The sequence below is a fragment of the Acinonyx jubatus genome, chromosome E1, assembly GCF_027475565.1.
Source record: "Acinonyx jubatus isolate Ajub_Pintada_27869175 chromosome E1, VMU_Ajub_asm_v1.0, whole genome shotgun sequence".
Taxonomy (NCBI): domain Eukaryota; kingdom Metazoa; phylum Chordata; class Mammalia; order Carnivora; family Felidae; genus Acinonyx; species Acinonyx jubatus.
In genome coordinates, this window is record NC_069397.1 from 10,501,878 (window position 1) to 10,642,397 (window position 140,520).

General features: G+C 53.6%; 3 protein-coding genes across 12 annotated transcripts; 2 read left to right on the plus strand and 1 right to left on the minus strand.

Moving 5' to 3' along the window:
• Nucleotides 1–7,675: 7,675 nt before the first annotated feature.
• LOC106981452 (serine protease 33-like) lies at nucleotides 7,676–10,880 on the plus strand. Of its 4 annotated transcripts, XR_003416570.2 has the most exons (5): nucleotides 7,676–7,814; nucleotides 8,075–8,760; nucleotides 8,842–9,101; nucleotides 9,628–9,794; nucleotides 10,412–10,880. XR_003416570.2 is itself a non-coding variant. In XM_053212530.1 (3 exons), exons 1-3 carry the CDS (start codon nucleotides 7,781–7,783, stop codon nucleotides 9,071–9,073), a joined length of 417 nt encoding a protein of 138 aa, XP_053068505.1. In that variant the 5' UTR covers nucleotides 7,681–7,780; the 3' UTR covers nucleotides 9,074–9,616. The 4 variants fall into 4 exon arrangements, 1 of the variants encoding a protein (XP_053068505.1); XR_003416572.2 differs by lacking the exon at nucleotides 8,075–8,760 and having other exon boundaries at nucleotides 7,680–7,814; XR_008294346.1 differs by lacking the exon at nucleotides 7,676–7,814 and having other exon boundaries at nucleotides 7,821–8,760.
• Nucleotides 10,881–10,926: 46 nt separating this feature from the next.
• B9D1 (B9 domain containing 1) lies at nucleotides 10,927–26,502 on the plus strand. The gene is made up of 7 exons (XM_015079610.3): nucleotides 10,927–11,874; nucleotides 13,506–13,574; nucleotides 15,949–16,060; nucleotides 20,736–20,832; nucleotides 21,972–22,034; nucleotides 25,838–25,905; nucleotides 26,172–26,502. Exons 1-7 carry the CDS (start codon nucleotides 11,812–11,814, stop codon nucleotides 26,312–26,314), a joined length of 615 nt encoding a protein of 204 aa, XP_014935096.2. The 5' UTR covers nucleotides 10,927–11,811; the 3' UTR covers nucleotides 26,315–26,502.
• Nucleotides 26,503–32,759: 6,257 nt separating this feature from the next.
• On the minus strand, nucleotides 32,760–118,442 carry EPN2 (epsin 2). 7 transcript variants are annotated; one of them, XM_053212534.1, is made up of 10 exons: nucleotides 118,423–118,442; nucleotides 77,100–77,864; nucleotides 74,769–74,939; nucleotides 55,366–55,478; nucleotides 53,178–53,270; nucleotides 52,040–52,214; nucleotides 39,223–39,396; nucleotides 38,564–38,650; nucleotides 36,310–36,525; nucleotides 32,760–34,395 (listed from the first exon to the last, which is right to left on the minus strand). In XM_053212534.1, exons 2-10 carry the CDS (start codon nucleotides 77,692–77,694, stop codon nucleotides 34,097–34,099), a joined length of 1,923 nt encoding a protein of 640 aa, XP_053068509.1. In that variant the 5' UTR covers nucleotides 77,695–77,864; nucleotides 118,423–118,442; the 3' UTR covers nucleotides 32,760–34,096. The 7 variants fall into 7 exon arrangements, with proteins under 7 accessions (XP_053068509.1, XP_053068507.1, XP_026903329.1 ...); XM_053212532.1 differs by having other exon boundaries at nucleotides 118,406–118,429; XM_027047528.2 differs by lacking the exon at nucleotides 118,423–118,442 and adding an exon at nucleotides 117,935–118,089.
• Between the last annotated feature and the right edge of the window lie 22,078 nt (nucleotides 118,443–140,520).

Below are 140,520 nucleotides of genomic sequence, written 5' to 3' on the forward strand. Positions count from 1 at the left end.
GGGACTGCCCCCAGGCCAGCCTGCGAGTTGATTGCGGTTTGGGTGGGAGGGAGAGCCAGGAGCCTGCCAGGAAGTTGCTGTCCTTGACTTCCAAAAGCCTGGATGGCTGGGTGGGCTGACCTCATGGCTAGACGGCTCCAGCTTGAGGTCATTTGTGGTTTCTCGGCTCCCCTCTTCACCCCTGCTTCCCTCACTCGGCCCACCCCGGCTGACCGGGGGACCTGGGCGGGGATGCGGGGGGTGGGGGGAGATGGCATCACATCTGTCACAGAGTCTGGAGCTCCGCCCTTGGTGCTGCAATCCATCGTGGTCCCCGGAGAACCCAGTAGCTGGGCGAACACACTGCACCGATCTTACCCATCCCAGAACATTCCTGAGGCCTGCCCGCGATTACCCTGGCTGTGGGCTGGAAAACTGCATCTGTTCCGTCCTCGCAAAGATCCAAGGTCTGCGAGGGAGACTGGCCCGGGATGAATGTCCTGGGGGACATCAACCTCATGGCACCCCGCCTCTCTGATCCCCCCCCCCCCCAGGTCTTCTGCCCTTCTCTGGAATGTTTGTATCTTGGGGCTTGGCCCGGCCCCTGTCCCCTCCTCGCTCTGTTCCTCCCTGAGCTTTGCACGGACCGCTTTCAGCCCTGCTCCAGCCCGGCCCTCTCCCCGAGCTCCAGGTCCCGACAGCCAGTGCTCCCCAGACATCTCCCCGCGGACCCCCCACAAGCCCTCCAATTCCTGTGACTAATACCACGCTCACCAGCTCCCCACCCTGAGGCCCCTCATCTCAGCAAACGGCACCTCCATCCAGGGCAGGCACCTGGGAGTCGCCCCCCGCCCCCGATCTACGCCTCCAATCTACAACCTCCAACAGGCCCAAATGCGAACATCCAGTCACTGATTAAATGGTGTGGAGCACCTACCGTGTGCCAGACGCCGTTCCTGGTTCTGGGGATTCGGCCGTGAGACAGACAGAAGTCTCTGCAGTTGAGGAATTCAGATTTTGGCTGAAAGAGAGCAGCAGAACAAATCAACTCAATTACACTGGTCTTAGAAAGTGATAAGCACCATGCGGAAAAATAAAGCAGTGGGCAGCAGGGGGCAGCAGTAGGAAGTAATGTGGGGGCGGGGGGGGGGGGCAGGGAGGGGGGTGTTATTGTAAACAGGATGGTCAGGGAAGGCCAGACAGAGATAGTGACATTGCAGCAAGGATTTGAAGGAGGAGAGGAAGGAATCCCCTGTGGAGATTTGATGGGAGAGCAGTCCAGGCAGAGGGAACAGCAGGTGCAAAGGCCCTGAGGCAGGAGTGTCCCTGGAGCTGGAGCAGAGTGACTAGGGGAGCCCGAGTTGGAGAAGCACCATCCTCCCGGCTCACGGCCTAGTCCCGGCCACCATCATATCCTGTTGCATTGTCCCCTGGGCTCCCTCTCCTGCTCCTGGACCCTAGTCTCTGCACAGCAGCCAGAGGGAGGTTTTGGGAAACACAGATCAGATCGTGTCCCTGCAGTAGCTTCCTGCTCCCATAGGTCAAGTCCCTCACCTGGCCCCGCACGCCCCACTCGTGAAGAACGGAAGGGAGGTGTAGGGATCAGCTTCCCTGAGGCCGGCGGTTGTGTATTTTCATTTGCTAAATCTGGCAATCCTTTCTGGGTTCACATCTGCCCCCTCACTGGCCTCCCAGACCCCCTGACCCCCGACCCCCAAGGCCCATGGTCTCTTCCCCACATGGTGGCCGGAAACTCTGTTAAAACCCAAGTCATTTCACATCCTTCCTTGGCTCAAAACCCTCCACTGCCGTGAGGCCCTGGTGAGCTCTCCAAACCCATCTCCTGCCCCCAGTGCCGGGCTGCTGAGGGTGGCTCTCCGAAAAACAATCAAATATAAAAACTCAAAAGCCCCGAGTTGAGCATTTACCAATTTCTGTGGTGTAAATGCTCCCTCTGTGGCTGAGTTCAAGCTACCGATGTGACATCACCGAAGGCAAAGTTGGGCACAGCTGTCTTTGTGAGTCAGTGCAAGTCAGTGCGAGCGGGCTCCAGTCTGCCTCTCTGTTCCTCCAGCAAACTCCACCTCCGGACCTTTGCACTGACTGGGCTTCTTCTGGAAGTGCTCAACCCCAGGTCCTCGCGTGACTCACCCCTTCACTTCTCTTGGGATTTTGCTCAAACTCTCCTCCTCTAAGAGGTCTTCCCTGGGCACCCACCTACAATAACCCCCATCACTCTCCAGTCCTTTGCACTGTTTTATTTCTTCCTCCTAGCACTTATCCCTGCCTCACACTGTTGTGAACATCCGTTTACTCATCTCGGTGTTCATTCCTTCTACCCCCACCCCCCACCGAGGCCACGCCCCTGCAGGAGCCAGCCAGAAGCCGACCTGGATTCTAGCCCCGCCCACTACCACCTTGCCGTGCAATTTGGAGAGGTCCCGTCCAGCTCTGAGCCTCTTGGCTTCGTCCCCCGTGGGGGAGCTGTTACCTTCCACCTCTGCAGCTATTGTGGGGGGCCATGCAGCTGAACGGATGGGAAAGCACTCTGCAATATCTACCACCCCAAAAATGTGGCACCAGGAACCCCATCCACCCCACCATTTCTCAGAGGGGAAACATTTCATAGCTATGAGGAAGAAACACTCTAGAACCGTCAGATGAGCAGGGGAGGGGCAGAAAGAGAAGAAGACACAGAATCCGAAGCAGGTTCCAGGCTCTGAGCTGACAGCACAGAGCCCGACGTGGGGCTCGAACCCACAGACAGTGAGATCCCATGACCTGAGCCGAAGTCGGAGGCCCAACCAACTGAGCCGCCCAAGCATCCCTAAAGATTTTATTTTTAAGTAATCTCTACACCCAATGGCTTGAACTCAAAACCCCAAGATCAAAAGTTGCACGTTCCACCAACAGAGCTAGCCAGATGCCCCCGCAGCAGCATTTTTTTAGACAATGTTGTTTTATTTTATTTTTTTAAAGTTTACTTCTTTAGAGAGAGAGCAAGTGAGCAGGGGAGGGGCAGAGAGAGAGAGAGAGAGAGAGAGAGAGAGAGAGAGAGAGAGAGAAATCCCAAGCAGGCTCCATACTGTCGGTGCAGAGCCTCATGCAGGGCTCAAACCCATAAATGGTGAGATCATAACCTGAGCCAAAGTCAAGAGTCAGACAGTCAACCGACTGAACCACCCAGGCACCCCTATGACAGCATGTTTTGAAATCACGAATTTTCATCAAGTAGAGGAAGTCACTTAAACAATGTAATCTCCACTTGGATTCTTCTCAAGCACCACATGGAGACACTTACATGGATTTGTCATCTGGGACACTTAAAAAAAAAATCATCCTTCTGTTGTCCCTTTTCCCAGCCTGGGTGACTTCGGTCCATTTAAAAGTGACATCTGGGGGCGCCTGGGTGGCTCAGTCGGTTAAGCAGCCGACTTTGGCTCAGGTCATGATCTCATGGTCCGTGAGTTCGAGCCCCACATCGGGCTCTGTGCTAACAGCTCAGAGCCTGGAGCCTGTTTCAGATTCTGTGTCTCCCTCTCTCTGACCCTCCCCCGTTCATGCTCTGTCTCTGTCTCAAAAATAAATAAACGTTAAAAATAAATAAATAAATAAAAGTGACATCTGGTGGGGAGGGCGCCTGGAGGGCTCAGTCGGTTAAACGTCCGATTTCAGCTCGGGTCATGATCTCGCATTTCATGAGTTCAAGCCCTGCATAGGGCTCTGTGCTCACAGCTCGGAGCCTGGAGCCTGCTTCGGGTTCCATGTCTCCCTCTCTCTCTGCCCCTTCCCCTCTCGAACTCTGTCTCTCTCTCAAAAATAAATAAACAATAAGAAAGTTTTTTTTTTTTTTTTAAGTGACATCTGGGAATGCAAACCGGTGTAGCCACTCTGGAAAACAGTATGGAGGTTCCTCAAAACATTAAAAATAGAACTACCCTACGACCCAGCAATTGCCCTACTAGGTATTTATCCAAAGGATACAAAAATGCTAATTTGAAGGGTCACATGCACCCCAAAGTTTATAGCAGCACTATCTACAATAGCCGAAGCATGGAAAGAGCCCAAATGTCCATTGACTGATGAATGGATAAGGAAGATGTGGTATATACATACGATGGAGCATTACTCGGTGATGAAAAAGAATGAAATCTTGCCATTTGCAACTACGTGGATGGAACCAGAGGGTATCACGCGAAGCGAAATCAGTCAGAGAAAGACAGATATCATGACTTCACTCATATGTGGAATTGAAGACACCAAACAAATGAACACGAGGGAAGGGAAGCAAAAATAAGATAAAAACAGAGAGGGAGGCAAACCATAGGAGACTCTTAAATACAGAGAACAAACTGAGGGTTGCTGGCGGGGTGTTGGGTGGGGGGAAGGGCTAAAGGGGTGAGGGGGATTAGGGAGGGCACTTGCTGGGATGAGCACTGAGTATTATATGTAAGCGACAAGTCACTAAATTCTATCCCTGAAAACAAAAACCACTAAATTCTATTCCTATATGAATTAAATAAATAACACCATACTAGGGGTGCCTGGGGGGCTCAGTCAGTTGAGCATCTAACTCTTGATTTCAGCTCAGGTCATAATCTCACGGGTCGTGGGATAGAGCCCCGCGTCGGGCTCTGCACCGACAGCACTGAGCCTCCTTGACATTCTCTCTCTCTGACTCTGCCCCTCCCCTGCCGGTGCGTGCATGTGCACTCTCTCTCTCTCTCTCTCTCGCTCTCTCCCTCTCTCTCAAAATAAACTTTAAAAAATAAAAAATCATCCTAGATTCTCTAAGTCCGCAGCAGCCTCTCTCGCCAGAGAGCGTCCCCACCATCTCCTGGGGAGATCACCTCTCTCCCTTCCCTTCACCACCCATCTCCCTCCTGGGCTGGAACTCCGAGGAGGCAGGGAAGGATCATGAGGAGCAACCGGCACCTGCACCCCCTCCCACAAGCCAGTCAGGCCACGGGCATGCCACCCCTGACCCACCCCTGACCCCCGACCCACCCATGACCCCTGACCCACCCATGACCCTGACCCACCCATGCCCCACAGGCCAGGGATTACACGTCAAGAGCCACAAGGCTTTCTTTGACCGACGTAGTGTCATCTGAAAATTCACCCAACAGGACAGGATTTTCCAGCTGTGGAAGTTGAGGCACCCGTGGATCGAAACACCTACCGCGGGGGCCGGCATTCTGCCGGCGTGAGGCAATCCGGCCCATCAACAGGTGTCCACGCAGATTGGTCGAGCATGTTCTGAGCTACTGGGCATCTGATTGCATCAGTGGGTGCCCACGCCACAAGAGTTAGTCCATGTTCCAAATACCACCCCATCCACAACAACTGCCTGAGGCAAAGCTTGATCCGTTACTCCCTTATTTCCATGCCCACACGATCATGTTCTCCTGAAGCAAAGAAATACTTCTGGCGGTCGTGTCTCTCAACGGAGGAAAACAAAAGCTAGATGTGGAGATACGCTTAAGATCAACAGAAGCAACCCTGGGATTGAAGAATTGGCTAATGCGACGCTCATTCTAACTGCCCTGTCCCTTGCTGTCCTATCCTGGGCAGCCTGGACAGAAAAACGCTCAAGCTCCCAGACTCCCTTGCAGCTAGACACGCCCTGTCAAGTAGTTCTGGCTAACGGGTTGTGTCCGAAAGCCCTCCTCCAATCAGTGGTTTGTATGGGATGTCACATCCTACACAAAGTCTCGCCGGAACGAAGCGGAATCAGCCACCTTGTGGTTATGAGGACAAAAGCCACATGTTAAGAACGTGGAGCAGGAAGATAGAAGGAGCCTGGGTCCCTGATGGCATAGCCGAGCCGCCCTGTCAGTTCTGGACTGTATGTTTGAGACCAATGACCTCCATGTATGTAAGCCCCAAATGAGTTTTCTGTTACATGTGGCCTACGTGTCATGTGCCCGACATGTGAACATGCTTCATGTAACTTGCCTCGCTTCGGCCAACGTGTTTATTTCCTCCGGATTAAAGATGAATGGTTTTCTGTTTAAGTAGGCTTCATGCCCATTTGTGGAGCCCAACGCAGGGCTTGAACTCACGACCCCGAGATCAAGACCTGAGCTGAGATCAGGAGTGGGACGCTCAACCGACTGAGCCATCCGGGTGCCCCTAAAGACGAATGTGTTTTTTAAACATTTTTTTAATGTTTATTTATCTTTGAGACAGAGAGGCGCCACCGAGGCACCCCACAGATGAATGGTTTTTAAAGACTTACAGTGTTTTGGGGTACGGGGGTGGCTTAGTCGGTTAAGCATCTGACTTCAGCTCGGGTCACCATCTCACGGTTCGTGAGTTCGAGCCCTGCGTCGGGCTCTGTGCTGACAGCTCAGAGCCTGGACACTGCTTCACATTCTGTGTCTCCCTCTCTCCCTGCCCCATCCCTGCTCATGCTCTGTCTCTCTGTCTCTCTCTCTCTCTTTCTCTCTTAAAAATAAATAAACATAAGAGGAAAAAAAAAGACGTACAGTGTTTTCCAGAATTTGGCCAGCAATTCCATTTGTCTACCAGCGACCTGGACTCCAATCACATCCCCATCCTCACAGTGGAGACCCTTGCTACCATTTACTGAGCCCCACTAGACAGGTGTGCCTGGAAAGCTGAGGCTCAGAAAACTTAAGCACCCAGCCCAGGTTCACACAGCTACTAAGGGGCAGGGTCTGGATTAGAACCCAAGACTGTGTGACACATTTCTCCACAGCTCCTTCTGCTGGTTAACTCTGGAAGCAGCCACTCCACGCACTTCCTCCTTTGAACATCAGGGGTTAAGAGGGCATGCCCCAGTCGCGGAGGTTGATTTGGAGGGGCCAGGAAGCCACCCCCCCCCCCAGCCCTTCCCATGACTCAACAGGAGAACGAGATAGTCCAGGCATTGCCCCTCTCTTACTAATGCAAACACTGAGATCCTGAGTAAGGCAATGACTTGCCCGGGGTCACACTGAAAAGCGGAGACAGGCTGGAGACGGAAACTGAGGGCCCTTTGTTCTATGTCGGGCTCTGCCCCAGACCCGATTATTCTGTCATGCTGCTGGAGGTTGGGGTCCCCGAGTCTTCTTCTCCCCCTTCCTGAATCTACACCTCCCTGCTGCGGCTGGAACCTTAAGGCTCCAGCCCTACCCCCTCCAGTATCCCCCAAAGACTCCCACCCATTCACTCACTCATGCAGTCATTCCACAAGCAATTCGTAAGTGGCTCCAATGTGCCCTCTCTCCACGGGCACTCACAGAGTTCTCAGTGTGGTCTGGGAGTCCGGGTCAGACCACAGCTTTTTCGGGGTGGGGCTGTGACTGGGGGGGGGGGGGGCTGAGAGGTCCAGAGAAAGCCCCTGGACCAACATGGGGCAGGGGGACAAAAGAAAGGCAGGCTGAAGGAGGGGACATTGATCTGGATCTTGAGGTTCAGTAAGGAGCTTTCAGGCAGCAAAGACCCTCGGTGTGGGAGCCCCAGAGCTCGCTGGGGCATCAACAGAGGGGGGGTTGGGATTATCAGTGCTGCTGTGGGTTCGGGCCAGCTGCCCTCTCCACCTGTCACCTGAGACCGGAGGCAGGGCGGGATGTGAGTCCCTGCTGCGGTCACCAGGATGGGCCTAGGTCTGTCGCCAGGACGCCCGCCCCCTGCCAGTCCTGCCATGGCCGCTTCCTCTTTCCCAGGCCAGTTCCCCCTTGCCTGGTGACGTGGGCCTTGTGTGGGTGGTGGGGAGGGGACGCCGGAGACGTTAAATGTCCTGGGCTGGCGGGGAGGAGGCCAGACCTGGTGGGGACAAGACCCGGGGCCCGCTATGCAAATGTTCCCGGTGCTGCTGCTCCTGTCTGGTAAGAGGCTGCGGGAAGGGGGCTGGGGATAGAGGGTGAAGGAGGTGGCCTCCGCGGGGGGTGGGGGGCACCCATCCCTGGAGGGCTGAGAGTCCAGGTTCTCTTAAAACTGCCGACCCAGACTTGGGTTCGAGTAACAGGAACTCGGGTGCAGGACAGACATGGGGACAGGCAGTGGGGGGTGTGTAGCCTCCAGGGAGGAGCTCCACGTGGATGGGGCCTGACCTTTGAAGATCCTGAGGGTCAAACCACATGGACAGGGTGAAGGCACCTAAATGAGGCCCAGCTGCCTTAGCAATGAGTGAGCTCCCCATCTTGAGAGAAAAGCAAGCAGAGCTGAATACCCACCTACACTGAGCTTCTGGGCAGGAAGGTGAGGCAAGCTTCCCCACAGGGAAGATAGGGAGGGGCTGGGGACAGGCATGCAAAGAAGACTTCACAAAAGTGGGCTTTGAAGGCTGAATAGGAGTTCTCTCGGTGGGCAGGGCGGAGATGATGTGCCCAGTCTCTGACCTACATTACTCCCTCTAATCCTCACAAGACCCCTCGGGGTGGAACTAGGAAACCGAGACCCTGAGAGGTTAGGTAGCTTTCTCCAGCTCACACAGGATCGCATCGCAGGCAGCCTGGCCTCGGGCGGGAGGGGGCGAGAGGTCGGATCTGGGGCTGCAGAGGTTAGCAGGGGCCTGGATGGAAAGGCGGCGGGTCAGACAGGAAAGAAATGAACGCCAGACCCCCCCCCCCCCCCGGGGTGTGGGGGTCCCGGAGCGGAGCTGTGAGGCCTCATTTCCTGAGGTGCGGGAATCAGGCCGGCGGAGGCCAACAGCAGGAAGGGCCCGGCCGCGTGGCCTTGGCAGGCAAGCATCTTCCTGGATGCCCGCTACTGCTGCGAGGGGGCCCTCATCTCCCAAGAGTGGGTGCTCGCAGGAGCCAGCTGCTTTGGCAGGTGGGTGCAGGGCCCGGGAGGGTGGTGGAGAGGGGCTCCAGAGGGGAGGCCCCCAGGCTCACTACCTCCTGATCTCTACAGCGGGCCTCGGTCCCAGTTCAGAGTGACCCTGGGCCCAGACCGCCTGGTGCTGGACAGTTGCAAGAGCATTTCCCGTGTAGAGGAGCTGCTCCTGTCCCCAGGAGGGAGTGAGGGCTCTGCGTCCGGTGGCCTGGCCCTGGCTCGACTGGCAAGGCCACCACCTCTCAGCAGCGCCGTGCAGCCGGTCCCTCTGGCCACCCGGCCCCAACCTTTCCTCCCACGGCTGCTCTGATGGGCCCAAGGGTTTGAGGCTGATATCGGTAGGATGGGAGAGGTGCCTGGGACGGTTGAGGGCAGCAGGGGGCGCTGGACCGGGCGAGGCAGACAGCCAAGGTGGAGATTGGGGCACCTGCGGGGGCACTAATCCCCACAGTCCCCGAGCCCGGAGAACAGCCTGGCTCTGGCCAGCCAATGGTCAGCACCAAAGATGCCAGCATGCAGGGGAGAGGGTGAGCAGGGACGCTCCACTATGCCTGAGTCAGCTCCCAGCCCCAAAGGCTGGCCCTGGGCACGCTCCTAGCCTCCTCCCCAGGCTTAAAGCTTCCCTGGGAGCACCGTGAGAATGCAGGGGAGGATGGAGCCATAGCAGAGGGAGGTGGAGGTGAGGAGCGTCAGGGAGGACTGGAAGCTCAGGACTGGGTTCAGGGCAGGGAGACTTGGGGCAGGGAGGGAAACTCTGCGGTGTGCCAACCGGCAGGGCAGGGCTGGTGCAAACCTGCTGGATATCAGTCCTGGCTGAGGGTCCGCCCATCGCAGCCCTCCCCCACCCTCCCCCGCCCCCAGCAGATCCCTACATCCCACCCCGAGAGCTGCACAGTGTCCCGCTGAGACCACTGCATATCCACACCTGCAAAGATGCCTTTCGCCTCCACCCTGACTGTCCTGACCCGGAGGCCAGCCTGCCTGAGGGCTCCCAGTGCACCAAGCCCCCCACCGGCCCCTCTGAACTGGTGGTAAGGATTCGAGCTGGGCCCAAGCAGGCCCCGAGACGTGCCCTCCCCTACAGCCCCTCCTAATGCCTCCAGACTCGGTAGAGCCAGGCTGGCCATCCTCCCAGGGTCTCCTATTCCATAACACCCAGGCAAGCAGCTAATGTGCACCCCTGATTAGGGGCTTCCCACCCCCTGGGGAGACTTCCCCTTTAGGTCCTGCTTGAATGTGGGACAGCCTTTGACATAGCCAGGTTTTGAACCGCTGGAAAGCCCCTGGTTATCTGACAAAACACAAGCGTTTTGTTAAAAACTGACTTTTGTGTAATACTGAGCCTCAAGAGCCACAAGGAGGAAAGGGTCAGGCAAGAGTGGTAGAATTTGGGGGAGAAAGCATTTTAACTGGCAAGACGGTGTGAGCGATGGGGGGAGGGGGGATGACCAAGTCCACCCGAGCTCTGAGCTCTGTGTGTTGCACTGGGGCCCCCAACCATCTGGCCTCCCCAGCATCTCCTGTCAGAGGTGGGAACCCTGGCTGCCTCCCCCCGCCCCCTCCCCTAATCAGGTATCTCTGCTCGCCTCTCAGGGAGTGGTCAGTGGGTCCCTGCTGGCTTTGACCCCTCCTTCCCTCTCCCGCACAGGTGTCTGATGGGAGCCCCCTGGTCTGCTTCCAAGCTAACAGCTGGCTGCTACAGGGGGCGATCACCTGGGGTCCCTGCTGGGGGCCTGGCCTCCCAGAAGTCTACAGGCCTGTGCATCCCTTCATTTCCTGGATCAGAGATAAGGTCTCTAATGCCACTTTTCCCACCCTGGCCAAGAAGCGCCGTTGGGCCCCGCCTGGGACCAGACAGAGGAGGCAGTGAGGATCTTTAGCCTGTGAAGTCCTGGGTTTGAACCCTGATCCGGCTACTTACCTGCCTCTGTGACTGTTCCCAGCAAACTCCCCTCTCTGGATCTGCTTCCTCTTTGAGTAATTGAGATGTATTCACAATTATTCCTTCATCCAACAATGTTACCAGTGCTTCCTATGTGCCAGGCAACCAGAACACAGGATCAGTGGGGCCCCTGGTCTCAGGCAACAGGCGGGCTTGTCTAGAGGAGGGGAGGCAAGTAATAAATGTGCAAATACAAACCACAGTGGGTGCTAAGAAGGATCGGATTGCTGTGTTAACAGAAACCATGACCTACGCAGGACGGCCAGGGAGTCACTGTTATTTGAACAGTAATCAGGCAGCGCCATGGGTTCTGGCTCACTCTTCCCCCTACGGCCAGATGACTGGGATGCCAGGTGCTGCCCCTCCGTGGCCCTCAGTTTCCCCCCTTCACATTGAGGAGCCTTGGCTTGGACTAAAGTTTTCTGGAGGTCCCTCCCAAGTTTGTTTACACAACTTCTTGGGGGGCGAGGACCTCAAAAGCCCCAAAGGGGCATCCCCTTGACCTGACGCTGGGCGCTGCTGGGCCCCAGCTGGAGACTCTCCAGAACCCGGGCGGCCCCGAGCCTCGTCTGACTCGCGGCCTTCGAGCGTTGCCTGCGACACGCGACACGCGGTGGTCGCGCATCAGGATCCCTCCTCCGCACGCCCTGGCCGCCATCCTCCAGGTAGCGCCACAGCGACATCTCGTGGCGGAGAGCATCTGCACCACTTGGCTCCTGGCCCGCCTGAGTCAGGGCGGGCCTCTGCGCTTTGGGGCGGGCAGCGCCGAGGCCGAGTGGATACACACTCCCTGCGGGTGTAACCGGATCGGACGGCGGGGCTGAATTCTACACAACGGGCCCACGCTCCCGCCCAGCCTGCGTGGACGGTCCCGGCTCCCCCCGGAGAGGGGTGGGACTGCCGAGCCCCTCCCCCCAAAGCCCCGCCCCTCGCACCAGCAGCCGCTGACTGCGCCTGCGCACTGTCTCACACATGCTCGCCTCCGCGAAGGTGCCGCTCCCAAGAAATGTGTCCCATGCGCCACGCCGTCTGTTTCCAGGGCAACCCGGCGCCTCTTAGCAACCCGGCGAGCAGCCTGGGTCGTTTCCAGGCGCCCCCAGCCTGCCATGGCGGCCGCGGGTCCCAGCGTCTTCCTACTCATGGTCAACGGGCAGGTGGAGAGCGCCCAGGTGAGCGGCCGTGGACCTTGCCCGGCCTTCCCCTTGTCTCCCCCCGGGGCCTATGCCGCGATCTCCCGGGCTGCTGTGTGGCTCCGGAGAGGCGCGTCGTTCCTGTGAGCCTCTCTCTTCCTGGGTTAGACGGGGGAGGGGAACCAGCCCTTGAGAGGCTTGGCGGAGTCTTCGCGCCCGACGTGCGCGTGTGGAAACAGACCTCGAGAGGTTGAGCTGGTACCGAGGGCACGCTCGGCCGAGCCTGTGACCCCTGGTTCGGATCGTGTCCACTCTGTTGAGTCACGGGCAGGAGCCTAACGCGGGTGTAACGGGACGAGCCGAGACCCGACCGGCACGCAGGGCCTCGGTCCTCAAGTGCTCCGCACTCTGAGCCCTCGAATCCTTAAACTTGGATTAGAATGGAGGTGGTTTAGGCGATCCGATACAACGATGGTGATGGTGGAAAGATCCAGGGAGAGTCTGTCCAGTCTGACAGAAGGAGACGCTACCCTCCATCCCCCTACACTTGAGAACCATTTGTCATATTTATATACGCACAGAGATATACGCACCATGTATTCCTTATGTGTCACACTTGGCGCCCAGCACTGCTCATTCAGTCCTCACAACAGTCCTGGGAGGTGGGTATTACTAACACCACCATTTTACAGATGGGGGAACACTTGCCCAAAGGCAGTGGCAAGGCTGAGATTTGAGCCCGGTCTGTCTTGTGCCAGAGCTTTGCTGCATTACCCTTCCAGGCTGTTGGAAGATGGCGTTGATTATATCCTTGTGAGGATTAAGTGAGATGGTTTGGGCAAAGCCCTGCCACGATCTCTTAGTAGGTGTCTCTTGCCTTCCTGTTTCATTGGGATTATGCCCCCATGCACCCACCCGGCGGCCTTGGTCCTAGTGCCCAAGACTGTCTGCTCCTCTTCTGTCCCTGTAGGAGCCTTTGGCTGGGCAGCATCACAACTACCTCTACTGTCAGCCCGCTTGCCACCCCCACTGTGCCTCCCACTCAGTTGTGGGCCCCACCCGCTCTTCAGGCCTTGAGCTCCAGCCCTGTGTTTGCTCTCTGTCCCGCTAGCATCCGGGTTCTTAGACCTTTCACTTCACCATTCCCTTAGACCTCCTCTCTATGCCTACCCTCGTGCCAAGCATCGGGGACACCACAACGTCATCACTCTTGTTCTCAGCTCACAGTCAGATGGGGTTGGCAGAAATAAACACGGGCAATCAGAGCTTTGACGGAAGGAAGGAACAGGGGCTGGCAGCGCGAGGCGGTGGCCCTTGAAACAGCCTGGAGGTTAGGGCAGGCTCTCTGGAAGGTAAGTTTTGAAGGACGAACAGGAGTCTGCCAGATGAAGGAATGGGAAGGGCATGTCAGACGGAAGGCAGAGGCTGGGCAAAGGCTCGAGGGCAGTAGCAGCCTGGGACTCTCCCTTGGACTCCCACATCTCGGGCCCCGGCCCCTCTGCCGAACTCCTCGTCCGGCTGTCTCTTAGACGCCACCCCAGGTGCCCCGTGTTCAGAACTCCCGTCAGCTGCCCTTACCTGGCCAACATGGCCTTACCTGCCCTTACCTGGCCAACGTAGCTTCACCACGAGTCCCTGTAAACAGAACCTGTGTGTGCTTGTTTCCACAGTTTCCTGAGTATGATGATCTCTACTGCAAATACTGCTTTGTGTATGGCCAGGACTGGGCCCCCACGGCGGTAAGCTGGGCTCTTGGGCCTCCCTCACTCACAGCCCCCATGACTGTTGGGGTTTCTCAAAGTGTCCATCGTACATCCCTCCCTCTCCCAGTTCAGAACGCACTGAGAGGTAGACACGGAGTTCAGGGGGTTCTAAAACACGACTTTGTTCCTGGTAAAGCTGGAGTGGAGGACGCAGCCACGGGCGGGCTCCCGGATCCAGGCTGCGCTTGCCCGCGAGCCTCACCCCGGGAACTTGCACATGGCAGCAAGGAGGCCTGTATGGGTGGCGCAAGCACGCAGGCCCCAGAGGGCCAGCCTGGAAGTAGCCACCCTGTGGAGCCTCTGGGCAAGTCCCTTCATCACTTGGCCTCTCCTAGCTCATGGGGAGGACTCTGGGGAGTCAGGAGGCAGAACAGAAGCTGTCCTTGCAAGACTTCCCTGGGAACAGTCTGTCTCCACCAGGAGATGGGCTGGGACGACCATGTCGGCTCGCTCCACACTTTACTGTGTGCAGCACTTGTCAAAGCCTCGCTGAGCCTGTCTCCTCCTCTGCACGGCGAGGTGACAATACTTGCTTTCTGTTAACCCCCTAACTGAATAACTGTTGGCAGCCTTCTGGGTGACGGGGAGACAGGGGTGAATGAAGCCAGACAAGAGTCCCAGACTTTGTTGAGTGCCCATTCTTGTGGGGCAAGACAGACACTAAGTACTAGTGTTCTAGTATGTTCTAGTGAAAAGTGCCAAGGAGAAAGTAGTCGGGCAGGGAGGTGTGCAGGATAGAGAGAAGCTGGAATCTAGATCAGATGGCCAGGGAAGGCCTCCCTGAGAAGGTAACTTTGGGTAAAGACCCAAAGGAAGTGTGGGAATAAGCCATGCGGAAGTCTGTGGAAAGAACTTTCCAGACCGAAGGAGCAGCGGTGCACAGGCCCTGAGGCAGGGGTGCGCCTGGCGTGCTTGAGGAGCAGGAGGGAGGCCAGTGAGGAGCATGAGCAGGAAGGGGAGTGACTGGGGATGAAGCAGGGGGTGTCGAAGACGGGGCAGGCCTTGGAGGACACGGTAAGTCAGAGTGAGGACCACAGCCTCACTCGGGGTGACCTGGGACCCCCTCAGAGAGTCTAGAACAGAGGGAAAGTGACCCGTCTTGTGTTTTTCAAAGCTCCCTCCAGCTTCTGTGTTCCCAGTAGACAGGGGAGCAAGGGCCAAAGCAGGGACGCCATGGACGGTTACCAGAAACAGAGGAGCAGACACGGCACGTGGACAAGGCGCGGCACGGGGGGGGGTGATGACAGGTGGTCGAACAAGACGGGAGACAACGGGGTTTCCTCTCAGACAGATGTGGGGCATGACAGAAAGTAGTTAAAAGTAGCACCAAGCTTTCTAGCCTGGGCACTTAGCACAGCTGCCATTCGATTGAGAAGACTAGAGAGAGCAGATCTGGAAGAACTTTCCAGAACTCGGCCCGGCAAGTGTTGAGGTTCCCACTAGATATCCAGGCGGAGGTGCCGGGTGGGCATTGGGGGTGGGGCCGTGCTGATCTGCAGGTCGGAGGCAAGGACCGGGCTGGAGACACGGGTCTGGGGATCAGCCACACCCAGACCACGTTGGCGGCCCCGAGATGGCTGAGGTCACGAGGGCCGGTTAGAGGAGTGTCCCAACACGGAGACCTGGGACGCTCCCACACGAAAGGAGCAAGTGCTGAGAGCAACAGTGGGGACCACCCCTCCTGTGAGGAGGAAAGACCCAAAGACATACGTACGTACCGTGTCCCAGAAACCATGCAGGGGGAGTGTGTCAGGAAGCGATTGGCCGGGTCCAGCGCTGCCACTGGGTCAGGTGAACTGAGGACAGAGAAGTGTCCATAGATACAGCAATGCTGGGGTCACTGGTGCTACGCCACAAAAACACGTTGGTAGAGTGGGAGCCTGTAGCCAGATTGAAGTCGGTTCTCAAAAGAAAAGCAGAGAAGGAACTGGAGCCAGGGAGTAACGGACAGACCTTTCAAGGAGTTTTGCTTGGCAGAGAGCATCGAACGGGTTGACGGGTGGAGGAAGAAGGAGGGCAAGATTGTCTGGTGATGGGGAAAATTGCATGCACTTGTGCCCCGACAGGAAGCGTCGGGGTGAAATCGGTGACATCCGAGGGGACGGCCAGCCGGAGCCGGTTCCTCGGGCTGGCGGGGGGAGAACTTGCGCCCAGTTGGCTCCAGGCCGTCAAGCTCGAACGAAATAAAACCCGGAGAGACCTAGGAGCTGCTCCGTGACCTCGCAGACCCTGTTGTTGGGAAGTTAGCATGTGGGCAGAAGGGAAGGACACAGCCCTCCCGCCCACCCACCCAGGTAGGGGGCGTGCATGGCAGCTGGAGCTCGGGCTGTCACTGTCTCTGTGCTCACAGGGTCTGGAGGAGGGCATCTCACAGATCACATCCAAGAGCCAAGACGTGCGGCAGGCGCTGGTGTGGAACTTCCCCATCGACGTCACCTTTAAAAGCACTAACCCCTACGGCTGTGAGTCCCTGGGGGCCCTGCGGGGACCGGGACGGGGAGGCGCCCCCAGGACAGTCCGGGCCTCATCCTGCCACCACTGTCTGCTCTCGGCTCTTCACTGCCCACCTCCGGGACCCTTATGTCAGCCTTGCCGTGGGCTCTCTTGACACCTGGCCGCTTCCCCCCACTTCCCCACCCCAGTTCGTCTACATGCTGTGCAGTTGACATTTGGGGAGCTCAGAGCCGATCGGGTGAGGCCCCAGCCTGCGCCTTGGACAGCTCTGGGGCTGGGAAGGGCACAGCCTGGTGTCCATGGCTGTGGCGGTCTGGCCTGCGAGGCTCTCAGCTTGCGATCGTGTCTTGTGCTGCTCCTGACCGGAGCCGTCCACACCTCCTGTGCACATCCCTCGAGTCCCCTCTCCGAGGCTTGGTTCGTACTGTCCCCTCTGCCTGGGACACCCCTTCCCGCTGCCATCTCTGGCCTCCTTCCCAGCGCCCTCGTTGCTTGCAGTGTTTACGATCTGCCTTGTCCAGTAGTTGGAATTCGCTCTCACTTAATAACCGCCTACTGTGTGCAAAGTCTGGGGTCGCTCCAAAGGGGCTGTGAATACTCCCCCCATGTGTGCTTTTCCTAGCTTCCTAATCCTATGTGGTGGACAGATTGCATTCCATTTCTTTTCCCACATTAGGAAACTGACACAGAAAGTGACGTCATTTGCCTTCAACTTTATAGCTAGGAGCTGAGTGTGGACTGGCTTTCAGGTCCATCTGATTTCATAGTCTGGGCCTTTCTGCCTCGTGTGGCCTGGGGCCTAGGCTTACTGGGTACAGAGGGTCCGGAGCAGGGCTGCCTGGACTGCATCTTGTCTTTGTCCATGAGTAAGATGCTTCAATAGATGCTTTTTTTTTTTTTTTTTTAATGTTAATTTATTTTTGAGAGAGAGAGAGCCCAAGTGGGGGAGGGCCAGAAAGAGGGAGAGACACAGAATTTGAAGCAGCTCCAGGCTCTGAGCTGTCAGCACAGAGCCCGATGTAGGGCCTGAACCCACGAACCATGAGATCACGACCTGAGCCAAAGTCGGACACTTAACCAACTGAGCCACCCAGGCGCCCCATGCCATAGGCTTCCTGGAATGGGGCTCTGGATTATGGAGCAGTCTCCTGCTGCTGAGGAAAGCTAGGAGAGGTGGATAAACTACTAAGAAGCAAAAACAAACACAACTCTTTGAAGGCCTCAGGGAGCTGGCCAAGTATTGGAGATTTACCAGGCCAAGAGCCGGGAGAAAACAAAATCTAGAGACATGGTCCCACTCACATCACCCCTGCAAGTATTTGCTGACTCCACCAGAGGTGACTGAGAGGCTGACTGAGACTTTTGACAGCTGCACTGGGTTCGGGGCACAAGAATAAAAAAATCCCTACAACTCGGATGGAGACCTCGAGGTGCTGCACCCTGGGAGGAAGGGAGAAGCAGCTCAGCTCCAGATCATTCCAGACCCTGAACATGGTGGCAAAAAGTCCCAAACGAAATATTCGTAAGCCAAATCTAGCAGGATGGAAGGGGGATAATACATCCTGAACAAGTACGGTTTATTCCAGAAATACAAAGCTTGTACGTGGAACATCTGAAATCAACCAGTGTGATTCACTGCTTTAAAAAGAAGGAAAGTCACGATCATCCCTATAAATGAAGAAACCAAGATAAAATTCGACATCCATTCGTGGTAAACACTTAGCAAACTAGGAACAGAAGGAAACTTTCTTAATCTGATGAAGGTTCTCTATAAAACACTTAGAGCAAATATCACCTCTCCTAAGTGAAATTTCCTTCCTGCTGGCACCATCACAAACAAAAGGCATAAGAATTAGGGAGAACAAAATTGTTTTTCACAGGTAACCTTGTGTATGTAGAGTGTGCAAAATGGGGGCGCCCGGGTGGCTCAGTCGGTTGAGCATCTGACTCTTGGTTTAGGCTCAGGTCATGATCTCACGGTTCATAAGCTTGAACCCTGCATCAGGGTCTACACTGACAGTGCAGAGCCTACTTGGGATTCTCAATCTCCCTCTCTCTCTCTCTCTCTCTCTCTGTGTCCATCCCCTGCCCACTCTCTTTCTCTCTCAAATAAATAAACGTAAACAAATTTTTTTAAAGAATGTGCAAAATGACCTACAGAGAAGTTATAGAATTAATAAGTTTCCATGGATGCTGGATATGAGATGGGCACACAAAAACCAGTGGCTTTCTGTATAAAAATAACTAAAATACGTGCATAAAAAGTGAATCGAAAATGGCATTTTAAAAAGAAATTCCTTACAAGATCAAAATATAACTTGCTCCACCACACATCAAGCTTCAATTTAATTTTAAAGCAGAATAACTAAGTGTAGTTCTGGCACATGGAGAGACAGACAGATCCAAAGAGAGCCCCAAGACAGACCTAAGCCTACGTAGACAGTTGATTTGTGACAAAGGGCACTGTGGAGCAGGAGGGGAAAGCAGGTGTCTTTGATAAAAGGTACCGGGACAGTCAGATATGCACAGGGAAAGAAACCGGATCCCCGCATCCTACCACACATACACAAAAGTCAGCTCCAGGTGGATGTGTAAATGGAAATGTGAAAGCAAAGTAGTAAGGCTTCAGGAAGATAGCCTAGGACGCTAGAGCCATGATCAGGTAAGGGAAGACTTTTTCAAAGAGAGGGGGAGAGAGAACGAGCAGAGGAGGGGCAGAGAGAGAGGGGGACAGGATCCGAAGTGGGCTCCAAGCTGATAGCAGAGCCCCACACGAGGCTCGAGCTCATGAACTGTGAGATTATGACCTGAGCTGAAGTCAGACGCTTAACTGACTGAGCCACCCAGGCGCCCCTTCAAAGGACTTTTTAAAGGAAAGATCCAGGGACTTGGCCATATTCAAATTAAAGGATTCTATTCATCAGAAGACAGCAATTGGCCCGAAAAGACAGGCCGCAGAATTCACACACGTACACATTACACGTCAATGAGAAAAAGATCCATCCGGTAGAAAAACGGGCATGAGGCTGAGCGGGTACTTCACAAAAGGGGACATCTAATGACCAGACACGGAGCAGGGCCTCAGCTTTATTTTAGTAAGAAAGATTACAACTAAGGAAAATGCAAATGAAAGCCACCGTGAGGGGCGCCTGGGTGGCTCCGTCTCAGCCTTTGACTTGGGCTCAGGTCATGATGTCACAGCTTGTGAGTTTGAGCCCCGCGTGGGGCTCTGTGCTGACACCTCGGAGCCTGGAGCCTATTTAGGTTTCTGTGTCTCCCTCTCTCTCTGCCCCTCCCCTGCTCATGTTCTTTCTCTCTAAAAAACATAAATAAATACTAAAAATTAAAAGCCACCGTGAGGTGCCGCAGCCCACGCACCAGAATAGCTCAGGGGAGAATGCTGGAGGAAAGATCCTAAGCTTCATGAGCATGTGGTGTGAAGGGAACTCCAGTCACGGGTGGGAGTGTGTGGGTGACAGGACCCCTTTGGGAGACGGCCCCGCGTTCTCTTTTCAGCCCGAGTGTGTGCGTACCCCGTGGGACGCCCCGGACACGTACCCAGCAGAAACGTGCGTGCACAGGGGGCCGGAGCTTGGACGAGAGTAGCAGAGAGCGCATAGTCTCCCCATTGGGGGGTCCCCCAAGGAGAAGCCACCCACGTGTCCATCGGCACTAGAGTGAACCACGTCCTCATTCTCTGTCCGGAGCTAGAATGTTACCCAGCGTTGAAAACGAGCAAAACCCCATACATGACAGTTTGATAGAATCTCACAAACGTGATGTTGAATTATAAAGAAGCTGGGTCCCGGGGCGCCTGGGCGGCTCAGTCAGTTGAGCGTCTGACTTTTGATTTTGGCTCATGTCATGATCCCAGGGTTGTGGGATCGCGTCCCGCATGGGGCTTGGTGCTGAGTGTGGGGCCTGCTTAAGAGTCTCTCTCTCTCCCTCTGGCCCTCTCCCCTGCTCATGCTGTCTCTCTCTAAAATTAAAAAAAAAAAAAAAAAAAAGAGGGGCGTCTGGGTGGTTCAGTCGGTTGAGCGTCCGACTTCCACTCAGGTCGTGATCTCATGGTTCATGGGCTCAAACCCCGCATTGGGTTCTGTGCTGACAACTCGGAGCCTGGAGCCTGCTTTGGATTCTATGTCTCCCTCTCTGTCCCTCCCCTGCTCGCACTCTATCTGTCTCTCTCTCTCTCTCTCTCAAAAATAAATAAAACATAAAATAAATGAATAAATAAAAATAATTAAAAAAAGGAAAAAGCTAAGTAACAATACGCATACTATAGGATTCCGTTTGTATAAAGTTTTTAAAAAATGGGTAAAACCAAAGTACCATGTTCGGCACGCGTTGTTTGGTACGAACCTCTCCCTAACACGGAGCTCTTCTGTGTCAGGCACTACTCTCCTTGTCTTAGGAGGAAGCCGAGAGGCCGGGAAGGCAGGTCATTGCCTGGGGGCCGCACCCACTCACCTCACCTGTCGCCTGGGGCGGTGATTTCATCCCTACATTCAGAGGGTGAATATACGGACCCAGGGGACAGGACCTGTGTCCACTCCTGCCCTCTGCGCAGCCACAGCCCCTGGGGCTTTGAGCACCATCCGGGTTCTCTGCCTGGCACCCCCCCCCCCCCCCCCCCCGCCCCAGTTTCGCCACCTGCTGACCTTTCGTCTTGTCCTTCCCAAGGGCCACAGATCGTGCTCAGTGTGTATGGACCAGACGTGTTTGGGAACGATGTGGTTCGAGGCTATGGGGCAGCGCACTTGCCTTTGTCGCCCGGCAGGTAGGTCCTGGCTCTGACTGGTCCCTGGGCCGCAGTCCCTCCCTTGCTGGGCCGTGCTGGCTGAGAACCAGGGCACCCCCAGCAGGCCTTTTCCTGGGACGGATGTCACCTCTAGGCTGGGGATGCCCTGGGGTCCCCAGGCGCCTGGGCAACGCGGCTTGGGGGCTGTGGGTTAGGGCCCATATCTGGAAGGAGACCCACATGGGTGAAGCTAGGGCTGCCCCCCCCACCCCCACCCCGAGACAGCGGGTGGGTGGGGGGAGTGTCAGAGGCCCCGGCAGGAAGCACCGGGGGATATCCTGCGAGGGGCTGGGCCCAGCGACAGAGTTCGCAGGCAGTTTGGGGCTGCGGCTCTGACTCCATCCACGCCTCTCTTTCCGCGCCACTCAGCGTCCCGCGAGCTCTCGCTAATACCCCTTCTGTGCCCGGCCCTGCTGGCGTTAGTGTGACCACCTGGGCCCTTGCTCGGAAGCCCCCAGACTAGTAGACACAGACGGAGAGGAGCAACCGTGTTCTTAAGCATGGTGACAGGGTATGGACACAGCGTGTTCTGGGGCCCAGAGGACGGGAGTTTGTCTGGAGATGGTGGAGGAAGATGGAGGGACGGCGGGCACCAAATGCCCTGAGGAGTCTCGTTGCCGAGACAGAAAGTGCAAGACGTGAGGGGAGGTGTGTGGAGAGGAGTGGGGGACGGGGTGTGAGGGGCAGGCCTGGGGCAGGTGGCCACGGCGGGGAAGGTTGGGGGGATTCTCAGGGGCTTCCCGGAGGAAGGGCGTCCAAACTGGGCCGTGGAGGTGGCGGCACCTTTGGACGTGTGGAGGCCGGAGCCTCTGAGGGGCGCGTGAGCCGGGACCCCGGGCCGGACGGCTGTACCCCTCTGTATCCTCCTGACCCTTTGAAAGAAACAAGACTCGCGGGGCCTCTGGCCTCCCAGAGGCCGGGCCCGCTCTCCCCGCCTCAGCCTCCCGGCGCTCAGCACCCAGCCCGGGCCCGGTGGGTGTGGCCCCTGCCAGCCGGACGGGTTGGCCTTGCCGCTGACCTGGCACCGCCCGTCTGACAGCTCCTGCTCTCGGGAGGCTCAGGAAGTTCGTCACTCTTCTGTGACTCGGCACACGTGTCCGTGAAAACATTTGTTTCAGGCACAAAAGGACCATCCCCATGTTTGTCCCAGAATCCACGTCTAAACTGCAAAAGTTTACGAGGTGAGTTTCGTACGCGTCGCCTCCAGCCCCTCCTTCTGACCTAAGTAGGGGGGGCGCAGGGAGGGCTGTCACGGTCCCCCCCTCACTTGTGCCGGGCAACCTCGTCGCATCTTCCTGCTGCTCTGTCTTTGGGGACAAATGGAAGCGGGGGCTGTGTGGTTTCCGGGGGTCGCTGGGCTCCCTTCAGCCACCGTTCCAGCCGCGTAAGGCCGTGCGCCATTACCCTGGGCCGCGTTAACAGCCTTTGGTCAGAGCAGAGCAGATGGGGAAATGCTCGTGGCATAATATGACGTTAAAAAGGTAGGACGCGGGAGGGTACAGCAGTAAGAGCCGAACAGAACGGCACCGATACTCCTGGTGGGCAGTTTCCGTCAGGAAATGCCTCACAGCGGGGCCTCTTCAAGGGGGTGACATCTGTGCAGAGACTAGAGCAGAGGTAAGGGCCAGGGTGGGCGATGTGGGGAAGGAATGTTCCAGACATAGGAAAACCGCATGTGCAAGGCCCACGGGCTTCATGTGTGAGGAGCGGCAAGGACGGGGTGTCGCTGGTAAGTGGTGGTGCGGGGTGGGGTGGGGGACACCCGGGAGGCAGGGGGGCTGGCGCACGGATGTGGGGGAGACCGGGCCCAGGCCTCTTGCCCCTCACCGCCTCCGCGTCGAAGCTCGGAGGGCCGGCCGACTCGAGGTCAGGGCCAGAAGCTCCTGTCAGCTTAGCGCGGCGGCCAGCCGCCCCTGCTCCCCGCCAGCTCAGCCAGGAGCGGGCCCTGGGCCCTCTGCTCACAGGCAGGACGACGTGGGGGGATGGAGGACCGTCTGGCTCCCCGGGTGGCAGCCGACGAGCAGCCCCCGGCAGGCCTGGCCGGTATCGGGGTGAGCCTTGGCCGGAGCCCTGCTGCGCAGAGGGACGGCGCTGGACCTGAGCCAGGGAGGCCTCCCTGAGTTCTGGGTCCCGGGGGAGGGGTGAACTGGGGTGCCCCCTGCCCTCTGGGAGGCCACCGTGACGGGAAGGGGCTTATTAGCCGGTGCCCTGGGCCAGCGGAAGCTAGAGAGGACGCCACCCGCCCCGTGGGACCGTCGGGAAGGTGGGGGCGGTGCCCATCGGCGGGTCCCGGGAGGTTAAGGGCTTTGAGCCCACACAGCTGCCCGGGGCCGGGGCGTTCATGCCGCGCCGAGGGCAGCCTGGGTCTCAGGGCCAGGGCCCTCTGAGGAAAGGGTTTCGTTGCTGAGGAAGTTAGGCCTTACGGCTCACACGGCAGGCGAAGTTTCTGCCGGTGCCCCAGGGACAGCAGCTCGGGGCAGGGGACCGTCTCCTCTGGGCAAGGCCGCGTGTGCTTGGACTGCAGACACCGGAGGAAGGTCTGATTAGCGAAGGCGGTTTGATCAAAATCTTCCCAGACATGGCCCGGCGCGCGTGGAGGCCGGCGTGTAACTGGCTCCCAGTGGCCTTTGCTCCCGCAGGAGACTTCTCGTTCCTGCCTCCGCGGCCGCCTGGCCTGGCCTGGCCTGGCCCACTCAGCCCCGTATTAGTTTCCTGGGCTGCTGTAACCAATCACCACCAACTCGAGGCTTAAATGACAGACATTTTTTTCTCATGGTCCAAAGTCAGTATCACTGGGCTGCGATCAAGGTACCCGGCAGGGCGCGCTCCCCCCCCACCCCCCGCCAAGACTCTAGAGGACAATCTGTTCCCAGCCCCTTCCCGCTCCTGGTGGCTGCGGCTGCATCGCTCCAGTGTCCTCTGCAGTCACGTGTATGACCTCACACGTCACCTCCTCCCCTGTGTCACATCTCCCTCCGCATCTCTTAGGACACTGGTGATGGCATTTAGGGTCCATCCAGATAATCCAGGACAGTCTCCCCACGTTAAAGATCCTCACCTTAATCTCACGTGCAAAGGTCCTTTTCCCAAATAAGGTCACATTTGCAAGTTCCAGGGATTAGGACCTGATATCTTGGGGGCCATTATCCAGCCTATGACAGCGCCTCCCATCTAGTCTTCACGTAGCGACAAAAATGGTTTTCTAAAACAGCTTTAGAAACCACTCGAGCACATCTCTGCATTTACCGTTAACTTCAGCTAGGATGTTGCGAGGCCCTGCGTTCTCCTGCCCTGCTGCCTTTGGGCCCTCTCCCCTGCCCGCACGTGCCCTCTGACTTGGTTCCTCCAGCCCCCTGCAGCCCTCCCTGCCTCAGGCCCTTGCCTGGACGGGCGCTCAAACCTACCCTGAACCATCTGCCCTCCTGCGCCTCAGGAGAGGAAGCAACGCACTGGCTCTGGTAGCTCTGGGTATGGGTGCTTGGGGTGTGCCACGCTCGTGGTGGCTGCTTCCCGTGCCTGCGAGGTGCACAGCCCCACTCCTCAGATGGAGACACTGAGGCACAGAGAAGTGGCGATACGCCCATCCAGGCCTGGCTGGAACCCTGGCTTCCCAGTCCGCCTCCCATCTCTCTCTCTCTCTCTCTCTCTCTCTCTCTCTCTCTCTCTCTCTCTCTCTCTTTTTCAGCTGGGAGCCAGTGAGCGCCTTACTGGGTGTCACTGGAGCAGCAGACAGCAGGGGGCAGGCATTGCTTCCTCCCCTGGGCAGCAGCCGGTGGGCTGGGGGCCAGGGCTGGCTCAGTCGGGGTGATCTGGGCCAAGGGGTGACTCCAGCTGGAGCTGGAGGGGTGTTGCTCGGGAAGGGTGGCTTCGCTGGGGCGGAGTGCAGGCCACTGTAGCGGGAGGCAGGGCAGAGCCTGCTCTGGGAATGCCGGAACCTGGGCCTCGACCGATAGAGGGGCCTCCTTCCCTGTGGGGAGCCCACCGCCCACAGCTACATCACTGGTCCCCCCTGCCAGCAGCCGGGCCCCAGAACGCAGGCTGGAAGCGCTCCTGCATGGGACACCTGGCCCACCCGGCCGGGAATGGGCCCCGGGAGGGTTTCCCAGCCTGAATGCATGTGTTGGAGGTGAGGCTCTGGCCGGCTGAACTGGGACGGAGGGGAGGCCCTGCCTCACCTCCCTGCCTGTAGCCTTGGGCATGTCACCACACCGCCCTTAGCCTCTGACAGTCGGGGGTTTACAGACCAGGGCCCCTGTGAGGGGCAGGTGGACAGTGGGCATGGCAGGGTCCCTGGCACTGAGTGTGCACCCCTCACATCAGTGACTGCGGAGTCAGGTGATCGTGTCGGTCACCCCAAAGCAAGCCCACCCTTGGGGCAGGTGCATTTATGCAAGAGGCATAAATAGGAGGGCTAATGTTTCTCATGGTAGTTGACAGAGTGCATTCACCTAGAGCCTGGGGAGCTAGGTACCATTAGGTACAGGTGAGAGGCACTGGGGTTCAAGGGTTCAGACATGGCAAGTGACTTGCGCGGGATCCCACACCATTGAGAGGAAAGTGGAGAGCCCAGGTCTGGCCCCTCTGCCCGCCCCAAGGATGCTGAACTCCCAGATATGGGGGGGGGGCGGGGGGCGTCACATCATGCTGCCGTCCTCTTTCTGGGATTTCCACTTGGGTTCCCACCGTACCCCCAGCCCCACATGTCCCTCAAAGCCATGGGTGACTGTGATAGGAAAGCCCGGCATCCAGCTGAGGAGGGGTGGGGCACAGAGCCCCACACGCCTGCTGGAAGCCACACATGGCACCCAGACTCACCTTCCCAGGCAGAGGGAGGTGGCGTGGGAAGGTTGTGCCCAGGGTCCAGCCCTAAGGACAGGGCTTGGAGGAGGGCTGCTGGTTTCTGCAGCAGGGGGAGAGCCCATGTCTCAGGGCTGAGGGATGGCCAGGCAAAGGATCTGCTCACCCAGGGTCTCCTGTCTTCCAGCTGGTTCATGGGACGGCGGCCCGAGTACACAGACCCCAAGGTGGTGGCTCAGGGTGAAGGCCGGGAAGGTAAAGCTTGATCCCCTCAACCCCACCCCCACCCCACAGGCAAGCTGGAGCCTGGGAGAGACTGGGGAGACCCCCCACGCAACAGGGTGGAAGCCAGAGACCCGCCAGGCACGCAGAGGGGGTGCAGGGGCAGGGCCCAGGCATTTCCCCAGAGCACCTCCCAGGGAAGGGCACGGGCCCGGCAGTCATTCCCATTTTACAGGAGAAAACGCTGAGGCCGAGAGACTCCCAAAGCAGCCCAGCTGATGCTGCCCTTCTCTTCCCAGTGACCCGCGTCCGCTCTCAGGGCTTTGTCACTCTCCTCTTCAACGTGGTGACCAAGGACATGAGGAAGCTGGGCTACGACACTGGGCCTTCTGACACGCAGGGCGTCTCCGGGCCCAGCCCACCGCCAGGACGCCCCCTGTGAAGGCGCCCAGCCCCTGCCCCCGCCCACCGGACCAGGCCCCGCCCGCCAGACCGGCCGTCCTCAGACAAGGCAGGTTGTCCTTCCAGAGAGTTGGCCTCGGATACGTCTGCTTGACGCGTGGCCTCGTGGGACTGGGAAAGGGGGTGGGTGGAGGTTTTTATATAATAAAGCATCACCTTTTCACAGAACCTGGGCCTGGAGCTGCCTCCTCTCCCCTTTGGCCCCTCCCCCGACCCTGTACGGCGAAGGGACTGAAGCTGCCCCGAGAGGCACGGCCGGCGGGACAGCCACCTAGGCTGTGAGCCTCGCTCCAAGCCCGGTTCTGCCACTCGTGGCTGTGCGGCCTTTTCTTCGCCTCAACACGCTCATCCCTAGCACAGGGTGTCCCCAAGGCCGAGGGCCTCCTCGGCGTCGAGCAGCAGGCTTGCTGGGTGCCCGGCCACAGTGCCCACTGTGGGGCGTGACCGCCTGCTTCCCTTGGCAAGAAGACAGAGCCCCGTCGGTAGGAGCTGCAAGGAGAAGCCTCCCGGCCTGCCCTCTGCTGGCCCCCAACCCCGCAGCCCAGACGATGGGGCTGCAGTCCTCCCAGAGGCGGGGAGGCGCCGGAATCCCAGCTTCCTGGTCTCCCACGGGACAGGAGGGTGCGCCGTGCAGCCCAGCAGCCCGCACTTTGGGAGCTGAGCCCTCTCAACGCACAGGTCCCCGTGGCTTGGTGGTCACCCAGCCTGCCCTCAGCCTGGGGACGGGAGCCAGAGCTCGCCCGGGGTTCCTCGCCGCCTGGCGCTGCGTGGGCCTGATTTAAGGGAAGCCGCAAAGTGCCTGCACCCAGCTCTTGGTGACCCCCTGGCTCCCGGCCTGAAGGCCACCAGCCTCGCCCCTGCACACTGCCCTGCAATTGGAAACTGGCCTCCGACACTACTGAGCGGACCCCGTTCTGTCCTTTACCTCACTCAGTTCTCTCTGCACCAGAACTTTGTGCCGCCCCGGCACCCCCGGCCCCAGCCCCCAGCTCCCTGTGTGCTCTGGAACGTGTGGTCTGTCGTCAGCAAAATTCCTAGGATACTGAGCCGCTTCTCTGAATGCAAAGTTCCCTCCACCTCTGTCCTGTGCTGAAACCCGCACTGTCCCTGGCCACACCCTTTCCCCCCGCACCCTAACAAGTCCTGGCCGCTGATGCTCACAGCCCTCTTAAACGGTGTCTTTTTGCTGCCACACGCCATGTCCCACGGGCCCAGAGATGAGCTTCGTCCTGGCCCCCAGCAGCATTTCCGCCTTCGTGTCCCAGCCCCCAGGACTGACGTCCACCAGAGACCTGACTACCTTGCCCTCGGCCTTTTTCTCCGGCTATTCTTTTTTCTTGTTTATTTTGAGAGAGAGAGAGAGAGAGAGGGCAATCACAAGTGGGGAAGGGGCAGAGAGAGAGGGAAAGAGAGAAATTCCCATCAGGCTCCATCCTACCAGAGCAAAGCCCGACGTAGGGCCCCATCCCTTGACGGTGTGGTTACAACCTGAGCCGAAATCAAGAGTTGGGATGCTCAACCGACTGAGCCACCCAGGCGCCCCTCCAGCTAATCGTGACAACTTCACCACCTACGCAGATGACCCTTCCCACGACTTGGCCTCTTCCTCAGCCTCCTCCCTTGCCACGACCTTGGCCTTGCCCCTCAGCAGCCGCCCATCCCACCACCTGTTTCTTGTTACCAGTGCCTCCAAGAGAGCCACCCAGGCTTCCCCCTCCCAGCCCACTCCCTCCCCACCTTGTGGTTCCTTTCCTGCAGTCCCCCCTCAACAGAACATGGCATCCGGGTCCTCCAAGCTGCCCACCACCCCCTTCGTGCTGGCCATCAGCCCCTCCTCTCCTTTCCTCCCTGCCCAGTTCAGAACTCACAGTTGTCTGGGAATGCGAACTGGTGCAGCCGCTCTGGAAAACAGTATGGAGGTTCCTCAAGAAACTAAAAACAGAACTACCCTAGGACCCAGCAACTGCACTTCTAGGCATTTCTCCACGGGATACAGATGTGCTGTTTCAAAGGGACACATGCACCCCCATGTTTCTAGCAGCACTATCGACAACAGGCAAAGTATGGAAAGAGCCCAAATGTCGATGGATGAATGGATAAAGAAGATGTGGTATATATACACAATGGAGTATCACTCGGCAATCAAAAAGAATGAAATCTTGCCATTTGCAACGACGTGGGTGGAACTGGAGGGTATTATGCTAAGTGAAATGAGTCAGAAAGACAAATATCGTATGACTTCACTCATACGAGGACTTTAAGAGACAAAACAGATGAACATAAGGGAAGGGAAGCAAAAATAATACAAAAACAGGAAGGGGGACAAAACAGAAGAGACTCATAAATATGGAGAACAAACAGAGGGTTACGGGAGGGGTGGTGGGAGGGGGGATGGGCTCAATGGGTCAGGGGCGCTAAGGAATCTCCTCCTGAAATCATTGTTGCGCTAGATGCGAACTGATTTGGATGTAAGTTAAAGAAAAAAATCAAATTAAAAAAAAAAGTCACAGTTGTCATCACAGGCACATTCATCCGATGCCCTCAACTGCTGTGCCCGTGTCCCCTCCCATGTCCTCATCCGGCCAGCCTGGGCCCTACGAAAGCTAGCCCTGGGCCCGCGCGGTGCTGCGGGGCCAGGGCATGGTCACAGAGGCCAGGCCAGGACTGCCAGGCTCAGTCCGCGGCCAGGGCTGCCTCCCAGCTGCAGGCGGACCCCGCTGTCCCCAGCCAGCTCTGCTGGCATCTCAGAGAAAACTCCTCCACGTCTTTGTCCCTCTTCCAACCTCCAGGAGCCCTCACCCTCCGCTGCAGGGCTCACGAGGAGAAGGAAATGATCCAAGACGGTGCCTGGGTGGCTCAGTCAGAAGAGCATGGGACTCTTCATCTTGGGGTTTGTGAGTTCGAGCTCCACGCGGCTCTTGGCTTGCGAACAGCTGCACCCAGCGAAACCCGGGCCCTCCACATGCCTCTCCTCTCTCCTCCTCACCCTCCTGCAGCTCTGAGGGGCCGAACCCCTCCCATCAGGCCCAGCGTGCCAGCACCGATGACGTAGCGTGCTTCACCCTCCTCTCGTCCTCTTCCGTTTTGCAGTTAAAAAAATTTTTTTAATGTTTATTTTTGAGAGAGAGAGAGCATGAGCAGGGGAGGGACAGAGAGAGAGGGAGACACAGAATCCGAAGCAGGCTCCAGACTCCGAGCTGTCAGCACAGAGCCCGACGCGGGGCTCGAACTCACGAGCCGTGAGATCGTGACCTGAGCTGAAGTCGGACGCTCAACCGACTGAGCCACCCAGGTGCCTCCATTTTGCAGTTTTTTTTATTTATCAACATTTTCTTATTAACATGTTTAAGCATGGAAAAAGCTGGAATGTCCCAGTGAATGGCCGGCTGCATATTAGCCGCCTAGACTCCTGTCGCCATCTCCCCACCCTTGCGTTCGCCTCCCCCCTTCCATCCGTCCAAGTGTTAGTGCAAAATAGACCTCAGACATCACTGCACCTCCTTCTGCAACATGTCAGCCCGCCTCTCCTTAACTAGGGTTCGGTACTTGTTTTTCAGGTGCCATTTCTTTTGAGGGGACATTTACGTGAAATGAAATGCAGAAATCTTAATTCTCACGCACGCGCTGAGTTTCGACCAATGCGTACCCTTCAACCTCCTTGTCAAGGTGTAGAATGTGACCATCTCCTCAGAAAGCTGCCTCGTGCCTCTTCCCAGTCAGGGCAGGAGAATGCTAGAAACTTCAGAGGCTGAGGGTATTCTGTGCCTGGGAACTGGGGAAGCAGGGTGGAGATCTGTGACCATCCACACAAAGAACAGTCAAAGGGGATGGCCCCGAGGTCACCCCTCGCTGTTCCCTCTGTCCTCCACCGTGAGAAAGCTGTGTGCTCACCAGAACATCTCCTTTTTCTCCTGGGCTCACAAGAAGACTGCGTTTTCCCAGGGCCCCGTGGTACACAGGTGGGTCCCTGTGAGTTGTTCTGGCCAAAGAAACGTGGGTTTGAAAGATGTTCACCACTTATAGGCCCGACCCATTTAAAACCTCCCTTGAGCGACCCTTGCACTTGGAAAGCTAGCACAGTGAAGCGGTGAGCTCAGGAAAGGTGAATGACAGAAACGGAGAATCCAGAACTTTGGGGGCATGGAGAGGTTGGAAAAGGAATTGGTTTCTAGAAGCCGATGGGACTTGGGGGAACAGAAAAGAAACAGACGGGAAGAGGGAAGAAACAAAACTGGTTGGGACACTAAAGTCCTAGTAAAACTTCTCATCGGGACAAGTAACAGCCTCCCGGGAAGTATCAGGTTTAAGGGGTGACGCTCCTCCCGTTATCCCAAATGGCCTCAACAGGGGCTGCAGGAAGTCGGAACAATATGAGGGTAAGACAGCAAGGAAATAGGGCAGAATTCTGTGTGTGCTTGTTCTCTACTGCTGTGTAACAAATTACCCCCACATACGCTCTCTGGTGGTTCTGTGTGCGACCCTAGGATGCCGCCCTCGGGGGTAGGGGCACACTCTATGTGTAGAAGAATGAAAGCTGCATTTGGTGGCCACAAGCCCTGCTGTGACAGAGACCAGCCGTGTTAACCCAACTCACATCCCATCCCCCAGGGCACAAAGGAAGCCTGCATTTCCCCCTTTCCCTGCTCCTAGCTGGAGCCCTGGGGCCGGTGCTGGCGAGGGTTCGGGGAGAAGCCACCGCCAGACTTGGCCCTCATGAAACCTCACACTCCTCGCTCTGCTCGCTCACTGCCTTCCCCGCAGACCTGAGGGCCACGTGTGTCGAGGGTGGCGGTGTCACGAGAAGGAGCAGCTGGGGTCCCCGATCACTGCTTGGAGAGCCGCCCGACCAACCAGGCACCGGACTCTAAGAAGTAAGCGGGTTGTCATGCCACGGACAGGTGGCTTTCGACGCAGCGTAACCCAGGGCACCCTGGCAGAGGGGCGCTCCCAGCTGCTCCGGACTCAGGCAAACCCTCCCCAGGGTCCCTGCTGAGTCCTGCTCCCGGAGCGGACGTCAGGCCAGGTCTTCGGCGGAGAGGTGCGTGTGCAGGGCCGCCCCGGGGCAGAGCTTGGGGCGAGGGGCCCTCACGGGAGGGAAGCTGCATGCCCGCCACCCCTCTCCTGCGTGGCGGGACTGACGTGCAGATGGGGGTGAGGGAAGGACACAGCCAGAAACCGCATCATGATACAAATGATAAATTATATTTGTACAGTAAATAAGTATCAATAGTCAACACAAGTTCAAAACCAGCCACCGGCCCCTGGGACTGAGAAAAGGGCTGGGTGACACCCCTACCACGGTGCCCATCAGGAGGGGGCGTGATGGCATGTGTGTTACACGTGTGGCAGCGGCCGGTGGCTTCATGATCAGTGCAGCAGGCAACAGGGACGAGGCGCCTGGGACGGGCCTGGGCCGAGAGGCGGGGAGGGACGGGGGTCTCCTGGGGCCTCGGTGGCCCAGTGGCTACCATGTTGGGGCCTCAAAGTCACGTCAGGAAGGGGTCTTGACTGTGACCAAGAATCACTGGCCAAGTAGTCAGGTTTGGTCTGCTGGCCTGTGACGGGGTCCGGGCTCGCACCATACGAGTGAAAGCACCTCCCTGGGGAAGCGGCCTGCAGAGGCCCCTTCCCCAGGTCGGAAGAGGCCAGACGTCGCCGGGGCCCGTGGTCCAGCCCCAGGCCTCCGGCTCTGGCCGAGGTGTGGCCGGTTAGGAGCTCTGGCGGTGGCTCCTGGGGCCGGAGGACGGCCTCTCGGAGCAGCACGGTGAGCTTGTAAAAATAGCAAACAGCAGTGGCCTGAGAAGGCAACTCTGACTCCGCCCGCTCGCCACCGGGCATCTTACGGCTCTCAGGGCGGTGCTCAGGGTCACATCTCCTCCTGGAACCAGCGAGGGGGGCGGAGGATGGCCGGGGGCGGGGTCCGCTGCCCTTGGGGTCGGGGTCGAAAAGTCCAGGGCGGAAAGGGAGACTGGAACGCCCGCCAGGCAGGCTGACCAGACGCGGGATTGGGGGGGGGGGGGGGGGGGGTGCGGGGGGGGGGGTGGGTGGGGTCCCTTCCCTGGGGAAAAGCGCATCCTTTCTGGTCTTTATTTCATGACTTCATACTTTTCTTACAGTGGTGGGGGGCGGGGGGAAGCAGGAGGTGGGGGGGGGGTGAGATTAGTGCACGTTTGTTAAAAATCTACTGTGTGAGAAGGACTTTTTTTTTCCCCCTCCTCTCCAAAATAAGAGATGATTATTTTTAAGTCTGCAGTGTGTGTGTCTGGAGTTCGCAGCTGGGTGGGTCAGGGCCAGCCCTGGTCCCTCACCCCTCTGGGCCCGGAGGCTGTCCCCAGGGAGCCACGGGCACCCCCAGACACCCGCCATCTCCACGCCGTCCCCATCTTCACCCTGAGTGCGGATTAAGACAGAGGAGATCACAGACACAAGGTTCAAGACGCCTCTTCCGTTTCAGATTTCCACTGCAAACGGAAGTCCTTGTCGATCTGCGCGTGCCTTCAGTTACAAAAGGGAATTAGCCGATACAAACTGGTGAGTCACATTCATACATTGGATTTTTTTTTTTTTCTTTAACTTTCTCGACGGTGGTGTATTGGTAAGAAAAATAGCCTCTCTCAGGATCTAGCCCAAAAGGCTACACATCAATCAGTTTGGGAAGTCACCAAAAAAAGGGAGTGAAAGAAAGGAAAAGGCAACTGGAGGCTGGGATGTTGTCGTTGTTGCTGTTGTAGGTTTTGTTTTTTTTTAAATAAACATCATCTTTTATGTGTAATCAAATTCCCATATTTTTCCCTATAAAGAATCTGCTTTAGTTTTTCCATAAGGCATTTTTTTTTTGTCTCTTCCTATTTAAATTTTCTTAGAGTTAAAACCATAAATAAGAGGATGTAAACCACTAACATGACACGTGCCAATATCTTAATTGAGCCAGACCTGGTAAATTCTATCAAAACTAGACAGTTAAATAAGAACCACGTTATAAAAATATTAGCCAAAAAAAGACTATTAGATAATTCTGCAAACTCAAATATGAAACTGTACTAAACAAAATATGTGCAAACGTATACAAGCATAGAGCCACGTGGCGGGGTTATGCTCAGATTAGTTTAAAGCTTGCTCTAGTGGATTTAATTCGAGTTGTTCCACGGTGGTGGTGGTTACTTTGAACTCACACACGAGTCAAAGAAAAATAAAATATGCACAACCACGTCCCCAAAAGGTGAGCGTCTCATGGAGCTGGTGCTTCATTCCGTCCACACCTGGGACTGCCTGGGTCCTGCTAGGGCTGGAGGTCAGGGGCAAAGACACGGTGGCTGTCCCAAGGCCCGGGCCAGGCAGCGTCCCAGAGGCCCTCGGGCTGAGGTTCAGGGCAAGGGCGACATGGACAACTCCCGCCCCCTCGTCCAAGGCCCCAGAGAGCTGGCCAATCTCCACAGGAGCCGGGACCTCACGCTCGGGGTGGCGGGTCGGGGGGACGCGGGGAGGCGACCGGGCAGGGTCGGGCTACAGGCCAGGGATGGGCGAGCGGCGGCCTCAGAAGGCGCGGAGACCCGCGTGCCGGGTCTGACGTCTAGCAGGCCGGCCGCCGCTCGAGTCTGAGGATCGGGGCCGTAGAGGCAACCCTTTTATCAGGAAGCCGGAAGTGGAAAGCCCTAACACCCACCCCACCCCACCCCCCCCTTCTGCAATCGAGTCCCTGCTGGGCGTCCTCAGGCACAGGTGCTCTGGGCATTCGCTCTGTGGTGGGTCCCAGGCCCGGGCACTAGAGGAGGAAAGGGTTGGTTGTGCCGGCGGCCTGAGCTGCCGACGGGGGGATGCCCACACTGCCCCCCATGTTCATCGTGGCGGGGCCCAGTGGCGTCAGGGAGGAACCGCTGCCCCCCAGAGCTGGGTGCGGGGCTGTGGAGGTCATGGAGGCCACAGCCATGGGCTCCACCCCCGGGCTCGGCCCAAAGGACGTGCTGGTCCCCAGGACTGGGCTCCCCCGCAGCTGGTTCAGCGTCAGCGGCTGGGGCTGGTTCACCTGGAAGGGGTTGACAGGGGCCGAGGCTGCGGCTGCACCTGAGGAGAGAGCAGGAGGGACAGCGGCCCTCGTCAGGACAACATCCACCCCCAGGTCCAAGGGCCGGAAGCTGGCGGCCACCGGGAGCACGTGCACTCCGCAGTCCACCCCTCTGGGAACAGCCCTTCCCGGCGCCCGCTGTTTTGCACACGCTATTCTGCACGCGCACACGCATCTGCCGGCTGGGTCTCCGGTGTCCGCGTGAGGAGACCGAGGCTGTGAGAGGCCAAGGAACTCATCCAGAGTCCCAAAGCCTGACTAGGGCAGTGCCAGCAACGTGCCCAGCTCGTGGGGCTCCCTCACCACGAACAGCTGGCACTGCTCCCGTATTCCGCGTGCCACACTCCGTGACCACCGGGGTCCGGGAATGAGGACGGCAGAGGGGGAGCTGGGCACTGCTGCTGGAGAGTGGCAGTCTCCATGCTGGGCCCTGGGACCCAAGGGCTGGCATGATAAAGGCTCTGAGAAGCCCCGCAGTCAAGAAGTGGATGCAGCCATGTCTTACCCAGCATGTCCAGAATTTATCATACGTCATAAAACCTTTCCCCAGCTTTCAGCAAAAATGTCTGTTGATACTCTGCCAAAAACGCAAGAGCTGCCAGCACTGAGTCTCCAAAGCAGCCCAGCCCCAGAGCACAAAGGCTGCCTGCTGAGGGCACCCCCACAGGTCACCACCAGGAGACGCTGCCCTGCCCGCTCTCCGCCCCACCCTGGGGAGGCACACGCCCTGCTGAGGGCACAGCCAGCGTCCCCGCACCAGCCCCTGGTAACCCTGCAGCTCAGCCCTGCTGGAGCAGGGCCACCTTAGAGGTAGCAGAAGCCCCCTGAGGAGGGATGGCGGGCCACCGGGGGGAGTGGGGGGAAGGCCAGCCTGGCTTAGACCCTGGGTTCTCATCCTGCACAGGGAGCAAGGAGCAACCACGTCCTTGCCCATCACACGGTTGGGCAGGACCAGGCCCTCCACACACCCCACTTCTGCCCCAGGATCCCCACCCTCAACTCTTCTAAGTCCTGGGGTCCCTCTTTTCTGCAGGGTTCTATGAGGGGCCGTGGCCCAGGGCTTCAGATGTGTCCTTGTGGTGGGCTTCAGACTGAACGCCCTGAATGTGATAACATCCCGGCCCTTGGGGCTCCCAAGGCCTTGCTGGGAAATCTCAGGGGCGTCAGTCCCCGGAGGGAGAGGGTTATCTGGGCTGGGTGCCGAGGAGGACTGCGATCTCCCACTGGAGAGAGGGCGCTCCAGGCAGGGAAAGCAGAGGGGCTCGGAGCAGCTGAGGGTGTGAGCACAGGGGCAGAGAAGGCAGGGCCAGGCCAGCCACAGCAGCCCTGGACGCTAAAGCAAGTGCTGGGGGCTTGTCCACACGGAGCCTTTGAGGGTGGAGAGCGGGCCTTTAGAAGGAGCCTGCCGGCAGGGAGGACACACACAGGGATGGGAAGGTGGGGTTCCGAGCCCTGGGAAGGCAGAATCTAGCCCCTCGTGGGGCTGAAGTGAGGGTCCGTGGGTCCCTGGAAAGTGGCCCCCAGAGAGTGGAAAGCTGGGCAGCAAACTCCGGCCCCTCCTCACCCCACCACTGCCCTCGCCCGGCCAGGAGGCGGTGCTTGCCGGAGGGTCTCCCTGGCCAAGGGCACCACGTCAGGGACAGCTTCCGCTCAGGGGTCTCGGTCTACCTGAGGAGAGGGGCTGTCTTCCAGCCCCCACCCCACCACTGCACACTGGCGTTCACACCCCTGCCCGCTGAAGCCCAGCAATTGCGGCCGTGCCTCTGAGCATCTGGCACCAGCGTGTGGGACACGGCAGGAAGCGCCCCCCGAGGGGTGGAGGAGAGGTCAGGGCCCGAGGCCTGCCCCAAACCTGTTCTCAGGAAGGGCGGACGACCGGCGGGGGGGGGGGGGGGGGCGGGAGGTGCGCATACCTGGTGCCAGGAACGGGTTGAGGGACTGGGCCGGCGGGGCTGGCCTGGTCACCAGCGAGTCCAGGTTCACCAGGGCCGCGTTGGGGCCCAGGAAGGACTCGGGGGTTTTCCGGGAGCTGCTGGGCTTGCTCGAGGCGGCGGTCAGGGGCTGAGACTCAAAGGGGTCGGGGCTTGTAGTTCCGTTGTTTTGGGACGGTGGAGAGGCCACCGCCTCAGCTGCAAGATAGGGACACACGCGGGCACGGTGAGAGCGGAGGGTGGGGCCCCGAGACGCCAACCCCAGGAGAGTCCCAAGCGAGACACAGGCATTCCGGGGGGGCACCCCGCGTGGCCACGCAGAAGACGGGATGTTCGGTGCAGGGCTGTTTCCAACAGACCCGACCGGGGACAGTCGGCCACAGGGGCAGCTCCCAGGACCCCCGGTTCACGTAACTAAACCCAGAGCGCAGGGACAGAAGACGCGATGATGAGGGAAGAGCCGTATCACAACGTTACGTGAAGACAAGCAGGTGACAAGACAACGCAGACAGCATGATTCCCCCCCCCCCCAAACACCGGGGTGCTCCTTCAGGTTGCTGGCTAGGCACGAGCAGCTTATTTTTTGGTGTGTGTTCACTGTCCATTTTCTACAATGAACGTGAATTTCTTGATGGAGAAGAAAGCAAATTATTTTCAAAAATTCAGCCAACAGAGGGTGTACTGAGACAGGCTGGTGGGAACGCAGTGTGCTTGGCCAAGATGCAACGCGGCAGTGGGGTTGAAGGTTCTTAAAAATGGTCATACTCTCCACTCGGTAATCCCATTTCTAGGAATCCAGTCTTAGGAAATAATGCGAAATGTGAACAGGGATGTAAGCACCAGGCTGTTCACAGCAGCATTATTTACTTGAGCGAAACCTGGAACCAACCTAAAACGTCCTCCCAAAAGTTACAGATCAAATAAATTACCGCTGAGCAACGCAAGGAGGTATTACACAGCTATGGAATAGTTGCTGAAGTCTTTTTTTTCATGTCCTGAGAAAAATTTTTCCATTTTTCAATCTGTTGTTCTTCTGTAAAGGAGGAGAGGGGGGAGGACCCAACTCCATCTGACAGTATGAGCTGAACAAAAAAGACCGTATACACAGAGCTCAGAAAACATACACAGCGGCTGGGGTGGGTGGAAGGATTACAGATGATTTTCATTTCCTTCCACAAACTTTCCCAAATTTTCTGCAGTGGAAATAGCTCTAGAATTGGGGGTACCTATTTTGCAAGTCCACGGAAGGATGTCCACACAAAGAAGCCACACCGCCTTCTCGCTGAGGCACGCGTGGGTGGGCCAGGACAGTTAGGTTGTAAGTTGGCCCGCCGAGGACACGCATGGCATTTTGTTTTTTTAATGCAGCGAAAGAAAGACCCCAAGAAGCAGCACGTTCTAAGTGGCCTCTGGTCCCCTGAGCTGAGAGGGGGCCCGAGGGGTGAGCCGGGGCACCAGGCTGCTCGTACCTTAGACCAGGGCCAGCCAGGCCTGTAGCTGTAGCTGGGGGAAGGGGTGGGAGGAGGTGGGAGGGAGGAAGGGGGCGGGGGGGGGGGCAAATGGAGAATGGGGAGGGCACGGGGAGAAGCTGAGAGAGGAAAGAGAAAGGAGAGAAGTTGCTCTAGGTAGCTGGGAGGCGTGGCCAGAGACGGACAGAGACAGACTGGCTCTGTCCCTGGCCTCTGGCCTCGGCCCCCTCCCCCTGGTCCGGTCTCTCTGTACCCTACCTACCCTGATGCCCCGCCAGCCCTGGGGGCACTGGGCCTGGGCCTCTGACAGGCACTGGGTGGGAGCCACAACGGGGGTGATGAAGTCGGGCAGAGACACTGTGTCCAGGCCCAGAGCTCGGGCTGTCTGCAAAAGGGGCAGCTTGGGGAGTGGGGACTCGGGAGGAAAGTAGACGGTCAGAGCGAGCGGCTCAGGCTGGGCAGCGGGGGCCCATGCTGGGCTGGGGCTCGTGCAGGCAGCCTCTGAGGTTTGGGGTCGGGGCCGAGGCAGAGAGGTGAATGAGACAGGAAACCCAGGCCCGACACCAGGACGGGGTGAAAGAAAAACCCAACCGCATGACTTTTCACTGCCAATGTGTGAATTCCTGCCATCGGCCACTTACAGCTCCCGAGACCAAAACACAACAAAATGCAGGAAGTTGATAGGTCTTGAAAGCCGATTATTTCTGCAACAACTGGGCTGGTCAAAGGCACAGACGTTATGGAAACGACTACCATCTTTCACATACCTGTTTTTTTTGAAGTTCGGAGGTTGTCAAATTCAGAAAAGTCATCTTTAATTGTACCATTCAAATTACTGAAGAGATCAAAGGCCCCTGGGTGAACATAAGAGGCCGGTGACTGTGGGCACATCAACATGACCCCGTGATTCTGCCGTCCAGTCTACAACCCGGGGGTGTGCTGGCAGCAGGAGGGGAGATGTCTGCCCCATCGCACGGGGCTCAGGGTCACCCGGTGGTCTGGGAGGGGGCCAGGCCGAGGATCCTGGCCTCCCAGGACACGGTGTGGGGGCGCCTGCCTGCGACTGCTCCCGCCTGCCCCAACCCCAAACTGAAGGAGGCGCTAACGTGGGTGGAGGTACTTCGGAGCTAGGTTTCGAGACTTGGATAGAGCCTGTAGGAAGCTACTGGAAGGAGCGCCCAGAGGGTAGCCTGCCCAGACCCCCTCGGGAATCTCCCTCTGGAGAGAGGCACGGTGCCCAGAAGACCTGTGAGCTCACCCTTCACGGTGGGCTTGTGGCATCGGGACACTGGGGACAAAGGCCGCAGGTGACGAGGTAGCAGCAGCAAATGCAGGCAAACCCACAGATCCCACGCCACGGAGCCAGAAGAGGGGAAGGCATGGGGCCCAAAGGGGCCCTCGGAGCCTGGGCAGAGGGAGGTCTCACCAGTGGCCGACACGGGCTTGGCGGCCGAGGCTGCGGCCCAGGCGTCGGCCGTTTTCCCAGCACTGGGGGCCTGCTGCTGTGGGGCTGCCCAGGGGTCCGAGCCCTTGGAGACGGAGGGTATGCTGGCTCCGGTGGGCACTCCCCACGGGTCGACGGGGGCAGCTGGCTTGGCACCTGTGGAAAGGCAGGGTAGGCTCAGATACGTCCTCGGAGAGCACCGGGCGGCCGGGGAGAGAAAGGAGAGGACGCTGGGCCCCATGTCAAGACAGGCAGTCACCTAAAGGGTGCTGTCCCACGCCAGCAAAGCTGGACAGAGCTGAAGGCCAGGGCCGACAGCCATCGGGGGAGCCCACCCCGGGGAGTGCACTGGGCCTAGCCTGCTGGGAAGGGACCAGACAGGAAACCGCGAACCTTTCCAAAGTCCCCGCCATACACGGTCTCACGAGGAGCCTCCCGAGCTAAGTTCAAGCCCGTCTCCCCGGAGTCCACAGGCTTCCTCCAAGGAACGAGCCCTGCCCATCTGCTGCTCCAGCCACAGGCCCTGGCAGCATCCTGTCCCCACTTGCTTCGAGTGGTTTCTGCTTTTGACAGAGGGTGAATAAAACAGAGGTGTATGTGAAAAGGAATCAGAAGCAAATGCCTATGTACCTAGTCAATAAAATGTTTTCAAACCGTCAGTGGCAAATCAACTTAGTGGGTCACAACCGGTTTTCAAAAGAGTAAAAGAGAGTGCACCTAATATTTTGTGTTCGCCCTTCCTTCGACTTCCCCCTCTACCCCATAGAGGCAGCTTTACACAACCTATCGATCAGCTGTGCCTTTCTTACCTATATATAAATGTACACATCCTCTACGGCCTGCTCTATTCACGCACGCCACATTTTATTTGGGAGATTTCACCTGTGTTGATGTGCAGTGGAAACGTGTTCCTTTTTATGGTTGTATAATATTCCGCTCCGTGGCGGGGCGGGGGGTGCCCACATGTGATTGGTCCGCTGAAGGCACTGGCTAGCTTTTGCTTTGGTTCTCATCCCCAAGTGCGCTCAGACGTGTGAGGCCCTCGGTCGAAGCTCCTTCCCCTTCACCGAGTGATGCCCGTGTGGCCTCCACAGTCATGCCTTATGCTGTGTGGGTGCAAGTCCTGGTGGTCTGGGAACTGCCCCATAATCTCATTAATGTTGCCTGCATTAATGTTCATAATGTTCCATTAATGTTACCTCCCAATTTGTGGCTTTTCTTTTCACTCTCCTTAAGGTATCTTTTTTTTTTTTTTTTTAATGTTTATTTCTGACAGAGAGAGAGGCAGAGAATGAGCAGGGGAGGGGCAGAGAGAGAGGGAGACACAGAATCCAAAGCAGGCTCCAGGCTCCGAGCTGTCAGCACAGAGCCCGACGCGGGGCTCGAACTCACGGACCGCGAGATCGTGTCCTGAGCAGAAGTCGGACACTCAACCGACTGAGCCACCCAGGCGCCCCTTCAAGGTATCTTTTGATGAACAGAGATGTTCTGAAGTTTAATGGGGAGAAACCTATCAGTATTTTCTTTTGTAATTTGTGCTTTTTGTGATGACTAGGAAAGCCTTCCCTACACCTCAAAGGTCTTTTTTTTCTATGCACACGTTTCCTTTTTATTCTGTGTGCACATCCCTTGCAAGTGACGATGGCCTAATTCTTCCCAGCCTTTACCCTTTTTCTTTCCTTTTCCCGCCTCACTGTGCTGGTTGGGACCACCAGCGTCAACGTAAGCACGAGTGTGGACAGCCAGTGTCCCTGTCTTGCTCTTACAGGATCAATTTTCAACGTTTTACATTAAATGGTAGCACTTCCCATTTATAGGGTTCTTTCCTTCTAGAAGCCCTGAATCAGGCTCTGGAAGCTCCTCATTATTCTAAGTTTGCTAAGACTTTCACAGTGAATGGCTGATGAATTTTTCATCAGTTTCTATTAAGATGATAGCATGGTTTTTCCCTTCTCGTCTGTGATATGGCACATCTATCTACACGTTTTCTAAGGACAGGGTCCTTTGCAAACTTTCTCCTGATGTACTCTATCATTTTTTATATTTTTCATGTTGGTTTCGCAATTATCTGCTTTTTGCATCTGTATTCCTGAGCGGGAGTGGCTGACAGGTCTGTTCTCACACTGTATGTCCTGTCTGCTTTTGATGCTAAGGTTATGCTAGTCTCATAAAATAGCAGGATACTCCCTATTTTCCTACCCTCTGAAGGAGTCTGTATAAAGGTGGAATTGTTTCCAGAGTGGTGTTACAATCTGCCAGTAAAGCCCTCCGGGTGGATTGTGGGGTGGGGAGGATTTTTAAGTCCTGACTCAACGCCTTTAATGATGATATAGCACTACCCCTATTTACGGATTTCCTACTGATCTCCGGTCAGCTCTGCTAAGTTTTCCTTCTAAATGTATCCACTTTAAGTTTTCAGATTGAAAGCACAGAGCTGACCAAACAGCCTCTGACTCCGTGTGAAACCTTGGCAGTGTGGGCAGTTATGTCCCCCTGTTTCATTCCTAATACCGTCTGCGTCTCTCCTCCTTATTTAAAAAAATTTTTTTTTAAGTTTATTTCTTTAGAGAGAGTGAGCTTGAGCAAGGGAGGGTCTCAGAGAGAGAGAGAGAGAGAGAGAGAGAGAATGGGAATCCCAAGCAGGTCCGCATTGTCAGCATAGAGTTCAGTGTGGGGTTTGAACCCACAAACCACAGATCATGACCTGAGCCGAAATCAAGAGTCAGACGCTTAACTGACTGAGCCACCCAGGCGCCCCTCCTCCTTATTTTTTAAAATTATTCTTGCCAGAGACCTATTTGTTGCTCTTTTCAGTCAGCGATGACTGTCTCGTGTGTGTGTTTTCTAATGCACTCGTTTCTGTTCTTATCCTTACTTCATTTCTTCCACTTTCGGTGTCACGTTATTCTGTAAACAGTGAAAGCTACCAGTTCCCCCCTCACTATTGCTTTAGGGGCCCCACAAATTCTGGGATAAAAATATTTACCTTACTAGTTGGTTTTAAATGTTTTGATTCTCATTAGAATTTCTTCTTTGACTCAAGAATTCAGGAGTTTTTCAAATGTCAAGCATATGGAGTTTCTCTAGTCTTCCTTTTGTTGCTGAGGATGCTGTAGTCAGAACGTGTGTTCTAGGTGATCCCGGTTTCCAGAAATGTGCTGAGGCTGGCTTTTTTTTTTTTTTTTTTTTTTTTTTTTTTTGCCTAGCACAGGATCAAGTCTTTGCTAAGTATTCTGCAGGGGACTGAAAATAATGTGTGTGCTCCTGTCACCGAGAACAACAAATCCGCAGGCTTATGAACTGTGCCGCTCAAATCCTGTTCCATTTTTACTACTTTTTGTGAAATGATATGAAATATACATATTGGTCTCTGCACCCTCGGCTCCTGGTCCCGAATTCCTGAAACCCTTGGGATCTCTTAAGTGACCACAGCACTGGGAGAATCTCTTGCTCAGCTGAGGCGACTCTGGCCGGGTTCCTTGGAGGGCTCCTGGCTGGAGCCAGAATAACCAGAAAGACCAAGTCACGATGGGAAGCTGGGACGTTTCTGCTGCCTGCAAATGTCACTATTTCACCTTTGCTCCTAAGGAATACCTTCAATGAATCCAGAATTCCGGAGGGTAACAGATGTTTCGCTGGTGTCTCAAAATGTATTTTACCATCATTCTTGCAAGAAAGAGGTTTCCCTAGGAAGGGAATTCAAGTTTGATGGTGTTTCTTCCAGCACACCTAAGACCTTATTCCACTGCTTGCCAGCAATGGCCATCCTTGTTGAGAAGTCAGCCGTCCGCTTGACTGCCGTCTCTTTTCAGTGGTGCAAATGCTCCCTTGGGTTTATTTAAGACGTTCTCTTCCTTAGGGGCGCCCGGGCGGCTCAGTCAGTTGAATGTCCGACTCTCAATTTCGGCTCAGGTCATGAGCTCATGGTTCGGGGGTTCGAGCCCTGTGTCGGACTCCATACTGAGTGGGGAGCCTGCTTGGGATTCTCTCTCCCCCACTCTCTGCCCTCCACCACCGGCGTTCTCTCTCTCTCTCTCTCTCTCTCTCTCAAAAACAAATAATGAAACATTAAAATAAAAACTAAAAGATGTTCCCTTCCTGTGGTGTTCTCCAGTCTCCTGCCAATGTGCCCAGGTGGGCATTTCTTTTATTTTATCCTGCTTACGACTCACTAGGCTTCCTGGATCTGAGAAGTAGCACCTTGCCACAAACTTAAAAACCATCAATCATTATCTTTTCAAGCATAAACTCTTCTGGAACTCCAAAGAGATGGGTGTTAGATGTCCTCATTCTGCCTGTGCTTCCCCAGCCACACTGACCTCCCCGGCCTCCCCAGACACACAATAGGGCACGTAAACCGCCTGCTGCCTCTGGGCTTTCGAGTCCCTCCGCCTCTCCCCTCCCCGCTTGCCCTCACTAACTCCTCTGGAATCACTCAGCTTTCCTTTAGAGCACCTATCGTTTAGCACCATAACTACTCCTTTGCCTAAGAGTCTCCCTGGGCTGTGACACCCGTCACGCTCCTCCCCCCTGCAGGTGTGCAGGTGGCTCCTGCGACAATCTGGCTGAGCTCTGAGGCTCAGAGAGGGCAGCAGGAAGGGTGGTGACTGCCAGTGTCAGAGAAGACCAGGGAATGTCCCCCAGGCCTCCAGAGGACTCGCCTCCCTGGGCCCCGTTCCCACGCAGGCCCCTCTTAACAGCCCCAGCAGCAGCGTGCAGGGCTGGGCACGGGCCAAGGCAGACGGACCTGCAAGGTTCACTCCCACCAGCACTTGGACACCCGAGCCTGCCAACTCCTGGGTGGACCTGGGACCTCTCCTGCTGCTTTCCCCAAACCCACACCCTCCAGAGGCCTCCAGAAACACCCACCTGCCTCCAGAAGCTGCTCTGACCTTTCCTTCCAGGTCTTCCCAGAAGCACACACACAGCCACCTCCCTGTGACTGTGACAGCTCTCCCCAGGCCCACTTCCGCCAAATGTGATGAGGCGCTTAGTAGGACACTGGTCCTGGCTGGGATCACAGTGGGGATGGGTCCTTGCTCTGTCCCCAACAAAGCACCTCACGGGGCCTTGGTTCTCCACCTTGACTAGAGGGAGCCATGTGGTAGAAAGTGTCAGGGAGAGACTGACAGACTGCTCCGGCTCCCTGTGAGCACGGGAATCTTTTTTTTTTTTTTTTTTTTAACTTTTTAAATGTTTATTTATTTTTGAGAGAAAGAGAGACACAACGTGAGTAGGGGAGGGGCAGAGAGAGAAGGAGACACAGAATCCGAAGCAGGCTCCAGGCTCTGAGCTGTCGGCATAGAGCCCGATGTGGGGCTCGAACTCACAAACCGTGAAATCATGACTTGAGTCGAAGTCGGACACTTGATGGACTGAGCCACCCAGGAGCCCCAGAGCACGGGAATCTTGACACCCTTTCTTCAGCCTCCCCTTGCTCGCCAGCAACCACGAGAACTGAATGAGCTCATCAGGAGAACCCTGCTACCGGTCTACACCCCCCAGCTCACCTGCGCCAGGAGGACACGGACCGGGAGGCTCACACTCCTGCCCCTGCAGACCTGACCACCTCGGGCACTGTGTGTGAGAGCTGCTGCCCGTTCCAGCCGCTCGCCTCCATCAGGAGACCCCTGGCCACTTTCCAGTACTCCTGCCCTGTTTCCCTGAAGGATACCCTGACTTCCTTGGGAGAATTACACCCCCCCCCCCCCCCCCCCCCCCCCCCCGCTTACTCCCAGTCCCAGTCCGAGGCGGACTGACCTTGCTGTGGCAACCGGGGAGGGTTTCCACCAGCTGACGTGAACCTGCAAAGTACCCCGGTCCCAAGCCCCCCACTCCCAAACCCCTGGATGGTAGAGGAGCTACAGAGAAATCCTCCCTATCCCTTGGGCTGTGGACTGAGAACACGAGGTAGCCCCCAAGGCGGCAGGACCTGGGGCTTCTGAGGCCAGAGGCCAGAGGGGAAGGGCCCACAGGCTCAGGCTGCGCAAACAAGTCTGGGTCTTGGTGATAATGTCTGAGCCACGGTGTCCAGCTGGTGTGAAGACAGAGCCACCCATCTCTACCCGAGCTGTCTGCAAGGTCATCTCCCGCCGCTGTGTGTCTGGACGGGTGGGAGGTGCTTGCTGAGAAGGCCCGACCCCTACCCTGCAGCCTCCACAACACCTCATCCCTCAGCCACCCACTCTAAGCCCAGCCCCTCACCCCTCACAAGGAACTCACAACCTGCGCTAGCTCACTTGACAATGCGCCTCCCCAGCTGGAGCGCGTGTTCCACAGAACAGTGGCCGGGTCTACCTGGCCCACGCTGCTCCTGCCCCACGCTCAGAACTGAGCCTCACACGCAAAAGATGCTCGACAACTAATTGGGGGCTGGAGGGAAGCGGCGAAGGATCAAGGGAGCTATAGAACCCCGGGGCCGGAAGGGACTTTGCAGTTTCCACACTAAGTCCCTCCGGTGAGGCATCTTTGAACACTGGAGTTCAGTGACCACTTCTGGACAATTTGGGGTGTTAGAAACACACACAGATAAGAGCTGCCCCTAAGCTCTGACGCGCTGCGCAGAGTTTTCAAACACCTTAGATTTGGCAAGACTTCATTGGCCGTGCGGCTCAGGGGCCACCAGAGACGTGGTTTTCAGGTGGTGTTGTCCTTAGGAGCCTCTTGAGGGATGTGAGTAAAATACTAACACTGCCTCTTCCCTTCACATTCACAGACTCTTGGGAGCGCCTGGGCGCCTGGATTCTTAGAAGCTTAGAAGTGACTAGAATAGGCAGCCAGGATGTGTGAGAGCCACCGAACTCCTGGAGCACTCAGGTGCCTGGCCGAGCCTTCTCGGAAGCAGAGGCCCACCATCTGAGCGCCAGCCAGACACAAAGCCTGAATGGACAAACGCCCGGCGGGGACGAGCCTCGCCTCCCACACACAGGTGCTCCTTGGAGTCACCTCGCTCTGAGCACATTTGGTCAGCATTCACCAGGCCCGGGTCCAGGTCCCGCCTCTGAGAAGAAACAAGAACACACCTACTGCAACCAGCATGGGTGGCACGGGCAGTCGGTGACCACGGGATCGGGGCAGGCAGTGCCGTGGACAGGTGACACCTTTCCATGCAGCATATGTGAGCCGTGTATCCAAGAATACACAGGAGTTTGCGAGGCGGACAATTGGACACAATGTAAAAAGGAAGGATCAGGCATTCACGGGAACCCAGGCGGCCCCCACAAACAGACAACTCTTGGGGTGCTCCGCCACCCCTCCAGCCCCGGACCCCGGGCCTTCCCCTCCTGGCCTCACACGGGCAAGCCCCTCGGCAACTGCACACCTGCCACGCATGTGCAAAATCAGGCTTTGCTCCTCCATCCAGACCCTAGCTCGGGCAACGAGGGTCGAAACACCAGTTTTCCCTCAAACTGATAAACGGGCAATGGTAAGAGTGAAAGCAAAGTGCTTCAATGTCTCCGGAGGAGCTCCTTTTGCACGAACACGGTAACATGAGGCTATATACACCACGTGCATTCTAACGCCCTCTCCGTGAGCTGGCACCACGCTGAGCCCCGTCATCCTGGGCTCACCGGCAAGGCTTGCCACACGGGCCCCCCCCCCCCCCCCCCCCGCTGCTGTGCAACTCTACCCTAACGTTGTTCGAGAGCCTCTTATGACCCCCAGTTATTTCCCACGTGCCCTGCGTCCCCTTTAGAATACGCTGAAACAGCACGGCCAAGAACTTTAAAACCCAGCACGCACGATGCTGAAAATCCACAAGCTCCGGTCCCTGCCCCCGCACCACCGTGCACGCAGACAAAGCACGGTCACAGCCTAGAGAGCTTTGGGCGTGGGATGAAAGACGCCCTCGGTTCAATCCCTGGCCAGTCATCCAGATGACCACGGTTGAGCCGCTTAGCCATGGCGGGCTCCTGGCTTTCCAGTCTGCGAGTGGCGCGCTTGGGGACCTATGTGTGTACCAGGCACCGTGCTGACTTTTGGAGTCACAGGAGGCTACATGCGGTGGCACCTCGCTTTCCTCAAACCTACCTGGGGGACAGAAAACATGCCCTCTGCTTTCCCATGGGTGCCGACAGCCCACATAAGCTAGCCTGGCGGGGCAGACCCCCCTTTACGCCTGCTGACAGCGCGGCCCCTGGGGACCGGCGCTCCGTCTTCCTCCTCCATGAATGGACAGTGGATTCGCTGCAAGGCTCCTCTGTGCTCTGTCCTCCGTGTAGTCGACGGGGCCCGCGCCACACCACAAACCCAATAAATAAATGCTTGTTGAAAGCGCAAGTGAATGAGAGCAAAGGAGGATGGAACTCGGGGCAGAAAGATCAAGCGGCTTCCGCCTCCCGCTCTGTGGGCCCATTCATAGGGAGCAAGTGTCCCTGGGCCCCTCCCCCGCTGGCCTGGCTCATCCTCATCCGAGGCCTCGAGGCCTCGCATAGGAATATTCATGTGCAGGGGGGCGGGGTGGGGGGCAGTCACATTGTGGGGGTCACAGAACTGAGTGGCGGGGATCGTCAGGAAGCCAGCAGCACCACCTGCTGCCACTGGGGCGGAAGACGGCCTCTGTCCTGGCCCGGGCAGTGAGCGGGCCTGAGCCAGCCAAGGCCTTCTGAATCACCAGGCTGTCTGCCCTGCTCATCCCAGGTGGCTGCTTTGTGTGTCTGGAACAGAGGAGGAAGTGCCCCGCTGACCCGGCGGGCTCCGACCGCCCTCCTCTCAGCCCTCAGCATTTCCTCCCAAGGCCGCTTGGCCAAGCCGCCCCCAGTGCTGCTTGGAGAGAACCGGGAATGGCAGGGCTTGCTACGAAACAGTGTTCCTTTCATCCGGGGGGGCGGGGGCGACCACCAGCGCTTGGGTAGGAACTCTCTACATCTTTCAAATTTATGAATGTGTTTCCGGGCAATGGGGTGGCCCAGAAAACACACACTAGCGGATTCTGCTTGAGGCTAATCGGCAAGTCTGACACCATGTCTTGCTCTGGAGCGGCTCTCGGAAGAGGGAAGCAGAGAGGGGCTGTCTCCATGCTCCAGTGCATGGAGGAGCTGGTGTGAGGCCATCTCCTTGCAGGGCTGTTGGAAGCGGAGCTTCAGAGCTGCAAAACCCACCACCGGGGACAGCCGGGGGCTGTGTCACGGTGCCACAGCCCTGCACTGTCCCACAGGAGCCGTGCAGTGCACTTTCTCCTGATGGCTGGAAACACTCACCACACAGTGCAGATGGAAATACCTATATACATTTGTAAGGCCGGATATACAATATGGCCTCACCTATGTAAAAACATAAGAGCCAGAAAAAAACAGGAAGCAGATAAGCTAACATTCTAACACTGGTTATCTCTATGGTCTGAGGTGACTTTTCCAGGACACGCACGGCCACAGAAGGCTTCTGCAGCAGCCCAAGATGGCATGGCGATTCCAGGAAAGGATTAGGTGCCACATGCACTGAACCTGCCCCTAACTTGCCGTGTGACACCAGAGGAATGAGGAGCCTCTCTGGGCTTTGATGTCCCCTTTTCTCCCCAAGTCACTGGTTAAAATGCCAAGTGCGTCAGAACCAAGGACAGGGCCCTGGGTTGGGCGAGGGGCAGGCAAATGGCCGACTAGCAGTCCGCAGACCACACTGGCCACCTGCAGATATATCTGATCAGCCCCAACCATGTTCTCACTTTAAAATTCCTTGTCGGGGCGCCTGGGTGGCTCGGTCGGTTAAGCGTCCGACTTCGGCTCAGGTCATGATCTCGCGGTCCGTGAGTTCGAGCCCCGCGTCGGGCTCTGTGCCGACAGCTCAGAGCCTGGAGCCTGTTTCAGATTCTGTGTCTCCCTCTCTCTCTCTGCTCCTCCCCTGTTCATGTTCTGTCTCTCTGTCTCAAAAATAAATAAATGTTAAAAAAAAATTTTTTTAAATTCCTTGTCAACATTTAAAAATTAACAGATTTCAGGGCGACGGGGTGGCTCAGTCGGTTCGGCATCCAACTTCGGCTCAGGTTGTGGTCTCGTGGTTTTTGAGTTTGAGCCCCGCAGCTGCCAGCAGTGTGGAACCTGCTTCAGACCCTCTGTCCCCCTCTGCCCGTCCCCCGCTTGCGCGCTCTCTCAGAAATGAACAAAAATGAACCGATTTCAAAAATTCAGGTTTCCATCTTCTCTTTAAAAAACTGGATTCTAGTAGCCAAAAAAGTGGAAACAACCCAAGTGTCCATCAAGTGCTAAGTGATTAAACAAAATGCGGTGGAACTATAAATGGAATGTTCTTCAGCCGTTATAAGGAACGGAGTGAGGACACGTGCCACTACTACAGCGATGAACTCTGAAAACATCACACTGAGTGACACGAAGCAGTCACAAAGGCCACACGCTGTCTGATTCCATTACACGTAAGAAATATCCAGAACGGGAAGATCCAGAGACAGAACGCAGTAGACTGGTGGTTGCCAGGGGCTGGAGGGAGGGGTCACGGAGGGTGACTGCTTAATGGGAATGGGGTCACTTTCTGGGGTGATGGAAATGTCCTGGGATTAGTAGTGATGGTGGCACCACACCGTGAATGGCTAACAACTGCTGAAGTGCCCACTTTAAAACACCCTATGAGGTCAAGTCCCTGGCTCGATCAAGACGCCCAGCTCCAGGGCACAGGGCTATCCCCCAGCCAAAGGAAGGGAGGGGCAAACTCGTTCATTGAAAATTCATAAATTCTGTGTCTCCTGACCTGGTGACATATACCCCTAGTAAGTCAAAGAGCAAAAAAAAAAAAAAAAAAAAAAAAAAAAAAAAAGTAGACAGAATTAGTCTCCCTCCCAACCCCCAAGCCCCACCCCAACCACTCCCCATCAGCCACAGACTCAGCAGAATTCAATCTTGTTAAACGCACCCGGCTCGTAGCGTGCCGGTTTTCTTTTCTGGGCACTAGAAAACGTCCTGTCTGTTTAATGATCCATTACGCAACTCCAAAAGGGATTGATAGTGTTTCCTGAAGAACACCCTACCCATAACTCAAGGTGGCCATCACGTTACAGAGGAACTATTTCTCAAATTTAAAAATAAAGTCAAAGCCACTGTCTGGAAGGGGCCCAAGTGGGCATTTCCAGGAGAGCTGCCTTCGCCATCCCTGTGTATGCTCACTAACACTTTAGCCCACAAGCTCCCCGGGGGCGCAGCACGCAGGCCATGGGCCACGAGAACTGCCAAGCTCCTGGCAACCGTGGTCCTGGCTTTTGGTGACCGAGATCCTGTAGGCCATTTGGCCTGCAGTTTGCCCCAAGGCCCAGAGGGCTCCTGCCAAAGGAAATGTGGGGACCTGCCCGGGTCCCTGAGGCCAACGGCGTTGCCAAAGGACATCTGGGGCTGATACTGCCTCCTGGACAAGGCTGCCAGGCCCTGAGGGCCCCGACCCCATGCCCTTGCTCCCCGCTGCCTGTACCTGCACCCACTACACCACTGCTCGCTCTCAGCCTCTCAAAAGCCACGCCTTCTGGGGCGCCTGGGTGGCGCAGTCGGTTAAGCGTCCGACTTCAGCCAGGTCACGATCTCGCAGTCCGTGAGTTCGAGCCCCGCGTCGGGCTCTGGGCTGATGGCTCAGAGCCTGGAGCCTGTTTCCGATTCTGTGTCTCCCTCTCTCTCTGCCCCTCCCCCGCTCATGCTCTGTCTCTCTCTGTCCCAAAAATAAATAAACGTTGAAAAAAAAAAATTAAAAAAAAAAAAAAGCCACGCCTTCTGCTAGGCACACCCTTGCCTCTTCACAGCCTGGCCACCTCCTGTGCTTCCCTGAAGGTTCCTCCGAGATACCTGTCTCATGCCTGCCAGACTCCTGAGCTAAGCCCTGTCCCAGGATGCTCTTAAAGACCCACCACCAAGGCCCAGCCCACCAGCTGGTGGACCTCTGCCATGCTGGAACTCCCATCTTGCCCACACCTGCTCAGGACCTTGAAGGCAAGACCACTACCTGTTTGCATCTGGGTCCCTGAGTAGCAGGAAAGAGCCTGGCATTCGGTACACTTCGGCAAACGTCCAGGGAACCGAGCTGAACACAAAAGATGGTTCCGGTTGGGGGAAACAGGGACCCCAAAGAGACACACGCAAGTTGCCACAAAACCTACCACCGAAAGTTCCCAGACAGATCAGCCATGGCCGGTAGGGCTCAGAGCACCGGGTGGGGGGAACCTCCCAGAGCAGCAGGCTGGGTTGGAAGCCATTACAAAGGCTTCAGGCAGGCCAGGCCCTGTGTCCAGCCATCAGGAAACCCACAGGCCCAAGATTTCTCCCCAGATTAAAGCATCTGTGCCACACTCATGTTGCAAATCTCCTACCACAGATTCTCCGACATTTGGCATTAAAAAGAACTTTAAAATATTCACTTAGCCTAGTAAACTGACTATTGCTTTATGTAACAGGTAGGAAGAATTACAGCAAACACATCCTCTTTTCGTTAGCAACCACAGCAAGCACAGCATAATTTCCAGCTATGTATTAGTTTCTTAACCTGGGGTGCTGGGTGCAATTCTGAGGCTCAGAGAGTTGACACACGTCCCAGAAAGGGGACCAGCCATTTCTACTGCATGTGGGAAGCAAAGAGGAAGTCAGCTTTCCCTCTACCAAAGCAGAAAACCATTCAAAACAGAAAGCCCTGTGTTGCAGTCCTCGGGAGGACTTTACTGGACATTACGGTTGGGGACTGGAGAAGCCCCAACCCGCCACCAAAGGCCTGCCTCACTCCCACCTCCAGAAGGGGGGTGGAGAGCAAGAAGCTGTGCCCTATGGCCCTTCACACATCCAACAGGAAGGCACGGGAGACGAAGGGGGCAGGTATTTACCGAACGATGGCCAGGGGTCTGAAGAGCTGGCTGGGGCTGCCGGCCCGCCCCAGGGGTTCGTCTGGTTGGCTGAAGCTGACCGGCCCCAAGGCTCTGCTTTCTGGGCAGCAGGGCCCGAGCTGGGGAGGGCGTCCATTAAATCCAACAGAGTGGTCTGCTGTGGGTGGGAGCCATGCTTTGAGACAAAGAGAAGGGGACAGGTTTTACTTGGCTACAGTTACAGCAAATATCCACGTGTTAACCATAAATACTGTCTGCCTCCTAGGAAGAGAAGCCCTCTGGGAGGTGCCAAGAGGAAACTGAGCTGCCCACCCCGCCCACCTCCTCACAAAACCAAGTCCCAGTGCAGCCCAGGCTCCACCCACGCCAAGCTATATACTTTGTGCCCAATGCCCTGCCCACCTTCAAAGGCCCTCAGGGTTTTCCAGAAGGACTCAAGCTTTTGCCCAGGCTGCAGCCTCCCTCCCAAACGCTGTCCCCACCAACCCACCGTGCTGCCCCCTGCTGCCAGCCATCATCCAGGACCCTCCTTCCTGGGGGGCGGCCCCACCCACCCGCTCGCATGCCGCCCCCCCCCCAGCTACTGCCAGGGACCCCGTGGTGCTGTACCACAGGAGATCACTGGAACCGCTGGCCCTGTGTCCCCTGACTGGATGAGCCTGACGGGAGCAGACCCGCGTCCTAGTCACCTTAGGCTCCTAGCAGGCAGCCTGGCGCAGAGTAAGGCTGATGGCGGCAGTGGAGACCGGCGCTAGTGAGGGCTTACCCTGTGCCAGGAATTTGTTCCAAAGCACTTGACGCTTGGCTTATGTAACGGCCGCCAAGACCGCCTGGCTGTGATCGTGCTCGTTTACACGGGACGAAAGGGAGGCCCTGGTCAACAGAAGCCCCTCGCCCATGCCCGTCTCCTCTGGGGCTGGTCTCAGAAGAGCCTTGGGAGTAATGTCTGGGGCGGATGTGTTTTCTAGTACGTCCTCGGCTCACTCATGCTCAGCACGGGCCCGAGGAGTATTTGTTGAGCCAAGGGAGAAAAGAGCACCTTCTGAGAAGGCAGGGTACTCTGCACGCTAGGTTTGGGACATTCCCCCAGCGACTACGGGACCGTCTCAAACGTTTACCTTCCCCGTGAAGCGCTTACCTCTTTCTTTTTTGGAACTTTAACTGTGTCTCTTCGGCTCTCTTCTAGGGCCATCTGTAATCTGAGGTCATCACCCCGCCGGAGGCGCTCTTCCTGTAGAGGACAATGGGACTTGGAGCTGACCGTGACTGTAATAACATCACGGTAGAGAACAAAGCAGCGCTGGCCAGGAACAGGATGCGCAAAACTGTAGTACGCATTATTTCAAAGGAAGATTGGAAAATGACTCGTGAAACACAGTCTTCTATCCCGAAGGTATAGCCCACAGGGCTCCGCCCCACCTACTTCGTGTGGCTTCCCTGATATTGGGGTCCCAGCAGGGAGACGGGCGCAGGCACAGCCAAGTTAGGGAAAGGGAACGCTTTTTCTCAAAATGAAAATGGCTTTATAATTGTAATTATAGAAGCAACACGTCTCCATGTAAAATACAAAAGTCTGACAGCCCAGAAAGGAATTAGAAAAGAGGATGAAAATCACTTATCATTGCACCTCGCACAGCACATGCTTACAGAAAATGGCTGTATGTTTATTTCTATGATTTCAAACAGAAATGATTCATTTTACAGCTGAGCCTCCAACAACATGCGCATTAGGGGCACCAACCCCCGCCCCTGCACAGTAAAAAATCAACATATATATCTGACTCCTCAAAAATGTAACTACTCTACTCACACTCTCTCTCAAAAAAAGTAAACTTAAAAAAATTTTAACTACTAATAGCCAACTGTTGACTGGAACATAGTCACTTAATGCATATTTTGTACATGTATCATATGCTGTGTTACTATAATACAGCTAGAGAAAATAAAATGTTATTAAGAAAATAAGAGGCAGTATCTTTACAGTATTTATTGAAAAGAATCCACACATAAGTGGACCAGCACAGTCCAAACCTGTGTTGCTCAAAGGTCACCTGTATTTAATTTATATTTATTTTTTTATTAAAAAAAATTTTTTTAATGTTTATTTTTGAGAGAGTGGGGGGGGGGGGGAGGGGGGGTGCTGCAGAGAGAGGGAGACACAGAATCCGAAGTAGGCTCTAGGCTCTGAGCTCCGGGATCCGAAGCAGGGTCCAGCACAGAGCCCAATGCACGGCTTGAACCACAAACCATGAGATCATGACCTGAGCCGAAGGCGGATGCTTAACCGACTGAGCTACCCAGGCGCCCTTAATTTGTATTTATTTAAGGTGAAGTCACCCTATGCAAAAGACTGGGTTGTGCTAGGCTTTTGCATAATAATGAAATTAAAAAATCGTTATATTTCATTTATATTAAATGTGATAAATCACAGAGATGAGTTATTTACTAAAACGGGCTCCCACTGTCCATCTGTCCCTGTATTCCTACACCTTCTTCCCGGGCTGTCAGTGACAGAGCCAGGCATCCACAGGAACAGATTTAATGGCTGTGTTTTTCCTGCTGTGAACAGAGGGACCGAGCAAAGCTGTCCACTACTGCTGGACTTTAGGTTTCCAGTTACCGCGACACAAGTCAGGCTGGGACAGCCACCGCTGCACTCCCATCGCACTCCCTAATATCTGTCCCTACACATCACCTCTGGGCGAGACGGAGCCTCGCACTACCTGACTCAGTCTACCCTCCCTAACCCAAGGTCAGCAGCGACGGACCTCATCACTGGGGCCCACGGGATGGCAGCTTTGAAAGGTCATTTCCATCACGTCTTTCCCTCCTTCTCCGTGTTAAAGTAATGCAGGATTATTAGAGAAAAACAGGAACTGAACAAAATTAAAACTACACACACTTCCGTCATCCAAACGCAGTGAGCATTCTATTACCTGCAGCTCTTCTCGCCTTTTCGGCGCTCAGATGCTTTCGATCCACCTCACCAAACCTCCCTCCCAAGGGGCTAAGCCCCACTGCGCACCCACAGGCCTTTCGCTGAGGGGCTGTGGACGCCCAGAGGCCATGACACTTGCCGTGTGTACCAAAGTGTTTCTGGGGCGCACTTCCGATCACTCCATCCCTTGGCAACAAGAGGCTTCCCTACCTGGAACAGCACAGGCCCCCTTCCTGACAGGGGACGGTGGGTGGCAAGAACACGGTCCTGGCACCTCGAAGCCCCATCTCAGGAAACACACCCGAGAAACACCGAGGGCAGGGCCCGCTCTGCGCCCCGCCCGGCCCCCGCCCCCCGCCGCGCACCCCGCCCCCGGCCAGGCACCCACCTGCTCCGCTACCTCTCTGCTCATGGCAAGTGCCAGCTGTAGCTGCAGCTCTTCCTCTCCACTTGTCTGGGGCCGGGCCTGCTCCAGCTCAGAGGACACCCTCGGGGAGGTGGCTGCAGGGGAAAGGCAGAGTCACTACCGGCAAGGGACCGGCTCATGATCAACAGCTACCGGGTCGAACCACACCCCGTCCCCACCTCACACCCGCAGGGTCGGGCCGTGCGCGGAAGAGTTGTGACTATTGCAAGGTTAAAATCTAGGAACATCGAACACGGACTCTCAATTACAGGAGCCACGTGGCCCCAGTCAAGGAAAGAGGCCTTCGGGCGCCAGCCCCATGGTCAGGCCTCGCCAGGATTAGAACCTCAGTCTTCGCTTCCAGGCTGCCCTCCTTCAGGGAGAGAAACTAAGTCGTTTGCTTGTTTGTTGGTTGGTTTGTTTTGAGAAGATCAAAAGTATTGTTCTTGAAAAGCTGGACCAAAGACTGTCACTCAAACAAGCACAGGGCTATCTGTGGACCAAGCACTTCACTTGAGACTCCTCAACATTGAAGAATCTCACTGTGCATCTCCTGGGGGTAAAGACCATGGGAAATGAAGCCAAATGTTTCTGCGGCAACCCTGAAAAATTGTGTTTTCTAAGTAAAACGGAGCACCGACTTGGGAAAAACACATTTTTGCTGTCAGCAGTTAGCTAGTGTAAACACTTGAAAGCAGCTCCTGGAAAGACAGTTCTTACTGAAGGGATGGGATGTGGACTCCTAGCGGATGCAGTGAGCCTCCAGGAAAGGAGTCTTGACGCGTTCACACACTTAAACCAGGCTGGGCCTCCCCGTATGGAAAACGACACGGCCATCAGAGGTTCTGTGCATCGGGGAGTGTAGGGCTCTCCAGAAACAGGGCATAAAGCTTGGGTGCACGTGCCCGCCTCTGCCTCTGCCTCGAGAGAAGGTCCACAGCTTCTCCGAAACCCTCAAAGCCGAGCCCCACTGCCTGAAAGGTCTGGAACCACACTCCATCCTCCCTCTGGGCCTTTGTGCGTGCCACGCACGCCCTCCTGGCACGTCCTCGGCAAGTCCTCAGTTCTCGGCGCTCGGCTCCCCTGCCCTGGTCCTCCCGGACTGCCCTCCCGGCTGGGGCTGGGTCAGCACTCCCCTCTAGTCTGCAGTTTGGGGGATTATGCCAGAAGGTACGCTCCTTGAGGAGGGTCCAGGCCTGTCTTCTCAGCAGCACGTCCATCCTCAAAGGCTGGCAGAGCACCTGGCAAACACCCACTGGATAGATGGATGCGTGGAAGCATGCACAGATGGACGGACGGACAGATGGAGAATTCAGTCTCATGGCGGACGGGTAGCTGTTTGAAAATGCTCTAATCGTGTATCAGTTTTTTTCCCTTCTTTCATTATGTCCGTTCCAGCAAGCCCCACCATCAGGGCCCACGCCCCCAACGCTGCTTCCGCCTAAAACCCCAACGTAAACTTGCTCCTTAGGACCTGCCTCTTTGGGAGAAAGTAAAAGGTCAGGAATGATTCCTGACAGATGAGGTTTCTAGTTGGCTCGGCTCTGGCCACCACGAATAAAACAGGAAGAAGAGGGCTAGACACAGGGTCACGGACGTGATCACAGAAGAACCAGGCAAGGTTGCAAGGGCAGGAGGCTGCAAAACGCAATGCTCTGTCACGCAGTTTTTTAAAAGCGCACAACACGCGCGGCAGTAAGGGTTCATTTGGAACAGTTCTGTGTCATGAAGCAGTGTGTCTGCTACGATTTACTGTCAACCAGAAGAACCGCCACCCCCCCCAACAAAAAATAAAGAAAGAAAAGGAAAAAGAAACAAATCAGGTTGAATCCCAGCCTAGTAAATCACAGTTGCATTTTCCAAAGTGTTTGTTTTAAAAATAAAGCTAGATGGTAATAAAATGGAACGTCCAGTCCATCTTAATAATCTGATTTATTAATAATATACCAAATAAAAGCATATATATATATATATATATATATATATATATTTTTTTTTTTTTTTTTTTTTTTTTTTTTTAATGGTGGTGGTGCTTTTGTTCCCAAACCTCACCTATGCCAATAACAGGGCTCAGGTTTGGGCTTTCCTGTACTCTAGAAGCAAAGATGTCACCATCCAGACTGCTGGATACAAACGAAGCCGCACGGTTTTGGGGAACGGCCCTGGAAGATTCTGCTCGACAATGTGTGTGGCTCTCCCATGCTTAACCACTCAGGCCTGCCTGTTCCCAGCCTCTTTCCGGGAATCTCTGAAGCTTGCTTCACAGAACTCTGTTTATAACAAACACAGCACACTCGACGTCCTTCATTCACTACCAAATGGAAATGGGGAGTCAATAGAAGACCTGTATCCCACCCCACACCCCAAAAAAGCGCTAAGCGCTCTGAAAAATGAGCCCCGTCCTGGCGGGGAAGGCTGCTACTTGGCCGCACGGCCACAGCGCCTGAGTCAGCCCGGCCAGGGACGAATGGGACGGGGCCCTGAACAGGGACCTTCGAGAGAAATGAGGCCTCCCTTGTCCTCTGAGCCTTTCAGCACATCTGCAAGGCCAGACTGGCTTCCAATGCAAATGTACATGTGAGTGCCTACCATGACTGACTGTTAGAATAACACATAGCCGGCACGTAGGGAGATGGCTTACCACATCAATGTGGAAATTAAAGACAAAGGGTATTCCCCTAAACGCTGTGGTTTTTATGAACGGATGTACAGCTCTCAGTTCTGCAGATGGCAGAATTCACAGCCGCCAGCCCCAAGTATCAGCTGAGCTGCACACAGCGGCCTCCGCTGTGAGGGAGGATTCCAACGGAGACATTCTGCCTTAGTGACAGCATCCCTGCCCCACAAAGGGCCTCTTGTACCCGCGCACGTGACAGTGAACACAGATGTGCTTGTGAGATGAGCCCGGACGGACCCTCCTGACCACCTGAGCCTGGCCCTGCTCGGCGGCTCTGGAGGTCCGAGGTTCCCAGAGACCCCTGGAAAACTCAAGTGCCCGAGAGACGCTTTCTCAGCCCGCCACCTTCTGGGGGGACGAACAGGGGCCGTTAGTGGAGGCTGACCACTGATGGAGCATCAAGGGCGCAGCATCATGGCCCTGCTCCCGGGTCCCACCTGGAAGAGTTCAAAGTCCTCGTTCGCTGGGGCCAAGAATTATAAACAGAGCTAGGCCTCGACTTTATCCTCTCGGGCCTATTATGCTGGCTGAGAAAGCCAAGGGGAAAGGCTGAAGAGGAAGCCTACAAAGCCAACTTTTCCTTCAAGATACAGGCTAAAAGGAAGACCAAGAAAGACCTCCCACTGCAGGCAGACGAGAGTCTCTGGCAGTCACTCCCCACCCCCCACGGCTCCGGGGGCACCAGGCCGAGTGTAGGTGCCCACGCCCTGGGCTTCAGGAAGGATCTGGGTTCCCAAATGTGCTCCTAAAGCAAAGGCTGGCAGAGTTTCTAACACAGAGGCTTCGGCTGGCCGGCCTCGGACAATTTTGAAAGCAGAAACCGAAGCAGTCCAGGTAATAGGAAAACAGGAAATCACTTCTCAGGCCGTGTCACGATTTTCCTAGAAAGTACTTGAGCACGCCTGCAATCACATCGATGAAAGGGAAGCCACTGCGGGACACGACCTTACCAGGAAAACAGCTCTGCGTGGCAACCAGCGTGACTTCTGGTAAAACTCTCTGGTACGTGAGCCTCACGCAAGGTGACGGCCTGGCTCCACGTGTCGCCCATTGATGCTGGGCAACACAAGGCACGTCGGACAACCCGGGAAGAATGGAAGGGCACCAGGCCTCAGGGGCCCGAGGAGACCCCATCTGGGTCTGAGCACCGCCCCCACCGTTATAATCCCGTGCCTGTTAGTTGGCAGGGAAACCAGGGTTCAAAATCCTGTCCCCACCACCAACTGGCAGTGAGGCCACGTGCCAACGGCCTGACCTCTCTGGGCTTCTGTATCCACATCTGTGAGATGCAGGCCAGTGGGGCTTGTGGGAAGGGTCAGGAGCGCCCAACACACAGCTGGCTCTCCCGTGAGAATGCGCCCGGCCCCCAGGTCACTGCTCTCTGCTTCACCCCAAGGCCACCAGACTCCCTAGGGGCTGGAGCTGCCTGGCACTCACATGGAAGCCGTAAGTGGGTATCCCGTTGGACCCTGGTCCCTCCCAGGCTTCCAGGGGAGCAGGACTGGGGCCATGGTCCTTTGAGGGAGGAGCTAGGGAACAGCCTTCCAGCTTCCACCCTCCAGTGACCGGTGCCCCAGGCCAGTGAAGTTCCTCCCTCATCACTGAACTGCAGGCAAGTGCTTACTGGATCTTTCTCAATGTGGTGACATCTTCCTGTGGTTCCACGGGCCACTTCCTGAATCAGCAATGAAACCGAGGCCACCCCCACTCAGTAGCCTGGCCTGAGCTGAGGCTTCTAAACCTGTTCTCCACAGAAGACCCCCCCCCCCCCCCGCCCCGGGTCTTCCTCTCATCTCCTCACAGGGAAGAGCAAGAAACATTACTTTAGGTCAAATGAGATGAATTATGAGAAAATAAGTTCAGATTACCCCATGCAACATTAAAAGAGAAAAAATATAGATACATGGTTGGAAAAGCCAAAAAAAGGAAAAAAGGGGTGGGGGGGACACCTGGGTGGCTCAGTCAGTAGTTAATCACCCGACTTCGGCTCAGGCCATGATCTCATGGCTCGTGAGTTCAAGCCCCGCGCTGGGCTCCGTGCTGATAGCTCAGAGCCCAGAACCTGCTTCAGATTCTGTCTCTCCCTCTCTCTCTGCCCCTCCCCCACTCTCTCTCTGTCAAAAGTAAATAAGACATTAAAAAAAAATTTTTTTTTTAAAGTACAAGATGAGAAGGGCACCAAGTACCACAGTCAGGTCACTCTCAGGGCAAAGTGTGGGGTAGGGGGGGAGGCTGTGACTTTGTGACAGAGGGATAAGCCATAGCGCCCCCCACACACACCCGCCATGCTGTGGGCACCCTCTGCCTGTCACATGACATCACCCACCTCCCGTGACAGTTCGGGCAAAATCTTGGATTGGATCCCAATCTAGACTTGAAATTGATTCCCAGTTCACAGAACGACAGGGCGAGGACTGAGCCAAACACCGCCTAATGCAGTGCAGGGACAGACCCAGACCTAAGGAGTGCTCTAGGGGACAAGTGGCCCAGGCTCTTGGCGTATTCAGGTTAGGGAAAAAAGGGAAATCTGCTGCGATCAGACAGACAGAAAGGACAGGACAATGAGATGCAACATACGGTCCTGGGATGGTCTCAGTTTAGACACATCAGCTGCAAGACACTCTGGGCGCAAGTGACAAAAGCTGAGTGTGGGTGGTACGGGTGCTGCTGTTTTCGGGAGGTGCGGCCAGGGCGCCGTGGCTCACTCTTCAGGAACAGACGCGTACAGAATATTTACGGGTGGAATGTGATGATGCCTGTGACTATTTTTAAACAGTTCATCATAAACGGAAGTGGGAGCCACGCCTCTCATCCTGCCCCCATTCCTCTCCTCAGAGGAAACAGCTGTTGACATTTTCTTGTGATTCTACCCAGAAAAACGTTTCATGCCTACTCCGCGTGGATGTGCGTGGGTGTGCTTTTCTAGCATTTACGCGCAGGGAAGCACATCCATTCCTGAGGTGTGCGCCTCACCTGGGCCGAGTGTTTTCCACATGAGACGCAGCCCAGCGTGGAGGGCGGGGCTCCGATCTGGGCTCTGCCTGCCACTTCTAAGCCGGTGACCTTGGCCTAGGTCGCTAACCCTCTGGGCGCCCGTTTCTCATCTGCAAAATGGAGACAGAGTCCCTGCCTCCTAGAGTAGTTGTGAGAATTCAGTGAGCTCATCTGTGAAAGGCGCTGAGACGCTGAGACCAGGGCCTGGCGTGCGGTGCTCGTGTGACTCTTACTAGTATCTCAGCGAAGCCTCAGTCCAACTCGCAGACCCAGGCGGAGGCTGAGAGGTCACCCAGCCAGTGAGAGAGACAAAGTGTGATCCTTAAGGCCTTGTTCTTGGTTATCACTGTTTCCACAGAGGAGGTAGCTGGGGCCCAGAGAGGCTAAATGGCTTGTTCACGGACACCAGAACTCAAAGCCACACCTCAGGGCCGAATGCCATGCTCGCTCCAGCACCCTGAAGGGGCTCCGGGACTCTGTCTTTACACTCAATGTCTACCATGCCCTGCACCCCTCCAGGTATGAGCAAAGTCCCCGATCTCCCGGAGCTTGTGTGCCAGTAAGGAATAAAGAAGGCAGGGTGGGGCGCCATCGGTTAAGCGTCCCACTCTTGATCTTAGCTCAGGTCTTGATGTCAGGGTTGTGAGTTCAAGCCCAGCATTGGGCTCCCATGGCTCTGCAACAGGCAGGAAGCTTATTTTTGAAAGAAAGGAAGGAAGGGAGGGAGCAGGGGGCGGGGGAATCCCAGGCAGAGGAGAGCTTGCTCTGTGTGTTCAGAGGTCAGGGAAGGCCTTTCTGAGATGCTGGAGCAGAGGCCTGGGTGGTGGAAGGAGGTCAGACAGAGGGTAAGTGGGAGCTTCACTCACTGGGTGTGAGGCTGGTGAAGGCAGAGGGTGTCCAAAGGGCCATGATGGAAGAGCCAAGGTGGTTCTTGGGGTCCTCAGAGGGGCTTTGGCATCTAAGTGGAGCCATGATGCAGTGTGACTGGTCCCTGGGAGCAATAGTGGCAGCTTTGCCAGAGGTAAGACGTGGCTGGATTCAGTATTCACTCAACTGAGATTCTATTATACTTGAAGAGGCTCCCGGACCATCCAGCCTGAGGCCACAGGAGAGAATCTGTGGCCCTGGCCAGCCTGGCTGACACCTTGCATCCGAAGCAGTGCTTGCGATCAGCACTCAAGAGTGCCTTCTTCTGCCAGGGTGCTGTGGGCAGAACTGGGTCCCTCAAGAAGACACGGGGACGTCCTGACCACCAGCACCTCAGATCATGACCTTATTTGGAAACAGGGTCACTGCAGATGTAATTAGGGAAGACGAGGTCATGCCGAAGCAGGGTGGGCACTAAATCCAACATGGCCGGTGTCCTGACAAGACCAAGGGGAAGAGCCCCAGGCACAGACACAGGAGGGGAGGCCACGTAGGACGAGGGGGGACAGGGACTGGAACGCTTCAGCTGCCGGCCACCACCAGAAGCTAGGAAGAAGCAAGGAAGGACTCTCCCCTACAGGTTTCAGACGGAGTGTGGGCCTGGCGATACCTTGATTTTGGACCTGGGGCCCCCTGAAGGAGAGACGACCCCTTTCCGTTGTTCTAAGCTGCCTGGGTTGGTGGGCTTGCTTGCAGCAGCTGTGGGAAGCCACCGGGTCAAAGCTTTACCCATGCACAGCTCAGCGTCTTCCCACCGCCTCCCTGCACACAGCGACATGGGCATCCTCGTCCTGCAGGCAAGGAAGCACCGCCTCCCAGCTCCAGGACAGACTCTTCACTCCCCAGGGCTGCTCACGAGCCCATCTCCTCCCAGGCACCCCAGCTTGCCAGCCTCCACTCAGTTCCTAGAATCCTTCAGCTCCTCCCTGTTTTTGTGCCCATCCCGCTGTTCCGCAAGGGGGAAAGAGAGACCCCCTCAGCCAAAGTGTCAGCTCCAGCGGCACCTTCTCAATCACGTCTTCCTCAATCAGGCCAGTAGGATGCTCCTCGGGGCAGGCGTCCTTGCTGGCCTGATTCCCGCCACCCCTGGCGCCTAGAGCAGGGCACCTCGTGGCTTTCGTCTGCCCCTTTGTAATCAGTGCTTATGCACGCGGCACCGCTGACCTGTGTGCAGTCGGGCCATCTCCTCGAACTGATCTGGCCGAAGACTCCACGGCGGCAGGGGCCACGTCGGCTTCCTGACAGGCACAGAGCAAACACCTGTTCAAACACCTGTTGGCTCATTTTCAAGTTCAGTTCCCACGTCATTCGCTCCTTACCACCAGCCTGAGCCACTGGTGCTGCCCGCCTCAGTTTGGGACAGGGATAGGGAAGCCAAAGCCCAGGGAGGAAGGGAGCAGAGCCAGAACAGTGGTCCCGGTCCTCCCCCGAAGGGCTGGAGACTTGGGGGGGGGGGGGGGGGAGCAGAGACAAAAGGCAGTCCTTTTGTTTGTCTGCACGATTCAGAGCCCATCCTCTGCGTGGAAAAAAAGAGCAAGCCTATGCTGTTCTCTTTGGGCCACAGGTGAAACCTTCTCCATTTCAAGATCACCGGCTTGTGAGGTGTGGTAGGGAGGGCTCATCCACAGCATTAAGCAACGTTTTTCCCAGGGGCCCCCATCGTTCCTGCCGCGGCGTCCCCGGCTTTGTCCCCAGTGAAAGTCGCTCTCCGGGTGGGGCACGGGAGGTGCCCACAGCTCTCCAGGCAGGACCTCGGGAGGGAGGGGCCGGGGCTCGGCAGCCCATCTGGCCCCGTGGAGATGAGTGAACGCTGACACCCAAACTTGTGAGCAGGCCCAGGGTGAGGCATGAACTTCAGCGAAGATGGAATGTCGTTTAAAATTCAATCATAAGTTTGAATTCAAATAAAGAAGTTAAATGCCTATAGCAGTTTCTTAGAGTAATACTTAGAAACCGGAAACTCACTTCTAAAATGAGTATTCTGGGGGCGCGTGGGTGGCTCAGTCAGTTGAGCATCCAACCCGTGATTTCAGCTCAGGTCGTGACAGCACGGTTCGTGAGTTCGAGCCCCGCTTCAGGCCCTGTGCTGACAGTGTGGAGCCTGCCTGGGATTCTCTTCCTCTCTCTCTGCCCCTCCCCCACTTGCACGCACTCGTTCCCAAAATAAACAGACATTAAAAATAAATAAATGTTTAGAACAAACACATAAAATGACTATTCTGATAATAACTTCCATCTATTAGTAACAATCTTTAAAAAAAATTATAGTACCCCCTTTGGGCTCCGCGGCTATCAACCGAGCACTGTCTCCACAGCTGGGGGCCCGGCAAGGGGACACAACCTGTTTGGAAAGCATCTGCAATGTTTCCGGAGACAGAATGATGTTCACACGCTTCTCCATTAATGCCACTTCTGGGAACTCCACACCGAAGGCTACACTGAACCTAAGGAACCCTTTGAAAAGCAAGCCTTCTGCACAAAGAAGTTTTACCACAGCATTATTTACACTGGTGAGAAGCTGAAAACAACTCTGATCATAACAATCCACTTATGCCACGCCTCCTTTGTGTAAGGCCGTATGTGCACAGCATATATTAGCACACGTAATTTACGCCATAATCCAGGAGAGACTACCCTTATCCCTAGTTCACCAATTAAAAGACTTACGTTGGCCAGAGTGAAGTAACCTACCCAAGGTTTCACCTTTAAAACTAGCAGCAATCACAGGTCATGATCTCAAGGTTCAGGAGTTGGAGTCCCAAATCAGGCTCTGCACTTGGGATTCTCTCCCTCTCTCTCTCTCTCTCTGCCCCTCCTACTTGCTCCCTCTTTCTCAAAATAAATGAAAGAAAGAAAGAAAGAAAGAAAGAAAGAAAGAAAGAAAGAAAGAAAGAAAGAAAGAAAGAAAAACTAAGAGTAACTTTGTGGCGACATGGAAAATGCACATAGAAAGTTAGGTGAAAAGATCAGACCGCTTAACTGTATTATTTCTCACGGGAATGCAGCCTAAGGAGTCAGCTGAAGGGCAACCCTCTGTAGCCACTGCACAGGGATCCCTGAGGCCTGCGCTGACAGCCCCCCCCCCCACCCCACTAGCTCGCCCCGTCACAACACACACAACATTGGAACAGCTAGATGGCCACGAAGCTCTGAAACCGCCTGCCCAGGCCCCTTCCAGGCCCTATACTAGGTGCCCCATAGATGTGTCTGCCTCTCCTACAACAGAAGCCCATGAGGGACAAGGCTTCAGCTGCTATGGGCCCCTCACCACTCAGCGCCGGCCCTGGCCCAAGGGACTTACGAAATGAGGAAGCGAACAAACTTAATGTTTTGAAAACTGTGTTCTGCAAATGTCATGTGGTTATGAATGACGCTTGTATACTGGGCTATTATCTGCAGAACACAAAACGCTAGATTTGTTCTGTTTTCGTGGAGCGGTCTTCAGACCTGCGGTCCAGATGTCAGTACAGCCGCCTTTGGGGGATGTGGGTCTTGATCTGGCCTGCAATTCCTTTCCCGATTAGGAACCTGTTTGCTTTGCCCACAGGAAGATGGTCATAACAAAACAGCACAACCGGGGGGCTTGGAGCCTCCTGTGCTCACGGTCCAGGGCGTGGGACCCTGGCACTGAAAATGGCCGGGCCGTCTGGCGTTAGCCAGAAGAGTTAACGCAGGTCCAGCATCGGGCGGGACGAGCGAGGAAGCTCCACCCGGCGGAATGTTGAGTGCAGCTGGTAGAATGTTCACAGGGTGGGAGGAAGGGAGACAGCGCTTCTGTTACAATGTTATGAGACAAAACCCAGAGACACAAACTTGCATTTACCATGTATGCACTCCTGGAACAAAAAATGTTTAGAAAAAAGTCGGAAAGGAAATGTACCAACGTGTAAAGGAAGGCTGTGTCTTTCTGTAATAAGATTAGGGGATATTTGTCTTCTTTGTGTTGCACTTTCTACACAAACACGAATGGACACGTGTTACTTTTATAATGAAATGGCCGCAGGTCCTCAGCTCAGGTCCACCCTGGGCTTACCAGTTCGTACTGGAGAAGTGGGCCACCAGGGAGCTGGTCTGAAGGGTGCAGGTTATTCCCCACAGCTGGACTAAGCTGTCGGCAGGAGGAGACTAATTCAATCGGCACCATCAATTTCCAGCTGCTGAAAGTTCTGCCTGCCGACTGTAACTTTCTGAAAGGGCACCGCTACTGGGCATCGGCTGGAGAGAGGGAGAACAGAAGGCTTCTGCTGAACAAAAGCTGACCCGGAATGGACCACTGGAGGCGCAGTGCCCGGCCCCAGGCGCACGCTGTGAAGCCTGGGCCCAGCCCAGAGGTTCTGACTTCACTGGTCAGACGTGCAGCCCAGGCTTTGGGATGTTTTGGAACATTTAAAAGTTTCTCGGCAGCCGGCCTGAGGGCAAGTGGCTTAGAGAAAAAAAAAAAAAAGGCAGCCAGCAAGACGAGGAACAGCTTTTTATTAATAGACAAAACCCAGCATCTATGAATTACACTGTTGCTAAACTCAACCTTAAAGCACCAAGAAACTGCACAGATATGTAAAGTGTCTCTTTATTTCTGGAAAAGCCTCTAAAATATATTTCCAAGAGACTAATGCTTATGCCTGGGGCAGAACACCAAGAGAGATGAGCATAACACAGAAATACCAAGAAAGGATGGACGGACGGATGGATGGATGGATGGACGGAAGGATGGATAGAAGGAAGGTAGGAAGGAAGGAACGAATGATGGAAGGAAGGAAAGAGAAAAGAAAAGAAAAGAAAAGAAAAGAAAAGAAAAGAAAAGAAAAGAAAAGAAAAGAAAAGAAAAGAAAAGAGGAAGGGAGGAAAGAAAGAGAAAGGAAGGGAGGGAGGAAGGGAGGAAGACAGATTAAGGTTTATTTAGCATCTGTTCATTCAGTAAGTGTTTACTGAACGCCTTCCCCCGGGTCAAGCACTGTGCACTGAGCACAGACCAGGCTTCTGCTCTTGGAGTGTGTTTTAGTGCAGGGAGACAGAAAGAGAATGAAATAAATGGTAACTCAAGTAGTAAAAAGTACTGTGAACACAATAAAAGAGAGGAACGTGATATACAGGGGGTTATAAGTAAATCATACAGTCTCTTTTGCCATACCAAAAAAAACCAAACTATCTTTAGACCTTCCTTCTTATTTTTACTTAAGTACGTTTTAAATGCCCTCTTGAAGTGGACCATTTGAAGCCAGCCACTAGGGAACTGGGCAGCCATGACCCAGGCACTGTCACAGCTGTGTAACTGTTGTCGACCTTGACTTAAAGCTCCTTGTCCCTGTTTCATACTCCACTTACTATGAGCTTATGAACAACAGTTTACCTATACTACAAAGTCTGCTTTAAAGACAAACAGAGGGGTGCCTGGATGGATGGCCCAGGCGGGTAAGCACCTGACTCTTGGTTCTGGCTCAGGTCATGATCTCGCAGTTTTGTGGATTTAAGCCCTGCGTCGGGATCTGTGCTGACAGTGTGGAGCCAGCTTCGAGTCTCTCTTCCTCTCTCTCTGTCCCTCTCCCGCTCCTGCTGTCTGTCTGTCTCTCTCTCCAAATAAATAAATTTAAAAAACATTTTTTTAAAAGACAAACAGATACAAATTTTGTATTCATAATTCGACTTTCTATGGCACAAAACAACACTGACCCTTAGCTGATAATCCCCAATCAGCAACTCGGATGGCTGTGTTTCAATGTTACACTCTCTGACAATCACAGGAACTCCTTAAAATCTGGGTCCCCATTATGCAACAGTCGAAATAGGTACCCCTGCTTTTAAAAGCCATAAAAGAAGGGGGCACCTGGGTGGCTCAGTTGGTTGGGCGTCCAACTTCGGCTCGGGTCCTGATCTCATGGCTTGTGGGTTTGTGCCCCATGTCGGACTCTGTACTGACAGCTCAGGGCCTGGAGCCTGCTTCAGATTCTGTGTCTCCCTCTCTCTCTGCCCGTCCCCTGCTCACGCTCTCTCTCTCAAAAATAAATAAACATGAAAAAAAAATTTTTTTTAAAACCATAAAAGAGGGACACCTGGGTGGTTCAGTAGGTTGAGCGTCTGACTTTGGCTCAGGTCATGATCTCGTGGTTCCTGGGTTCGAGCCCCGCGTCGGGCTCTGTGCTGACAGCTCGGAGCCTGGAGCCTGCTTCGGATTCTGTGTCTCCCTCTCTCTCTGCCCCTCCCCAGCTCATGCTGTGTCTCTCCCTGTCTCTCAAAAATAAATAAATGTTAAAAAAAAAAAAAAAAACCACTTTTTTTTAAACCATAAAAGAAAAAAGCATTACACGGGATGAGCCATACGATCTTATGATTGGAACGGGTGCAGCTGTATGTTCGTTCGTCTACTCGGTGGAATCCCAGCTTTACCACTCATGACACAGTGGGTTCTGCTCAGGCCATCTCGGTGTCCTTACTGAGGAGCACCCGCCCCCCTCCTCAGGCAGGTCGAAGCGGCAGATGGACCAGTCACGGGGAAAGCAGACGGGTGGGAAGTTCACCTTGCGGCTGTCTCTGGCAACGGCCCACTCAGGGGACAGCCTCACCTGGCACATTCAGACCCACTTGGGACCCAGCCCCTGTGGCAAGAAGCAACATCTTCAGGGTCGTGTGTCAGCAACACGGCCGCCCCCGTGGGTCTGCCGACATTACTGACCAGCCTCCTCTGAGATTCTACCTCCACCTGAAGGGATTAACTCCAGAGCAAGCTAAGGCTGCCAGCCTGGCACCGGCCTCTGCCGTGGGGCTTCCTGCCTGCCTGCCTGCCTGCCTAAGATCAGGGGTCCTGTGACTTACAGGACACAGTCGCCCCAGCAAAGGGAAGTCCCGTGGATCCCATCTCCCACCAGATTCCTAGTCCATCCCTGTTGACAAAACTCTGCCGCTGAGGGCTGGGACCCCTGAGGGCCGGGAACTTTCTTCACCGGATGGCTGCCCCTGGCCTCCCCGACACTGGGGAATTACCTGGCTGGCAGCCAGCAAATGCCTCTAGGCCCTTGCACGCCCCCCCACCCCGTGCCTGGGCAGCACCGCTCAGTCCTGCACCTCAGAGCTCCCCTCCCCCTCCCCCCCTCTCAGGGGGCCTGGGCTGACCCAGGCTCCTTTCAAGTCCACACCCCACGAGGGCTTCTGAGGGACATGCGGGCTGGGTTTGTAGCTTTTAAAAAACAATAACGTATTATGATTATATATTCGCACATCTTCAAGTTTTCAAAAGCAGACCTGTGTAGGACTCCTCCCTTTTTCAGATGCCTAACCCTTATTAAAATGTCCTCTTGGGGCGCCTGGGTGGCTCAGTCGATTGGGTGTCCGACTTCGACTCAGGTCACGATCTGGCGGTTCGTGAGTTTGAGCCCCGCGTCAGGCTCTGGGCTGATGGCTCGGAGCTTGGAGCCTGCTTCCGATTCTGTGTCTCCCTCTCTCTCTGCCCCTCCCCCGTTCATGCTCTGTCTCTCTCTGTCCCAAAAATAAATAAATGTTAAAAAAAAAAAAATTAAAAATTAAATAAAATAAAATGTCCTCTTGTGTGCATGCACGTGTTTACCTGCTCCCGCTCGGCTCCCATAGTCTGGCTGGCAGGGCAGGGGCCGCAGGGGCTCTGGTTCACCCCTGAGGCTCCCTGCTGTGGAGAACCAGCTTCCCTGGAGAGTTCTGGGAAGGCCCGTACCCCTGGGCTCCTCCCAAACACGCATGCTTTCAGATTCTCCCTAATGGGCTTGAGAATGGATGAGCACCATGGAGGGAGATAACTACACCAACCCTCCAGTCCCAGGGACACCTCAAGCTCCCCCGGATTCGCACCAGGCCAGCGGGGTAGGGCTCAGGACACGCTCGGGTGGTCCGGCCGTGGGGATGCAGTCAGGATCGAGTGCTCCCCGTGAAGGCCTGTGCAGGCTGCTCTTAGGCCCCGCTCCCCCCGCTGCACAGTGGGTACCTGGCCTCCCTGGACGTCATCCGGATCCTAGACTCTTGTCCAGAAACTAAAGGGAAATCGCCCTCTTTGGTGCTGGCGGCTGAGAAGTTCAAAGCCAATTTTGGATCCGTCTCCAGCACTTATGTGTGACTCTGGTCTTATTTTGTTTTCCTTTTGCCCCTATTTAATCCTCTGGTATCGAATGTGTTTTGTAAGCCAACTCCAATCCTTTCTAGACCGAAGCAGAGCAAATAAATGGAATGCTCATAATCTCTGGTAATCACTTGGTGAGTCGCTGTCCACAGGGTCTGGGGGGCGCAGCCCTGCGTGAGGAGCTCCCAGCCCAAAAGACGGGCCGGCCTGAGGTAAGCCCCGAAGCTCTCCTGGGAGCAGAACCCAGCCACGTCGCAGGGCGGCTGCTCCACCAGCCCAAGTGTCCAAGGGGTCACCAAGACAGTGGACCCATCGGGTCAGCCCGAGACCTGGCCCCAGGTGGCGTGTGCGAACACAGAACTGCCCACTCTGGTTCTGATGCATCCGAGGGAATCAGAGAGCAGCAAGCATTTCTACTCTGTCTTCCTTCCTTCTTCCTTCCTTTGTCTAAGGACCGGAACGCTGGATGGGCCTGGGCGGCTCTGTTGGTTAAGTGTCCCGACTGCTGATTTCAGCTCAGGTCATGATCTCACGGTTCGTGAGCCTGCTTGGGATTCTCTCCCTCTCTTTCTGCCCCTCCCCAGCTTGTGTGCATGCTCTCGCTTTCAAAATAGATTTACTTTAAAATTAATAAGAAAAGAAAAGAAAAGAAAAGAAAAGAAAAGAAAAGAAAAGAAAAGAAAAGAAAAGAAAAAAAAAAAATGGGAATGCTAGTGGTTGGCCTCGCACCCAGAAACGCAAGGTACCAAACACAGGACGATGCCGGAGCAAGGCAAGCGTGGCCCGGGCTCTGGGGGTGTACGGGCTGGGCGTTCCTTCCTTCCCTCACCCGCCTCCATCCACAGGACAGATGAGGGAGGTGGCAGGTCCTGCCCTGAGTTTGGGTGTGCCTGCTGGAGGACACTGGCAGTCTTACATTCAGGTCTCCACCCGGACTCACGGGGACGATTCCCCCAGCCACCCCCCCCCCCCCCGCCATGCCACCTTTCATGTGGTTTCCCACCACCCCCAAGAACTTCTGCAGTTTCTCCACTGCCTGCTGAAGGGTGGAGGGTGGACAGAGCGGGGGGGAGGGGCTGAGGGAGGGTAACAACAGGCAGGTGGCTCACCCCTGCTCCGCCCAAGCCAGCTGCCCTGTCTGGGTGCTCTCTGGCAAACCCCAACCTCTCAGCCTGGAAAGGCTCCCCTGGGCCCCACAGCCTCCCCTGCACACGGCAGTCCTGAGCACCAGCTGCGTGCCAAAATCACATACACGGCCAACGCGCGCCAGCCCAGGGCCCAGCCTTGGGCGGGGAGGGCAGCGGGGCACCAGGGATGACACAAGTGTGAAGGAAACATGAATGCCAGGTGAGGCCAAAGAGCTGAAGCCATTGCCAGCCCAGAATTCTCCCCCAAGCCCTCGACTTCTCAGACCTTCCCCACACCTCCACCTGCATGTCTAGTAGACATTTCGCCATGGCCAGAGCATGACCCCACCTCTGCTCCCAGCCGCGCGGCTCACAGCCACCCTCACGGCGGCCGGATGATGGCAGCGGCATCCCCCCCCACCCCCACCCCGGGCTCCTCCGCCGGCAGTCCTCAACTCCTCTCCCCATGCCCCCCTCCCCACCCCACCCCACCCCCGCCGCGTCCAGTCCTCCAGCAAGCCTGCTGGCTCTCCTGTAAGACATCCCCAGGCCTCCACAGCCTGTCACCCCCCACCTGGATAAGGACAGAGCCAGAGGAGCAAGCGCGGTGAGAGAAAGTGGCTAGAAAGCTTTAGGGCAATCTGAGATAGCTACAACATCCACAGGCCGATACATTGTATCGGTCTGAGACGGATCCGGAATTGAAAGAACTGCTCCCGGCCAGAGGCAGTTTGAGAAGGGCCCCCCACCTTCGCCAGCCTCGGGGCAGGCCTCACCCGCCACTCCGCCTCACTCAGCTCTAGCCCCACTGGCCCTTCCGGTCTGCCAACAACCCCCTCCCCGCCCCCCAGCACACTCCACCTGAGGGCGTTTGCACTGCCTCTTCCGAGCCTTCACGCGAGCACTCCTCATCCCCCTTTGACCCTGGCTCCAACATCACTTTCTCAATTAGGCTTATCCCGACACCCTCCTTAACACTTGCAGACCACCCTCCCCACTCCTCAGGCTTGGCTGGGCATGCTCATGCTTGTTTGGTTTTTTTCTGCCTTTCTCCAAAGCACTCACCACATAATATCCTGTATGGCGTCTTACGTACGTTTATTGTCTCTCTTCCCCTGAGTAGGGGCGGAGGACTCTGCTTTGCGCTTGGGCACACGACAGGAACTCGATACTTGCTGAGTGAAGGAGGGAATGTGGGAGCCAGAGGGCAGCTGGGGCAGGCTTCGCAGAGACAACCTGGAGTGCTGCCTCCAGGTGGACATCCGCACACCTAGGCTGACAGAGGGCAGCCAAGGACCCCCAGGGGAGTTGCCTGCCGTGTCAAAGGCTCTGGCCTGGACCCTGGAATCTAGAGGATCTCTCCCAAGACCCAGGGTCAGGGTCTCATTTCTCAAGATGGAAGGTGGACAAGAGTGGCGGGGGGGAGGGCGGCTAACCGCAAGGAAATCAGTGAGAAAGCAGACACTGAATTGAGGTCATGGAACTAGAGAGGAAGGACAGAATTTGTGAGGTTTCCAAGGTGGGCCGATGTATGCGGGAGGCAAAAGGGAGGAAGGAGGCACGGAGAGGATCAGATGGGTACGGCTCGTGGAAGGACGGTCTCCTCAAACACCGGCATGGTTACTGTGGGTCAGAACAGCCACCCAGCAGTGAAAGCCTCCCCGCAGTGCGTGCTCTCCCACGAAGGGGCTTTCTCAGCCGTCTGCCTCCCCTGCCCCACACTGAGTCTGCACCCGTGCCCACAGGGCCTTCTCTGCGGGGTCTGGGGTCCTAAGTGTGCCCCGCCCACACGCCTCCTCCAGGATCACGGCCTGCATTTCAGGAGACCACTTCCCGAACGGCCAGTGTCCGTCTGACTCCTCCACTGCCGGATTCCAAGCCGGCGTGTTCAAAGCAAACCCACCGACGTGCGTACGTGAAGCACTTACCTTGCACTGAACACTGTTAGGTGCTAAGAACGGACAGAAAGTCGTCGCGGGCGGGGGTCCTGCTCTCCAGCAGCCTAAGGATGGGCAACGTGTGAGATACAGAGAGGGACGCGCACACTAACCAGTTGAAGGATGGAACGTGGCACCGTGTGACCCTTGTTTGCCCCAAACTCTTCTGGGACACGAGAAGCTGCCAAAAAGACCTACTCATTTTGAGCCCCAATTTCTACCAGAGCTGCAGAAGAAGAGAAATCCACATGGACCGGGCACCTCGAGCAACCTGCCAGATGTGTGCGTGCAGGGGAGGCGCCCCGGTGGAAGGAACCAGAGGGGACAAGACTGGCCTGGTGGCGCAGGGTGTGGTCCGGTCCACAGCGGGAGAGGTGGGCAGCAGGGCGGCCTAATTTTAATATGCACATGTCCCAGCAGAGCCAACCTGCCACCAGGAGAGCTGGTGCAAGACTCCAAACACACCTTCCCGGTTACTGAATGAAATCCGGGAAAAACAAAGGGGGGCCCCGGAGTCCTGGGGGGAACACTGGGAACCTGTAGGAACGGCCGCCAAAGATCTGGTGGAAGACACGGTGTGCGACCCAAGGGCCTTTGGATGCTCCTTCAAAACACACTTCCTTTTCATCCTGCAGAGTGCAAAGCCGGTCCTCCTCACAAAATCCTGCACACGCTGTTAGGGGAAGACAGGAGCACAAAGGAAACCATCCCAGAGCTAGATCTAGTGACCACACAAATACCCGAGTCAAACAAAGCTGTAATATTGATGAGGCATGAATGAACAGTAACTGTTTCCAGGGCTGAATAAAGGCGGGCCACCTTATCGGGGAGGTCACACAGAGGCTCTCCGTTGGTGCCCCTTCTAGTAAGAACAGGCGAGAATAGCTCTCTTCTCTGTGTGTGGGGGGCGGGCGGCGGGGGCGGGGCACTCGGGCCGAAGGTTGATCAGACTGAGAACGTTTTCTTGGAGGCAACAGAAAAAATCTGCTTTCGGTTTAACCTGCAATAGTTGCAGCCTCTGACCGGGACACATTGTTAATTAGTCAAAAGAGAAGCCCCGCTTTTAGTTACCCATTGAATTAGGTATCTTCAAACACTGTGACCTAGAATCGACAGTACAGCTAACTCTCTGTTTACCACGGTAATGGGGATTTCTGGAAGGGCAGCAGTTAATTGAGAAGCAGAAACAATCCCATTTTGTCCTCATCAAGGCACATATCACTGCATCAAGGCTGATGGCTTCCAACGAGCGTCCACCGAGGCCCTCGGGTCTGCCCACCACTGTGAGATCTAAGCCGCACCCTTCTGGCTCAACAAGCCAAAGGGTGTCTGGCCCCCACCACACCTGGGTCTGGCAGACAGCGGGGCCCGGTCCAAATTTTCAGGGCGTGGGGACACCGGGAAAGCACGGACAGTCACCCCATGCCTCACCCAAATGGCAACAGGACTTCTGGCGAGTGACACGTGGTGGTGCGAGGGGGGCTCTCAGGGAGACAGGAAAAAGGGGGCCCTGGGTCCGCGGGAGGGTGGACCGAGAGGCCGGGGAGGAGACAGGGAGAGAGTTGGCTGTACTGACACACAACAAGCACACCCCCAGCAAGCCGCCCAGCGTTTCCAGGAAGGAGAAAAGCAAACCGCCGTCCCACCTCGGGCTGCGCGGTCACAAGTGAGGCAGGGCTGGGACCAGTCGCCATTTGGGCGGGAGGCCAGCCCCAGGTGCGGCAGGAAGGGGTGGCGCTGGCTCAGCGGCTGCAGCTCCTCGCTCTGACCCAGCGGGGCCCCTGCGCGGTGCTGGGGGCACAGCGAGGCCTCGGGCGCTGTCGGGCAGGGACACACACACACACACACACAGAGAGAGACATGCCGTTAGAGGGAGTGGGAGCGGCACGGTGCGGGCCGGGGCCGGGGCCCGGGCCCGTGGCGCTCGGGGGCGGCGGACAGCCCGCTGACCACATTCTGACCCTGAACATGCAGCTCGAGCTCAAGGTCTGAGGGAACCGGAAAGCGTCAGGGCTGGGGCCGTGACAGCATCCGGCAGGCCAGCAGCAGAAGGCCGGCAGGCCTGCCACCGGTGCCCGACCCGAACCCCCGGCTCCCGCACGGGGAACGTCCCACAAGCTGTTGATGGACGGGATGCTATTCTAGCTCTCGCTTCGGATCCTCTGGCTTCTGGACAAAAATGACCGCAACAGGCACGTCGCGAGAAGGGCAGCTCCCAGTGGCTGCAGAGCACAGGCGCGTCCACTTCCCAGGCAGGAAGCCGAGGCAGCCTGAGACCAGCTCAACCCACAGCCAGCACTTTTGGGGGGTGGGGCGGCTCCTTGAGGGCAACAAACGAGCTCTCCCTTTAAAGGGCAATCGTCACCACTTTGGTGATGAACCTGGCCCAGACGGAGACTTCTGGAGACGCAGGTCGCTTTCCTTCTCGTGCGGTCTCACGAGGGTCACCACCTACGCTTCAGCAGAGCCGTTCAAACTGAGAGGGAAACAGCCACGACTAGAAACAGGGACAAGAAAAACGCTAACCTCTCCAAGCTCGGTCATAATTTGGAATTCCTAGGGAAGTCCAGGAAGTCTGGCTTTGGTACACAAATCTCCCATTTGACACATTTCTCAAAATGCTGCTGGTGGCAGGACAACGTCAAACTGACACCTGCAGGCGGGAGCCGTTAGTAGGTGGTCGGCCAGCAGAACCAATGACCACACAAAGACCGACAGGCGTTTGTCAGGCTACAAACAATTTCCTTTAAAAAAAAAGAAAAAATGGGGTGGCTGGGTGGCTCAGTTGGTTAAGTGTCCAACTTCGGCTCAGGTCATGATCTCAAGGTTTGTGGGTTCGAGCCCCGCATCGGGCTCTGTGCTGACGGCTCGGAGCCCGGAGCCTGCTTTGGATTCTGTGTCTCCCTCTCTCCCTGCCCCTCCCCCACTGGTGATCTGTCTCTCTCTCTCTCTCTCTCTCTCTCTCTGTCTCTCTCTCTCTCGTTGAAAAATAAACATTAAAAAAAATTTGTAAGAAGTAAAAAAGGCTGGTGTTATGCTGACAGTGTTACCGATACCAAAACAAAAGGCTGTGTAGGGGCATGCACTTTTGTTTTTACAGCCATAAGATACAAGTTCTGCGTCCCCACAGGCCACCAGGGCCACCTGTCTTGACACAGCATCAGGGAAAGCAGCAGGGTGCCTGTTCCCGGGGCCACTTTTAGTGAATGCCCAGGACGCCAATGTGGCTCACAGACACCAGCTTCCGTCAGGCCCTGAACTCCACTTCTGTTCCCTGAAATCTCATCCGCATGTTGGGCAAAGGCCCAGCATAATCCGACATGCAAAACGAGAAAACAGAGCAGCCCCACCCAGCACAGACCCAGCCATGCAAAAGCAAATCACCAAGAGCTCTCGCCCACATGTCCAAAGAGGGGCCTTGCTCACACTGGCACCTGCAGAGGCCTCTGCCTTCTCCCTCCCTCTTTAAGGGAGACAGAGACATCCCATCTCTCTCCCCTGGGACGCTGAGGTAGAATAACACGCTGAGCCGGTCGGGAGACCCGCAGCCCAGTGGTTAGACAAACATTGAATGAGATTAAAGAAACGAGATTATCATCGAGAAAGAACGTTCGTTTCCTCCTACCTACCAAACACAGTCAACTTCCCACCGTCTGTGGGGCAGGCCAGTCGCTTCACTCCGGCCCTTCCCTGTGGGGGAAAGGGGCAGACCGTCTCCCCGAGGGCCGGCTGGCCCTGCCCGGATGTACCGAATCACACCACGGAGCAGCAGAGGGTCTTGAGACCCCGGAGGCAGAGCAGCCAAGGGACCAAGCCCCCGTGTCGCCGTGGCCCGGTGCAGACCACCGGCGGTGCTGCGCAGGCTGCAGGGAGCTGAGAACGAAGGACAGATACAAGCTCTCGCTCAGCCCCAGGGCGCCCACCCCACCTGAGGCCCAGCGCGCTGGCAAGGGGTGGGGGGCGCTTCCACTACTCACAGCCATGGTAGGAGGCGGGCGAGCCCCCGGCCTTGCCGTACTCCTGCTCCGAGTAGCTGGTGGAGAGGTTGGGCTGGCTGGAGCCGCGGCCGAAGGTGATCTGGTTGCTCCCCATGCCGGTGGCGACCTGGGCCATGCGCTCTTTGGTTTTGAGAGCCTGGGCCCTCTCGGCCTTCAGCCGCTCCTCGTCCTTGAGCAGGGCCACCAGCTGCTTTGACTTCTCGCGCACGTTGATGCCCTGGTCCTTGCCATCGCGGTCCACGTACTGGAAGTCCTTCAGGGTCTGGATGGCAAAGATGTTCTCGCGGCACTGCTGGGCCACCCGCTCGGAGCCCGTCTTGATGAGGTAGTCCAGCAGCGTCAGCGCCTTGTACACGTGCCGCCAGTTCTTGCCATGGTCGTTGAGCCGCTTCCACACCATGCTCATGATCTCGGAGAAGGCCACCACGTTGTAGGTCAGGTCTGCGATCTCCGTCATCAGGGAGCTGGACGGGCCCCACGGGTCATTGGAGGTGGCTTCCCGGACCTTTATTTCCGCTTCCGAGTAATTGTTCACGATGTTTTTCATTTGCCGTCTGATAGACGAAGTCGCCATTGTTACTTTTCTTGGCGACAATCGTAGAGCCCTTCAGAGAGAGAGATTCTCCTGTCCTGGGCGAGTTCGTGCCCTGCGAAGGTTCAGTCTCCGCAACAGATCTGGAGTAGGATCCCTGAGAGTCATGTCCTCCGCTGGAGCCTCAGGTCCGAGAAGCCAGAAGCCATGACCTGGAGGAAGAAAGAAACACGCTCACTGTAGCACGCACGCCTCGGAGAGAGTAGGGGGCTCTGGCCTTTTCTGGAAAGGGCAGGTACTGAGGTCTGGCGGGGGGGGGGGGGGAGGGGGCAGTCAGGAGGGTTGGGGGAGGTGTGGACATACTCCAGCCTCCCTAGGAGGAGACAGAGCCACCTTTAAAAAAAAAATTGCGACAAGATCAATACTACAAGTTAATAATGAATACAACCTAAACTCAAGTTTAAGCCTTGGGAAGATAGGAAGTAAACATTGTAACAGTTGTTCTATTTTCAAAACATTTCCACTGGCATGGCTCTTCTGTGGGTTGTATTTTCACTGGCGAAAGAAGAGAACAGTCATAACGCTGGGGGAAGTTGGTCCTGACAAATTTTAAATTACCTATGGGAGCAAGAAAAGACTTGTTTCAGGTATATGTTACCCCCCCCCCAAAATGTCTATCTATGCCTTTTTTTTAAGTAATCTCTATACCCAATGTGGGGCTCAAACTCACAACCCTGAGATCAAGAGTCACACACTGTGCTGAGTCGGTCAGGTGCTATCTATGCCTTTAAAAATCACTCAACATTTGGCTTTGGTCGAGCGTGCTTCTAAATTCCGGGGAATTTTCTGTGAGCACCGCTTTTCTCCTGACTTCTTATAAAGGTTTCCAACTACTCTTCTAAAGCACAGTCAGGACCCTCCAGTGGACTTTCAGAGTCTCCAGCATCTGGCCTGAGCTAATACAACCTGGTTCTAGCCCAATCCCCTCATTTCACAGAGGACAGAACTGAGGCCCAAGCTTACACATTAATGGGTCCACCCAGCCCTGTGGCACGGACACACGTGTCCCCCTTCTCCAGAGAAGAAACATCTACTGGGCTAGAGTGAGGCCCACATCTCTGAGAATGGGCTTTGGTCAGTGAGTGTGGTCTTTTCACCAACACACATCCAGCTTCCCACACTGTGCTTGACGTGGACATAAATACTGTTGAATAAATTTACAGAACAGATTGAAAAGTGTCCCTCTCCTCAGGAAGGCCAGTCTGGCAGGGGTTGGAGGTGAGCACAGAGGATCTGAGGATGCAAAGCCAGAACGACCAACTCAGCTGGCTGCTGGGGGCTGCAAAGGCAGGCAGGAGAAGGAATTTCCGCGAGAAAGAACTCCCAGTGTGTCTTCAAAGCTGAGGAGACCTGAGAGGGTGGGAGGAAGTGATGATGTAAATTACTCCTCATCGGTAAAATGAGGAAACTGAGGTCCAGTAGACTCCAGGGACTGCCAAAGACAGAGCAGCACAGCTGGAGCCTGGACACGAAACAAGTGCCCTCCCTCTGCCCACCCCCCATTACCACCTACCGGGCTCATTTCAGGCTCTTCCGGCTGTGAAGCAGCCAAGGCAGCCTTGGGCCAGGCTCTAGCTCACTGAATGCTCATGAAAAGCCTCCAGGTAGGGTAGGTGAGGAACCCGAGGACCTGAAGTCACGGGGTCAGCTAACCAAGGTCACCTCCACCAAAGCAGCCCGGTGCGGCCGGGGCCTGCTCCCTGCCCCCTCCTCCTGCAGTGGCCCGTCCTCCTCGTCCTCCCCACCGTCCTCCCCACGAGCTGCTGCAGGTGTTGTGCTGCTTCTGCCAGAGAAACAACGGATGGCCCTCACCTTCCTCATCTAAAGCCTCACATGGGCAATGGGCACATCAAAAAAAAATGAAGAAACAAACAAGAGATGCAGTAGGGGCGAGGGGAAGGGAAGAACCACAGGAAACACAATGATCACTGATCACATGTAACCGTACAAACAAGGGACAGCTCATAAAACTTTATCCTGGTGACAACCGATACATCTTCTATGGCTAACAAGGCCTTCTCTCCAGCCTCAGATACGCCAAGAATTCTGTCCCCATCTGAAGCCACAGAACGGGGCTTCAGCAGAAGGCAGGCATATTCTGCCTCTCCACTGATCTGGCCAGCTCTCGTAAATCCTCTAAAGCCTGTCAAAGGACCAGGGATAAAAATTTTCACGGTGACCTGCACATTTGATTTAGTTAGGCTTTTTCATTCACAGCAACATTCACTGCTGCCAGGGATGGGGCAGGCCTCAAAAGCAAAAAGGAACACTTTGATTTTTAATGAGCATCCCTCAGCTTAAAGTACAAACACTCGTCAAAATCAGTAGCAACATTCAGCTGGACTTAACGCCCAGGGGCCCGGCGACGTGCCAGGGACCACCGGGCCCCTCCGTTTGTCACTCCATCTGGTGCACGGCAGGTACGACCTTCCCACTGTCAGGGAGGCAGGAGGCGTGGGAACCCGCTGCTGAAGAGGTCCTCGGCCACCTTCCTCCAGGTCAGGAAGCAGCTTTGATTAAGCATGAGAGCAAATGGTCTTGGTAAGAAGGCCTCAAATGGTTGGGAACATAACGAGAAACAAAACAAAACAATTTCCTGAGGAAGAAATGACGCCCCGGCTCTGCTCCCTTCTTATAGTCCAGCCACCTGGGACCCAGTGTCCTCCTAGGGAGAGGACAGGAGGCCTGGCCAGGGCACCCACCAAGCCTCCTAGGCCTTTGGTGGCAAAGAAAAGGCTGCACTTCCTCCGATCAAGGGCGGGGAGTGTTCCTGCCCTGCCAGACAGAGGCTGGGAAAGGAGCTGAGAAACTGGGGCTGCAGACCAAGGCAGGGGTTTTCTCTAATAGGCGCAACTTGCAAAGACGTCTGTTAGCAGTCTCTTTGAAATATTTAGGCTCTAAGAAGGGCAAACCTAATGAAACATTTCTCACAGTCAGAGAAATATAGAAAGCCCATATAATTTGAATGGCTGCCTGCCTTTCTTGTAAAGCCGTAGATAAGAGGTGCTTTCAGGATGGGCACGCGGTGAGAATGAGGAGACCTGGGGATACAAAATTCCTGACAGGAGAAAGGACACCAGCGGCGCCCCCAAGAAACCATGTTCAAGGCCAGCCGGGTGGCACGCCTCACCCGAGACTCTGTAGACCGACCCTTCCAATTCCTGCCGTGAGAGAAGCCAGCGACACTCGAGTGGGCTGCAGGACCACAGCCCCGGATCTCCCAGGAGGCCCCAACTGGGGACGGGGACCTGGGGGGCCCTACCGCACTTGTCCACGTGGACCTCAGACCTCACTCTCCCCATTCCAAAACCTCTCCCCCTCAACCTCAGGATTGGACAGTCAACACCTAAACATCTCCTCTCCAGGCAAACCTCTGCCAGGCACTCCCTCCCCAAAACAGGCCCCGAACACAGCGCATCTTCAAATATACACCCTGCAGTGTTTCCAGAACCTAAGTTTTGTTTTGTTCTTGCTTTTCTGAACAGTACGCATGGTCCACCTTCCAAACCTTCCCTCTTCATCTGCTAGATTTCTTCCATTTCCAGCTTGCTGAGCCTGAACTAACTAGTACAGGATAATCTGTGACCTCGTGGGACTCTTCAATCAAGCCTAGGAAGCCGTGGTCAGTTCATATACCCCCATTTATTAAGGAGCTTGAGCTCAGATATGGGGAAGGCAGGAGGTAGGAGGCGATGGGGATTGTCAAAACAAGAAGGAAAAATAAACTTTGTTAAAGGTTTAGACCAAGATGGCAAAAAGGGGGGAGGGCTTATTTCCGTAAATTACATACCAACAACTCAAGGGACAAATGCCATCAGAATATCAGTAATTAGATGGGGCACCTGGGCGGCTCAGTCATGACATCATGGCTTAGGTTGAGCCCCGCCTCAGGCTCTATGCTGACAGCTCAGAGCCTGGAGCCTGATTCGGATTCTGTATCCTTGTCTGTCTCTCCCCCACTTGTCCTCTCTGTCTCTCTATCTTTCTCTCTCTCTCTCTCTCGAATGTAAATAAACATTTAAAAAAAATCAGTAATCAGAAAGAGCTTCAGAAATCGAGTTCTGTTATCAGACACAACTTAAACTATCGCATTATAAGTGGTAAAGTTTGTACAACTCTGTTAGGACTTTCAATATTTTCTGAATGGAGCCAAGTTGAGATTTCTATTCAAAGTAAACAAATTTTTAGGGTGCCTGGGTGTTTCAGTCGGTTGAGCGTCCAACTCTTGATTTGGGTTCAGATCCTGATCTCACGGTTCGTGGGATCGAGCCCCACATTGGGCTCTGTGCTGACAACAGGGAGCCTGCTTGGGATTCTCTCTCTCCCCCTCGCTCTCTGCCCCTCCCCTGCTCGTTCTCTCTCTCTCTCTCTCTATCAAAATAAATAAATAAACTTAAAAAAAAAAAAAAGGAAACAAATTTTTCTGCATCTACAGAACAGCTGACCAGGAGCCAAAAGATGTCCATTTGTTACCCTGGATGAGATGACACGGGGCTCCCACCACACCTCCCCACTCCAGCCCCAGCCCTGACTAGCCTATTTTGAAAATGTACTAATTTGTTTTATTAAGAATCAAGGCTTCTGGTGCACAAGAGGTAAACCTCACTGGGTTGATCAAATCCAACAAACGGCAAAGAAACTGAACATTTCAGCTGCCCTGGGGAAGTCTCATCGTGGGCAATGCGCATTTCTGTCAGGCCTTCCAAAAGGCCTTTGAGAGTTCTGGAGAACCCCCCCATCAAAAGCCAACAGTGTATCCAGTATAGAAGGGGACACTCATTTTTCTACAGTTAGGCCCCAGTATCGGAGAAGATTCTTTAAGCCAAAGATCTCTTTCATTTCTGTCCTGGAAATGGAATCTACTGTTTCTGCTTATGCAACATCCACTTCCTCTTGTCTTAGAAAGATCCTGGGTCTTCCAAGGGGGAAGCGGCCAGGAGCAGGTCCAGCCCAGGCTCTGCCCGTCAGAGCACCACAGGCCCCCAACCACAGTGGCTGCATCACGGCAGGTGGGCCATCCAGACTGGGCTGTCCGGAGACCCTTCTGGGTGGCTCTAAAGTGCTAGGAAACCAGAAGGTGGCTGAGCTGCTGGAAGCCACTAAACCTAAAGGGACAGGGAAGAAAGCAAAGAGCAGAGGGAGGGAGGGCAGCAAGACAACACGGGTGGAGCCTCTGGGTCCACCTGTGCTTGAAGCCATCTCTCCTCCACGCAGGTGCCTGCGTGGTCACTTGTAACCTACAGCAACATGTGCCGTCACCTGTAACAGCGAGCCCAGCGCGAGGAGCGCCCTGAGAGCAGGAAAGCCGGCAACGGGCAAACACCAGACGCACAGTGAGTGCCCCCCACCCCGACTCCCCCACGGGGCTTCAAGTAGACGTGCGGGGACACCAACCAGACTCTCCCCAGGCACACCTGACCCACGACCTCAGGCGGACTGAGGAGCCGCGTCCCTCCCGGGGAGGCTCGTCACTCCTCAAAACGCAGGCGGCCACCAGTCAAGGTCTCTTCCAGAGTGACGGCAAAGTAAGAGAGCCCGACGGTCACGCTCGCCGGGGACAAGCTGGGCAAGACAAACCGTGGCGTTCTTGAAAACACAACCAGAATCCAAGAGGCACCGGAGACTGGAATAGCCAAAGAACAAGACTAAATAAACAAACAAACATTCCGAGGCCAGAGCGGTGCCCCTGGAGGCAAGAAGAATTCCATAAAAATGTGCTCCAAGGACTTGTGCAACTGGGTGGGGAAATTCCTTCCAAACCTAGCGTTCCCAGTCGCTGAAAGAAAGAAGAGGCTCTCTCCGCTACCCAGCACAGCCCGGGTGGGTCCGTGGTCAGAGCCCGGAGGTCCCTGGGCCGCGTCACGGAGGCGGGCGTGGCCGGCCGGCTCCGGAGAAGACACATGCCCTGCCCACCAAGGTCCCCGCCACATCCCTAAGGAGATCTTGGCAGTGGCTTCGCAGGGACCAGGGATCATCATCAGGGGGAAAGACCAGCTATGAGGGAATAGCCCCAAGGGTCTCTCCCCGCTCCCCAAAACCTAACAGCCGCAGGTCAACCAATGCCAATTGTGACGACCCAGTCTCTATCGACAGACACGGCTGAGTGAACTGATCCAAAAAACCATCATCTCAGATGAGGGTTCAAACTATCTGTGTGTGGCAGCCTCCTGTGGCTTCACGTGCACTTTGTTCTCGAGGCAGAGGACAGGGAGAGCTGGGGAAGGGGGTACGGCCACCGTTCCTGCCGTGGCACACCGGTGTGGCCCGCCGTCGGCCGTCTTCCAGAAGCCCCTGCGGAGACTGTTCAAAAAGCTCCAGACACACAATAACTGGGGGCAGCGCCGAGGGGAGGCAACACCCTGACCAAGCTCCCCGGGTGATTTCTGAGTATCCTGGAGTGAGTGCCCTGGTGTCACCGCATGACACTCATAGACACCAAAAGTTTGTGAAACACATTGCAAGCCTTGACTAGTTGGCTTTAATTCTCCTCTGCGTGCAATCCACGAGTGAGGAAACATCTCCACCTTCCTACTGGGGAAAAGGGTACCACGACCATCACAAGGAGGCTCAGTCGGGGGTGGCTGAGACTACGGCTCACATGACCAAACTGAGCCGGCTTTCCAGAAGACAACGGTCCAGTTAGGACAATATGGACAGTGCCACATTCTTTTCCACAGTAATCATTTCAGCCTAAAGAGAAAGGACTATTATGACCCTGCATCAGCCAAGCTAGCAATAACTCAGAGCCTAATGACTACTGCTCATGCACAGGGGAGAAAGGAAAAGGGGGTGGGGGGAGAAACACCCTTTACGTTCACCAGAAAAACGGTGAGATTCAGCCAAAAAAGAAGTGTTCTCTTCACTGAGTGGAGAAATCAAATTTTATATCACCATCCAAAAAGGAGGATTATTATAAACATGAAAAAAAAATTTTTTTTTCATGTTTATTTATTCTGAGAGAGAGAGAGAGAGAGATTGAGAACACAGCAGGGGCGGGGCAGAGGAGAGGGAGAGAGAGAATCCCAAGCAGGCTCCGCACTGTCAGCACAGAACCCATTGCGGGGCTCGAACTCACCAACTGTGAGATCGTGAACTGAGCCAAAACCAAGAGTCAGACACTTACCCGACTGAATCACCCAGGTGCCCCAAAAACAAACATTTTAGACTTGACTTCTAGATGATAAAGCAGGTCAGGTTAAACTGCCCACGCACCTCTCCGCTCTCACTTCTAGGGGAGGAAGAGCCCCACGGGGGTGTCAGCTAACCTACCACCAGGTGGAAATGAAGGCCTCCCGCCCCAATGCTGGGCAGTGCCCCTCCTCCCACCAGGCAGCCAGTCCTCCACCGGAGAACATCCTGGGTGGCCTCTGCCAGGATCTGACAGTCACTGAAGCAAGTCAGATAGCCTTCTATGGCTTTACCTGTTCTAAAGTTTTCTAAAGTACTGAAAACACCCATGAGGAATTCTCTTTTTCTTTGCCAGCGTGCCCCGACCACTTAGTCTCTGAGAAGAGCAGCCTGTGGGTGCAGATGATATGGGTGTTGAAATGCGGTCATTTTTAAAGATCACGTGAGCCAGGGTCAGAGCTGCTCTGGCCATCCTGGCTACACGCTGGCCATCGGACACAGCCACTTAGTTTCACTCCCCGATTTAGGAGACGGGGTATGTTGAGCTGTGGCTCTCTCACCGGGAGGGTCAAGGATCAAAATCTTGACAACTGGACCAGGGCAAGGCATAAATATGCCATTTTAAAAGAAAAAAGAACTCTTTAATGCTCCCCACCTCTCTTCTACTCTTCAAAGTCGTTTTGCAAATGACCAATCATGGACAGCATTCTTAAAAAAATCACACCAAGGGGCGCCTGGGCGGCTCAATCGGTTGAGCGTCTGACTTCATGATCTCACGGTTCGTGGGTTCGAGTCCTGCGTCAGGCGGTGTGCCGACAGCTCGGAGCCTGGAGCCTGCTTCCGATTCTGTGTCTCCCTCTCTCTCTGCCCCTCCCCTGCTCACGCTGTCTCTCTCTCTCTCTCTCTCTGAAAAATAAATAAATATTTAAAAAAATTTTTTAAATGATGGGGTAGACCAGATGCTCTCCCTAAACCCTTCAATTCCCAAGACCCTCTTTCTGACAAATGGCTCAATTCCCTGCCACCTCCGTGGTTGTCACGGGGAGCCCTGACCAGCTCAGCCACAGGTCACTGACTGTGAGGTGAGAACTCTGGCTACGAGCCTAGTGGCAGATGCTTCTGTCGGCCTATGGGGCTCAATGGTGGGCAAAACGGTAGGGCTTCCTTTGGGCCTTTGGAGGCATGAATAGCCCTCAGAACCCTTCCCTCCTCCCAGGAAGGCAGCTTGTGTGTGACCCCTGGGCCAGAGCGTCTCTGTTTCTAACACACTGTGACTGTGCTACTAGAAATACCCACAAATAACTGGCTGCAATGCCGCCCAGAGACTGGGAACCACGGCATGGGGGCATCTGATGGCTCCACACACCCATCCCACCCCCATGGGGCAGGCCCAGCTATGGATTATACTTTGATCAGTACAATTTTCCAGCTTGAGACATCTGAAAAAAATGCAGAGCTGCATGGGAAAATTTAGAATTCCCATGATTTCGTGCTTAATTTAGCCCTGGCTGGCCGCTGTGATGGCACTAAGTCCCGGGCTGTCGCCGTCTCCCGAGGAGCCAGCGCGAGAGAGCGGGAGCGGCGTGAGGGTGAACTATGGGCCCCCTGGGCCAGGACCCCACAGACCTGGTTTCGGGCACAGCAGGGAGCTACCACTTTTCTCAAACGGAGCTCGAGATGCTTGCCAAGAGGAACCCTGCGGGGAAGGAATACGCATTTCCGCACTTGTAAGAGCAAACCCAAAGCCAGGAGAAAAACAACTGGTTTGCTCACCTCTCTCTGCCCTGAAAGCGGCAGCTCCAGGAGTCGGGCTCCCCTCGCAGCGGCTGTGAAGGAACGAGGCCAATTTCCGTGGGCGGCTGGGGACTTACTTCCGCGGACTGCCAGGGAGTGACGGCTGATGTCCACTGACCCTCAAGGCTGGGCCTGGGTCCCCATCCCCCACCCCAGGCAGCCGGCCGGGGGTGGGGGCGGGGATGGGGGTCAAGCCAGGGCCCCAGAGACCAGAGGACAGGCTCACCTCGGCAAACGGGCAATCAGAAGGAAAGGATAGGCCAGATTCTCTGAAATCAGGGCCCGGGGCTACCCTGAGGAAGGACAGGACCCGAAGGTTAACTCTTTCTGTGCCACCATGTGCTGGACCCTCTTCTCCAATCACTGTCCTATTACTGGGACAGTCTGCTCACTGTCACTTCAGAGAAGCCCATGTGCCACAAACAGGCCCCAGCCCCTCTACCCACCTGTTGCCTCGTCTGCCTGCCGTTCTTCCCACGACTGTCACTTGGACGGCCTTTCTGGTCATTTTTATCCCAGTTTAAATATCACCTCCTCAGACCCACCAGTCACCCTGCCACGTCACCACCTTGAATGCTCAGCAAAGCCCCGCTCTGCACGGCGTTTTCTCGCTTGTGAACCTGTTTCTCCCCTGTGCCCCCTCCACACACCCCCCCCGCCCCCCACCCCTGACCTCTGTGAGAGCAGGTCCTGCCTGTGTTCACCACAGTCTCCTCTGGGCCAAGAGCAGAGCCCGGCGCACAGTGAGCGCTGAGCGAACACAGGGGCGACAAGTAAGACCGCGACAAGTAAGACCGTGTTTAAAGTTCTCACAGTCCCGTCTATCTAGAGACCAGCAGCGTTAACGCCGTCTCCCTTTCCGCTCAGCTCACCGTCACGGGAGTTAAGCGGCTGCCGTACTGACTGCCCAGGGATGAACTGCCCGAGGACAGGACTGCCAGGCCCCCAGCTTCACGAGCGCCACCACAGGAGTGGAGAGTCGTCAGGGCCCGGACCCCACGCAGAGCAGAGACCATTCGATGCCCCCGACAGCCTAGGCTCGGGAGCAAAGCCGGCCAGCGTCAGGCCGCATGTGAGGGCTAACACGGGGATTTCTTATCGAGGTGCCTGGAGAGACACTGGCAAATAACAGGTGTCCAAATATCTGCGTCCCCTTCCCGGCACCACCAAGGGGAGGACATCGGTAAGGATGTTACTCGGGACGTCCCCGAGGGCGACTCAAAAAGAACTTCCAAAGCAGGAGACAAAAGCCCACGGGAGCTTCTCTGTGAAAACCGTGCTGGGTGGATATTGTCTACCAGTCTGTTGGTCCACAAGCGCCCATTTCCTGACCACACAGCAACCTGGTAAACAGGGTCACCGGCTCCGGCTTTTCTCTGTGGCTGGCATTTCCAAGAAAGGTCTCCGTGTGCTAATTCTTTGTTACTAGTAACTGTGATAGAATAGCCTTAGAACAGCAGAAGAAAGAGAAGACGCTCTTTAATAGAAACTAGCAAATATTAATTGAGCCCCAACTATATGCCAGGCATGTTCTGAGAACACACGTGTTTTCTTATTAAATCTCCGTAACAGTCCTAGAGGGAGCTATTATTATTATCTTCCTTTTACAGAGGAGGAAGCTAAGGCACAGAGAGGTTCAGGGACCAGCCCAGGCCGCACCGCCAGCAGGGGTTAGGACCAGGATTTGATCCCAGACCTCTGGCCTCTGGTCCTATTCTGTACTTCGTATGTATTCCTTCTGGCTTCAGTCCCATCCAGGGCTCAAAGTCACGAGAACAATGAATTTGTCCCTGCTGACGCTGCAGCCCGGAAAGGCGCCTCTTGCCTCTGTGTCTGAGAGGCCAGAAAATGGTGGAGGAGAAACTGTTTTCCTACCCTTGTGCAGCTGGCCACCGGGTGGAGGTCCCGTCCCCAGCCAGCTCACCAAGCCACGTGAGCAGGGGCAAAGATGCTGGAGCCGGAAGGGCCTGAGGACTCACCTACGTGCAGATACCAAGGCCCAGAGCAATTTAATGCTGTACCAGGATCAGACCCTGGCATTCCCAGCTCCTACCAGCGTAGCCCACAAAGGAAAAAGGTTTTAAAGATGCGCTTCAAAGAAAGCTTCCCCTTGAAATGTGTAAGGTTCTACAGACTGGCAATACAATGAAATCAGTCAGGACAGAAGTCTGAAATACCAGACTCCAAAACGATTTTTTTAAATGTGTTCTTCAGAACTCACATCCTTAAGAAATGATGTCTCTTTGGCTATAACCAGATCTTCCGCTAATTCAGTTACATCAAGAAGTCTGCATTATTCCTTTCTTTCTTTCTTTCTTTCTTTCTTTCTCTCTCTTTCTTTCTTTCTTTCTTTCTTTCTTTCTTTCTTTCTTAAATGTTTCTTTACTTGAGAAAGAGAGAGTACTAGCAGCGGAGGGGCAGAGAGAAAGACAGAGAATCCTAAAAGGACTCCGTGCTGACGGCAGAGAGCCCAAGGTGGGGCTCGAACTCACAAACCGTGAGATCATTACCTGAGCCGAAGTCAGATGCTTAACCTACTGAGCCACCCAGGCGCCCCCTTGTATTATTCCTTTCAAATAGCTGTGGTCATCTGAAATTCCACTCAGAAAAAAACTGGGTCTCCATGTTGAAAGGTAAACCTTCTTTTTTGGTACAGAATAAAAATATTATTTCCCTCCTTCCTCTTCTGCTGGAGACAGTCCCAGTGCTTTATTTACTCTGCAATACCGACTGGATATGTCAGGAGGAAATGTTCTTTCTAACTCTTAAATGTCAGAGTCTCTGCCCCAGAAAAGACATGAGCTGGCCCTAACGTCTTCTTGCTGTTCTTCTGTTTGCTTAAGTTTTTATTATGTGTTATTGGATGCACATAAAAGAATTAAGTGCAAACCACATGTGAGGCACAAACAAAAGGGACCCCTGTGATCCCCCACGCTCTCAAGGCCTAGGGCACGACCACAGTGCCCACCCCAGGGGGTCCTTCCCCTCCCTACTTCCTCTGCCCCAGGCAAACAGCTTGGGTTCTGGATTCTTCAGTACCTTGATTTTTTTTTTTTTAATGTTTATTTGAGAGAGAGAGAGAGAGAGAGAGAGAGAGAGGGAGAGACAGGAGAGAAAGAGAGAGAGAAAGCACGAGCAGGGGAGGGGCAGAGAGAGAGAGGGACACACAGAATCTGAAGCAGGCTCCAGGCTCTGAGCTGTCAGCACAGAGCCCGATGCAGAGTTGGGCCCCACGAATGTGAGATCGTGACCTGAGCCAAAGTCAGATGCTTAACCGACGGAGCCACCCCGGAGCCCCGTCCCTCGCTGTTTAAAGCAGAAAATTATTTTACCACCAGTAACGTAAAACCAAATAATGTGTGGTCTTACACGAGTTGCTTCTGTCATTTCATACCATCTATGTTCCTGAGGCGCATCCACGTCGCGCCATAAGGCTAGCTGTGGCCCACCTGCTTTATGTTCGCATGTAACAATTTATACACACTCTCCTGCCAACGGACACTTAAACTATTTCCAAACTTTTGCCATCATGAATAATTCTGGTCTGTGCACGCACGGCTCCCAGGACACAGGGCAGGGTGTTTCCAGAGTACGTTCCTAAGAGTAGAACTGCTCATTTACAGGGTGTGCAAAAGCTCTCCACGGAGAGCTGTCCTTTAATGACATCGTTTTATCATTGCAGAGCAGACGTTATTAATGGTTTAGTCGATACCAGGTTCAACAATTCCTCTTCACTCGCTCAGTGTGAAAAGAACGGCTCCAACAGGCACGAGGGTTTAGGGAGGCACAAGATGTGGCTTCTGGTCTGGGCTGGGGGACCACAGGGCAGATTACAAGCTGCGGGCCCTGGGGCAGCTCACAGGAAGATCAGGACAGGCTGTGGGATGCCCAGTGCATCTGAGGCAATGCTGTTGAAGAATGAGGGGCACGAGCAAGTGTTCGTTCAGGCAGAGCACAGAGACAGCGAGGGGTAAGGGAGTGGGGTCTCCAGGGGGCCGGCGGGGAGAGGCTGTGCTGCCGGGGCCCCACTCAGCACACTACGAAATCTGGACTTGCGTGGTTACTCACTTGCAAGATTTTGCCATTTCCTCCCAAAAATGATAATGCTAGTGGCTGACACTTACAGAACGCTTGCTACGCGCCAGGTGCTGTCTTAGGAACGGCCTGATTTAGTTGTCCCTCTAAGTGGCACTATTGTTCGCTTACTATGTTTCTTTAAATCCATTTCCTTTTAAATTCAAATACCCACTCTAAGTAACAACATACACGAAATCAGGCATCACTGCTGTGACATTTGGGAAGTGGGGGGCCTGTTTGGTTTTTTTTTTTAATTTTTTAATGTTTTTATTTATTTTTGAGACACAGAGAGACAGAGCGTGAGCAGGGGAGGGGCAGAGAGAGGGGGAGACACAGAATCCAAAGCAGGCTCCAGGCTGTCAGCACAGAGCCCGACGCGGGGCTCGAACCCACGAACCGTGAGATCATGACCTGAGCCGAAGTTGGATGCTTCACCGACGGAGCCCCCCAGGCGCCCCTGTTGGTTTTGTTTTTGAGACAGCATTCATAGAGCATAAAATTCACCATTTTTCAGTGCACAAATCACACTTCCCGTTTAGTATATCCACGGTGTTGTGCTAGGGTCATCCCAAGAAGGGGCCGTGCATCTGTTAGTTCCCACCCGAGCCCCTTCCCGCTCCCCACCCCCGCCCCGTCCACGTTCCGTCTTGCTGGATTTGCCTTTCCCAGACATATCATATGAACAGAATCATCCAACCTCTGGCCTTTCGTGTCTTCTTTCTTTTACCTAACACATCTTAAACACTGATCCACGGTGCAGTATAAATCAGGACTTCGTTCCTTTTCAGGGCTGAGGAATTTTCCATTGTATGGAGATACTACCTCTTATCTACCTACTTCGTTGGAGGACAGCTGGGTTGTTTCCCCCTCATTCTGGCCGATGAACAGTGCCGCTGTGAACATTTGCGTACGAGTGTCTGCACGGACATACGCCTTCGGCTCTCCTGGGTCTACACTGAAGAGTGGAATCACCAGCTCATGTGGTAACTCAGTGTTGAGCTTTTTCAACTGCCAAAGTACTAGGGCATTTTTAAGATAAAGAACTATTAAAATTCAACGTTCGACTGCGTACCACTCAAAATTATTTTAGGAAATACTGCTGGAGCAAAGCTACAGAGCTTGGTTTTTGTTTTGTTTGGGAGCAGGGCAATGACGCTGTCACAACAGTATTCCTGGAATCCTGACCAAGCAGCACAGGGTGAGAGGGCCAGGGTGGGGAGGAGGCAGGACGAGGAAGACAGGAAGACCACTTAGAACCCACAGGAGGGGCGATGAGAAGAACTGAGGCCCGAATGCGGGGGCAGCAGGGGAGCAGAAAGGCGGGAGGCCTCGGACATAAACGCAGAGCAGAACGAACCCCCGACAACTGAAGGTCAGCGCAGGGTGCGACAGGTGCAGTGGCGGTAGCCAGGAGGACAGAGGCGCCTTTCACAGAACACAGAAGTGGGAAGAGTGTGCAGGTTTCAGGAGAAGGAAAGAGGCCGAACCCGTAGTTTTCCTTCACACAAACAAACGTAGCTGGAGATGACGGCAAAGCGGGCACAGAGGGCTGGGGAGGGGCACCAGGGTCCACACGTTCCTCTGGGGGGAGCGGTGACACGACCAGGGGAGAACAGGGACGGAGGCTAGCAGTCACTGGGCCAAGTGCAAGAAATGCCGGGGGGGGGGGGGGGGGGGGGGCGGAGACCCCGGAGAACCATCCGGCGCAGGCGAGGGGAGAGGCCAGGGAGTGACCCTAACGAACCGCGACAGAGAAGAGTCCAGAGGACGAGGCAAGAAGCCTGCCCGTGGGTGCCGTGAGCAGCATGCCTTCTCATGACACCGATGAGTGGCTCAGACATCCTCGCGGGGGAGGCCACTTCCCAGACCTGTGGCACCGTGGCCCGCACCTCCGGGGCGACTACCTCCTCCCCGGTTTCAGGATAAAACCGAATCCAAATCACCCCCAATTCCCTCCCCTTCTGCTGGAGGATCCGCCACCTGCTGCCTGCCTGGGCTTCCGGCTCTCCCTCTGCTCTCCCTCCTTCCTCCCACGACCTCTGGACTGCAGCTCTCGGGGGGACAGAGGCCCCGACTGTCTCCACACTGCCGCCCGCCTCACAGGGCCTGGCACAGCGCCTGGCACACATCTGCCGCGGGAATGAATGACTCCACAGGCCCCGAGTCCGGCCCCACCTGCTCCCACGCTCCCCCCGGCAACGTCTCTGAGCTCCTCTCTGCGCCCCAACCAAACCTCCAGATGCTCTGACAGAATGTAAAACGCGACCTCTCGGTACTGTTTGTGGGGGGTTAGAAATGACAGCCCGACAGAGTGGAAACAGAGTGGAAAGATGGCTGCCTCTCCTCCCCCCCCCCCGCCCCCCCACTGTTCAGGCACGTCCCTGAACCTCCGTCTTCTCATCTGGAAAATGGACGCGGCGGCCTGCCAGGCACCACAAGACAATGGACGCGCACAAGCTGTGAGAACGGAGGTGAAAGCTTTTGCTTCTACCAGTTTCCATGCTCGCCCACACGCTTTGCAGGCCACTGGCCCCTCGCCTCCCCCCCCCCACCCCAACCCGAAAGAGGAAAACAAGACCAAGCTGACATGGGGGGGATTTCTGAGGCAATTTCACACTAAATTTAACAAGCAGAAACAAACAGCAGTCTGCAAACCGTGTAATTTTTTTAATTCTTAAGAGATTAAAGTATGCTGGCAAATGTCAAAACACAAAAGCCAAAAAGAAATTAAAATTGTTATTTTCCTCTTGGCTTTATCTCCATTAGCCAAATGCTTTTGTTCAAACAATGTTTACATTGCCATTGTCCTGCTTTGTTTAGAAAAATAATACAAGGGTGCAGGACTGAGGGCGCACACAGATCTGCCCAGTTTCTCCGGGGCTCAGAAAACACTCGAGTTGAGAAATCTGTTGCGCCAGAGGCTGAGGAAGAACTGTTTACTCGCCTTGGAATATTCATCGGCCACGTCAATACCACTGACCTCCTCCTCTTTCGGCCACCCTGGGGATAACCAGGCCCCGAGAAGAGGCACACGTATGCTTCGCAAGGAAAACATGAACCGGAGGCCTGGGGATGGCCACTTGGTGACCGCAGGCTTGGCTGCAGGGAGCCAAATGCATCAGGGTGACAGCTGTACCTTACTCAGTGCCTACTGTGTGCCAGAATTCGGCAAGGGCGGCATTTTACAGGTAAGAAGCAAGAGGTGGGTGACACCGAGCATGAGTGGGGTGAGGTCTGCGTCCCCTGCACGGAGCCACAACACCTGCTGTGAAAACTTGGACGAGCCCGGTCCCAAACCTCGGCCAATTCAAGGTTACTTGCATGAGACTGCTTTGCTCCTCTCCGATACCATCACCCACTTTAAAGCTGCTGCTTGAAAGATCCGAGGTCTTCTCACCGACCGGCTTTCAAGGCTGCCCCATTTATTCAGTTCCAGGTAGTTTCTACCCTGGGACTCCCCACCTTACTACTGAACGCTTCCCAGACTGGCCTGTCCACACGGACTCACTCTCCTGGGTCCCACGAATGCCCGTTTCTCTTCTCTGTAGAAATCAGTTACATTCACCAAGTACTCCCAGTTCACGTCCTTCTGGGAACTGCATGTCCCCAGGTCAGTCACGGCCCCGGCCAATAAAATCTGCTAGAAGTGAAACGTGTCGTTTTTCCGTCAAACACTTTAAAAGCCAGTGTGTAATTCTCTAAACTCCCTTCCCAAGGTGGTGGTGATGGTGGCGGCCTGGGTCAACACAGAGCTTGCCTATCTACCCGAGACAGGAAAATACGTCCACACGCAAATTTGTGCACCAGTGTTAACAGCAGCATTGCTTACAATAGCCAAAAGGTGAAAACAGCTTTGCCCATCAACAGATGACCGGGTAAATAAAATGTGGTGCAGAACGGAGTATTATTCAGCCTTAAAAAGGAATGAAGTACAGATATACGCTACAACGTGATGAACTTTGAAAATACGTTGAAAGAGCCATCCCTATTCAAACAACACCAGCATTCTTCACAGAGCTAGAACAAACAATCCTAAAATGTGTATGGAACCAGAAAAGACCCCAAATTGCCAAAGCGATCCTGAGAAAGAAAACCAAAGCTGGAGGCATCACAATCCTGGATTTCAAGCTTATCACAAAGCTGTAATCATCAAGACAGTATGGTACTGGCACAAAAACAGACATATAGATCATGGAAACAAACAAACAAACAAAAAAATCCAGAAATGGACCCACAGACGTACGGGCAACTAATCTTTGACAAAGCAGGAAAGAATATTCAATGGAACAAAGACAGTCCCTTCAGCAAATGATGTTGGGAAAACTGGACAGCGACGTGCAGAAGAATGAACCCGGACCACTTTCTTACACCACACACAAAAATAAACTCAAAATGGATGAGAGACCTAAACGTAAGACAGGAAGCCAACAAAATCCCAGAGGAGAAAGCAGGCAACAACCTCTCTGACCCTGGCCACAGCAACTTCTTCTTACTTGACATGTCTCCAGAGGCAAGGGAAGCAAAAGCAAAAATGAACTCCTGGGACCTCATCAAGATAAAAAGCTTCTGCACAGCAAAGGAAACAATCAGCAAAACTAAAAGGCAACTGATGGAATGGGAGAAGATATTTGCAAGTGACATACCAGAGAAAGGGTTAGTATCCAAAATCTATAAAGAACTTACCAAACTCAGCACCCAAAAAACAAATAAGCCAGTGAAGATATGGGCAGAAGACATGAATAGACACTCTTCCAAAGAAGACATCCAGATGGCTAACAGACACGTGAAAAAATGCTCAACATCACTCATCATCAGGGAAATACAAATCAAAACCACACTGAGATACGACCTCACACCTGTCAGAATGGCTAACATTAATAACTCAGGCAACAACAGATGTTGGCGAGGATGCGGAGAGAGAGGATCTCTTTTGCACTGCTGGTGGGAATGCAAACTGGTGCAGCCACTCTGGAAAACAGTATGGAGGTTCCTCAAAAAATTAAAAATACAACTACCCTACAACCCAGCAATTGCACTGCTAGGTATTTATCCAAAGGATACAAAAATGCTGATCCTACGGGACACAGGCACCCCGATGTTTATAGCAGCGCTATCAACAATAGCCAAAGTATGGAAAGAGCCCAAATGTCCATTGATGGATGACTGGATAAAGAAGACATGGTATCTATATAGAATGGAGTATTACTCGGCAATCAAAAAGAATGAAATCCTGCCATGTGCAACAATGTGGATGGAACTAGAGTGTATTATGCTAAGCGAAATTAGTCAGAGAAACACAAATATCATATGACTTCACTCATATGTGGAATAAGATATAAAACAGATGAACATAAGGGGAGGGAAGCAAAAATAATATAAAAACAGAGGGAGAGCAATCATAAGAGACTCTCAAATACAGACAACAAACGGAGGGTTGCTGGCGGGGTGTTGGGTGGGGGAAGGGCTAGTGGCGTGAGGGGCATTAAGGAGGATGCTGGTTGGGATGAGCACTGGGTGTTGTATGTAAGTGATGAATCACAATTCTATTCCTGAAAACATATATATATATTTTTTTTATTAAAAAATAATAAAGAGGGGCGCCTGGGTGGCGCAGTCGGTTAAGCGTCCGACTTCAGCCAGGTCACGATCTCGCGGTCCGTGAGTTCGAGCCCTGCGTCAGGCTCTGGGCTGATGGCTCAGAGCCTGGAGCCTGTTTCCGATTCTGTGTCTCCCTCTCTCTCTGCCCCTCCCCCGTTCATGCTCTGTCTCTCTCTGTCCCAAAAATAAATAAATGTTGAAAAAAAAAAAATAATAATAAAATAAAAAAGAAAAGAACCGCATGCTTAAAGAAAGGAGCCAGGCACAAAAGGCTATCTACTGTATACATGACTCTGTTTATATGTCCAGAACAGGCAAATCCAGAGGACAGAAAGTAGACTGACAGTTGCCAGAAGGTAAAGGAAGGCTGGGGTTGGGGGTGGCGTGGGGGGACTGCTTAACGGGTATGAGTATGAGGTGTTTGGGGGAGTGATGAAATGTTAAGATTATGCTGATTGTTGCACAACTGTAAATATACTAAAAACTACTGAACTGTGCATCTCAAACAAGTGAACTTTATTGCGTGGGACACAAATTGTGTTGTGAATCGATAAAGCCATTAATAACCACCACCACCACCAACAAAAAAAGGTGCCTCCATCAGCCTGGGCCCGTGAATGACGCCGATGACTGCACACACTGGACACGCGGCACGAGGAGAGAGAGAAGTCTCTACTGTGTCGGGCCACAGAAACATGAGGGGCTGGTTGTTTTCACAACACCACGTAGCCCACCCCCATGCAGACTCAAAACGTGTCTGTGGTCAATTAATTTAAAATCCTGGAAGGAAGCCAAGGCTGTGGTTCTGTCCCAGTAGAGACCAGACTCTGTCCCAAGGCCACAGTCTGAATCTCTAAATACAGGAGATGGGGGTGGGAGGGAGGTACTTAAAGAATCTGGCTAGATCGAAACAATTCCTAGCCTGAGAAATTTTTACAACTCCTAACTTAAGGAACTAAACTCCCCAAAACATAAAGAGCTCACAGTGATTGAGAAATAAACAACCAATAACCCAAGAAAAAAAATGAGAAAAGAACCGTCCACACAAAAATATAAATGGTCCAGGGCACCTGGGTAGCTTAGTCAGTTGAGCATCCGACTTCAGCTCAAGTCATGATCTCATGTTTCGTGAGTTCAAGCCCCACATCGGGCTCACTGCTGTCAGCACAGAGCCCCCTTTGGATCCTCTGTCCGCCTTTCCTTACCACCCCCCCACACGCACTCTCCCAACAATAAATAAATATTCTTAAATAAGTAAGTAGTCCTTAAACATATGACATGATCGGCTCACACTTCAGAAAAATGCAAACTGAAGGTTACACTGAGATGCCTTTTACACCTGTCAGGTTGGCAAAAATCCAAACATCTGACTCTGCCTTCTCTCGGCAAGGCTGTGGGGAACCAGGCACTCATACCTGCTGGATGGAAGTGCAAATTGGAACAACCCCTGCAGAGGGCAATTTAGCAAAATCTACCCACACTGCAAATGTGTTTGCCCTCTGACCCAGCGGTGTCCCTGGGGGACGCTACCCTCAGGTCCTCTTGCACACGCGGGAAAGATGCACAGATAAGACTACTGGATGCAGGCGAGGTATGCTGGAAACAACCCGAATGCCTTTGTTTAGGGCATGGGATTTAAAAGAAAACAAACAAAGGAACAACTTCACGATATCAAACAGCTGAAAGAGAATGATAATTCTCCAAGTATAAAGATAGAAAAATCTCTAGGCTACAGTGGTAGCGTAAAAGAGCAAGGTGTAGAATGATTATGCGTAGTGTGCTCTTTTCTCTAATAAAAAGGGAGAAATAAGGATATAAATTTGTGTTTGCTTTATTTGAGTAAAGAAACACTAGAAGGATATCCTAACTGCTAAAAGGGGCTCTCTATTCAGGAGAAGGCGGAGGCACCTGGGTGGTCCAGTTGGTTGAACATCTGACTCTTGATTTTGGCTCAGGTCATGATCTCCCGGTTCATGAGCTCAAGCCCCATGTCAAGATCTGTGCTGACAGCACGGAGCCTACGTGGGATTCCCTGTCTCCCTCTCTCTGCTCCTCCCCAGCAACACTCTCACTCACGCGCTCGCTCTCTCTCTCAAAAATAAACGCTAAAAAAGAAAAAGTGGGGGACGGTGCCTGGGTGGCTCACCTTGGTTAAGCTTCCAACTTCAGCTCAGCCTATGACCTCATGGTTTGTGGGTTCGAGCCCCGCGTTGAGCTCTGTGCTGACAGCTCAGAGCCTGGAGCCTGTTTCAGATTCTGTGTCTCCCTCTGTCTCTCTGCCCCTACCCTGCTTGTGCTCTCTCTGTCTCAAAAACAAACATTAAAAAAAAAAAAAAAAGAAGAAGAAGGGGGGACAAGACAAGGCAGATAAGATCAGAGGTGAAGGGCAAGATCTCTCAAAGTATACTTTAATAATCTTTTATTTCAAACCTATGTCAATGTGTTGTCTATTCAAAAAAAAAAAAACCATGAAAAAAAAAAAGTCCCATCCTCATTTATAAAAATATTGGGGCATATGGGTGCTTAACTCAGTCAGTTAAGCGGCTGACTCTCGATTTCCACTCGGGTCATGATCTCGCCGTTCATGAGTTCGAGCCCCACATCTGGCTCTGCACTCAGCGAGGAGCCTGCTTAGGATCCTGTCTCCCTCTTTCTGCCCCTCCCCCATTCTCACTTTCTGTCTCTCAAAAATAAACATTAAAAAAAATTTTTTTTAAATATCAAAGCCCTTGGCCAAGAGCAGCCAGGCGTAAGCCTCCGCCCAGCCCTGTGTCCTTCAGCCTGTCAATCTGTTAGAGCCCACCTCCACCTCCACAGCTGGGAAGCTGAAGGGCAAGGACTAGAAGACAAGTCTGCATCCGTCTAGGCCAGGCTCCTCAGGTTTCACATCTGGAAGGCCGCAAATGGCCTGTGGTGGCCTTTCCCAGCTGTCCATACCCCGTTCCAACCTGCACTCTCCTCTGTGCTGCCCACAGGTCCACGCACCCCCACCCACCCTGCCACCCTGCTACTCTCATCTCCTACCCCTCATCCCCACCCCACCCCTGCATGGCCCTGAGCAGGTGCCTCTCTGACCACCAGGGGCAGGGGCAAGGAAGGGAGGAACAAGAGGCTACGAGCCCCCACTTGTGCAGCAAGTGTGTCCTCAACACCTGCCCCCGGTCAGGTGGCAGCAGAGTGCTGGGGGACGCAGGTGAGTCAGACGCAAACCCTGTCTGCAAAGAGCTCACACAACACAGCCCATGGGAAGCAGGGAAACACAGACAGCCGACACCCTACTATGGAAGCCCAAGGGGTACGGGCCAGCGGTGGAGCGGGCAAGGGGAAGGTCAAGGTGGCTGAGCGGCAGGCAGAGTGCATTCCAAGCAAAATGACGGGCTCAGGACCCAGCCGGGCCAGTGGGGAGGGGACAGCAGTGAGAAGGAGGCCCAAAGAGAGCGCGGAGGCCAAACAGGGATGGGCCCTGGATGCCAGCAACAGAGAACATGGACTCTTCCTCCAGGCGTTCCGTTCAGGGGGGAGGGGAGTCTCAGCCTCCTGAAGACCCATCAGAGATGGCAAGCTCCCAGCAGGTAGCCTGGGCCTTTCCATCAGAAGGCAGCCCTCCTCACCACCCAGCCAGCAGCCAGCTGGGGAACAGGGCAAGTGTGAAGAGGGCGAAAAGAAGTGCCAAGTGAGAAGGACAGGCTGTTGGCCCTCAAAGGGATGTGATCCTTGTCTGGAAATTTCCCTCTGAAGTGACTCAGTGCTCAAAACACGCCAAGCCAACGAGTTACTGTGCTCATGTTCAACAACAAGAGCAAAACCTATTTCCACATTACCTACTGAAAGGAGACAAACTTTAGGCTGACCAATTCCAAATTCGATTTCCATGAGCCTCACAGGACAGTTTTTTTTTTTTTTAATGTTTATTTGTTTGAGAGAGTGAGCGAGCAAGCATGAGCAGGGGAGGGCAGAGGCGGGGTGAGGGGGATGGGGGGGGGGGTGGAGAGAGAATCCCAAGCAGTCTCAGTGTTGTCAGCACAGATCACAGGGCAGTTTGTTTGTTTTTTTAATCTCATTTCTGAGTCTCGATTCAGAAACCGGTAGGTTACAGAATGAGGGTTTTTTTTTTTTCTCTTAAAGAAGACAACATTGTTTCCCCTTTCTGAGTTTTAAATGGATTTCCTTCTTCTAAACTGGGGGGGGGGGGGGGGGGGGGAGCCTCCATAATAGCTTTTAAGTTTCTGTCAAAAAGACTTCTTAAATATCCACCAGCTAAATATCCATCACAGTAGTGTGATGTAGCACACAAATGAAAACCTCAAAGTGACAAGTCTGTACTAAGCCATCCGCCACCACCAGGCCCTGGGCGGAACGCGGCACCCATCAGGGTCTGCTCTCCTCCCGGGATGTGCAGTCTTGTGGGAAAGCTAACAGCTTGTCACTGGGGTTGGCTCAGTAACCAGCCAGGCGTGCCTAACACCGCTGGACAGAGAAGCGGGGACCTGTCCCCAGCGTGGGACACCCACTCACAGGGACCCACAAACGACCCCTCTGCCTGTCCCCGTGCGGCAGCAATGCTGAGGGCCCCAGAAGGAAATGACCGCACATGGACATGTCATGGGTGCCCCTGAAGCGAGCCAGTTGACCTACAACCTGGACCAGCTCTCCGGGTTGGATCAAAAGTGAGCTGCTGAGCCCCAGGCACACACATTTCCTAAGGAACTGGCCTGTTTCCTCCTCCGACGGGGACTTCTGAGAAGAGGCAATAAACTGCGGTAAGAACATGCCGACACCCACATCACCAACACCTCATCAGCAGCTCACCAAAGGGAAAAGACACATTCAGAAGACAAAAACAACTGCCAGCCTGACTGCCGCTCTTACTGAGGATGGAAGAAAGCATTTGGGAGTCAGGACGGACTTGGGTATCGCTCAGTCCCACTCTCTCATTTATACCATCAAGGGGGAAACAGAGGCCCAGAGACCAGTAGGTAACTTTGCCCAAGGGGCCAGCCTGCCCCTCTCTGGAAGCCTCTGTCAGTCTTTGGCTCCACGGTCCGGCCCTGAAGCCCTCCTCCCCCTAGACCGGTTCCCCCTCTACACTTCCCATCTCCGTACCAGTACCAACAGCTTCCACAGTCAGCGTCTCCCCTCCCTCACCCACATCCAGCTGGTTAATAAGCCCTTAGCAATCCGGCAAAGCAGAGAGTTCCTGAGTGCCCTCCCAGAGCCTCTGGAGGCTGAAGACCGGAGCCACCCCCAGCAAGGGAGGAGGGGACGAACTGCAGGGGGGCACTGACCTCTTCCCACTGTGGCTGTTCAAGGGAAAGCTCTGGACCATCCTGGCAATGGTCACACAGAACACAAGGACCCCTGGGTACTCAACGAACAAACAACTTAGAGAAAACAAACCAAACTATTAACAGTGACTACAGGGGCAAGGCTATAGGTCAAGTTCAAGTTTGGTTCTTCCTACTTAGGTGAACTTTCCAAATTTTCTTTGATGACCATTCAAACAGGCACCCTCACCATTCTCTGAGACTTAGCGCAAAAAGAAAATCAGCCTGGAAATACCATACTGCAGATAATCTATTTTGGTAGAGTGGACTTAAACATAATCAGAAGAGAAAAAGAGCTACAAGATTTTTGTTAAAAAGTGAAAGAACTGGGGCGCCTGGGTGGCGCAGTCGGTTGAGCGTCCGACTTCAGCCAGGTCACGTCACGATCTCGCGGTCCATGAGTTCGAGCCCCGCGTCAGGCTCTGGGCTGATGGCTCAGAGCCTGGAGCCTGTTTCCGATTCTGTGTCTCCCTCTCTCTCTGCCCCTCCCCCGTTCATGCTCTGTCTCTCTCTGTCCCAAAAATAAATAAACGTTGAAAAAAAAATTAAAAAAAAAAAAAGTGAAAGAAGTAAGTAAAAACAATGATGGGGTGGGATGAAGGAAGAAATAACGGGTTTGGTTTTGTTTCGATAATCATTTGTTTCTCTTTCTTCAAAGGTTAACATCTATCCAACACCTTGCATTCAGATTACAGTGATTTCTTGTGCTATTTACCATTTTCTTCTACCAATAAAATATAGTTTTTTTAATCAATAAAGAATGTCTTTTCTCTCATAATTTCTTGTTTCTCTTTAAAGCAGGGAAAGTGCTAGGGGCACCTGGGGGGCTCAGTTGGTTGAGCTTTTGACTTTGGTTCAGGTCATGATCTCACGATTCATGAGTTTGAGTCTGGAATCGGGCTCACTGCTGTGAGCATAGAACCCACTTCAGATCCTCTGTCCCCCTCTCTCTGCCCCTTCCCTGCTTGTGCTCTCGCCAAAATAAGTAAATTAAAAAAAAAAAAAAAAGAGGCAGAGACAGTGCTTTTTCAAAGTGCAGGAGGAATCGGATTAGTTGCAAAGACCATGTTTTAAATTTTCTCTTTATACACTGGGTCTTCTCTATGATTACTTTTTATAACAAATGGAATTAAAGCACAAACTAGGTCCCAAGTATGAGATGTGGGTCCTGAATGGGCCAGAAGACCTGGTTACAAAGCTGTACTACCACTAAGCAGGCTTGAGATGTTCAGAGCAAAATCCCAGCCACTCCCCCCCCAACCCTGGTCCCAGGAGTTAAGCCTTCTGCAGTTCTGGCCACAGAGAGGATCCCCTCAGAGCTTTCCCACTGGTTCCACTGGCAGGAAAACCATTGGAAGCTACATAATCCCTTTTACTTGGCTCCTCTGAGCTTAAACCACCATACTTTAGGGTCAGCTGTCCTCCCAGACTCCATCCTTTTCTTCTGTTTATCCCTGTCTTGTTTGCTGAACAAATGTGAAATGGCCTAAAACAGCAGCTCCCAACCCTGGCCACACAGATGAATATCTGGGGAACTTTGGAAAATACTTAGGCTCAGGCCACTTTGCCTAAACGATTAAAACAGAAGGTGGTGGGGACCCAACATCGGCATTTAAAAAAAATTATTTTTAATATTTATTTATTTTTGAGAGAAAGAGAGAGAGAGAGAGCAAGCGAGCAGGGGATGGGCAGAGAGAAGAGACACAGACTCTGAAACAGGCTCCAGGCTCTGAGCTGTCAACATAGGGCCCAATGCGGGCTCGAACGCACAGACGGTGAGATCATGACCTGAGCCAAAGTCAGAGGCTTAACCGATGGAGCCACCCAGGTGTCCCAAGCATCGGCATTTAAAAAAAAAAAAGAAGCTCCCCAGGTTATCCTGACAAACTACGTTGAGCCCAGTTGAGAATCACTGGCTTAGAGAAACCCACGTAACAATGAAAAGCAAGTAAACAAAGAAACTCAAGCAACAGGGAAAGAGAAGGAAAAAAGAAAACAAAACAAAACAAAAGGCTGGGCCAAAAAGCAAGGTTAGAACCCAAGTGCAGGCCACACTAGAGTGGGCCCAAATGATCGACTTTGCGCTGAGCTTCCAGATGGCCAAGGCAAAGATGATTCACGCTGCCCACAAGACAGAAATAGAGCTAATTCACAGAAGAGTTCTTCCTTGTCCTGGGACCTGAGATGAACACCTCTCTGGACCCTCCAAAAGAGGACACACAGCATGATGCGAGAGAGCATCTCACCCCACAAGGCAGCCCCTGCGACGGGCACCCCACGAGTCAGCAGTTGATTTATTCAAGCCTGTTCTCTAACTCCTTGCTAGAAATAAAACCTAACAGAAATCAATGTCTACATATAAAACATGTTACCAAACCCACTTCATTTTGCACACTGATAACAACATATCTAACCTAACCCCCTGACCTCCAGCACCTGACAACACAAGGGCAGACACTGTTTACTGAGGCATGGAAATAAAGGCAATGACTCATGAAAACACCAAGTCTGCCCCTGTAACTCTGGAGTCAAGTCAAGCATTTCCCTCAATGCCAATGCTAAAAAAAAAAAAAAAAAAAAAAAAAAAAAAAAAAAGCCACTGCCCACCTTCAGACCCATAGCTGTGGTCTCTCAGGTGTAAGAAGAGGAGGGTGTCTCCCAGATGGCAGCCTCCTAAGCAGGCCTCATGGCCACCGAAAAAAAGCAACAGGCCTGAGTCCCTGACGTGGAGTATGCTTTTCCGTTACATATGATGTACTTCAGTAATAAGTTCTTTTTTTTTTTTTTTTTTTTTTTTTTTTGCGACAGAGAGAGACAGAGCATGAGCAGGGGAGGGACAGAGAGAGAGAGAGAGAGACACAGAATCGGAAGCAGGCCCCAGGCTCTGAGCTGTCGGCACAGAGTCCAATGCGGGGCTTGAACCCACAGACTGTGAGATCATGACCTGAGCCGAAATCGGATGTTTAACCGACTGAGCCACCCAGGCGCCCCAATAAGTTCTTTTTAAATGGGTTAAAAATCAACAGATTATGGAAGTAGCCATCCCCCCCACCCCTTTATGACGACATTTTCTTTTTGATCCATGCATCACATCACCCATTTCAAAGTAAGCGCGGACAAGTTAAAGTGGCAACCACTCACAATTGCCAAAGGTGGAAACAACCCAAATGTCCATCAACAGATGAACAGATAGACAAACTGTGGTCTGTCCACACGGTGGAATATTATTTAGCCATAAAAAGGAATGACACACATGACTCCAGGGCTGAACCTGGAAAACACTATACTCCGTGAAAGAAGCCAGACACAGAGGATCACACCCGTATGACTCCATGCCTATGAAATGCCCAGCACAGGCCGAGCACCCTAGAGAGAGAAAGCAGATTAGTGGTTTTCAGGGGCTGGGGATGGGAGGGATAGGGAATAACTGCTTAACGGGTACAGGTTTCCTTCTGGGGTGATGAAAAAAGTCTGTAACTACATTGTGGTGATGATTGCACAACAGTATACGTATACTTTTTTTGAGACAGACAGGCAGGGGGGAGCGGAGGGAGGGGGAGAATCTTAAGCAGGGTCCACGCCCAGTACAGAGCTGACATGGGCTCGATCTCATGACCCTGGGATCAGGACCTGAGCTAAAATCAAGAGTCGGACGCTCAACTGAGTCATCCACATGCCCCAGTGTAAATATACTTAATGCCACGGAATTTTTTTTTAATTTTTTGATGTTTATTTATTTTTGAGAGAGAAAGAGACAGAGATGAGTTGGGGAGGGGCAGAGAGAGAGGGAGACACCGAATCTGAAGCAGGCTCCAGGCTCCTGAGCTGTCAGCACAGAGCCCGACGCGGGGCTCGAACCCACGGACCGTGGGATCATGACCTGAGCTGAAGCCAAACACTTAACCGACTAAGCCACCCAGGCGCCCCTTAATGCCACTGAATTCTTAACACTTTGAAATGGTTACCATGGTAAATTTTGTGTTACATGTATTTTGCAATTAAAAAAATTAATAGAGTTTAAAAAAAAATTTTTTTTTAAATTAATAGCAAAATTCTCGTTGTGCTAATAAAATTCAACCCACATCAAGATTTTGTATAAAGATTATCACCCACAAGTACAGAAAGTCAGCTTCGACTCCAGAGCACACGAAATCAAAATTAGGATGCCTGGTGTTTAGTCTCCACTTAAAAGCAAGTTTCCAGGGGCATCTGGATGGCTCAGTCAGTTAAGCATCCAACTTCAGCTCAGATCATGATCTCGCGGTTCGTGAGTTTGAGCCCTGTGCTGACAGCTTGGAGCCTGGAGCCTGCTTCCGATTCTGTATCTCCCTCTCTCTGCCCCTTCCCTGCTTGCACACACGCATGCGCACTCTCTCTCAAAAACAAAGATTAAAAAAAAAAAAGATTACAAAAACAAGTTTCCAAAGAGTCTGTAAGTGCTAGCGATACACACCGAAGCACTGATCAATGAAGTAAGTCTGGGATTTGCTTTGAAATAATCAAAGAGGGGAAGAAAAAAAAAAAAAAAAAAAAAGGAAAGAAAGAATCGAAGAGGGGTAGGGGGAAGGATCCTAGATTAAAACTGCTGAAGCGGGGCGCCTGGGTGGCTCAATCAGTTAAGCGTCCAACTTTGGCTCAAGTCATGATCTCACAATTCATGAGTTTGAGCCCCGCGTCCAGGCTGTGAGAGCTCAGAGCCTGGAGCCTGCTCTGGATTCTGTGTCTCCCTCTCTCTCTGCCCCTCCCCTGCTCGTGCTCTGTTTCTCTCTCTCTCTCTCTCAAGAGTAAATAAACATTGGGGCGCCTGGGTGGCGCAGTCGGTTAAGCGTCCGACTTCAGCCAGGTCACGATCTCGCGGTCCGTGAGTTCGAGCCCCGCGTCGGGCTCTGGGCTGATGGCTCAGAGCCTGGAGCCTGTTTCCGATTCTGTGTCTCCCTCTCTCTCTGCCCCTCCCCCGTTCATGCTCTGTCTCTCTCTGTCCCAAAATAAATAAACGTTCAAAACAAAAAAAAGTAAATAAACATTAAAAAAGGAAAAAAAACTCCTGAAGCTCAGTGCTGGGAGTTCACTGAACTAGTCTATTTTTCTATGTTTGAAATTCCCCATAATGAAAAGTTTTACTTTGTTTTCAAGCAAGTTCCCCAATACCCTTAATATGCTAGATAATGCTCCGCACAGGCAAAAGAACCAGATGCCCTAAAGCTGTCAAGTTCTGGGGGCTCTGCCCAGTGTCCTCCACCTGAGTCCTACAGTTCAGGGTCACTGTGGAGGCCCGTCCACAAGAGGCCACACAAGGGGCTCCTCAGAAAAGAACCAGAGCCCCAGGTGAGACCGCCAGGCAGCGACACAGAGTCCTCTGACCTGGTCCTTCACACTGTAAACCAACACATCACGTAGGCCTCGAGATGCCTCCCCCAAATTCAGCGAGGGTCTGGAAACAAGGAAACCTTTCACTGAACTGCCTTTAACAGAGCCAGGGGACCCCCTACCACTGCAAACGGAGCTCGCCTCCCAGCCCCAGGGAAGCAGGAGGCTGCCAGGCGCTCCCTAGATGCAACAGGTGGTTAAAATCGCAATCACCTATCCACTTGTTTCTCCTCCTCCCTCTTGGAGAACCACATGGAGGTGGGGGGCAAGGCCAGCATCCATACCGCCCTTCCCACTGAATTCCCAGTAGGTAGGAAAGCACATGGCATAGAGTAGAGGCTCAGCTAAATGTTTGCTGTGTGATCCTGACTTCTGATGGACACTACTCTCAAGGTGCATCGTAAAGACTTGCTTCTCACAAATGCCGATGCAAGATATCAAATGGAAGGCACCAGAATGTACTGGTGTTGGGTGCCAGGAAAGGAGAGGACAGGAGGCAAGGAGTTATCGTTCAAATAACGCCCACCTAAAATAGCATCAGAGATGCTCTGGAATGTAGAGGCCTGGGTCAGGGAGAGGGGGGAATGGAGAGGAGGGTGGGAGATAAGTGTCTAAGCAGAGAGGGTGGAGCGTGAGGGCAAGGAGGAGGGCATCGAACAGGGAGGTTGGCAAGCCCCACCACCCTGAACAGGAGACACCGCCGTGACGAACTGTGTAGGGTCCTGGGTCTCCAGAGCGGGGCCCAGGCCACGAAGGGAAGTGAGCAGGCATCATGGGAGGGGTGGGGGCTGCAGACAACTGGCACACGAAGCCCCATCCAGAGATGGCGCCGACACTGGCACTGACCCACTGTTGCCAGGCAACAGTGCAGGCCCCTGGCTGCCAAGTGTTCTGATTTGTCAATGAAGCTGCAAGTCCGGATTGCTATGTAAGATCTCCTGATTTTCATGTTGGCAACTGCGGTAGACAGAATAATGGCTTCCCAGAGATGTCCACATCCTAATCCCAGTTACACGGCAAAGGGGAATTAAGGTAGCAGATGAGATTAAGGTTTCTGAACAGCTGACCTCAAAATAGGGAAGATCCTGAATTACCCCTGTAATGGCAAGGATCCTTAAAAGTGGCAGTGGGACGCAGAAAAGTCCCTGTCAGAATGATGCGGCACAAAGACACAGCCTAACTGTGGCTGGCTTTGAAGACAGAAGGGGCCACCAATCAAGGGATGAGGGCAGCCTCCAGAAGCTGGAAAACACGAGGAAACAGATCTTCTCCTAAGGCCTCCAGAAAGGAGCACTGCCCTGGCTGCACCATGATTTTAGCCCACTGAGACCCGTGTTAGAATTCTAACCTACACAACTGTTGTTTTAAACCACTGCATTTGTGATCATTTGTTACAGCAGCCAGAGGAAACTAATAGGGCAACCAACTTTAATTCCTTAAAAAGGCCCAGCACAGCCCAGACAAAATACATCTGTGGGCCGCATGGGGCCTGTGGACCACTCTTGTCTAGTCTACTCTAAGAAGAGTTGAGGGCTGGGCCACCTCCTAGGTACCCAGCACAAGTGCCTGGCACGTGATCTCTCGGACATGCATCCCAGGGTGAACTGGGATGGTCCCTTACCTTTATGACCTGGTCATAAAATTCTCCAGGGATTTCTGGAAAATACAGCTGCTTGGGGCACCCAGCTGGCTCGGTCGGTAGAACATGCAACTCTTGCTCCTAGAGTCATGAGTTCAAGCCCCATTTGGGCACACAGCTTATTTACAAAAGAGAAAAAGACAAAAACAGAGCTATTTGCCCGTAAAGAGCTCCATTCCCGAAGGACCTGTTAGCCATAGCATGGCACATGGCCCAGACCTCACCCTGGGACCTGGGAGAGTGGCCTAGAGCAGAGGGTGGAAGAGGTGAGAACCCCTCTCAGCCCCGCCTTCTCCTGCAGAAAGAAAGAAGTGAGGGCTTCTCAGCTCCCTGGGGAAGCCTCCAGGCCCTCTCTCCCGGCCACCCACAGGGCGCTCTCTTGCTGTCAGTGACTCCCCTGCACCTACAGCAATGAGATCACTTTGGGTTTTTTTTTTGTTTGTTTGTTTTTTTCCTGAAACAGCAGAGGAACACTTTTCAAATGAGCTCTTTTTAGTTTCCCACGTGCAGAGCAGAGCAGAGCTGCTCCAATCAGAGGCAGCGTGGAGGACCCAGGGCGCTGCCCACTCGCCACCAAAAGACTGTGTGAAAGCCACGTCCCGACTCAGAGCGCGCGAAGCAGTCCGCCTGTTCCGCCTCACGTCCGGCCCTCCCTCCTCCACACCCTCGCTCAGCTCGAGCTCACACCTTCGCCTCCAGCCCTTGGCCCGGCCCTGTTCTCTGGCCCGGAGGCCTCTCCTCTGCGTCCCCCAGAGCTCCCCCTTTCCCTGCAAGACTCTACCTACCTACCCTTTCCCCTGAAGCCTTCAGCCTCACTCTGGGTATCTGATACCACTTTTTACCCTCCCTCCCAGGCTGCCATCACTTATCCTTCCGTCAGGAGCCACTCTCTGTGCACCATAAGCTATGTGAGCCCAGGAACTTACACCTCTCCATCCGTGTATTCCCAACCTATGGAGCACAGTACATATGTGCTCAATAATCATTACAGAATTAATTGGACCGCAAACTAATTTCTTTCTGAAAATATAATAAATTATGATGTTGTGATATGCATGAAATGCACCAGGTAAAACCTCTCTTCCAGACATCTTCCACTAAAAGCAAATCTACCTCAGTTAGGTACTCTAAATTACAACTACCTTTAATGGAACTTCTGTGAACAAATGTAGTTTTAAGTTTTACAAGCGGTGTTTGCTGCAGTCATTACAATCAGGGGTGTAGGAAGGAATCTGGCTCGTAGGCTTGAACGGCCAGATGAGAACCCGCCGTGCCTGCTCCATACTCCTGGCTGAAAATCAGAGGGGAGGAACATTGCCAAACAGGTGGGGCACAATCTTTTCTCCAGCCCTCACCCAGTTTACACTCTCTGCTGGGCCAGCCCCCTTTTGCAAAGTAGCTCAAAGGCAAACCTCAGCAGCCCGGGGAGGTGATCTCTCCCTGGCACGATTCCACCTTACGTGCTGCCCCCTCCCTCTTTCCTCAAGCTGGTTCCTCGGTTACTCTACAGTAGCTCAGAGCCCAGCACCTCCTATCTCATCACTGCAAAGGCTTCTTGCTCTCCTCGTGCTCCAGTTGGCTCCCACCTTCTAATCCCTGACACGCCCAGAGGCTCCCCTGAGCACACAGTTCATCTTGCTGGCCCACACAAACCATGAACATCATCTGGGGTACGTCTAAAAAAAAAAAACGACTGGCTTTTCCTCCATGGTCTGGGGCGGGGCCCCATCACAGGCATTTTTAAAAAGCTTTCCAGGCCATGTGACCTGCAGGTGCAGCCAAGGGTAAAAACTGCAGGCTCTCAGGGTGTCACATCCACTCTCCCCAGCCAGCACGGAGGCCCCCGGGGCACCTGCCTCTCCCCAAACAGAACCGGACCCCAGGACCTCCCTTCACTCTGACGCGCACCCTCATGCTGTTGCTGGAACTGTGACCTATCTCGTCTCACCGATCTGCCGGGTCAGGCCCTGCCAGAGGGCCCCACCCCAAACACTTGAGCGCCCTACTGCCCACACCACCAAATCCCAAGGCCGCTGCCCCATCAGAGCCAGCGGCCATCGGGCCACCTCTGTCCTCACTGTTCCCAGCATCCCCCAGGCAGAGCTGCTTCTGTGTACATGGGGTGCCACGCACACCCCACACACAGGCCCCAGCCCACGCCCACCCCAAATTTCGCCCCCTGATGTTCCCTCGACCTGAAATGCCTTCCCATTTGTCCTCTATACCCGGATACTGGTCCCTGTCCTTTGAGGTCTACCTCAAATCCTACCTTCTCCCTGATATCTTCCCTGACTCTTCTAGATTTTTCTGCATTCTTGATGTCCTAACAAAGAATCAAAATCACAGCTTAGCAAACCACCAGCTTCTATTGTCTCACAAATACTGTCTTCTCGATCGGTGGCAAGACACATAGCATTTCCCCGACGCGCATCATCTTGACAAGAGACCACATGTCGTAGATTTTCCAGGTCGACGGTGACCTCAAATATTCTGCCCTAATGTCATAGAATGGTCCTCGGTTTGATCCTCATGCTTTTGCATCAGCTGAACTGCCTCTCATGAAGTGGCATAAAAGTTATTCCCCTCATCATGTGTTTCCCAAACGTTGGGATCCCAGGTACAGTCATTATACCCCAGGACAGCACTGGGTATCACCAGGCACTCGTGGAGAAGTCACTTTCAAGTAAATATGTGATTTTTTAGCCTGTCAGTATTCCTCCACTGCTATGACTTTTCTGGGGAGGGAGGAAGGACGGGCCCGGGGCGGACTCTGCAGAACCAACTTCCAGCTCTGATGATTTATTCACCTTGGCCTGAAAGCGTTTACAGAACAACAAATTTGAGTCCAAACCTCCAGGGCCTCCCAAGAGTGCAGGGCAGGTACTGACACATAGCTGTTTACCACTCCTTGGCTTGGGAGCTGCAGGCAATTTTTAAACCTTGGGAAAGCGATCACACCCCAACCTCCACATACACTGTTAAGACCAGAAAAATGACCCATTTGCTACAAGTCATATGTTAATTGCCTACTGAGGAAGGAGACACTTTATATTTTTATTTACATAACTGTTTAAGACTAACAAGTTCCTCTGCGTGAATTTGATCACGTTTTAACAACAGCATTAACCAGAGGATTTTTTTTTTTTAGTCCTTAATTCTCATGTGTCATGTTTACAGAACCAATGTGCAGAGCTTCAGGATTACAGAGTAAAAAAGAAATGAGCCCTTTCCTCAGAGCAATTTGGGCAATTATTTTAACACAGTTTTGCAAACACAAAAACCTTTACCAGCCCACACAGACTTCCTCCCAGCCAACCCAGCTGGGGTCCTCCCAGGCCCCCGCTGTAAGCATCCAGGCAGATGTACATCTTAGAATTTACTTCTGTGGCCTGGACAGGGAGGTGAGGTCTTGCCACAGAAACAGCTTCATGAGGCTCCAAAACCAGACCGGTATGGGACTGGATGGGTACACATGAACCAGCCTGACCCCCCCTGAGCTGGTCTACTCATCTGTGAAACGTGTACTTCCCAGGGTTGCTACGAGGGTTTAGCAAAGCAATGGGAGCACCTGGCATGGCTACAGAGTGAGGCAGTGAAAATAATGTGGTTTTGAATCTGACACAGGTGGCAGCAAAAACTAGGTGGGGTACTTACTGGCTGTGTGGCCTGGGGCAGGGTGCTGAACCTCTGAGCCTTAGTTTTTGCATATGCAAAAAGGGAAATCGTGACAGGCCTTGGAGGAACAGAATGAAATTAAATATTGTACGTAGATGGAGTAGCATAGGGCCTGGCACACAGGAGACATTAGAAAACCATTAGGGCGCTCTCTCTTTCTCTCTCTCTCTCTCATACACACACACTTACACAGACCATGTTTGGTTTTGATGGACAAGATGATAATTACTATTGGTGGAAAATGAATTTTTCCCCCCAAACCCTAAACACCAAAGAATATTAAATCAATCTGAACCATGGGGAGGGAGGAGGAATGACTTCCATTAACACCAGTGGCCATCCCTAACGGCCCCGTGGGAGTCTGTCTGGTGCCCTGCCCTTTCTCAGCTGCATTTCTAAAAAGCCTTGACAGTGAACATCTTGTTTGATGTGTGGGAATGATGAACCGGCTTTTCTAACAGAATCCTAGATTTAGCGCCTCTTTGAAGGGCACTGATGTCTTACATTCCCTTCATTAAGGAAAACATCCCAACTAACTCCCATAGTGATGATGCCTGTGACCACGGTCCAAGTTATCATCACATAAGAACGAAGCGAAAACATCTGACAAACCAAAGTCCCTTCCCAAGTGTCATGCCATCATCTTCCGAGCAATCCAGAAGCATTTCAGAGGCAGAAAACCACTGCTGTGTGTGAGCGCCCTCAGCACAGTCGCCCAGTGCTGACACCTTCACACGCCTTCTTATTCGGTCCTCTGGGACAGGGTTCCCGAACCTGGTTCCTGGACCAGGCGCATCAGGAACACCTGGAAACTGGCTGAAAATGCACCGTCTCAGGCCTCACCTCAGACCTACTGAATCAGACACTCTGGGGTGGAGCCCGGCAACGTGTCTAATGGGCCACGGGGTGATTCCAATGCACGCTTGGAGTCTGAGAAACACTAGTCTGTTCTGCAAGATGGTTACTATTAGCCCCACTTCAGAGATGCAGAAGATGAAGCTCCTTGAGTACAGTGCTCAACGCCACCCAGCCAGGAGACCAATTTGTACCCGCGTCTGATTCCACAGCTATTTCTCACACGGACTTTGTAGCCAAACTGTCTGGACCATGTGGTGCTCTCAGCTACTGAGCCACCAGGATGCGACGATGACATTAGCTTAAGAGGGGTGGGAAAGAGGAAGGATGGAGCCTGCACTCAGAACTGATTAATTATAGATGCTTTTAAACCCACATCATGCATCAGCCCTAGATGGTCGGCCATCCCTCAGGACGAGCCTGCTTCTCCCTGCTCCATTTATCAGCGGGGTTGCCACGAAGGGAAGGCGGAGGGGGGAGTCCTCTGCACAGCCCTCTGTGCACCCACTTCCTGGCACTGCTTTGAACAGAAAGAGAAGTTACCTGTTCTGTCTCTAGACACCCACAGGAAGGCTTTTCTGTGCCCAGGCACAAAGCAGGTTCCAGTACCTGGGGATGCTGGGAATGAGTCACCACAAAGAATCCAATGCGCGGACACGGAACATTTTAACAATGTTGCAGATCTGGTTCAAAGGAGGCAAGCCTCTTTCTTTTTTTCTTTTTCTTTCTTTCTTTCTTTCTTTCTTTCTTTCTTTCTTTCTTTCTTTCTTTCTCTCTCTCTCTCTCTCTCTCTCTCTTTCTCTCTTTCTTTCTTTTTTTTTTTTAATCTAACCCTAAATCTAGCGTCCGTCAGTTCAATTGGCTCATTAAACTCTTGACATTCAACTTACAGTGGTTTCATTGATCCTAAGGTCAGGGAAAAGAAATCTCATTCACAATTTCCAACTTTCTACAGAAACTCGGTGGTGATCTTCAGATCACAGGCTTATCCTATATAATAAATTAAATGAGCACACGTAACACTGAGGGGCTTTATACAGGAGCTGGTGGAGGAGGAGGCACCCAGGTTTGGGAATCACACAGACCTTGGTTTGGCTGCTGGCTGTGCGAATTCCTCATAGGTTACCTAACATCTCTGGGCCTCCATTTTTCCACTCACAGATGGGTGGTGATCCCTGTGTCATAGGTCGATGTGAAGACAAAATGAAATGACATTAAAAAAAAAAAAAACAAAGTCTGCTGAAACAACTTTGCATTTCAAGACATGAAAAACGTAACCATCTGACAGTAAAAATAGATGGAACCAAACAAGTCCATAGATGGACGGGATACACTCACTCAACGGCATGTACCCTTATTTCACTGTATCTGTTTTCCCAAGTTTCTATTTTTAGACCCCTTCAGACCAAGGAAAATACCATCGACGAAGTTATCAGAAAGCCTGTCAATGTTCAAAAACTCAACCGATGGCCATAGTCGTTTCACAAGGCCAAACAAAATGTGCTCTCTCCCACCCTCGACGACCTTAGTGACGTCACTCAGTCCCTTGCCAACTTGCAGGAGGGCTTCATACAAGTCTCTTCGTCTCTCTGAGACTTGGTTTCTCCAGTGAGGCAAAAGGCATAAGAGTATTTTGGAACCCCAACAAACCCGCTGGAATCCCAGCCCCATCACTTAGTGGCTGTGTGGCCTTGAGCACAGGACTTCAGCACCTGGGTCTCAGTTCTCACAACTGCAGGTGGGGGAATAACACACATGTGGCTGAAGACGCCCATGTGCCATGTGACGTGACACACCCATATGACAGATGACTGCGGGACCAACAGTAGTGGTTTTTGCAAGAGCAAGGCGAAATAGTGGAGCCTGTAGCAGGGGACCAATCAAAGTTTGTTCCTCTGCCCCCAGGAGTTATTCACATCCTAGACCTGTTCTGAGCACCGACCATGTGTCAGAGCCTGAGCTGGGTACTGGAGAAGGAAGCAAAGACTGGGAGGGCGGTCGCTGGCCTCCAAGGTGTCACAGTGCCGCAAAAGCCCGATACTGAGACAACGTGACTAAGTGCCCCGAAAGGCTGTTTGGGGTGGTGAGGCTTGAAGAGAAGGGTTTGAGGGACCCAAACACTGGTGGAGGTGGTCGGCAAAGGCCTGACAGAAGAGGTCTGTTTAAACTGAACACGTGAATAGAAAGCCCAGCAGACAAACAGGGGAGTAGAACTAGAAAATTCCTCATATCCTCCCCAACCTCAAGTTCCCCAAATGCAAGCCCTGTCATTTCTCCAAGGCTCAGGGTCACCAGGTACTCATGCCATAAAGCGACAACCACCGCAGTCATCCGGGCCCCATCACTCTGACAGGAAGGTTCTGGGGAACAACAGTAAGACCAACTGCCAAGAAGCTTTAACAACTTTAATGCGCTTCCCAAGAGGATGAAAAGGACAATTCCTGCGTGAAAATTTCTTGGCACTTTAGTCCACAAAGAACTGGAAGATGCCCTCTTCCTCATAAAATCTTCAAAAAGAAACGAATAAAAAGCCCACTCTTTAAGTTCAGCAAGAGCCCAGCCATTAAGACAAATCAAAGCCCTAAAAACACATCTACTTTTGTAGGAATCCTACCAGAATCCCAAGTCTCAGGCAATCCACACCTTATCATGGAAGGCAGTTACATTAAGAGGCATCCACTGTACTTCTGCAAAGGCTTTTTTACAAGGGATGGGTCATTTCTAAGGCTGCATATACCAAACGAGGTATCCTCACTTGAAAGTTTTACATTTCTTCACATGCACCGCGGGTGTTTGGTACAGCACATCTTCCTGGGAGAAGAGTTCTCCACCGAACTCCCCATCTGCCAAACTCAAGGTTCAAGGAGGCAAAAAGCCTGTGGAAACCAGGAGAGATCAGTACATCCCACGGGACAATCCAAACTGGCTCCTGTTCCAGGACCTTGCGGGGAAACAATCGTGAATCATGTCTCACAACAATTTGCACTTTACCCAACTCTACTAGCCGGTATCTCATTCAGCGCTTACAAAAGAAAAGCCCAGTGCGACGGGTAACATGACTAACCGAATATGAGAACTAAAGAAACTAGTAAGCTTTAAAATATGAAAGGGAAAATACAGATACATAAAAGATCAGATCTTGATGGCTTCCCCAACACCATCACTTACCCCAAATACACTCACTGGCACAAGAACAATTTGGAAACAAACTGGAGTCCCTCCTGATGTTCATTTAAATACAGACGAAAACTTAATCATCAGTGCAAACTCAATCACTGCTGTGCAGGGTTCAGTATCTGATATTGCCAGCACCTATCATCTGGTATCTAGGGCTACAAGATGCACATGTTTTCGGCCAAATCTTCATTATCTTACGTAATTGGGGTGGGGGGGAGGGTAATTAAAATTCACCTTTTTGTATCCCTTTAACCTCCTGTTGCAATCTCTTCTTTCACAGGGCATTTTCTGGAGGTGGAAAGCAAGAACTCATACTTCACATCTTTTCGTGCCTGTTATCTTGTGTTGAATGTTAAAAATAAAAGGGGGAGGGGGAGGGGGATAATATCCTGAACATCTCTCTAAAAAAAGAAAAAATTCTAAAATGTCCTGGAAAGCAAGCCCCGGAGACCAACCTTCTAGTTCTGGCGGTGACACGGTACCAGTGCGTGACCTTGAGCAAATCACTACATCTCTGGACCTCAGTTTCCCCCATCTGAACCCCAATGATGGTCAGGCCCCGTCCTCTCTTAAAGCACAGATTTCAGATGCATCCCCAGGACGAAACAGCGAAGGGACCCCCGGCCGATGTCCCAGGGCGGAGGAATGGGCTTTCACGGGCCCCTTCTGGGGTTTCAGGGGACAACAAGCTGTCCCCACTCTCCCCGCCCCCCCGCAAAGCCACTGGGCCAACTTCAGGTCGCAAACAAAAACCTGTTGGCACAGACTCCTCTAGGAACGGCCAGCCTCTCCCAACACGCTCTGCTCAGGGGGAGCCGCCCCACGGGCAGAGAGGGTCTCCTTGAAGAGGCCGGCCCCCACGCACCCATAAACCCACCCGGATAAGCCGAACGGGACCGCCGGGCGGGGTCTCTGCCATCCCACGCGGAACAAAAGGCAGCTGGAGCCCGGCTCTGCCGCCCCCGTTCCCGCTGTGCTGTGGGGGTCGGGGGTGGGGAGGGAGAACCTGGTCCCTGGGGAGGGAAAGGGGCCCCGCTCCAGCCCGAAGGAGAGGGACGACGGGATGGGATCCCGGACAGCGGGGACCCCCCCCCCGATTCCTGGAGGAAACGGGGGGCTGGGCTGTGCACGGGGGCGGGAGGGAGGAAAGGGGTGCCTGGCCCGAGGTGGGGAGGAAAGTGATCTGGGGAGGAGCGGCGGGGTGGTTCCAAGCCGAAAGGCAAGAGGATGGGGGCCCGGAGAGGGCTCCTAGATCTGGGGTGGGAGTAAGAGGAGCCTCAGACTCAGAGAATATAAAAGCAAAAGCTCCCCGATAGGGAAACGGGGTGGGGGGGGGGTGGGGGTCTTTGCAGCGGAAAGAGGGATCCAGGTGGGGAGGGGGGCCATGCCCCAGCCCGTGGGGACGGGCCTGGCTGGAAAGAAAAGGGTCCCACCCGAGGCAGGGACCCAGCTGGGGCAGCTGGGGTGCATGCTCTGGGGGGCGAGCTGGAGGGGAGCCGCTCTGCGAGGGCGTCCGCGCCCTAGGGAGGGAAGGGTCCGCGCCCTGGGGCCCCGCTCCCGCCCCCCGAGGCGCGTGGGCCCCGCTCACCTCCGCTCCTCCGAGCCCGCCCGGGTGCGCGGCTGCGGCCGCCGCCAGCGCTGAGGAGGCGGGAGCGACCGGAGCCTGCGGAGCCGCCGCCGCAGCCGCCGCCGCGTCCAGCTCCGTTTGACACCCACACACCAGCCAACATGGCGGCCGGGAGGGGGCGCGCCGGCTGCGTGCGCGCGCCCGCCGGCCCCGCCCCGAGGCCCCGCCCCCGCCCCGAGGCCCCGCCTCCGCGACCTCCCCCCCGCCCCCTACAGACCCGCGACCCCTAGCGGAACGCCCTGCCCTCCTGCAGCTCCCGGGGCTTACGCCCGAATCCCCCAGACCTCCCCCAAGTCCCACACACGCGTCTCGACGACCCCCCCAACCGCCTACAAGCCCTGGCGAACTCATACCCGAACCCACGCGCTCGGCAACCTTCCCTGAGATCCCCCTCCCAGACCCCCCACACCCCATACTCCACAAGCATCTCACCAGCCTCAGGCACGCACCCCGAGCCCTCATCGGACGTGAAATTCCGTTCTTTCCCTCGCAGCATGCACTTGAAAACATTGTTCCTATAGGGGCTTCTCGCAGGAGGTGGATCCTGGAGGGCGCCAGGGGCTACTGGGGCACCGGTCACTTTCAGTTTCTTGAGCTTGGTGCTTGGGTCACAAGTGCGTTCACTGTGTGGAAATTTACCGATGTACACGTTAGACGTGTGCACTTTTCCGTATGTGTGTTAATACTTCAATAAAACACACTCAAAAATCATTCCGAGAAAGGGGTGCATCGCCTTGGCTAGACTGCCAAAGGGATCTAGAAGGTGGATCCCTTGGCTCACCGTCATCCTCACAGGATGTGTCTGTGAGGAATTCACAGACTCACCCCTTCACACGGCCTGGAACTCTCAAAAGAGCAGCCGGAACCGCTCCTTCCATGTGGTTCAACCAGTGCCCATGAGGCACCTGCTATGTGCCAAGCTCTGTGCAAGGCTCAAAGGGAGACGAAGACAAAGCTGGAGAAGAGGCAGACCCTGCAGAGGTTCCAGGGACCTCAGGGCATTAACCTACTCCAGACAGGGTGGGGTGAGCAGAAACCCCTCCCCTCGGAGTATGGGGTATGGTTCAGGGTTTGCTGGGTTGTGGACAGCACCATCCCTGTTCCCAGGAGGCCCAGGTGACATCAACACTATGCCAAGCTCCGTTTTCAGGGTCCCATTCTGCTCTCCTAAGATACCTCAGGCAAAAGTCACTGCACTTCTTTGAGCCTTATATTCCTCCTCCCTATGAAGAAACCGGGTGGATAAAGACATCCCTTCTGTTCTTACAAGCTGGGATCTAGACTTCCCTTCTCAGGGAAAATAGAAGAGTGAAAGGAAAGGGGAAAAGAGAGACTGAAAGAGAAGGAAGGAGAGAAAAGATAGGGGAGGGAGAGAGGGGAGGGAGAGGGGAGGAGAGCAACAAGGAAGACGAGAGAGAAACTAACACATTGGTAAACTCACCCGGTCATTTTTCCTTTGAAAAGTCCCAACACTGGTAATTCTAGATGCTAGAAACTCCTCCCCATGGTTTGCAGCCCCCTCCCACTGCTCAGTGTCCCTTCTGCACCAGGAAAGTGAATTAAACCTTGTGGCAGGAACCTGAGCTCCCTGTTTTGAACTTGGCCCACTCCCCCTGCTGGAGAGGGTCCTCAACCAGTTCAACACTCCCCGTAAACTGCAGCTCACTCTTGGCGGGGCCTTCCTGGGCCTTCTGGGAGAGCAGAGCTTTACGTGAATCATGGCCCCTGCCCTCAAAGAACTTAATCCATTAGAATATTTGAGGTCAAAATGGAGGTAAAGTTCACTTTCACTAGGATTTGCAACCTCAGATGAATTATGCCAATACACCGTGGGTGCTCAGTGCAGGCTGGAGTGTGTTAGATAGATTGTCTGAACCAGTGCTGCCCAAGAGAACTTTCTGCAATGATCGAAATGTTCTCTAACTGTGCCATCCATGTGTAAGCACGTGAGATGCAGTTAGTGTGAGCAAGGAGCTGAGTTTTTAAGACCTTATTTAACTTTAATTAATGAATTTATTTACTTATTTTGATTAATCAATTTAAACAGCCACATGTGGCTGGATGCTACCACGCTGAACAGCACTGGCCTAAAACCTCACCAGAGCCTCACAAGGTGAGCGGTCTTACTGTCCACATTTTACAGACAAGAATCTGAGGTTTGGAGAGATGCCAGGGCTTGGTCATCCAGGCCAATTTTTCTGCAAATGGGACCCATTCCCTTCCCCACCCAACTAGCGTGTCGCCACAGAGATAAGACGCAACTTTTGGAAAGAGAAATTGATACAGACAGAAAGATCACGATGGGGCACCTGGCTGGCTCAGTCAGAGAAGCCTGCAACTCTTGATCTCGGAGTCCTGAGTTCGAGTGCCACGTTGGGTGCAGAGATTATTTAGATAAACAAACAAACAAACTTAAAAAAAAAAAAAAAAAAAAGATACGATGAGCTAAGTACAGCCCAGAAAGTAAGTTGGAGATTGAGCCAGGCTGGGGGGTGGGGGAGGGCCTCCTGAGGCCCCAAACCCCCACCCATGTGCAGGGTCAGAGGGGACATTCCTGCATTCCTCCAAGTGATTTCTCCTTCCTGCACTGCTTTGAAATATAGCACCTTCTTCCATGGTCCCTCTCTCAATTCACCCTCACGATGAGCCCTTAAGGTCAGCAGTCCTGTCCCCATTTTGCAGATGAGGAAACAGAGGCAGCACCCAGCAGTGCTGGGATTCACACCCACACTCTGGTCCAGAGCGCGTAAGCAGCCTTGCAGAGGAGGCTGAGGGACAAGCCAGACCCTGTGCCCACGCCCAAAGCAGTCCCAGGGCACAGGGCTGGCGCAGACATCTTCATCGGCCCTTCCTAGCGTAGCCGGGGCTCAGGGGTACAAGAGCACCTGACTCCAGGGGTTCCAAACAGACCAGGTTCCGCCGCTCACTGCTGACAAAATCTGAAGGCAGAGAGAGGGAAGCAGAGGTGAAATTAGAAAAGGATTTACTGCAGTGAGGCCAGCCCGGGGGAAGACAGTGGACTGCCTCAAAGATAGTCTCCAGAGACAGTCTCCAAAGTGCTGAAAATACTTCCAGGTTTACATTAGGCAAATACGGGACAGAGATCGGTGGGGACCTGCAGGTGGACGGTAAAGGTCAGGCCCATGGTCATCTTGGAGTCAGTCACCTGCGGGCGGGGTCTGGCTGGCTCAGGTCAGTCCTTATTGCTTGAGGGGGTAGTTTTGGTTCCTCAGGGGATGCTTTGCCCGAAGGGTCTTTTGCCTAAATTAAGAGATAAACCAGAAAGAACTTAATCCATCAGAATATTTGAAGTCAAAATGGAGGTAAAGTCCACTTCCACTAGGATTTGGAAGTGGGTTCCAGATGCATAATGAGGCGGTGACTGGGGCTGGTCGGAATGGTGTTTCAGAAGCACAAACAGATGGCTGTGCAGAGCAGGCAGGGATGTCTTGGGTTAAGGAAGGTGGGCATGCTGAGTGAAAAGAATCACCTAGGGGCGCCTGGGTGGCTCAGTCCGTTGAGCGTTGAGCGTTGAGCGCTGAGCGTTGAGGTCTGACCCCGGCTCAGGTCATGATCTCCCAGTCTGTGAGTTCGAGCCCCACGTCGGGCTCTGTGCTGACAGCTTAGAGCCTGGAGCCTGTTTCGGATTCTGTGTGTGTCTCTCTCTCTGCCCCTCTCCCGTTCATGCTCTGTCTCTCTCTCTCTGTCAAAAATAAAATTTAAAAAAATTTAAAAATTTTTTGAAAATTAAAAAAAAAGAAAAGAAAAGAAAAGAAAAGAAAAGAAAAGAAGAGAATCACCTAGTAAAAGGTTCAGAAGGAGGTCTCGGGGATCTTCACCAAAGATTGAACTTTAGATTCAAAACCATTTGTCCAGCAGAAAGAATCCTGTGCTGGGGATCCAGAAACACCAAACTTCTTATCCACTGATTTGCTGTTTGACCTTGGCTATGTCACTGTTCCCCCCAGGCCTCAGTGTCCTGATCTGTGAAGTGGGAATAATCCATCACACTCAATGGGATTGCACCAATGAGGTGGGCCCTCTCCTTATCCACCCCTACACCACCTAAGGAAGATGAAGTAATCTGTATAATAAGACCCTCCAGTTTTTCCCCTAAGGAAAGGTGGTCTCGCCTAGAACAATCCTTTCTTTTCTTTTGTTCATAACTTCCTTGGCTCACCTTCCTTCCTATGAAAGGTTTCCATTTTTTATAGGCAGTCCTTCTCCTTGCTAGATGGGGTGCTGCTCAACTTACGAATCATTTAATAAAGTCAATGAGATCTTCAACGTTTACTTGGTTGCATTTTGTTTTTTTAACAGGCCCTGGATGGGTGTTAGCAGTGGTTCTTATTAAGATACAGTGATGGGGGCACCTGGGTGGCTCAGTCAGTTGAGCGTCCGACTTCGGCTTGGGTCATGATCTCACGGTCCGTGAGTTCGGGCCCCGCATCGGGCTCTGGGCTGACAGCTCAGAGCCTGGAGCCTGCTTCAGATTCTGTGTCCCCCTCTCTCTCTGGCCCTCCCCTGCTCACACTCTGTCTCTCTCTCTCTCTTAAAAATAAATAAACATTAAAAAAAAAAAAAAGATACAGTGATGAACCTATTGTAGCCCCTCTAGGGGCTGGAAGTTGAAAAGGGCAGAAAGGAATCATGAACATGAGCAGAAACTGTAATAACACATAGAGAATCATGAAAGAAAGGGCTGTGAAAGCTCACGGGGAGAAAATTTTCTTCTAGCTCCTGGGAGGGGAGTAATCAGACAGGCTTCCTGGAAGTGGAGGTAGTAGAGTTAGGAAATAGTAATAATAACAATAACAACAATGCTTGGCTTGGATGATCTCGTTTCCTCTTAATAACAACCCTGAGTTTGAGACCATCTTTATTCCCACTTTATAGATGAGATTCAATTATCCGTCCATGATCACAATGCTAAAAGGGCAACAATACTGGAAACCCGAGGCTTATCTGATTTCCAAGCTGATCTCTTTGAAATAGGAATTTGAATAGGCTGAGGGGAGAGATTGCCCCTTCCCTCCAGCCCCAGGGGTGGGTGTGTAACAAAGGCTAAGCCTATCAGAGCATCTCTCCTGGTCATAGTGGTTTGTTCCGAAGGGGCCCACGACCCAGAACAGGCCAAGACTCAAGCCCAGGATTTTCGCAGAAACCGTTGAGAGACAGGAAGCTTCTCCTCCCGTTAGGTTGCTGAGCTAGTGGGATGTAAGGCTGGAGCAGCTCTACAGTAGGAGAACCAGCCAGAGAATGAAAGTAACACAGAGATGTGGGCGCCTGGGTGGCTCAGTCGGTTAAGCGTCCAACTTCGGCTCAGGTCATGATCTCGTGGTCTGTGGATTCAAGCCCCACATCCGGCTCTGTGCTGACAGCTCAAGCCTGGAGCCTGCTTTAGATTCTGTGTCTCCCTCTCTCTCTGCCCCTCCTCTGCTTGTACTCTCTCTCTGTCCCTCTCTCTCAAAAATGAATAAACATTGGGGCGCCTGGGTGGCTCAGTTGGTTAAGCAGCCGACTTCGGCTCAGGTCATGATCTCGCGGTCCGTGAGTTCGAGCCCCGCGTCGGGCTCTGTGCTGACAGCTCGGAGCCTGGAGCCTGTTTCAGATTCTGTGTCTCCCTCTCTCTCTGACCCTCCCCCGTTCATGCTCTGTCTCAAAAATAAATAAACGTTAAAAAAAAATAAATTAAAAAAAATAAAAATAAAATAAATAAATAAACATTTAAGACAAGAAAAAAGAACGAGAAAAGAAAACCAAACTCAAAGTGGCTTAAATAATATTTGGAATCAATTAGCTCATTTAATTAAAATTTCCAGAGCTAGGGCTTCAGGTGCAGTATGATCAAGGTTCTGGCTCCATTTCTTTGACATAAGCCATATGCCTCATAGACATGTCATCATTTTCCTTGGCTGGTTTCTCAACTTGCCGTAAACTGGTTGTAGCAGATCCGTGTGTCACGTCTGTAGCCACAACACCCAGAAGCAAACAATATCTCTTTTTCCCAACCATCCATGGCTTGCTGTGATTGAAAGAACTTGGATTGCCTGCTCATCCCCGAGCCAGCTGTGGGGAACATGGGGCAAGGAATTGAGGTGGTTGGCTTAGACCAATCAGGACTCATCCCTGGAGCTGGGGCGGTGGGGGGCGGTGAATTTATGGGAGGGGAACAGGTGCTGGGGGGGTATGCAACAACCTGTTCCTCCTTCAACTGGTTGACTTGGGTTTTCATCACTCAGTACCCTGATTCCTAACGATAATGGTCACCAACCCCACCTCCAGTTTATATTTAAATTTTTGATAGCTCCACGCTTTTATACTTGTACTATTCACTGAATCAACGAACAAACTGACCGTTCTGCTTGGGATTACACAATGCCTTTCTTCCAAAGCCCTTATCACACCTCATAAACAAGTTTCAATACCCTGCATCAGTTTTCTCCCTAGGGCATTATGTGCAACTATAAAAACATAGCATCCATTTAAATATAGCTTCTGATCTTATGACACAACATTTCTGTTTCTTATTGTCTTTTAATCTTCCGGCTTTTTTCCCTATCGTGAAGAGTCTAAACAAGCCAGTCCATTTTTTTGAACGTTTTCTTGCACAGGTGTGGAGAGCAACCCTCCTCACTATCAGACCAGGGGCAGGTATATCCCTGGCTGGCCAATGAGAGTGCTGCATCTCCCTGGCCACGACGATTGGTTCGGGGATGGCATGTGACCCAAGCTCAGCCAATAACTGCTTTCTCCAGGATTTTTACCTAAAATTAGCAACAAAGTAGCCCTCTCTGCTTCTGAGATTGTGGGCACCAATGACTCGGGAAGCCTAGAGCTGCTAGGAGCCCTCTTTGTCACAGCAGAGAGAAAAAAAATTTTTTAATTGAATTATAATTGACATACACTATTATATTCATTTCAGGTATACAAGACCCATGATTCAATGTCTTTATACATTACAAAATGTTCACCAGGGTAGGTCTAGCTGCCATCTGCCACCATACAAAGTTATTACAAGATTATTGACTGTATTCCCTATGGTGTACATTACATTCCTGTGACTTATTTTTGTTATAGTCCCATGGAAAAAACTGCCATTGATATTTTGATAGGGATTGCATTGAATCCGTAGATTGCTTTGGGTAGCATGGACATTTTAACAATATTAGGTCTTCTAATCCATGAGCATAGTATACCTTTCCATTTGTTTGTTTCATCTTTGGTTTCTTCTATCACTGTCTTATAGTTCTCAAAACACAGGTCTTTCACCTCCTTGATTAAATTTATTCCCAGGTATTTTATTCCTTTTGATGCAATTGTTAATGGAGTTATTCTCTTAATTGCTCTTTCTGATAGTTCATTATTAATGTATAGAAAAACAACAGATTTCTCTATATTAATTTTGTATCCTGATACTTTACTGGATTAATTTATTAGTGCTAATAGTTTTTTGGTGGAGCCTCTAGAGTTCTCTTTTTTTAATTAATTGATTTATTTATTTAGAGAGAGTGAAAGCACATGCATGCATGTGAGCAGGGGAGGGGCAGAGAGAGAGGTAGAGAGAGAATCCCAAGCAGGCTCCGCACTGACAGCACAGAGAATGACATGGGGCTTGAACTCACAAACCGTGAGATCATGACCTAAGCCAAAATCAAGCGTATGATGCTCAACCAACTGAGCCACTCAGGTGCCTCTCTAGGGTTTTCTATATATAATACCATGTTTTCTGCAAATAGTGAGTTTTACTTCCCTACAAATTTGAAACATTTTTAATGTTTTATTTTATCTTTGAGAGAGAGAGAATGCGTGGGGGAGGGACAGAGAGCAAGGGGGACAGAAGATCCAAAGCAGGCCCCGCGATGAGAGCAGCAAGCCTGATATGGGGCTCAGACTCACGAACTGAGAGATCGTGACCTGAGCTGAAGTTGGAGGCTCAACCGACTGAGCCACCCAGGCACCCCATACTTCCCTACAAATTTGGATGCCTTTTATTTCTTTTTCTTACCTAATTGCTATGGCTAGGACTTCTAATACTATGGTGAATAAATATGGTGAGGGTGGACATCCTTGTCTTATTCCTTATTTTTGAGGGAAAGCTTCCAGCTTTTCACCATTGAGTATGATATTATTGTGGGTTTGTCACATATGGCCTTTATTGCATTGAGATACGTTTCCTGTATACTCACTTTGTTGAGAGTTTTTGCCATACATGGCTGTTGAATTTTGTCAAATGCTTTTTCTTCATCTATGGAGATGTTCACATGATTCTTATCCTTTGTTCTGTTGATGTGCTGTATCACAGTAATTGATTTGTGGATATTAAACCATCCTTGCATCTCTGAAATGATATATCTTACTTGGTCATGATGTATGATCTTTTCAGTGCATTGTTGAGTTTGACTTACTAATATTTTATTCAAGATTTTTACCTCTATGATCATCAGCAATATCACAGAAACGATTCTTAACATTTCCAGTTCAGACCAGCCCAGGAACCAGGTGATCGGAGCTGTTAGGTCAGGTGGGCATCATTATAGTTTTCTTGAAGGCCACATTCACTGCTGTCTCAGGAAACGTTCTCTTTTGAGAAACCGCAAAGTCTTTTGATCCTTGTTCTCTCCTTTGTTTCGTTTAATCATTCTTTCTCTCTCCCTTCCCTTCTTTCCATATTTCTTTTTCTCTGATTCTCTCTCTTCTTTTTTTTTTGTATTTAATAAATATCTTTAAAAATAATCCTAAAAATATATGTGCACAAATCTTACAAATACCTAACCAGTTCTCTTCAAAACTGTCAAGACCATGAAACACAAGAAAGACTAGTAGTGAACTGTGACCAACTAAGGGAGACTGAAAAGGCAAGACAACTCAATGCAACATGGTGTCTTGGATGGAATTCTGGTACAGAAAAGGGAGATTGGTGGAAAACCGGTGAAATCCATATAATTTCTGTGACTTAGTTAATGGTATGGCACCAATGTTAATTTCTTAGTTTTGACAAATGGACAATGGAAATGTATGGTAACTGGGGGGAAACTGAGTGAACGGTATAGGGAAACCCTCTGTGCTATATTTTGCAACTTTTCCATAAATCAGTCCAAATAAAAAGGTTTATTTATTATTATATTTTTTTAATTTTTTTTTAACGTTTTATTTATTTTTGAGACAGGGAGAGACAGAGCATGAACGGGGGAGGGTCAGAGAGAGAGGGAGACACAGAATCCGAAACAGGCTCCGGGCTCTGAGCCATCAGCACAGAGCCCGATGCGGGGCTCGAACTCACGGACCGCGAGATCATGACCCAAGCCAAAGTCGGCTGCTTAACCGACTGAGCCACCCAGGCGCCCCTATTATTATATTTTAAAGTTGTATTTAAATAATCTCTACACCCAATGTGAGGTTCAAACTTACAATCCCAAGACCACGAGTCACATGTCCACCGACTGAGCCAGCCAAGTGCCACATACAAGTTTTGTCTTTAACATGCACAGAAAATTTTCAGACAGTACATCAGGCTAGGCAGTGAAAAAAAGTTTCCCATTTGCTGTCTCCCCAGACATACAGTCCCCCTCCTTTGAGGCAACTACTGTTATAGTCCAATACGGATTCTCTAGCTACTTATAGAGCTTATATGTATCTGTACCACCCTCCAACCTCCACACTTATAGCTTCCTCTATGCACTGCATTGGGCTCTTTTCACCTAACAGCATATATCTTGGTGATTCTTCCATATAAACATAAAAAGAACTGCCTCACTCATGATGGCTTAGTGTATGTAACCAGTCTCCAGCAAATGGAGGACATTATCCCTGCATTCTGTTTCTAGAAACGATGCTCCACGCAATGTGCGTCCTTGGTCATACAGGTCTTTGCACTCCTGTGCCAAGCTCCTTATATAAAGGCCCTCAAAGAGCAATTCCAGAGTCTTGTCTATAGCTTACTGTGATGTCAGGTATCCCCAACCTATATCGGGTTCTCAAGCCAAAAGTAACATTTGAGGGACGCCTGGGTGGCTCAGTCAGTTGAGCATCTGACTCTTGATTTCAGCTCAGGTGGTGATCTCACGGTTTGTGGGATGGAGACCCGCTCTGGGCTCTGAGCTGGCAGAGCAGAGCCTGCTTGGGATTCTCTCTGCGCCCTGCCCACCCCACCCCCACCCCACTCTCCCTCCCTCTCTCTCTCTTTCTCAAACTAAATCAAAAAGTAAAAAATTTTTCAAAAATTTACAAAGAGGTAAGATTTGAAGTCAACCGTAGCAAAATTCTTGTTCACGCAGATCCCACCTGTCAGCTGCAGGTAATACCTCTGGGAATTTGGATGATATTAGCCAACATCCTAGCCACCTGGGGGGGGGGGTCCTCCATTGGATTAACTGCCCAGCGTCTGTCCTTCCTTCAGGGACCACCCTAGAGCAGTGTCGTTCTCAGAAACATGCCTGTCAATTGTCACTTCTGAGATCCTGGAGCTGCTTTAGGTGGCAGCCTTTCCAAGCCTTGCCTTTGATCCGCTGAGCCACTCCATTTCCTTCCACTTTTTTTTTAATGTTTATCTATTCTTGAGAGAGAGAGAGAGAGAGAGAGTGGGGGAAGGGCAGAGAGAGAGAGGGAGACAGAATCTGAAGCAGGCTCCAGGCTCTGAACTGTCAGCACAGAACCCAAGGCGGGTCTCAAACTCAGAATGGGGAGATCCTGACCTGAGCCAAAGTCCCACGCTTAACCGACTGAGCCACCCAAACGCCCCTCCTTCCACTTTTTTTAAAATGTCCTTTCACTTTTTTCTTTAGTTAACCAGGATCCATTTTTTTTGCTCGTGACCAAAGACCTCTAAGTGATACCTTGTCTATCCCAGGTCAATAAATGGCTGCCCCCCCCCCCCCAGCCCCCGTGCCTCCATTCAAGTCACTAATAAGGGAATGTAGCAAGTCTCTTGTGGCAATACTTAGCCCATTCGGAGCACTTCTCTATTAGTTCCTGATATCAATTCAGATCTGAATAAATATTTGTTAAAGTCGCATTTAAATCTTAGTTTTATTCACCTCGTTCCCTCCCAACCACATTTTAGGTGTGATAGCAAGCCATTTGCTGCTTGTATTCCTAAAACCTTTCTGTCTTTGATACAAAGAGGTGGAAATAGACGACATCATCGCGCTGGGGACCATGCCCTGCCCTTGATCACTCCTGTCCTGCATCATCCTCTTCTGTGAGCGTCGGCTAATCGTTTCGGGCAAAAAGTCCAAATCAAGACTGAGATGATGGTCAACTCTCTAGGTACGGCCCCCTCCAATGCCAAGGGCATGACATTGGGAGTCAGCAAGCCAGGCTTCAGATCCTAGCTCCTTCATTCAGCAAGCCATTTCACCTTTTTGCGGACCTGAGTTTTCCAACCTGTCATGTGGGTTTTGTCACCCCGACGTTGCACCCATCATGAGACCTCTGCCAGAGCCACGTGAGGGCAACGGGGGCAGGTGCTCAGGGTGACTGTCACTCTGCTCCTTGCTTTCCTCTCCATTTTTAGAGTCCTGATCCCCTTCCTTCCTCCCCAGAAGAAAAACAGATGGGTTTGAGTTGAGAGCCTGCAGCCTGGAGGATTCCAGGGGAGGCCAGAGGGACCTGGGCAGGCTGAGAAGCCTGCAGAAGAATTCATGTGATAGGGCTGGGTACAAAGCCACAGGGATTTGGAATACCCTGGGTATAAGGGACTCGGCAGCCGTGTGACCTCAGGCATGTGGCTCTGCCTTTCTGAACCGCGGTTTTCTGGACTATAAAATGGACAGGGCAGTGATAATGCCTGCCTGGTCTACTTTAAATGAGTCCCAGATTACAGAAGCTATGAAAGTGCTGTGCAACAAGGAAACGTGTATGCGTGTGCGTTGGGCTGAGCAAAGCCGTGAAGAGCTGCTCCCAGAAACCCCAAGCCTGGCTGATTTCCCAGGGAATCAGGAAGGAACCATCATGCTAATGAGGCTGGGCCCTGCCCGCAGTACTCTCACATTAGATGAGGAGGAGGCCAGGCAAGGTTACTGGCCCATTTCACAGAGGAAAATATTGAAGCCCTGAGAGAATCCAGAAATTTTTAAAAGTGGAGAGGAATAAAATCTCGTGACAATGTTGGGGAAATTGCTTAACTTCTACAGCTTTTCCACTTGGATGCTCTTCTCTTTGCAAAGACATGCCCGTAATCTGGCCCCTTACTAGGGGCATACCAATGGTTGAAAATAGGGGTCCTGGGGACAGAGAGGCCTGGATTTGAATCCAGACCCCATCACTTCCCAGCTAGGTGATCTTGGACAACTCACTGCTCCTCTCTGAGCCTCGAGCTTTCTTACCTGTAAAAGGGGGCCATGAATAACACCTGCTTGTCGGTACTCAGATGGCAGATGGAAAGTTTGCAGTCTAAGGCCTAGCACAGAGTCGGTACTCATAAACTTGTAATTCAGTGTTGCTGGAAGAATACCAACAGGGCAGGCCTCCGTGCTGGAAGGGCCCTAGGCCAAGGCTACTAGGTTGGACTATCAGGATGGACCAGTCTATCCTGAGACCATGGAACACATCTCCAGACAGGTTCTCCCTGCCACCTTCTGCTCCCACTCACCCCCACTCATCCATACAGACTTCCTTTTCTGCGCCCAAACCGTGTGTTACTGAAAACCGGGGCTGAAGCATAACTGTCCCAGGGGCCGTCAAGCTGTGGGGGAGGCTCGTACAGATACAGCAGTTTAAAAGCCAAGACAGGGGAACCAAAGGGGGCAGGAAGCCAGTGACTCAAGAGGTGATGGAATGCAAAGGTTGGGGGCATGATAGCCCCGAAAAAGGCAAAAAAATTAAAAAACAAAACAAAACCCTTCAAATCTTTTTTTTTTCCTGCCTCTTTCTCTCCTTCCTTATTTCCTTCCTCTCTTCTTTTCTTCTCCCCACTCCCTTCTTCAACCCAAAGGAAATACAAGTTAAGAACATGAAGCAATATTGTTATTAGTTTTTGTAAATGTGCGTGGCTGAGAGGCCCCGAGCAGAAAGATGAGAACAAAATTGTACCTCCATACTGTCTGGGCTGTTGGATCAGAGCCTCCCACGTACTCAAAGGCAGGAGGGACACGTGGGCCAGCCGGGACCTGCCCAACCAGCCCGAGGCCCTCCCAGAGCCCCTTCCCATCCCTGGCCCCACGCTTCCTTGTGATCACCCATTGAATGGATTAGGAAACTGAGCTCTGGAGCGGGGAAGGGATTGCACTCTCCCAGCTCATCTGTCAGCACTACTCTGTTACCCACCAATCATCTGGGGGCCCTTAGCCGACCTGCACAAGCTTGCCTCTGAACTTCCATGTGTGCTCTTCCCTCTGCCTGGAGCTCCCGCTCCGGCCCTCAGGCCCCTTCTAGAAGCCGACGTGGCCGAAGATTTTAGGATTCGGTAGGCATCCCGCCTTGAAGGCCGTGCTCAGGGCCTTCTCTGGCTGCAGACTCTCCTAAGCACCTGTTAGCTGGATGATGATGCACCGTTTAGTTTCTGTCCCCCTGTGGTCTGGTAGCTTCTTGAGGGCGGGCTGGGACTGGCCCCTGCAGGCCGCTGGCCACAGGCGTCATGTCTGTCTGCTGAGGGGTGGAGGCCAGTCTGGGAGCCCCAGGTTGACGGAATGTGGCCCCCTGGGGACGGGCTTGTATTGCACCAAGCGCCTTGCCTCGCATAAACAGTGGATTTGGGAGCCCGGGACAAAGACCTCACACTTGCTCAGGGATGCTCTCGGAGCTCAGCTTCCTCACTGCAATTCAGGGGCGACGTCCCTTGCTGGCAGAGGGTTGCTGGGAAGACTGAATGAGACCCTGTCACCTCCTTCAAACCCTCCAAGGACTTTGCAGGGCCCTTAGAATCAAATGCACAGCCCCTCCCATGGCTAAAAGGTCCTGCCCGCCCTGCCCCATCCCCAAGCCTTCTGCACGTGGAGCCTCCCCCACATGGTCCCTGGCTGTTCCCTCTGCCTGGAATGCCCTCCCCCAGACATCCAGATGCCCTGTCCTCATTTCCCTCCAGTCCAATGCTCCATCAGTCTTCCCGGGCCACTACGATGGTGCCCTCTTTCCCCCTGCCCCCACACCTCTCTCCACCGCTCTCTGCTTGGTATGGATTTCACAGCTTTGATCACTATTTGACTTATGTTATGCATGGATTTCTTTGTTTATTGTCTCCTTCCCCTCCCAGCGGCGGGGCGTTGTATCTGTCTTGTTTATGGTGGAATCCCCAGAACCCAGATCACAGCCTGGCACGCAGTGGGCGCCCCAAAAAGATCTGGTCAACCAACGGGTAGATGCACGGCCCAGAGAAGTGCTCTCCAACCTCGCATCCAGGCTGCAGTTCCTGGGAGTCTGGGTTCTTCCTGATGGGCGGAGCCCAGGGCCCAGCTGGAAACTATCACCCCCAGGACAGCTGGCCCAGCTACTCAGGGTGCACAGACCCTGGAGAAGGATGAGCCACCAGCTCCACTGTGGGCTGTGTGCCTTGCCTTGCCCGGCTTATTGCTAGAGGGTGCTCTGTTCACCAGCCACCAGCCCAGGGGGTCCAGGACCTCCCCAGCCCCCGGCTCTGGCTTTACCTTGGGGCCCTCCAAATTCTGAGTCGGCTGACTCACAGCCCTCTATGCAGGGTGGCCGGGGGCTCACTTATCCTAGCCACTTGCCTCCCTTCTAGCCCTCGAGGTCTTGCCTGGGCCTGAAGTCACACAGCAGGTTAGGGCAGAGCCAGAGAGAGGACTGGGGACTCCCGTGCCAGCCTGATGCCTCCTACACTGCTAGGGGCTGGGCCCAGGTTGTAGCCATGGCCAGGCCCAGGCCTCAGAGTCCCAGGTTGAAATCCAGCCGCCCCTGAAGAGATCACACATTTCCCCACAACCCCGTCAAGCTGCCTGTGTTGATGAACTCCCGGGCCCCTTACTGGCTCATTCTCAGCCCCGACCGCCTCAACCATACCGTATGCAGACGTCACCAAATGCACTTCTATTTCTGAGAAAACAGAGGTCTTGGATTCCCCTCGGTACCCCTTACCCCACCCTCCTCCCCCTCTTCCTGCAAACTTGAGTCACAGCCGCCCTGCTGGCAGGAGGGTGGGGGGGGGGGGGGGCCCGGGGATGTCTGAGTCAGCTTGGCCTGGGTTTCCATCCTGACACCATGTCTTACCAGCTGTGAGACTCTGGGCAACCTTCACCTCCCATCAAATCTCTGTCTCCCGTCTGTGAAGTGGAGGGTGTGAAACTATCTGCCTCACCTGTGGCTGTGAGGCTTGTGCAGGGTCACAGCATACAGCAGGTGCCTAATAATAAGAGCAAAGCCCACACAGACACCCCCTAGCAGCCCCTCTCCTAAGCACTTCCCTATATTATCTCACTGAACCTTCATACCAACCCGATGAGGAAGGCATTGTCACGATCCCATTTCGCCCTCGAGGAAACTGAGGCACAAGAAGGTGAAGCAGCATAGCTAGCAGGTGGCAGGAGGTATTTGAACCCAGAGCCTGTGCCCTTATGCAGTCCCTCTACAAACTGAAGCCACAGGTAACACCCTTAGAGCCTGTCCTATGAGCACGGGCACTGGGCTCAGGGTAGGTCACGTTTGAAGACTGATGGAATGTGTTCTCTCAGCACCCCCAGAAACCCACCTAGAACAAGGGTTGGCGTGCAAGTCCCGTGTTTGGATGAGATCCCGGGAATCGCCTTTATTTTTCTTTTTAAGTTTCCTTTTTTAAGTATATTTGTTTATTTTGAGAGCGAGCGTGCGCGCAGGTGGGGGAGGGGCAGAGAGAGACAGAGAGAGAGGAAGAGAGGGAATCGCAAGCAGGCTCCGCACAGTCAGCGTGGAGCCTGCTGTGGGGCTCGAACGCACACACCGTGAGAGCGTGACCTGTGCAGACTCGAACTCACGCACCGTGAGAGCGTGACCTGTGCAGAGGTCGGACGCCTTACCCGCTGAGCCACGCAGGCGCCCCTCAGGAATCGCCTTGAGGAGCGTGGGAAAAGGAGACAGGGATAGCTGCGGGCTCCTGGTGCAGCTCCTCTGCTGTGTGGCTTGGGACCAGCCGCTGTCCATCTCTGGACCCAAGTTTCCTGTTCTACAAAACAGGGATGCCCACTGCGGTCCCCCAGCAGAGAAAGAGAGGGAGGTCTCCAGGGACGGAGGAGGGTCCCTTCCGGGCTGCCAGCCCAAGCTCTGGGAAACAGAACAGGCCCCAGTGAGGACTCTGTGGGTGAAGAAGCCACAGGAGGCAGGCACAGGGCCCAGGCTGTTACCACAGGGGCCCTGGAGAAACCACATCATGGCCACCACAGCCTCCAGCATCCCACGGTGATTTCCGCTACCGCCTGTCCCAGGGCAGTGTCTCCTACCAACAGCTGGCCGCCCCCTCCCTCAGCGCCAGCCCTCGGTGGTGGCTGTGCCTGGCAGGGGAGGCCGGCCATGTTCCTGGAGGGGTTTGCGGCACTGGGTCGGCTTCCAGGAGCCGGGAAGCCCCCCTGTGGTTAGCAGTTCTGTCCCTGAACTCCAGGCTCAAATCCCAGCCCTGACCCCTGTGACCCTGGGCGAGTCCCTTCACTGGCCGGACTCACTGGCCTCGTTGGCCTGTGAATATCGTGGCACCTGGAGGTCTCAGCTCCAGCAGCAGGGTCTGCCACGTCCTGCCAACTTCCAGCCTTGCACTTGCTGTCTCCCCATCCGGAAACCGCCCCCCCCCCCACCCCGTCTTTGCTTAAGTAAGCCTTGCTCAGGGCATTGGACTGTTCCACAGTCATTCCAATGCCCTTTCCCCAGGGAAGGGAAGCCTTTCTGCCCACCTGCCCACCTCAGACTAGCACAAGGCCCCTTTTGCCTCCCCTCATGTCTCTTCCTCAGTAGCTCTGCGCCCCATTTGTCAGTTTGCCTCCTCCTCTGACTCCCCCGCTGCTGCAATATTCGAGGGCACGCAAACCTATCTTGCCTCCTGCCCGAATCCAGGGCCTCGCACTGGGACGGGCACCAAGTAGGTGCTCAGTAAAGGCTTGTTGACTAAATGAATTACTGTCTGAAACACTTGTCCTTGGTTAACGCCTTGCTCTTCCAGTCCAGACATAAACGTCACCTTCTTCAGGCAGCCTTCCCCAATTGCTTCTCTGATTCCTCTTCTGGGTTTCCAGAATGTCCCCAACTCCCCCCCCCTCCCCCCCCATCACAGCAGCCATGCCTCCCTGGGTGCAACAGCCCAGTTCCCAGGGCCGCAGCCCCGCCCCAGCCCTGCCCTCAACCTGCCTTCTCCCAGCGGGAGTAAAGAGTTGGAGGAAGAGGAAGGAGGAGGTGCAGACCATCTGGAAGGCTCTGGTGGCTGCCGGCGAGTCTCGAAGGTCCGGCCCAAGAGGGCTGGCACTCCCCGGGGGGATAGAGATGTGAGCAAAGGCCCGCTGGCTGCCGGAAGGAGGTGGAGGAGGGGCGGGTGAGGAGCTGGGCAGCTCCCTCGCCGGCCGGCCGGCGGGTGACGTGAGGCCCCTGGGGACCGCGGGGGGTGGGGGGTGGGGGGTGGGGAGGGGAGGGGGGGGCGGTCTGGTATTTCCTGAGACCAGCCCGCCGGAAATACTTGGGGCGGGAAGTGGGGCGGACCCGAGTGAGGTCGGCCTAGGAGGGACCCACACACCGCGGGCCCCCCCCCCCCCCCCCGCACACGCCTCCCCAGCGGCCACCCTGAGGCTCCCCGCGCGTCCCGCACCTCGCTGTGGTTTTGCGGTCGTCTCTGTGAACCGTCTCAGAAGGCGGCGGAGGTGCTATTCAAGCCCCATTTTACAGAGGAGGAAATCGAGGCACAGAGAGGGCCAGCGGGGTCACAGAGCCTCCAGCATTTCAGCTGCTCCCTCCAGGTCCCCTGCCCCCAGCTGCCATCATCCACAAACTCCTTCTGTCCCTGCAGGTAGCCCCTGGTCCTGGCAGGATTCCTGGCAGGGCATAGGGACACAGAGATGGAGTGGGAAGGGGAGGTGTCACATGACTGACCCCAAGCACCAGGCAGCGCCCCCCCCCCCCACCACCACCCCTGGCCTGCTGGCCCCGCAGAGACCAGTTCACCCTGCTGGCACATCTCAGCACCCACGCCTTGCCTCAGCCCTCACAAGGGCCACCCACAGATGACAGGCTCCTGGTGCCCCATCACTGCGGTGAGACAATCAGCCCCATTTCACACAGTGAGAGACTGAGGCCCTAAGAGGGGCACATGCTTCTTCATTCGCTCCACTGACTGAGGACTCAAAGATTCCATTTTTGCGGGGACTCCATCCGCTTGAGTTCCCATCCTGCCTGCACTGCCTAGTAGCTACAGGACCTTTGGACAAGTTGCTTTGCATCTCTGGGCCAGAGTATCCCACCACAGGGGGGACAAAGCCAGTCCTGGCTCAGAAGATTGTGGGGACAAATAAGTTGATCCGTGAAAATCCCTGTGCCCCACACATCATGTGTGCTCAATAAATGTTGGTTATTATGACGGAAACATCCTCAGACGTCCCCTACCTTCCAACAAAAATTCTCTGCCCTGGATCCTTAACCTTCCACTGACTCCTGTCCAGCCTCCTGTTTTCCCTCATCTTCTGAATTCCATCAAATACCCATCTTCTGTAAAGTTCAGAATGTTTGACTACAAAAATACCAAACAGATCACAATGGCTTAGACAAAGAGGAGTTAATCTCCCCCTAGCACAGTGAGCTTGGAGACCAGCTCTGGCTGGTACGGCTTTATCAGGCCAGTGCTGTCAAGGGCCGGTTTGCAATTCACTTGAGTTTTCCCTCTTGTTTACAAGATAGCTGCTGCTGCTCCCGGCATTTCATCTGCATTCACATTTAAGATGGGAAGGCAGAAGAATGGTTAAGTTCAGGGTTAATTGAAAGCATTTGTCCCTTTTATCATGAAGAACTCACCTCCACCCTCAACGAGACTCCTCAGATGAATTGGCCTGAACTGTGTCACATCACCGCTCCCAGTTGCAAAGGAGACTGGGAAAGCGAGCCATTTGTCTCTTCTATCCTCTAAGGTGGAAGGCAGCAGCGGAGAGGGGGATTAGGAATGGCAGATAGGTTGGTCAGCGGACGTGTCTACCACTCCTTCTGTCCCACCTCTCTCTATAGCTCTGCCACTCCCAGGCCGTGCTCCCTGTAGTCACCTTGACCTCCTCCCTCACCCACCGGCCACCCCATTTCCATTTCTCCTTAGAAGGACGACTCTGGGCCTGCCCTTCCGTAAGGCAGCAACCTGCTGACACTGAGTAAGGCTGCCCCTTTGGGTAGAACATGACTCAGTTTGCCTCAGTCCCCACTGAGGGGGTTTGAAGTGTTGGGGTTCGGAGCTGATGGCCAGGAAAGAATTCTCAAGACCTCTTCGGTGCCAAAAGGCAGCTTGATGGGGGCGCCTGAGTGACTCAGTTGGTTAAGCCGCCCCACGTCGGGCTCTGTGCTGACCGCTCAGAGCCTGGAGCCTGATTCGGATTCTGTGTCTCCCTCTTTCTCTGCCCCTCCCCCACTCATGCTGTGTCTCTCAAAAATGAATCCAGGTTTAAAATTTTTTTTCTTAAAAAGGTGGCTTTATTAAAGCACAGGGATAGGACCCATGGGCAGAAAGAGCTGCACTGGGGTTTGTGACAGGTGACTGATTATATACCTTCAGGTTGAGAGGGTGTTAGGGATAATGGAAGTCTCTAAGATATTCTGGAAGCAAGTTTGCTAGCACCTTGAGGGGCTAGCCGATGCTAGGAAAAGGCCATTCATTACCGTTTAGTAAAAGCTCAGTCATGAGATCCCTCAGGTGTATATCGGGGGGGGGGGGGGCCGTAAGTGTGGAGTACGGTTGCCCACATGTATCTTGGGGGGGTTAGAGATAAAGGAAGTTTCCAAAGGAATTTGTATATGTTAAAGTAGACTTACAGGACCTTGGGGGCGGGGGGGGGGGGGGGGTCGGGCTAAGATTGTCTTTTGCCCTGAGCAGCCTGTCATCATCCAGGCGGCTGAGCTCCCGGACGGAGGTCACTCTGCCTGTCTCAGGGACATGTCCACGGGCTGTAAGTTGTAAGGAAATTTAATTTTTAATTTTATCTATTCATTTATTTATTTTGAGAGAGAGAGAGAGAGAGAGAGAGAGCAAGGAAGAGGTCTACAGAATCTTAAGCAGTCTCCATATTCAGCACACAGCCCGACTCGGGGCTCAAGTCCCACCACCCTGGGAAAGATTCGGACATTCAACCCACTGAGCCACCCGGGCGCCCCGGGAGATTTAATGTTTCATTTGCCTTTGTTTCCTATTTCACTCACCACTTCCTTAAATTGACTGTTTCACTCATCCACCTTTCTTGCCTGGCCCTTGTTGGTGTTGGAGTGTGAACCTCTGAATTAATGTATCTATTTCCCACTCCCTGCCCTCCTTCAGGGAGTTAACACACAAAGTATCCCTTTTAGATATTGTATACATGTGCAGCAAAAAATTTCCTTTTGACCTCAGACCCGAGGACCCAGTTCCCCTCCCTAGGGATAAATAATGTAATCAGTCCATTGTTAAAAACTTTAGAGCTGTTTTGTGCACACATAGGCAAATCCACTTATGTAATTTTTAATTTAATTTTCTTTTATTTATATTTGTTTGTTTTGAGAGAAAGAGAAAGCACGAGGCAGGGAAGGGGCAGAGAGAGTGAGAAAGAGAATTCCAGGCAGGCTCTGCACTGTCGTAACAGAGCCCCACGTGGGGCTCAAACCCACGAACTGTGAGATCATGACCCGAGCTGAAGTCGGACGCTTAACCGACTGAGCCGCCCAGGTGCCCCTTATTTATTTATTTTTGTTTAATTTTAGAGAGGGAGAGAGAAACAGCACGCATGAGTCGGGGAGAGGGGCAGAGGGAGAGAGAGAGAGAATTCTAATCAGGCTCCATAACCCTGGGATCATGACCTGAGCCAAAATCAAGAGTTGGCCACTCAACAGACTGAGCCAGGCAGGTGCCCCTCTCCCACTCCCCTTCTAAGTCAAACGTGACTTCGAGTCACATGTGGTTCTGTGCTCGGTCTTTTTTTTTTTTTTTTCCCCTCCTTTTTTTTGCCATTTGTAACATCTAACCGTGTAACTCAGAGGACACCTCCCATCCATCGAAGACACGTTCTTCACTCCTTCACCTGCAGAGCAAGCCCCAACCCTCTCTGAGCCTCCCTTTCCTCCTCCACAGACTGGCACTAATAATAACATCAACCCCCCAGGACCGGTGAGAGGCTTATGATGTCACTTAGTCTTGGCCACTCTGCTGAACGTGAGGCGAGTTTCCAGAACCAGGCGAGACAGAGTTACCCAAGGAGAGCCCATGGAACAATAGTAGGCAAATGCTGCCCCTGTGTTGTTCTATCCTCACCACAGTCTTCTAAAAAGGAGACGCTTTTCTTATTCTCCATTTACAGAAAGGGAAACTGAGGCACAGAGCCGCTAAGTGACTTGCCTGGAATCACACAGCAGAGTGGTACAGTTGGGATTTTACCCTCCAGCTGCTGCTCCAATGCCAGTATCAGCCAGCCAGGCACCATCCCCCCAGCCCAGGGCCGACTGCCCCCCTGCACCCCCAGCCCCGTCCAGCTAAGCTCTGTGGTTTGGCCATCCCCAGACTGAAGGGGGCCTCTCCTTGTGGGGAGACCTCCAGAGCCACATATATCTCTGTGCTCAGAGAAGGGCTGAGGTTTGGGGTCTCTGTCCTCACTCAAGTGACCTTAGGGACCCAGAGGCTCTGGAGCCAAACTACTCATTCCCCGCTGTGTGGCTTTGGACAAGTCCCTTCCCTCTCTGAGTCTCTTTCTTCCTTTGTAAAAGGGAATTGGAAGTTTTTCCTTGCTCATGGTATTGCTGGGGGATTAACTGATCTCATAAATATATACATCGCTTAGAAAGGTGAGCCTGGGTGGCTCAGTCAGTGAAGCGTCTGGCTTCGGGCTCAGGACGAGATCTAGAGGTTCATGGGTTCGAGCTCCCCCATCAGGCTCTGCGCTGACAGTGCAGAGCCTGCTTGGGATTCTTTCTCTGCCCCTCCCCTACCCACACTTTTCTCTAAATAAATGAATGAACTTTAAAAGAAGAAAAAAGAAAAGTTCCCGAAATAGGGAAACACACACACACACACACACACACACACACACACACACACAGAGTCATTATTATTATCGCCAACATTTTCCCTGGAAACTTGGCAGTAGGAACCAGGAGGGACAGTTTGCTGGGAGTGGGCCCCTAGGAGCTAATCCTTCCTGCTGATCTTGGCCCCAGGACCCGGAAGCGGCCTCAGATCATACAGTGGAACCCCATTCTACAGATGATGAGCCTGAGGCCTGGGGAGAGGCAGCCCCCGGGGTCCTGGCCTCTCAGTGAAGTAGTCCGGGGTGTCTGCCCCCTACGGGGCCCGCTGCCGCACACCCAAGTTGTACTTAAGTTGTACTTGACCTCCCCTCCCCACCAGCACCCCCCTGCCCTTCTCAAACTCCACCCCCCACTATTTTTCAGGATAGAGTTAAAAACTCATCTCCTGGGAAGGCTGTCCTCATTCT

What these genes read in the sequence shown, in the direction of transcription:
- LOC106981452 (XM_053212530.1), top strand. Translation starts at nt 7,781, where the DNA reads ATGCAAATGTTCCCGGTGCTGCTGCTCCTGTCTG. An exon ending in GGTGCTGCTGCTCCTGTCTG is followed by an intron (nt 7,815 to 8,609) that starts GTAAGAGGCTGC and finishes TCATTTCCTGAG; the next exon opens with GTGCGGGAATCAGGCCGGCG. An exon ending in GGAGCCAGCTGCTTTGGCAG is followed by an intron (nt 8,761 to 8,841) that starts GTGGGTGCAGGG and finishes TGATCTCTACAG; the next exon opens with CGGGCCTCGGTCCCAGTTCA.
- EPN2 (XM_053212534.1), bottom strand. Translation starts at nt 77,694, where the DNA reads ATGGCGACTTCGTCTATCAGACGGCAAATGAAAAACATCGTGAACAAT. An exon ending in TTGTGACCGCGCAGCCCGAG is followed by an intron (nt 55,479 to 74,768) that starts GTGGGACGGCGG and finishes TTTCCCCTGCAG; the next exon opens with CCACCTCCCCGAGGGTGTCC. An exon ending in AGACCCCTGGCCATCGTTCG is followed by an intron (nt 39,397 to 52,039) that starts GTAAATACCTGC and finishes GCCTTTCCACAG; the next exon opens with GTGCCAAGCCAGCTGCCCCC.
- B9D1 (XM_015079610.3), top strand. Translation starts at nt 11,812, where the DNA reads ATGGCGGCCGCGGGTCCCAGCGTCTTCCTACTCATGGTCAACGGGCAG. An exon ending in GGCAGGTGGAGAGCGCCCAG is followed by an intron (nt 11,875 to 13,505) that starts GTGAGCGGCCGT and finishes TTGTTTCCACAG; the next exon opens with TTTCCTGAGTATGATGATCT. An exon ending in AGGACTGGGCCCCCACGGCG is followed by an intron (nt 13,575 to 15,948) that starts GTAAGCTGGGCT and finishes CTGTGCTCACAG; the next exon opens with GGTCTGGAGGAGGGCATCTC.